General features: G+C 38.6%; 1 protein-coding gene and 1 non-coding gene across 6 annotated transcripts; both read right to left on the reverse strand.

The window, feature by feature from the left end:
* Positions 1-18,963: 18,963 nt before the first annotated feature.
* Rb1cc1 (RB1 inducible coiled-coil 1) lies at positions 18,964-89,006 on the reverse strand. 5 transcript variants are annotated; one of them, XR_009377492.1, is made up of 24 exons: positions 88,858-89,005; positions 63,805-63,914; positions 61,804-61,924; positions 58,292-58,418; positions 57,979-58,149; positions 53,698-53,900; positions 51,239-51,665; positions 46,851-47,021; positions 45,290-45,474; positions 44,892-45,078; positions 44,730-44,811; positions 44,575-44,636; positions 42,440-42,543; positions 42,076-42,202; positions 40,103-41,991; positions 30,951-31,116; positions 29,167-29,275; positions 28,840-29,080; positions 27,235-27,283; positions 25,920-25,967; positions 24,858-24,916; positions 22,586-22,615; positions 20,609-20,679; positions 18,964-19,893 (listed from the first exon to the last, which is right to left on the reverse strand). XR_009377492.1 is itself a non-coding variant. In XM_059253800.1 (24 exons), the coding sequence occupies exons 3-24, from the start codon at positions 61,872-61,874 to the stop codon at positions 19,816-19,818; spliced, it is 4,755 nt and encodes a 1,584-aa protein (XP_059109783.1). In that variant the 5' UTR covers positions 61,875-61,924; positions 63,805-63,914; positions 88,858-89,004; the 3' UTR covers positions 18,964-19,815. The 5 variants fall into 5 exon arrangements, 3 of the variants coding, with proteins under 3 accessions (XP_059109783.1, XP_059109782.1, XP_059109784.1); XM_059253800.1 differs by having other exon boundaries at positions 22,586-22,713; positions 88,858-89,004; XM_059253799.1 differs by having other exon boundaries at positions 22,577-22,713; positions 88,858-89,004.
* LOC131905425 (small nucleolar RNA SNORA8) lies at positions 70,712-70,832 on the reverse strand. The gene has a single exon (XR_009377937.1). It is a non-coding gene; the product is annotated as a small nucleolar RNA SNORA8 (small nucleolar RNA).
* Positions 89,007-144,179: the final 55,173 nt, after the last annotated feature.

Raw genomic sequence — 144,179 nt, forward strand, 5'->3', positions numbered from 1 at the left:
TGCTGTACTTGTATTTGCTTAAGCTAACTGTAACTATCACTTCATGCTTTGCTTTCTTTAGTAATAAAATTGACAAGTGCTTTGTTTGCACTACTCTTGAACTCAAATGTCTGGAGTTCTCTAGTTATCCTATGCAGATATTTTGACATATTTTCAGTGGAGACTAAGCCTTTTTGGCTGGGGTGGGTTAACATTTCATTGATATTTCTTTCTATATAAACAAAACAAAAACTTCATGGATCATTGAGAAGGCACAGGGGAAGAGATACTTGTCACCAAGCCTGATGACCTGAATTCTAAGTTGGATCCTGAAGATCTACATATTGGAAGGAGAGAAATTACTCTCACAAGTTGTTCTCTAATCTCCACGAAAACATGTGTTGTTAACTGCTTTTTATTATTTATAGTGCCTGCCACTTAAGCAACTGCTGTCCTAATCAGAGAACTGCAACTCTGCCGTTAACAGCAATGGTTCCCTTAGACACTGCCTCTTTCAAAGCTATTAAGGGAAACTTTATCTAACTCTCTATCCCTCTAAAGAACTCATGATTCAAAGGTTGAGGTGGAATTCTGCTCGCTCAGAGAGACTGAATAGCAAGTAGCTAACCTTCTCCCTTTGCTGACGTCTTCCCAAAAAACCCAACCATCCTTCTGCTTAGTCCCCACTTCAGAACCCTAGCTATAAATGGTTCCTCCCTATCACTTCCTGTCAGCTACTTGCTGACTCAGCCTCCTGCTCACAGGTTAATTTTATTTAATCAAACAAATGTAAGACATCTTTGCATTGTTAAGAAAAGCAGAAGGAAAAAATGTGACACACTTTAAAATAATATTCTACATTTTCCCCCTTTTGTCTAAACAAAAATGAAAGGAATTAACTTTAACATAGTAAGACTGTATACAATAAGAACAATTATCAAGTAAGTTTTACATTCACAATGTACTGAATTTCAATTCATTTGTGTCTGGTAAATTAAATAAAATACTTCATAATCTAGTCTATCTTAGTGAATCCAAAATTTTATACCTAATTTACTTTCTATCATATCTAAGGAAAACTACAACTATAACTAAGTCTTCAACTTCATCAAAGGCCCATGAAGGAAATACTATTTGAGTAAACAAAAAGTGCATTGCAAACAACTTCCAAAACTCCAGAAATGAGAGAAACATCTGACTGCCTGGACAGTCATTCAAATTTTCTCTGCAATTCAATTTCATCCATTTTCAGCCTACAGGCCCATAGCATCTGACAGACATTTTAGTGAAGCAGGAAATTTGAAACTGTCCCACCTATACTGGCAAAGTTTGTCAGTCACTTTCCTCTGTGTCCTGCAGAATATCTGGCAGTTTCTCCTGTGAAGCAGGAACCCTGAAGGATCATCCTCCTTGTTTGGGCAAAGTTCAGCAGTCACTTTCCTGTGGGTCCTACATGTCCAATTTATACAACATACTGTCAAGCAATCCAGGCAAGAACAGCTTCTTGCCCAAATGGCTAGCCTTGCCGCATTGAAAGCAAATTCCATAAGGAGTTTCTTTGATGCCCATCATCTCTGAAGTAAATTGGTACTGACAGGAGCAGATGTATCTCATTGTCATGAAAAGCCCTAAGTTAACAAAACATTTTAAATGCCATATTCTGTGGGTCTTTGGAAGATTTGAAGACCATCTATCTATCCAAAATATATCTCTATATGATCTGGAAAGAATGCCTAACATATTTACAAATTTGACTGTTATAAATGACTAACCACTAACCTATGTTTCCTGATTATATTATGTAGTTCATAATAATATTCTTCAAAAACCAGAACTTCACCTTACATTTCCAAATAAACTGCATAGGCATAATACCTCAAACAAAAATATAAACATATATATAATATGTTGTAACAAAAATAACCGTAAATTTTTATCAATATACAAAAATCCTCCAAATAAGAACAGAATTAAATTTGTGTCAATATATAAAAGTCATTACAAATATAAAATATTTGAGTTCAATAATTATCCCTTAGTTTATGGTAGATTTAATAATCTACCCTATTATTTAAAGTATATTCAATAATCTACCCTTATAGCTTATCATTCCAGTATCCCCCCTTTCTTTCTTTCTTTCTTTCTTTCTTTCTTTTCTCAAGGAGATCCCTAAATGTAATATCATTTTTATAATTTCCTCCTTTGCCAATACTAGAAACAATAAATAACCACCCATAAGTGATGGCATGCTGTGGGATAATGCTCTTGTACACTGGTTTAATAAAACACTGATTGGCCAGTAGCCAGGCAGAAAGTATAGGTGGGACAAGCAGACAAGGAGAATTGTGGGAAGAGGAAGAACAGAGTCTAGGGAGTTACCAGCCAGACACAGAGGAAGCAAGATGACAAGGCAGAACTGAGAAAAGGTACCAAGCCACATGGCTAAACATAGATAAGAATTATGGGTTAATTTAAGTGTAAGAGCTAGTCAGTAATAAGCCTGAACAAATGGCCAAGCAGTTATAATTAATATAACCTTCTGAATTATTATTTTATGAGCAGCTGTGGACTGCAGGGCCAGGTAGAGCTGGAGAAAACTTTTGATTACAAATGGTTCCCAGACATGGTGACAAGAGTTTCCACCTAAAATCTGAGAGAGCTTAAGAAGAAATTATAAATGTCTATAAAAGAGCACTGTCCTAGTTCATGTCACTCATGGTGGGCTGCGTGGTACAGTGACATGTTCCTTGATTGTGGCAGGTTTGTGGCATTTAGGCCTGACCTAAACCATGGCTGGTTCCCGTGGAGGTACACAGAGGTGTCTCCAAGTTTCCAAGCCACACAGCATGCTGTGTGGTGGGTTTAGCTTTTGCTAGTACAGACATAAAAAAAAGAGGTTTCTGGGCTAGAAACCTTGATAAAGGCCCACTGCCTCCCACTCAGCAGAAAGCATGGCTCCCAGAGCTGTCAGTCAATTACCACTTCCATGTTAGAAAGCTGAGACAGGTGGGGTCAGCAGCCAAGGCTGTCACTTTTTATCCTAGCCACGCAGTTTAACAGTTTAAAATCTCTCCTGGTCAGAGAAGGATCATAGATTCACAATAAGACAGATTCAGATGGAATAAAACTCTAAACAGTTTACGCTAGGTGTAAAAATGTATGTAGGCTTGAAGAGAGAGGAAAATGAGTATAGACCGTTATATAAAGAAATAGACAGTTTTAAAAAATAAAGTCCTTAAAGAGACAATAAAAGTAATTTTTTAAAAAGCCACATAAAGATGGACATAACACAGAGAATCTGGGTTGTGTTGTCTTTGGTATTTTTAACTTCAGAAAAACATTTGATTGTAAAGGCTGCTAAGTTAAACCAATATATATATATATATATATATATATATATATTTAAAGGTATCTTGACTTCAAAATTTATGTCTAAGGATACGTTGCTTTGGAAAAAAGGGTTCTGCTTTTGTTTCCAAAGATGATGAGAACCTGTGGATTGCTTCCAGACTAATATGGTTTGATCAACCAAGACCCCCTGAAAGGTCTCCAGTGACACCATGGCCCAGATCATCCAACATCCAAAATCAGCTTCAAAGCAACTGGCTGAGACAATCCATCCTCACAGATGCTACAGCCAAGACTTAACTATAATTCTTAATTTTCTCAGGATCCCCATAAAATTACCCCCATCAGGAAAAAGTAGTAGGAGAAGCTACACCCAAATTCCCAAAATATTGTTTATAAATGTTTATTTTTACTGAAAGGGTGTTGATTATAAATACAATATCTTTCTAAAAAAGGGGGACATAATATAGATATGACAGGATGAAAGGGAAGGTTATTGAATTTACTTTTAAAGAGGAACAACTTGTTTAAAATATTTTAAATTGCTATTGATTTTAGTTTATTACAAATTTAGTTAATTTTTTATACTGTATGTATATTTCTCCTCCATGATAATCAAACTTATAGTCATATTAGTTAAGTTTTCTAGGTATACACAAATAAATTTCAATTAGGTAGGTAATCTTCAAACACTTCAAAGACCTACAGAATATGGCATTTAAAGTATTTTAAAAACGTAGACTTTTCTGGACAATGAGATACATCTGCTCCTGTCAGCACCAATTACTGATGGGTGATGTTATTCTGTATGCTGTGAAAATGTGTTGCTCTGATTAGTTGATAAATAAAGCTGTTTGGCCAATGGTGAGGCAGAATAAGGTTAGGCAGGACATTCTAACTGGAAAGAGAGGAGAGAAGAAAAGAGAGGAGGGAGACAGTGCTAGCTCCCACCAAGACAAGCAAGATGTAAAGATACCAGTAAGCCATGAGCCATGTGGCAAAGTATAGATTTATAGAAATGAGTTAATTTAAGATATAAGAGCTAGCTAGTGAGAATCCTGGGCCATTAGGCCATACAGTTAGTAATTAATATAAGCCTCTGTGTGTTCATTTGGGTCTGAGCAGCTGTGGGACCATGGGCCCATGGGAGCCGGGCAGGACCAAAAAAATTTCAGTTACAAATTACTTCAAGGAGGATGATGGGCATTGAAGAAACTCATTATGGACTTTGCTTTCTTTATGGCAAAAGTTAGCCATTAGAGCAAGAAACTGTTTTTGCATGGACTATTTGACAAAATGTTGTGTCAACTGGACATGTAGGACCCATGGAAAAATGACCACTAAATTTTGCCAAAACAAGGCAAGATGGTCGTTCAGGTTCCTACTTTGCATAAGAGATCACCAGACATTCTGCAGAACACAGGGAAAAGCAACTAAAAAAACTCTAAGCCTATAGGCTGAAGATGGATGCCCTAATGTTGCAGAGAAACTTTAGATCACTGTCCAGGTAGCAAGCTGTCTCTGTCATTCTAGATTTTTGGATGCTCTTCTTGTTTACTTAGGTAATAGTATATCTTTCTGAGGTCTTTGATGTGGTTGAAGACTAGGTAGTTATAATTTTCCTTGGTAATGATAAAAGATAAATTAGATATAAAACCTTAGACTCACAAATACAGGATAGATAAAATATTTTCTTAAATTTTGCCAAATACAACTAGATATTGTAACTGTAATTCTTGCTTGATAACTGTTCTACTATATGTATTTTAACTATGTTGAAGTTAAAACGTTCCTTTTTGATTAGACAGAAAAGGGGGAATGTTGTGGGATAATGCTCTTGTACACTGGTTTAATAAAATGCTGTTTGACCAGTAGCCAGGCAGGAAGTACAGGTGGGGCAAGCAGATGAGGAGAATTCTGGGAAGAGGAAGAGCAGAGTCAAGAGTCACCAGCCAGATACAGAGGAAGCAAGATGACAAAGCAGAACTGAGAAAAGGTACCAAGTGGCATGGCTTTACATAGATAAGAATTATGGGTTAATTTAAGTGTAAGAGCTAGTCAGTAATAATCCTGAGCTAATGGCTAAGCAGTTATAATTAATATAACCTTCTGAATTATTATTTTATAAGCAGCTGTGGACCATGGGGCTGGGTAGGGCCAGAGAAAACTTTTGATTACAATGACAATCATCCATAACCTAATAAATGACCAAATACATTCTCCCCACCTCTTAGGAATGTGGGCACTGTGTCCCCAAAACTACTTCCTGTTCTCTGGGGGTGATGATACCCTGAAAAAATTGAAATGTTGGCCAAATCCTGAGAAAACCAGTTGCAATATTCATTGTCCAGTCTCTGTGTAATGGGAAAGTGCAGAACTTATATGGAATCCTGGCTAAAGTATCCTATGAGGCTGGACCCTCTCAGCAAGCAACCTTAGTGTTGTCCTGACCAGTTTGTAGTCCAATACTGATCCTTCTGTGGTTCTTGTCCCCCGATAGCATTATTACAATCCCTATAAAATCATTATTATGGGGCCCCATCTTATATTAGAGACATCAAATGTTGCTGTTATGAATGATTATGGTTCACTGCTGAAAACTTAAATATTTTAAATGTCATGTACAGAATTGTCTTATAAATTTAGAACTAATATTTATGTCTATGAAAAAATTTAAGTAGTTAAAATAAAACCAAAGGATTATGAGATCATTGGCAATAGAAAAGTTCCTAAATTTTGGTTTTCTTCTGTTCCACATCAGGTGACTCTTCTGATATGAGACAGATTTTGGATTTTTCCTTTAATAAACATGCTTGGGTTTAGAGAACAAGAGAGCCATTCCTCAACCTTAAAGCCAGCTTTAAATTTTAATTAAATTGGGACTACAAAATGACCATTTGTACACAAACCCACACAAGCACTCATACTACAAATCAATAAATATAACAAAAATTACAAAAACAAGTTCCAAATTTTTAGAGAATTCTTTAGCATTTTAAAAAATACTTTGACCTACATATACATTGAGTATACTTATTTTCCTGATATTTTGTGTGCACTTCTGGATGTACACTGTGGCACATTTGAATAGATTTCTTGTGTAATGTTGGCCATTTCATTTGGTTGTTACAGTTATCAAAGACAAATACTGACATTGTTTTAGTGCTGGGAATGGACTGACTTACAACACCAGTCTTGGATTTTGAGAGAAGATCTCATTTTGTGATTCCCCCTGCTTCCACCTCCTGTATGCTGCCTTTCATCCAGGCATCACCAGACTTGGCTTAAAGCATATCTTTCATTGATAGGTGGACAAATCCACCTGTTTTAACAGTAGTTAATTCTGTTACTGTCTTGCCTTTTAATGTACACAATTCCTATTTTCAGGTCACTTGGACATTATTTTGGAGTATGAATGTGGCATGGAGCAGAGTTGACTTACTTTGAGAAGCAACACAGTGTCTTCCTGTTTCATAAGGAAAGTTGAGTAGATTTCCCTAACTTTCCTTCTTGGCACTGCGGAAGACAGTCATTCGAGTTAGACTCTGTCCTTTTGATGTGACTGCAGGCTTTATCCTGAGACCAGAGAGAAAATGAGCACTTGCAGTCAAGAAGTGGATGATAGCAATGCTAGAGCTGGGGTCCCTATGTGGTACTCTGTGCTCCCAGGAAGATCAAGAAGGACCTGGCTTTAAAAATTCAAAATAATGGCAGGAGACCGCTCAATGGTTAGTGCTTGCTGCTCTTCCACATGGCCAGGGTTTCATTCCCAGCATTCATGTCTGCAGGTCACAGTCCCGTAACTTCAGCACTGTAGGAATCAGCACATTCTTTTGGCTTCACAGGCACCTGCATACACATGTGCATACACATGCAATAATAATAATAATAATAATAATAATAATAATAATAATAAAGTAAAATTTTGAAAAATTCAAAATAAGCTAGTCAAAGTGGCATATGTGGAATTTAAGTAAATAAACAAATAAAAACATACCACTGTATAATGACTCTGGCCTAGGCATTATCTATGCTACAAGCTGCATTATTTTAATTTGAGTTTTAAAAAGAACTAATGATTTCTTTAAGCAATAAGTCTTTTGGGGGGATGAAGTGTTCTTCCCCAAAGACCCACACTGAACACTTGGTCAAGTTTCTGGAACTTTACAAAGTCCCACCTAGATGGAGGATAGGTCCCTGGGAACAGTCCTTGAGCACTGCACTTTTTTTCCAGATGCCTATCCCTCTCTGTTTCCTGTCTGCTGTCATGAGCAGCTCCTGCCTTGTGCCCTCATTACCATGGCTTTCTGCTGGACTGCAGATCCAGAAACAAAAGCCAAGGAATCTGGACTGAACTCTCTGAAGTCAGGCACTAGAACAAATAATTCACCCTTTGAGCTGTTTAGTTTTGGCATTTGGTTACAATAATGTAAAGCTAATCAAAACAGCTTAGATTAACCACTTTGAGCTTCAGCAAACTTATATGGGAAAACACACAGAAAGATCTTATTTCAGGTTGAAAAACATGGCAATCCTGGCTCACAGGTTGGTGGGGTCCTTGACATGTTAGAAAAGCGATGGATAGTCAAAATAATTTGGAATTAAAACGCTTAAAATTACTAATAGGAATAATATCAAGAGAAACCCATAACTTGTTAACACTATATTTTTTTGAGAAAGATGGGGGATGACTAGAAACAAAATCATAGAAACTTATGGGAATATGAACCATCTGAACTGGTCTCAATAAAATAGAAATGATCACCAGGAACACATTCAAAGTATGTAGTTTTTCCATTTTACAAAAGGAAAGAAGAATACTAATCCTGAGAACTGATGTTCTCGTGGGAACATAAAGTAAAAAAATAAAATAAAATAAAATACATGCTTAAAGTACATTCAGTGTATTTTCTACAAGAGACAATTAAAAGCAAAGTAGATTACAAATGGAGGAGTGGGAAAAACTATGCTAGATGCTATGAACAGGAAGAAAATAAGGGTAGGATTTAAATATGTATGTGCAGATAGATGAATCAATAAATAGGTTCTTTTGAAACAGGGTCTCATACTGCCGAGGTTGACCTTGAACTAGCTATACATAGTTGAGGATGACCTTGAACTTCTGATCCTCTTGTTTCCACCTCTGAGTGTGTGGATTTCAGGCACACACTGGTTTTATGCACTGCTTGGAATTAAACCCCAGGGTTTTGTACACGTTAGGCAAGTACTCTACCAACTGAACTACAGGAAAAAAATGAAGGTAAAAGCATCACATCAAACAAAATTAAACGGTAAATATGTGAAAAAGATAAAACAATTACTAGCATAAATACACCTGACAATAAAATTTAAAGTGCATTTGTCAGAATTGTGAGTTAAAATGTGTAAATTATTTTCATGAAATCCAATGTATCATTCTTTCCTATAAATAGATTTTTTTTTTGTTCTGTGCAAGTTTTGTTTTTTTCCCACAGAAAGGATGGTGGGTTTTTTTTACTTTATTCTAAATGTTTTTTATTTTACTTCTCACATTCAATTCAACAACACATCTCATATACATTTTATGTCTTTCATATATGTTTTGTGGCTACAGTGCACTCAAGGCTGAGGGAAACTGAGAATTAAAAAAACGTGTATATTAAGCAGTCCTTTCCTTCAGAGTCCATTTTTTAAAGCAATTCTATAAATTAGATACCCTGCTCTTTACTAGAATGCTATCACAGTATTGTATTATTCTAGGCAGCAGGTTCTGCAAAACGCACTGGGATTTTCTAGACGAACAAAGCTTGAGGTTTCTCCAGGAAGTATTTGGAACATGTTGATGATAAAGTTTGATGATGAGCATTGATGCTGTGAGACGGTAACTTGGGCAAGGTGGAGTACTGGAACCCCAACATGAACAGGAAGAGGATGGCTATTGGTCCTGGTCACACACAGCTTCTGTATGGCCTGTGGTGTGTGTCCCAAGTTTTAGATATCAGCATCTGTGTTCTGCTGGTAATGTGTAAATAGTTCAATTCATTTGCTCTTGTCCAGAATGTTTCTTAAAGCAAAAGGTATATTTCTTTCAAATACAAAGGCTTGACTTAGAACCAAGACAAAACTGGTCTGAAATATTGGCTTTGAAAGCATGGACTTTATCTAAGAAGCTCAGACTGTCCAGAGAGGCCCATAAAGAAGACATTGTCATTCTCCACATCTGATGAGCCATGTCCTTTCCAAAGTATAGCTGCTCTCTTAATCATGAGAATCAGTGTTGATTCCAGTAACACCCACCTTGGCTTGGTACTACAGTGAACTTTGTAGTTTTTTTTTCTTGTATGTGTTCATGTGTACATGTGTGCATAGTTGTGCCTGCATGCATGTGAATATGCATGTGGAGGCCAGAGATCCATCATGTGTCTTCCTCAGCTGCTTTCCACTTTATTTTCAAACAGGTCTCTCACTGAAGCTGGGCACACTGATTCAGCTAGCCAGACTGGTAAATAAGCTTTAGGATCCTACACTCTGTCTCCAGCACTGCCTAGCTTTTTACACTGGTGTTTGGGAATTGGAACTCAAGTCTCATATGTGGCAGACACTGTACCAACCATCTCCCCAGCCCCTTTCTTTGTGGTTTTATCTGTGTGATAGTTTTAAAACATGGCCATCTACCTGCTTCAGCCTCCAGAGTGTAGGGATCATAGGTAGACAGTTCCATGCCTGGTTTATAGTAATCTTGAATATGTGATCTTCCATCTTGTAGCCATGTTTGGAACTCAGTCCTCCTAGTCAAATAAATGTTCCTCACATGAACACATTAAAGTTACTTTAATGTCAGGCATTATTTAATGGGAACTTTCTGAACATCATTCTAATATACTTTTACATTCAGCTTCTATACTTAGAAAATAGAAACAACATGAGCTCTTGGGTAGGCATGTCAAACGTGTTCAAATTGTCAAGATATGTGTAAATAACCTGGGCTAGTCCCAATTTCAGGTGGGTTCCATTATATTAAAAAAAAACTATGAAGAATATACACAGGAAATCAGACACCTCCCTCCAGCTTGAAAAAAATAAGAAAAGTTTTTGGGAAAATAACTTGTAAACTGGAGAAACAGTCCAAGGGGATGTGGCTTCTAAAGGAATAAGCAGCCCAGCCAATGTCTGTCAGAGACACAGTACAGCTATTCATCATCTACAATCCTAAGCAATTGAGATGGGCAACAATCAAGAAAGGGGCCAAAGAAGAGCTCTAGAAAAGAGAACAGAGGGAAAGTTAGGATGTGCCTGCCTGAATAGTCCCAAGAAAGCATGCCCCAGGTCAGATGGCTTTTCCAACTGGCTATCACAACCATCTATCCTTTGCTTTTTTTTTTTCTTGCTTTCCAGGCAACCCCCTCTCCTTTAAAGTAACATTTTCATTATTTCCTTGAGAATTGCATAAAAATGCAGTTTGATCATATTCCCTTCAACATCAAGATCTACTCCCACTTTCCTACCAATTCAACTTCCTGTCATTTACATTTTAAAAAATTTATGGAGTCATCTAGGCATGGTAATACACATCTTTAATTCCAGCACTCAGGAGGCAGAGGCAGGCAGATCTACCTAGTGAGTTCTGGAACAGCCAGGGCTACGTATAGAGATCCAATCACAAACAAACAAGTAAACAAAAACTTGTGGAATACAATTTCTGCTGCCCTGAGTGTGGGGCCTGTCCTGAAAGGTGTTCAGATTCCCAGGGGTCATACCCTTTGAGAAAACTGATTTTTTCTCTAAGGAGCTACTAATTGCCAATAACTCTTCAGCTAGTGGGGATTTCATGCCCACCTTCCTAATCCATTCTGGAACTTTGTGTGAATTCACATGTGCCAATTGTCATGTTGTGTCCATGAAACACCATTTGCTTGTAGTCATCTATCACCCCTGACTCCTACAATCTTTCTGCCATCTCTTCTTCAATGATCCCTTGGCCTTGTTGGGGAGAAGTGTGATATAGATGTCTCTTAGGGCTGAGGACTCTGAAGTCTCTTATTCTTTGCAAAATAAGTAGTTGTTTCTGAGTTAATTGTCATTTACTGTAAGATAAAGGTTCTCTGAAGAAGGCTGAGGGTTGTCCTAATTTATGGGCATAGTGATGCCATCAGAAGTTGTTGGTTCCATCTCATGAAGTGGGTGTTAAGTCCAATAAAAAAATATTTGGTTACTCTTAAATCCTCCATGCCATCAGTGGAAATATCTTGACAGGACACTCATTTTTGTAGCTCATAGTCAACATGGGGTAGGATTAATAAATACTTTTTCTCTTCTAGTACTGTGCAATACACTTCTCAGCACCATGAAAGCTAGCAGGTAAGAAGGAAGCTCTAAGTCAGTCCTAGCCTAATTTCTCCATGTTCTATGACTCAACATGTGGCATCTTCAGCAACAGAAGTGTTGGAGAGTAACCAAGAACAATTTGACAACTTTTTCATAATTCTGACTTCCAGCAGAGATAAAGAATTCATTAATATTTTTCTCTTGGTAACTTTATTACAACAAGTAAATATCTTTTTGGCTTGGTGTGTATTTATGAAAAAATATGACAAAATTAATATTGATTCATGAAAGTGTTCAGGAAACTGGCCATATTTGTAGGCTGCAATAGTACTTTCCATTAAAGTGATGACTATTTCAGGTTGAGATGACTTCTCATGTTTGTTCTGAGAATAGAACCATTTCCTTTCAACATGTTATATACACAGTCTCATTACACGTTTAACCTGAAATGTCCTCAGTACGAAGTTTTGAACCCTTGGTTCCAGCTATCTGGGGAGGTTCTGAAGACTTTGCGAGGTGGAAACCAGATGAAGGCGGTAGGTCATTGGAGGAAGTTTTCAGGGATATGCTGTCCCCCCCCCTCCGCCCCCCTGCCCGTTTCATGTCTCACTGCTTCTTGGTCAGCCTAATGTGAGCAACCTCCACCACACACTTTTGCCTTCATGATATGAGTTTCTGCTGCCACAAAGTCAGGAGTCAAGAGTTCTTAACTTGCTTTGGTCAGGCATTCTGTTACAGCAGTGCAAAGGTTAATAAACCCTACCTAGCTTTGGATGTTCTGGCCTAAGAACTGTTGCTAGCTTATGATGTGAGATTTTAATAGTCTCAGCTAGACTGACTTTTGTCATTGTGTATGTATGTTTTGCATGTGTATGTATGTCAGCACAGGTTAGTGTGGAGATCTGTTGGCAAACTAGGATCTAGAACTGAGAGACAACCTGCTACTCCCAGCCCAGTGGCCTTATCAGGACTGGAGTGATGCTCAAACCCACAGTGCATTTCTGTATGTTCTTATTTAGAAGGACATTGTTACTTCTAGTACATCTCACTGTATTTTCTGCTTATTATTATTTTTTGTTTGTTTTTACATCTCAATCAAAGTTTCCCCTCCCTCTGCTCTTCCCAGTACCCCACTCCCACCCCCCATCCATTCCTCCTCCATTGTTTCTCTTCAGATACAGGTAGGCCTCTCATGAATATTAGCCAGCCATGGTATATCAAATCTCACTGTATTTTCAAATACGTCCATTTCTTTCATGACTGTAAGGCAAGCCCTCTTCTGGAAGTTTTCAGATAAAATGACCACCATCAAGATCCACAGGGAGCTGCTCTCACCCCCTTTGACTGAGGCTAAATGGGAACACTCATGAAAATGTGGTACTTCTGTGAAATAGCTATTAAGTAGATGATGGCAGAAGGGAAAAGTATAGATTTCTATTAGGAAACTCAAACCTGCTTTAAAGGCAGTAAGATGCCTTCAGAAGCTATACTGAAAGATGTTGCATATGGAGAAAAGCATGTAATCCATGATGACAGAATATGATGGGAATGTAGACAGTTTATGCTTGTGAGACAGGCTATACATTTTCGGAGGACTTGTAGTTAAGAAGAACATAAGCATTCATGTTCATCTCCTGGGCTAGTTAAGGTCACATTCACTGGAAAAGCAGAATTCCAGAGAGATTACAAGTACACCAACAACACGAACTCTCCAGCTCTACTGGAATTGGATGATGAAATTTCTAAAGCAGTTAAGAAGGAGGATTACAACATCATATTGAGATCAGATTGTCAGAAGCATCTTCTTTTTTTAGGTACCACAAAACCAGAGTTCTGAAATATATCTTAACATTTGTAAAACAAAACAAAACGAAAAACTGTTAAGAGCTACGGGAAGCACTCCTAAAATGGTCAAAATGAAGTTGAGTGCAACTTCAAGGAATAACAGTGCACTGACTTAAGTGGTGATGTGCGAGAAAAAATTCAGCAGTGTTTCCATGGGGCATAATCTCTCCCTATCAAGGCAGCCCTGGGCTGCACTCTAATGGGACATATGCCTGTTACTGCTTAGATTTGAGGTTAAATGTAAGGTGAAACCTGCATTTACCTGGAGGGTGGCCACCTTTTCTTAACATTGGAAACACCATTGCTAGCAAGCTTTAAGGGAGGAATGAAACAGGTATTGCTTACTCTAAGCAGCTGCCAAGTCTGAGACACCCAAGAAGTATGTAAACTACATAGCTTGCAGCTGTTTCATCTCTTTACCACTATGTTAAGAACTGCTTGAAATAATCCCCTTCTCATCCATAAAGATTATAAATTATACTACTTAAAAAGTTTGGCTAAAGACAATGTAGTGAGAGTATGATGAATATAAGAGCTACCGATAAGTAGGCATTAATAAGTTGTGCATCCTAGTTTTGAATAATCAAGACAAGTAAATTTATGAAGATTAAGCATTACCAACTTTGGTTGGCATTAGTCAACATTCATTCATATGATTTTTGCTTTTGTGGTGCTGAAGACCAACCCAACTAAGCAGTCTAACTAAGATGTATCCCCAGCCTGCATCTTTTTAAAAGTCCAAGGATATCTGTCTAACTCTTAAAAGGACAACAGCTATTTCAGGCCAAATTTTTTTAAATGAATGTAATTTTACAACTCTCCCCTCCCCCAAGCATGTTGACTCTATGTTGAGTCCAAGTTTGACCCAAAGAATGTGGTAGAAACCTCTGCCTTTGTTGTCACTCTTACCAGAATGCTGTTGCCTCTTTGTAAGCATCAGTTCTCGAAAGGGCTACATTAAGGCATTCCTAAATCTAATCTGTGAAGACACCACCATATAGACTATTCTGCCCTACCTATCAACACAATTCTGCTGTCAAATGTGCAAATAAACTTTGTTCTTAGACCCCAAACTGTTAAAATGATCAGTCACACAATACATAGAAGTTCCAACAGAAAGATCCAGATGAAACAAAAAAACCCAAACACACTGTTGTAATAGAGAACAGACTAATAGTAGAGGTTAAAAAGGTAGAGAAAATGCTGTTGGAGACTGCAAATGTGGAGGCTTATGTCGAAAAACAGCTAAAGCAATTTGCCACACTAGCAAAACTGCCATGCTTGCTGAGGTTTCCAGGATATGTTCAGTGTATGTCCGTTGGCTTATTTTTAGCTGTTTCAGTGAGGCAAGACAAGACAGAGGAAACAAATCCTAAATGTTCAGTCTGTGAAAGTAACTTAGCTAAAATAAAGGACTACTTCGAGTTGAGCTCAGCAAGCTGAAGATTTTGAGTACGGATGTTGTGTGGTCATGATCAACACAAAAGTCACGGTTAAGTCAGTATGCTGAGCTAGACAAAGTGACCCTACAGTTGCCTCCTCATAACACACTAGCACTCTGAGAGGCCTGAATTATGATTTAGTGAACATGTTAATGGTGATAGGCAATGCTTTATCACCATAAACAAGACACAGATGCCTACTTTGGCATCTACATGACAAAGTATTGATGTTCTAGAAGGGCAACCAAGGAAGAAGTGGAACTATACTGGCAGGTGACACAAAAGCCATAACAGCCCACCCACTCTCTGAGTAAAGCAAATAGTAAAGTTTCAGAATATAAAAGCAACAAATGAAAATTAGTGAAGTGTGACAAAACAGTGGCATTAGACAACATTGAAACATCTAGGAATAAATGTGTCCAAGAAAGGATTTGCATACTAAAATGGTAAAACACTGAGAACTGACAAGATGGAAAAACAACCTCCTTTATGGCTTAATACTACTGAAAAGGTAATATTCCCCTGGTGACATAGTCAATGTGTTCTGTATCAAAATCCTAATCTCCCCCTCTTACCCCAAATAAATGTAATAAAATGTTAAAATCTTTTATTAGTTTGACACAAGCTAGAATTATCTGGGAAAAACTTCAATTGAGAAAAGTCTCTATTAGTAGTCTTTAGGAAAGCCTGTTAGGGCATTTTCTTGATTAATGATTGAAGTGGGAGGGTCCAGACTACCTACCCCTGGGTAGGTAATCCTGAGTTCTATCAGAAAATAGGCTGAGCAAGTTGTGGGAAGCAAGCTAGTAAGCAGCACTCCTCTATGGCCTCTGCTTCAGTTCCTGCCCTGACTTCCTTCTGTTATGGAGTGTGACCCGAGTTTAAAGGTGAAACCCTTTGCTTCCCACATTACCTTTGATCATGGTGTTTGATCCAGTAATAGAAAACTAAGATAGAAATTGTTGCCAGGTTTGTGGGATATTGTGACAGACCTGTCCATGTTTTTGGTAGTGTTGTGGAAGGACCTTGGAACTGTGGGCTGGAAACGCCAGAGTAGTGTTCAGAGCTGAATGGGTTGTAGTGAGGGCTTGGAAGAAAGATGAGAGCAATACAGATGAAGAGGGAAGTTTAAGAGTTGCTTAAATTCTTGATCAGGATCTGTGAAGTTTGGTCAGCTGTGGCTGTGACTAACAAGTGATCAGAGGCACTAAAATGAAATCTTTGCTTTGCTGCAACAATCGATACTGGACAATAGGGGAAGAATAAGTTGTGATTAAGGAGGCAACTCCTCTAGAAAGTGTTTCCTCGGGATCAACATATAGAAGCTGTGATCCAGAGGTGCCAATGCTAGCCGCATGCAGTTGAACTTGGTAATGTGTAACATAGTTCAGATGTGAACTCTTAGCTGCTGCTCCGGCCAGCAATCTCCCATCAGCAACCTCCGCTCTGTTATCATGGACATTCTTTACAGTTTTATCACTGCTGACAGAAAGGTAAATATAGTTCACAATCAGATTTTAATATCTTACTCTTAAATTTGAAGGAACAGACTCTTGAGGAACACTTGCAACATGAAATTGTATGTTAAAGAGGCATGGAAACAGAATGGAGGGGACATAGAAATTCACATTATCTAGGGATGGTGGCACATGCCTTTAATCCCAGCACTTGGGAGGCAGGGGCAGGTGGATCTCTGTGAGTTTGATGTCAGCCTGGTGTACACAGTGAGTTCCAGGACAGGCAGGGATACAAAGAGAGACCCTGTCTCAAAAGCAAAAACAAACATACATTTAGGGCAACAGTATACTTTTAAAAAAACTTTTATATTTTATTCACTTTTTTTTTTGTAAATTATTTATTTTACATCCTGGCTGCAATTTTCCCTCCCTCCTCTCCTCCCAGTCTTCTCCCCCTTGTCCCCACACCCCAATCCACTCCTCCTCCATTTCTGTTCAGGAAAGGGCAGGTCTCCCATGGGTATCAACAAAATATGGCATATAAAATTGCTGTAAAACTAAGCACCTTCCCATGTATTAAGGCTGGGCAAGGTGATACAGAATGAGGAATAGGGTCCCTAAACCCAGCAAAAGATTCAGAGACAGCCTCTGCTCCCACTGTTAAGAGTCTCACAAGACCAAGCTTCTCAACTGCGACATATATGCCAAGGGTCTAGGTCAGTCTGTGCAGGCTCTCTGGGAGGTGGTTCAGTCTGTATGAGCCCCTGTGAGCTAACCAAGTTAGTGGATTCTTTGGGTTTTCTTGAGGTGTCCTTGAACCCTCTGGCTCCTACAATCTTTTTCCCCCTCTTCTGCAGGATTCCCTGAACTCCACCCAATGTTTGGCTGTGGGTCTGCATCTGTTTCCTTCAGTTGTTGGATGAAGCCTCTCTGATGATACCTTATTCACTTTTCAAAACATAAATTAATACTATACTGAGTTTTGCACATTGCTTTTACTTATTTTTCTGAGAGTCTTATAGTCCAGGTTGGCTTAAACTTTGTGTCCTCTTGCTTCAGATGTTTGAGATGTTGGATTTATAGGCATGAGCCAGGCAAATATAATGCTTTTACTATATCAAATTACTGTCACATATATAACACATGCATTTTTTTTTCTTTTTTTTTTTGTTGTTGTTTATTTTTGTTTTTTTGAGACAGGGTTTCTCCATGCAGCCCTGGTTGTCCTGAAACTTGCTCTGTAGACCAGGCTGGCCCTGAACTAAGAGATCTGCATGCCTCTGCCTTCTGAGTGCTGTTATTAAAGGTATGTGTCACCACTGCCCAGAATCCTGGTCTACAGAGTGAGTTCCAAGAGAGCCAGGGCTGCACTAGAGAAACCCTGTCTCAAAAAACTGAAAAAGAAAAAATGTTTACAGTAAAAGCTTTCTCCTACCTGCTCTTCAGATGGGCTCTCCCTGTTGCTCAAGAACTCCTCCCTAAGCCTCCTGAGATGCTGGGATTGCATCTGGCCCCCCGAAGCTACATTTTTTTTCCCACCATAGGACTATACTGTCCAGAGAAAGAAATCTTCATAATAGCTAATGTTTGCTGAGTACTGAACACATTCCTAAAATTACTTAAATCACTAATGTTTATAATTTGCATTAAAAGTGCAAACTATATTATGTAGGTTCCATTACCCTGTTTTAAACATGGGACAAATGAGGAGTCAGTTTATGTAAGTCTATCTAAAAGTCATATCTGAGACTGAAAGTCAGGCATTCTAGCTACAAAGCTCATACTGCTTCTAATTATGCAAAAACTAAGAACTCAAAGAATTTAGGTTCCTAGAAATGTTCTGTTTCTCTTCTAACAAAATCATTTTAGTTTTCATTTGCTTTTGAAACATATGTGTGAACAGTGACAAGATGAATATGAACGCACCATGTAACAAAAATAATCAACAACCACAACTAACAATAAAGATCAGTATTAAGGAAAGAGATTTAGTGTGTAACAGCAATAATTCCAATAATTCCATAGAATAATAACCATATATTAAATCTGAAGAGCATTAATTAAGTAAAATGGCCTGCCTTAGCAGAGTCAGACACAAACACAACTTAAAAAAATACAGTCATTTGTTATACTTGTAGTATCTGCAAAAAGATGTCATCAAAGGATAGAATAGAAACATATGAAATCATTTGTTCATTTATTCATTAATGTTGTCAAATTCAGTATTCTATACACTATGTTTATTCCATTTTCGTTCTATTAGAGTACATATTTATAAAAATATCCAACTTATTTTTATGAAGAAATTAAATATTTCTGAAAAAGAATCATTTTATTACTCCTCTCTAGCAACAACCCTGAAAACACTCTTTCCAATTAACTAGCTACTTCAGCACATTTGCTCAGTGCCAACTTCTAAAGTCTGAGTTTACATGGTTCTCTTCCACAGAACACCACTTCACTGTTACACAGGATACAAACAACATTTTTGCAATAAACATCTTTCTCTTTGATACAGAACAATTTTTTCACCCTTCCCAGCAATCACGCAAATAGATTAAAAATGTAACCTTCAAAAGGCACACGTATTTACATTTTTAATTCTTTATTGTCTTAAAATTGTACAGGTCCTTTACAATACACTATTTTGTTATTTAAATGACCTCTAAATGTTAATGTACAATGAATATCTTTTTTGAAGCTCAATCATGAATTAAGAGTTCATCAATATGATTATTTGAAACAGTCCTAAGAGCTGAGAAGTCTGAGTCCTGCACTTGAAAATATCAGTGGTGCAGACTTTTCTTCCCTGGGAGACCAGATGATCTGTGTGGAAAAAGTGCTTTTGAAGATTGCTCATTATTTATGGCCGATCTTAAAGTCAGTCAAATTACATTGTTAATTTTTTGAAACATCAAAGGGTATTTTAAAAAAATTAAAGAATTTGTTAGCAGTCTTCTGAGGCAAACTCAAAATTACGATTATCTGCATGCAATAACACTCGTCTTTAAATAGCTTGGAAGGATTTACACATTTTATAAAGAACGTGTTAAAGAGTGCAAGGACTCTTGAGTTTACAACAGAACAAATGCTGGTAACAACAACACTGGTATCTATTCAGCTAATGTTTATTAACAGGCAATTAATGAGGCTAGTCACAAGCCACAGTGCAGGCTTTGCCCTTGGAGAACATTAACTAGTTTGGTCCGCATTTCTAGTTATTTGGGTGGAAACAAAACAAAACCATCTTGATTCAGCCAAGAATTTTGATGAATTTATTGTTCCTAAGATGTATCCACTTAAAAGGTAAGTGCAGTCCACCAATGAAGCATACTGTCATGTTGACTTTTGTAAAAAAGGATGGCCGGTTGTTTTGGAGTGATTTATTAGCACTAGAGGACAAATCAGAAAATGGTATCAGATGTAGATTTCTTCTGTGGCTATACTTTCTTATTCCATGACACAGCTTTCACTCTGTAAAACTTTGTCCCCAAAGGAACTTTAAATCTGTTTTGTGCCTAAGAGGGAAAGAAAAAAATGGAATCACTGAATGACTGAATCAAATTATACAAGTCCCCTTCAATCATACTGCTTACTGCTAGAATATTGGGGAGAGGCTCTTGACCAAGTGATAATATACTGGGTAACTAACATTGGCGTAGGGGGTACTATAGCTAGCCCCTCTGTCTCTAACACAGTCTTACTATATACCCCTCATGCCCTGGCACTCACTATGCAGACTAGACTGGCTTCACATTTCTAGCATCCCTTCTGGCCCTGATTCCTAAAGACTGTGATTACAGGTATATGAACGTATTCATAGCCCAGGATGGCTTGGAACTACCCATCCTTCTGCTGCTGCCTTGGCTTCTCGATTGCTTTGATTACAGTATACTACCAATCCTGGCTTGTAAATTTCAGTTTAGCCTCCAAATAAAGACTTGAGAGTATCTTTCATCAATGGGGTAGCATATGGAAATGAGTAAAGATCAACTCTACACAGAGTTCACTGTTGCTAGCAGTTATGTTGTGTGCTTTTAACCTGAGTTACACTAGCTGTTGGTAATCTACCTCTTCTATCTAAATATAATAGCAATACTTATAAGATTTCTGGCCAGACTCAATTAAATAAAACTCAAGCTCTAATTAAACTGAGCAAAAATCTCAAAATACTAGTAACCATTTCCATACAATAAAATTCCTAGGTTTACTATTATAGGGTATAGTTCTTACCTTTTTGGCTTGACAATATTCCTTTTCCATTACTTTTCCAAGGACCCACGGTCTTCTAGATGCACCTGAAGCTAATGAATAAATTGTTAATTTATTTTTCAAAGTTCATGGAAAAAAAAGAACTGCAGAATCAAAATAGTAATGGTGTTCTCAGAACCACATGTAAGAGTTTTAAAACCACTGAAATCACTGAAACTAATTTTTTCGTTTACTGAAGGAAAAAAATCTGTTATACTTTCTAACATGTAACTATACATGTGCTTTAAAAAATACTCCTTCAAGGAACACCAGTAAACTAAGCTGGCATCATGAACAAATAATTAACTCAACACTGCCACCTACTGAAGGAACTATGATGGTGACCTCCACTTCTCAAAGGGTCTAAGTGAAACAGCCTTCTGAGTGGCAGCCCTTCAGTGTGGGTTGAAACCTGCAACCACAGTGTCCCTAGCACAGCAATGTCAAGACAATTGGGATTCAGTAAGAAACTAATAATAAAAAAAACCAAATTAAGTCCTGAAGTGGACTTCCTGTACAGAGAGACCGAGAATGGTGGAGAGTACAAGAACACTAACGAGAAGGCAAGCCCTGTCTTTGAGAGTTAATTATAATAGTTGTGCACATTTCCAGATTTACATTTTTAGAAATACACATAGGAAATAATACAAATAAGGCAAATTTTAACAGGCTTATCTGTGTCAATACGTGGGTTTTTCTTGTCTTATTAATCTTTATAGCATTTCACCTAAAAATGTAAAGAGCTGGGATACAACCTAGAGACAAGTCACTAGATTTGATCCCCAGACTGTGAAAAACAAAAGTCCACCAAGTAAATAAAAGTTTAAACAAGTGAACCAAGAACAAGGCCAGAAGAAAGAAAGATGAAGCCAGGCTCAGAGCTCCATGACTGCAAATCCAGCACTGGGGAGGTACAGAGAGAGGAGTTTAAGATCAACCTCAGGTGCAGAACAGTTTGGGGCCAGCCTGGGACACGTGAGACTTTTTGTCAAAAAGCCAAAAATAAATAAACAATAAGAAAAATGCTACAAATTTCAAGGTGAAAATAAGTTGTATGTTTATCTTCTCACTTTTCATGTCCATCCCACAGATATTCTACATAGCTCATCCATCAAAGAGCATGATGGAGTAGTCAAACGACACTGCCCTAGCCCCAAAGTGGGGTTTTTGTTTAGAGGCCATTCCAAACAAGAACATCAGTTCATATGGGTAAACTGACTTTTTTCTTTTCTTTATTTTCCAACAGGGTTTCTCTGTGTACCCCTGGCTGTCCTGGAACTCACTCTGACCTAGAACTCATGAGATCTGCCTATATCTACCAGGACAGGGTGTTGGGATTAAAGGCATGGTCCACCACATCTGGCTTGGTAAACATTTTCTAAGCAGTTTCAGTCTAATAATTCCAGGATTGCTGTTCTCTTCTTTTTGAATTCTTTAATGATCCAACAAATAATGGGCATTGTTACTCAGCATGTTTAACAAAGCTCACTGTCTCTACAAAACAAAATTTCACAAAACAACAATGATGATGACGGCTCAATGAGCACAGTGAATAAGGCAGGAAAACAAAATTATAAGTAGTGTAGGAAAGACACTACTTAAACTCCTTATCTGACCAACACGGGTAGTATCTCCAGTAGCAAGTAACCATATGCTAACTGTCAACAGAATGAACTGAGACTTTTGACAGTAATACTGCAATTAGGTTATATTGAATACTTACACAGTCTGATCAGTTGATCCACTGTAGAACACTACAGTCAAGTTTAGATTTATTAATTAAGTCCATAAAAATTATGTAACTAATGTAGAATTTTGTAAAAAAAAAAAAAAAAAAAAAAAAAGAGCAGATTTTCCTCCTAATGACTTAGTTTGTGTATATAATACACAACAGGAGAATATATGTCCTCCACTCAAGATTAATACTTCAGAACTGTATGTGACACTTACCTCCCTCACCTGGTTTGAGGTCCAGGGCAGGAAGAGACTCTGAATGCAGAAAATACAAAGTAGGACTAACAGTAAACAACACATAATTGTCATGCCGCTCATCTAGGATGATGAGAACCAAATCTCCCACCTGAAAACTAAGGAGAGGAAGGTTACTGTCCTAGAGAGAGTTCATCACATGTGATACCAACTTGAGAGTATCCAACTGGTTCTGAGTCTGTGGGTTCTATATCTACCGAATTCAACCTATGGTTCAGGCATAACTGCTGTGGAAAAGGAGGCCTGTCTCTGCACTGAGATGCTCACCCAAGTTTACTTTGTCAATATGCTATGTGATACAAATTAACACTATTTGTAATGCATTTGAATTACATATTGTAAGTAATCTAGAGATGATTTGAAGTAGATAGGATGTGCATACAGGTCATATACAAATACTGCACAATTAAATGAAAGGGACTTGAGGGGGTGAGAAGCTGTCACAGTGAACAGAAGAACCTGTTGACAGACCTGTAGTCCTGAGTTCAATCCCTGGAATCCAATGGTAGGGGAAATCTATGCTTTCTGTGATATACACCCAGAGATGGCTTGATGGTTCCCCCAAGTCCCTTTCATTTAATTGTATAGATGTTTAAAGCAACTGCCGGCAATTTTCAAAGACTAAAAATTTTCTTAATAAAATTTTCATTATCTAATTAAAGAAAAGAGACAGAAAAAAAACTACTTTGTACCAGGTAGGAGAAATATCTAGTAACAGGATAATTCTTCCCGTGTAATGTTTCATTTTATACCAAGAAACATCCCTGGCACTTCAATTCTTAAGTGTAACACTCTGAACTAAGTCCATGTATTAAGTCAGGCTTCAGAAAGCCTCAGTACAGACCTTAAGGAACAGATGAACACACAGCTACAACTGCCTACATGCACTTACTAGTGTCTACATCTCAAAATGTACTCAAAATATTAACAGGTTCTGAAAATCAGCCTCAGATTTTAGTTACCTGGGTAATATTATGTGCTTAGGTTTTCCAGATGATAAGGACAGCTATCAAGTTTTTTTCCCTTCCCCCTTTTTTTGTTGTGAGCCTGGCCTTTTCACAGCTGAGCCATCTCTCCAGCTCTCCCTTCCCTTTTTTTGAGACAAGGTCTTGCTATGTGCTCCTGGCTGGCCTTTGTCTCTTGTCTTCACTTTCTCAGCATCAGGACTACAGGCCAATGCCATAAGCATGGTGTAGGAAAAGTTTTAAACACTGCTGCAATGAGGGGGTAAGCACTGTTTTGACTAAACACCAAAAGCTAATATAGTAACAGGAGGTAAAGGGTCCTATGAGGTAGATGTGTTAAGCTTATCTCTAATCTTCCAAAGACCAATGATTTGATGCACAGGTGGTTAAGCAGAGAGCCATCTTGCCATTTTATCAACGAAAGAAGATACAACTGAGATCTGAGATGCTAGGGCCAGAACAGATATCTAAGAACTATAAAAAACAGTAAACAAAATAAACAAGCAAACAAGCAAACAAACCTCAAACCAATTAACAACAAAAATCTATTCCAAATAAAATAAGGGTCTTCACAAATATTTAATTGAGAAGCTGGGTACTATAGTTTACCCCTTTAATGCTAACATTTGAGGCAGCAAGTCAAGAAGATGCTGTGTGCCAGGCCAGCCTGGGCTACAAGGTAAGACTCTCTTGTCTCAAGAAAACCAAATAAGCAAGTGTTTAAAGTTCAGTAATTCTTGAACCACAGCCCAGGGTTCATGAGCTGATATCATGCTTTTCTTTATACTCCAAAGCTCCTGCCAGAAAACCCACAGGAGAAACAATTACTTCTATGGGTTAATCTGTACCAGGAAAGCTATAATATTAAACTGTTCAAATGATGAAAATCTCAAAGTATACTCTGAATTTATAGCACATAATTAAACATAAAACGGAGGAAGCACAGTAACCTGACATGAAGATCTTCCAATTTGAAATAGGGACTAGGAAGATAAAGCTGTTTTCAGAATGGACAGTAGCTGAAATGTTAGCCAGCGAAAGAAAAGCCTCAAGGGTTTTTGTGTGAATGGTAGAACTGTAATGGAATGACTCAGAATATAGTCCCTGGGACTCCATGACAACTGTGAAAAACCTTGCTTTCCAATGAGCTTTTACACCACAACTATGCACAAGACATTTGGCTCAATGAGCATGGTCTAAATGATCATTGTGATGATACCGTTCTCAGTAATTAACAATCTGATTTAAAGCCCACAAAATAAAAGTGATATACTTACTCTCGAATGGCTATTTTTTCAGAATGCCGTGAAGATACTGAGGACATGCTCTGAGACATCTGGTACAAAAGAAGGAATCATTCATGAGCTGCACACATCTAAAGTACCATACTCAGAAAGGTCTGGTGACACACTTCAGTGTTCAAGCTGAAAAGTCCACACTTATATAATATTTACGTTCAGTAAATTCAACAATAAAATCTAGGTTTGGTGCACTAAATTTCATCTATTCCCTTCCAAACATTCATACAGAACAGGGCTTAGGCAACAATGGAATTTACTGTCTGACTAGGAAGGCCTATCAGCTTTCAGAAATTTGATAAAATTAACCAGAAAAATGATATATAGTCTACCAGTAAAGTTAAGACTCATCATCCATTTTTAACACACGTTCAATCTTACACAGATTTCTTAAAAGTTCACTCTAAATAAGGGTCTAAGTTTGGAGAACAACATGTAAATACTTCAGTGTGAAGACAGTAAATGAGTGGGAAAGTACACTTCTCCAGATACCAGGTCTGGATGCATGTGCTAACTCTTGATCACATCAGAGTTTCTCTGCTTCTCTGGTTACTACTATTCTAGGTGCTAGAAAAAAGCACTTTAAAAATGTTTCTTGAACTCTACTGCCCTACGAAAACAAAAGAGCAAAATATTACTGAAAATCTCAGCCCAATGGGGCTTATATTCCCTTGGGGACACTACATAAAAAATGTATTGGGTAACATCTTTAAAGCCTTTTTAATTAGAAGTCTATTAGTACAGAACATCTAATCTTTGTTGTTTGTGTAACGGCAAAAGAAAACAGCAGAGGTGGTACATGCCTTGCTGGAATCACCACACTCTTGATGACCTGAGTTCAATCCCCAGGCCCATGTGGTGGCAAGAACTTATTTTGAAAGTTCTCCTCTGACTTCCATACTCACATCATGGTGGCCCACATGCCTCCTTCTCCATTTAAATAAGTATTTTTAAAAGAATTAGAAAAGCATTTGTCCTTCAGGTGGAAGATGACTATAACAAAATACAAACTAAAAAGAGACACAACCAGAAAACTCTTACCAGTCTTTGATTTAACCGCTTGTTTTCTTCTTCCTTCAACTGCAATGTCTACAGGTAGAAAAAGAGCCATGGTTTATCCTTCACCGATTAGCAAGGTTCTCATCTTCTCACTGTGTGTGTGTCCAGAGTCTATTCTAACTGTTCTGACCACTAACTACTTTAATGAGAATGAGAACACCAGCTACACTGTCCTAGGACTTACTTCCTCAAGTTTTCAAATTTCATCATTAGCTGTAGAATTTTAAACACACAATAAATATCTTCATTTATCCTCAAAGATTTAAGTTAAGTTAAGAGGTGGGACATGCATTTAAATGCATTGCTACATCTTGTGTGATTCTAAGGTGCTTAATCATGAAACAAGAAAAGGATGGCTGACACATATAAATAAAATGAGACATTTGACTTTGGATTGTCACACATCTAAACTTGTAGAGAATGAAGACATTGGTAAAAATCTTTATGATCCAGGGCTAGAGAGATGGCTTAGCCATGAAGAGCACTGACTGTTCTTCCAGAGGTCCTGACTTCAATTCTCTGCAACCACATGGTGGCTTAAAACCACCTGTAATGAGAGCTGGTGCCCTATTCTGGCCTGCAGGGACACATGCAGGCAGAACATTGTGTATATAATAAATAAATCTTAAAAAAAAACCAAAAAAAAAAAAAGCTGGGCGGCGGTGGCTTTAATCCCATCACTTGAGAGGCAGGGCCAGGTGGATCTCAAAAAAAAAAAAAACAAAAAACAACTTCATGATCCAAAGAATGAAACTAGTCATTGAGAGTTCATTCTCTTTTCAAAGTACTTTTGAATTTTCAAATTTTTAATCTCTTTATTTTTGGTGTGTATGTGTATGTTTCTGTGGGTGTGTGTATACTATTTTGTATGCAACTGCAAGGAAGCTCCTTATTGCCAACTTGTTTTGTTCACTTCAATTAATATTTATTAAAAATTTCATTACTTCAATCTTCATTAATTTTTCTTATATTCTTGCTCATCTCAAAAAAGAAAATCTACTTTTGTTTTTGAATTAAATGTGCTGAAATTCTTATTCATCTTACACTGTTAATTTCTGAGCTGTTATAGGATGTATGCTCTTTTTTGCTTTCTATAGATGCCATTCACTGGGAAGTTACCCAGTGAGATTTGACCTCACTGCTAGCTGTTAATGGAGAACCAATGACAGGACTTCTCAGACACATCATAAAAGACAATATATAAAGCACACCAAAAGGTAGTGGTTTTAGAATGGAAAACATTGAATTTTTTTGTAGTTATCATATTAGACAAGCACTTCACAGAAAGTCTGCTCACCCGTTCTAGAAGCATGATCCTCTGTTTCTCTTCAGATAGCATGTTTTCTCTAAAAGTGAGAGAATGGTTGTTATTAAAGTTTAAAACTTGGAATTGTACATTCATCAACAAGATTTTAGAAGCTTAGCCAGGCATGGTGGTGCACACCTTTATTCTCAGCGCTTGGAAGGCAGAGGCAGGTAGATCTCTGTGTGTTCAAGGCTAGCCTAGTCTACACAGTGAGTTCCAGGACAGCCTCGAGAGACCCAGTCTCAAAACAAAGAAGACAAAAAAAAAAAAAAAGATTTTAGAAGCTTAACTATTACTACTAATTCAGATACCTTTAGTAGAGAATAAAAACTTGTACTAAATTTTCAAAAGTAGCCCATATAGATCAGAATAGCTATTATTCTGTATACAAACTCAGACACTTCCTGAAATTAGAAACAAAACTTTGCATGTTTTTAATCTAGAGATAATTTCTTCAAAATTCATACTTTCCCAGATATTAAACACTTTTTCCCTATATGAATTTATTTTCAAAGAAATGTATATGATGTTATATAGCTCTCTCCAGATATTACATTGATTGTACTTGGCTTTAGATCCTTTTCGTTTACTCCACAACATTCCAATTTCTACTTGTATATTAATATTTATACAACTATCTACTTAGGGGCATCAATAACTACACATCTAAATAAAGGCGTGTTAAAATTTCCAAATGTAGATTCATCTTTTTGTTAATAATAAAAGCTGGAAAAACTGATCGTTAAACTTTATTGATTGATTGATTGATTGGTTGATTTTTGGTGTGCGTATGTGGTCTATGCATGTGTTTATGTGGATGTGTGTGCATATATGTGAAGACCAGAGGTCAACACTGGAGCCTTCCTGAGACTGCTTACTACCATTTTTGAGTTTTCTCACTGACCCTGGAACTCATTAATTCTGATAGAACGGCTGACCAATGAGCTCTGATGATCTGCCAGCCTCTGTCCCCCACCCTACCACCATCACACTGGGGATATTAGACAAATACTCTCATGTGCCTGGCCTTACACTGAGCTTTCTACATTGGTTTGATTTAACTGCCTGTCCTGCATATAAAATATAGTTGGGTTTACTTCCCCCTGCAGGTCATGTTTCCACTCTGGATTAATTTCTATCACTTATGACTTCTAATTTAGCATGTTTATACTTTGTCCTTTAAAATCACACTTTTATATAGGCTGAGAACAATTAGTAAAGTAGAGGTAGGTGGATCTCTGTGAGTTAGAGGTCAGCCTTGTCTGCAAAGCAAGTTCTAGGAGAGCCAATATTGTTACAGAGAAACTCCATCTTGAAAAAACAAAAACAAACAAACGAAAAAATATTTCCTTTCTCCAGAATTTTCTAACTTAATGGAATAGCACTACAGCCTTTTATTTTTTATTTTTTGTAATTTTGAGATAGAGCCTCAACTAAATTGTTTCAGCTGGCCTTGAACTCACTCTGTAGCACAAACAGAGCTTTCACATGTGATCCCTGGCATCGTTCAAAGCTGGGATTACAGGCCTGTGACACCAGGCTCAGGGCCAGTGTGGCACTGTTGACTTGAACTCAGTGGTAGGTACGCCTACTTACTGGACAGACATCATGCTTGTCTCCATTGCCGAGTCCACTCTTCCTTCATCTGCTGTCTCCACGGCTGATCTCTCTGTCTCACCTGGGAGCTCAGGTGCACAAGCTCCATAAAGCTCTGGGGCTGCAACCAGAGGTGCCGAGGGAATAAAACTGCTAGTACGCAGTTTACTCACTTCTTCTTCAAGCTTTTTCTTTTCTTCAAGCAAACGAGCTCGATCTTCAGAAAGTGACTCTATCAAATCTAAGACCCCAAATTCAAATAATCATTATTCAACTGAAAACATTTCACAAATACTTTTTAAAATCATATTATAAGACAACACTAACCTTTATCACGCTCTTGTTGTTGCATTGTACTTTTTAACTTATCACTAAGATCATTTATAATGTTTTCTTTCCTCATTTTCTCTCTTGTTAAAACAGTGTTAAAATTGGTCTGAAACAACAGTAATAGTCAATTATCTGCATATACTTAGCAGCCAATGCTATGAAAATAAAGTTATAGGTACTTTTATCTGAGGTATATTTATGGAGTCACACGAAGCAAAAGTTCTACATATTCCAGTAAAGGTTATATTTTCTTGGTTCGAACTCATTACCTTGAAAACAAAATTTATTTTCTCATTTTTGCTTGTACTGTCAGAAGAAAGGCATTAGCAAATGCTTGACATTTTAGGGAAAGAAGTAAAATGAACAATTTACAGAGTGCTGTTGCATACATGGCTTTTTCTTTGGGTAATTTTCCTTCCACTGAAATCTTTGATCTTTGGCTAACTCTTGCTTACCATACTAGCATGTATTTCTCTTTCTCTCTGTTTTATTTGGACATTTGCAATGGCCTCTGTACCTGTACAATGACTAAACTTATTATTCCCCAGGTTTCACCCATTCTCATTACAAGATGTTTTATATCCAATTCCCTAGAGGGATTTTATAAGATAACTGGCCATTTTAATTGCAGTTTCATTTACAAAGGAGGTTAAATTTGTTAAACAATTCATTTATAAGAATTCATTAAAATCTTCCTAAAATAGAACAAATCCATACATGAGAAAATGACCTACTCTGACTCTTTTATCAGCTTAGCATCCCTCCTTGCCCCACACTTTTAGGAATCCATTAACGGTAACAGACAGCTTTAACAGGAAAACTGTTTGATAGTTTTAGATAAAAATCTAAGAGTAAAGAACAAACTAAACATGAGTTCAGGCTAGGAAGCACACTGGAAGACCCCTCAAAAGGGAATGTTAATAATGCAGCTTAGAGGCCAGGTGGTGGTGGCAGCACACATCTGTAATCCCAGAACTTGGGGGGCAGAGGCAGGCTGATCTTTGTGAGTTTGAGGCCAGCCTGGTCTACAGCGTGAGTTCCAGGACAGCCAGGACTATGCAGAGAAATCCTCTCTTGAAAAAAAAAAAAAAAAAAATTGCAGCTTAGTTCTGTTTACATGTAGGAAATTAGGACATGTCAAAGCATATTAACCATTGTTTATTTTCATGAACTTTGTTATTTATGTAATATGAAATGGATTAAAATGATTATCACCATTTATAATAAGCAAATTTATAAAAAAAAAAAAAAAGTAGTGAGATAAGAACCAGTTGGCCTTTAATTGAAACTGTAAGATAGCTTAGAAGTCATCTCTCTAGTATTTTACTTTAAAACAACACTTTTAACTTAAGATAACTAAGATACTTGTTAGTTTCACACTTTTTGGTTTAATCAGTCAAATCAGTTAATTCATTATGCAAATCTGAAATCAAGTTTTTCCTTTTAGTATGTTCTTATGAAAGAACACAGTAAGAATCTGCAGAGAAAAGAGCCTAGTAACATGTAGAATGAGTTGTGCCAAAGAAGCTGTAAGTTCATATTCTCAACAGAAGGAATTCCATGTCAGCCTGAATTGATAATTCTTACAGACTGCTAGCTACATTCATGTGACATATTATTGTTAAATTTTCTTTTTAAATAAATGCTTTTATTATGAAGGTCAAACAAATATTAAGAAGGCCAAGTAATGGAAACACAAACAACATATAAGAACCCTCCTTAGCTGCAGAGAGAAACTAGCTTGGCTGGCTTCTATCTAGCTTCCTCAGATCCAAACTGACCTGTTGTTCAGCAATTAAAGATGTTCGAACATTTTGCATTTCTTCATTCTTTCTTTTTTCTTGTTCTTCAAGCTGTTCTAGAAACTTAGCTTTTTCTTCCTGAAGCTTCTCTTGAAGTTCAGCAACTAAGCTTGAAGAATCTTCTCTGGATGATTCAAAGGCAGGACTTAAAAATTGAAAAGATTTTTAAAAGACAATTATAGACATAATCACAATATATCAAATAACATACTTAGGTTATTTACCTCCCAGAAACCCATGATAATGAGAAATATATTTCTGTGTGAATCCTGTCTGACTGAAAACTGTGAACTATATGATGTTTTAAGTAACATGGTGAATGACAGCAAAAGAATGTGGCATAATCAGGGCTTCCACCAACACCTAGGAAACCAATGTACTTCTCAGGCACTTCAAGATTCATCCCTCTAAACTGAAGAGGAAGCACACACCTGGTGACTTCTTAGATGGAAAGTTTTACTTTTCATAAAATAGATTTTGGCTCATTTTGATACCCAATGAATAAAAATGAAGCTAAAATGAATTCTCCAGACAAAGAAAATGTATGTATTCCTGAACCGACTCATTTCAGTCAAAACTTGCTAATCTTTTAAAGGTTGCTGACAAGGCAGCAGAGATGAGACTGGCCAAGTAAAGCAAAAGCAAGCCTAAGTGAATGATTACACACTGGTTATTAATCTTAAATCTTAATTTGCTTTCAACCTTCAAAAGATTCCTAAAATACCAACTTCAAAACTGTTGAAACAATCCAGGCATGGTGGTTCATGTCTATAAACCCAGCAATCAAGTTTTCTACAAGCTTACCCAAGCCAGCCTCGGCTTTGCATAGTATCAATTTAGCCTGGTCTACATGGCCAGACTTTGTCTCGAACCCTGTCTATTTAAGTGTTAAAACATGCTAAAACAAAATAGAGGCTATTGTGTTATTATTAGAGAATTCATTCCAGTGTGCATTTGCTTGATTTTAAAAGACACTAGAATGTTTTTGGTATAGAGGTGCATTTATAACCAGAGTTTTTAGTTAAAAGTTTGCTCACTCCTAAATAATTTTTTATTATACTTATGGTAGTAATGTACAACTAATATTATAGCAACTGAAATAATGCAGAAAATCAGTAGGAATCTTTTATCCATACATCCAAATTTACAGATAAAGCTAACTCAAATCTGAACACTCAGGCAAATTTTCCTCTACACACACTTGGAGACAATGTCTGATTTATGGCTTAGTGCAGAAAGGCTAGAATATTCTATTTCATGTAACACAACCTGTAGTGGGTAGCTGTTCCAGCTTTGCCCTGGAAATACTACCCCCATTGAGGCTTCGGTAACTATCATGCCTACAAGGTGGGGCCAAGACAGGAGCCCTTAAGACCTGAGATCCGGATGTGCTACCTCTCTTGGTTCCTGGATCTTGGATGCTGGAGGTAGACCGAGCAGAGTTTTCCAGAGAACACGGCTAGACTGTGCTACACCTTTCCCAGACCCTGTAACCTATCCCTTTACTTGTAAGTTACCCCACAAAATAAACCTCTCTTTTAACTACGAGGAGTTGCCTTAATACTACAACCAATAACAACCAATTAAAAGGTGAATGATTTATTTCTGTTTCTCCTTTGGGTTGAAAGAAATGGAGCTGTGCAAGTTAAAGCTTTATCACTGATAGTATGTAGTTAGCAGGGCTGCACAAAGAAAATGTTAATGAGAGAACAGACTCAGGACTGTAACAATGGATAACCAGGCATAGGAAGGACTGAGAAATAATCCTAGTCAGCTAATACAGTCTCTGAAGAATTATCCCTATATCTAGAGGGTAAATGGTAATAGTTTAGAATATAGACAGTCATGGCCACATTAGACAATCAAACACAGAATTGTATGGAACGGGCTGAAAAAGTGGGGTTACAACTGGCCACTAAGAGTCATACATTCAAATTTTACTGTAACAAAATGCTTTCTGAATGATGTCATGATAATAAGTCTGAAAGAGAGGTTTGTATTAAGAATGAAACAGTATAGTTCAAATTGTGCAATTGGGGGCATGTACACACAAGGGCAAATACCTATCATTCTAAGTGTTTTTCATCTTTATACTGCCAGGTGCACTGTGTTTTAGGATAAATGACACAGGTAGAAGAGATGGGTCCAGGCAAGCAAGCACATACAGTTACCACACTTATTCCCTCTGAAAAGAGCCTGTGGTGATTAGCACAGGTTACTGCACAATGACCCAGAGGCTTGTGAAAAATAAAAAATAAAAAAAGCTGAAGATGCAGAGAACAACAAATAATTATCCTGGGATGCAAATGGATGTTTTAAACTGGCTGGCCTCTACTTCACATATGTTGTTGAGGATGACTTTGGCCTTCTTTCTGTCTCCACCTCCTGAGTAGTGGGGATTGCACCCAGGGCTTTATGTAAGCTAGACAAGCATTCTACCAAAGAGACACCATCCCTAGCCAGCCTCAGGACAAAAGCACATCCCATGCCAAAGATATCCTATATCGAGTTTTTGCTGGAAACTATTCCACATGGTCATCAAGTACATGATTTTGTCTTATTTTATATTACCCTAAGGCCTGAGATGAAAGAATTAACTAACACAGTAATGAAACAGTAACTGTTGATACAACCTTTTGTTCATTTTTGTTTTCTAGACCACCACTGCCTCGCTTTGGGGAAGCAAGGAGATGCATTCTGGGAAAGGGGTGGTACTGGTAATAAAAAGGAGGCACTGAAATCAAATGCAAACACAAATACACACATTTGTTTTCAGCTAAGATCTTTAAGTGGTTCTGTTTAAGCTCAACCATACTGAGCTTAGATTTGATAGCAGTTATGACCCAACTGAAACGGCAAAATGAAACACCAGATCAGGGCATTCCAAGGCACTTTTTTTTTTTTTTTTTAAGATGAAGGGACCAATGAAGGTAGGGCTTTTGGACCACATCCCAGCGGCCCTTTCAAATCCTACACAGCTTCCCTTCCATACAGGAAAAGCATCTCCTTTTTCAGAGCAGTCGGTGTCACTCTGAGGCAGTTACATTCTTAAAACTCAGATCCTTTACAAGAACCTCTTACATTATTTAGTTGCTTCCAGACTCATGATGATTTTCAAACCAGGTATCCAAGTTAAGTTAAACATCTAACCAAGGAAGGTTTGCATTCATACGATACTTAAATTTGTTTTGGCAGAAATATGGGAAGATAGGGTGGGGAATGCACCCAATGTGGGGAGGGGAAGCAGATATAAGATCAGGAGGCACAGTCCCAGGACTGAATCAGGACAAAATTATAAATAGCCACAATAATCAGATCCCACATTCCCTGCTGGATATTATCAAGCTCCCAAACTGACTGCCTTAAACTTAGATCAACTAACCAACATTAAATTCAAGTAAGATCACCATATCAAGATCCTTTAAAAGTTGGCAAAGTCAGCCTACCACCCGTTTTGGTAAGTGCTCTCTTGCTACAATGTTACAACTGAGTAATTTGAATACAGACTATCTAGTTTACAAACCCCCAAAGTTTTTATATTCTGGCCCCTTGCAAAAGGGTACAAAACCACTCTAGCCCTGAAAGTTTCAGAATTCCACCTGCAGAGGGTGGGCTTAAAGGTTACTTTCTTAACATAACATTTGTCTTTTTCATCTGATACTTGCACTGATGGAGGTCCAGACATCATAAGAGCTTAAAAACAGTAACACAGAATTTACTCTTCATGATAATGGGGGAAAAGGGAAGGTATTCTTTTCTTGTTGATATAGTAAGAATTCATTCTTCCTTGAGTATTTACATTATATCATTTAAAATTCTACACTGGGGCTGGAAAGATGGCTCAGTGGTTAAAAGCACTGGCTGCTCTTCCAGAGGACCTGGGTTCAATTCCCAGCACCCATATGGCAGTTCATAACTGTCTGTAACTACAGCTCCAGTGGATCCGATACCCTCACACAGACATGAATGCAGACAAAACACCAATGCACATAAAATAAAATCTAAAAAATAAAAATAAAATTCTGTGCCATGAAATGGGAAATATTTATAAAGTCCTTTGGCCAGGAATCAAAGTATAATAAAATATGTATCTTATTTAAAGTACTTATACAAATATTTTGGGTATGTATTGATCTAGGTGTATTTTACAACATGTCAACATTTGGAAAATCTATATAACTTAGTGAACCAGTGTTTTCCAAATGACTAATTTATGATGCTCACAAAATCACACATGGTGAGTAAAATACCTTTTCAATATACAAGACAGATTAATGGATGTGAAGATTATGTAAAGGTCACTGGCAGTTTCATGTTGCACAATGAAACCAATGAAGAATCAATATTTATTGCATTTTAATTTCCTAACAAAGAATATGCACAATTATGGGTAGACTACTCAAATTTATTCTCTAAGTATGTATTAATATAATGCTATATTTTAACATATTTCAGTCAAAATGTACTGCCAAAAGTGAGGTGTAGTAAAATCCTATGTATACCAAGAAAGGTTTTTAAATATATTTCTTTATGACTTATTAGTATATTTTTCATTTGTATAACCGTAAACCTATAATTCAGGGTCAAGCAAAAATTTCTCAGGCAAAATGGGATTTCTTTATGACTTACTATATTTTTTCACTTGTATAACTATATACCTATAATTCAGGGTCAAGTAAAGATTTCTCAGGCAAAAAAGGACCGAGCAGAAAACGTTAAATAAGAAAATCCTGGTTCTACAGGAAAGCATGTGAAGGAAGGCGTGTATATTAGAAAGCATTTCTTATATACACCCTGAGAATGTTCAAAGGAATTTATTTCCCCAATTATTCAAAGAACTTAGGACTAAAAGACTAATGTTTTTCTGTAGGTCACAGCTTGCAGAGGTAGACAAGAGCTGAAAGTAAATGCATTTCATGGGAATAACTGGATTCTGCAGTGGCAGAGGCCAATTAAAGGCAAATCATGGAGACACAATGTGGCTCCACTTCAGGTAGCAGATCCAAAGCAGAAATCAGAAGGCTTGTCCTAAAATGTCAGCTGGCATCAGTCCACACAATGGGTTGAATAAAGGCTAAAATTGTAAAAACAAAACAATAAAATTTGAATTGGGTATTTGGGAATCTAATTAGCTCCAAAGAATCATATTTTCCACTGAATTATAAGACCTGGGCCAGCAATCAACTACACTCCCTTTTTTAGCCATCTGGGAGGATACGTACAGCTGGTCATCCTGAATCCACTGTGGCTCACCAGGGAGACATTAGGTATTGAGACTGTGTGCCATGGAGAGTTTTAGTTCAATTCTCCATATTGAAGGGACTGAAGAGTAGGAGGATTTCATAGAAAACCACTATAGATGTATCTCTGAAGATGGAAATGGAATGTGAATGTCCTTAAAGTGCTCTGAAGAAATATTCCACAGCAAGAAATCTCCTAGGAATTACATTTCAGTCATTCAGTAGATACCTACCTAGTCATTAGATGACAAGCTGAGCACACTAGACATTAATCGTCACGAAAAGAACACTAATCTGTCTCCACAAGGTCAGTTTTTCTCCACATGGACTGAATTTTTTATACCAAACCCTATTTCTGCCCAAACTATTATTCCTCAACCTTAAAAAAATGCTGTATTTGCCAGGCAGTGGTGGTGCACACCTTATATCTCAGCACTCTGGAAGCAGAGGCAGGCGGATGGATCTCTGTGAGCTTGAGGCCAGCCTGGTCTACAGAGCTAGTTCCAGGAGAGCCAGGGCTACATAGAGAAACCCTGTCTCAAAAAAAAAAAAAAAAAAAAAAAAAAAAAAAAAAAGGCAGCTGTATTCAACTAAGGACATTATTTCCCCGATAAAGATAAAGACTTGTAACCACAGCCTCATGCCTATATAAGCGCTGGTCTTGCCTCATATATCAATTACTAAAGCAGTTAGCTTGATACAACTGTGATCCAATCTACTTAAGACTCATAAGAGTGCCGTTTTGCAGGGATGAAGTAAAGTCCAAATGTAATAATACTCTGAGTCAGAGACCACTTTGTGACAATTTTCCCAGTTACGATACGTCACAGAAACAGAACTTAAAACTGGTATATATACTATTACTCCAATGAAAAGCAGCAGGTTTCGGCCTATGTATATTTAGAGGTGTGATTGACGTCTACAGAAAGCAGTTCTTGGGGTTGAGGAGACAGCTCAGTGGGTAAAGTGCTTACTACACAAATGTGCTGACCTAAGCTGTAATCCCAGAGACAACATAGAGCCAAGTGTGGTAGCACACCTCTGTAACCCAGTCATACCACTGGCAACACGGGAGGTGTACACCGAAGAATTCTTGGAGGCTTGCAGGACAGCTAGTCTGAAGTATATAGCAGTGAATAATATCAACAAGAGGCTCTGTTTCAAGCAAGGTGAAGTCAAGGCTGTCCTCGGATCTCCACACACATGCCATGAAACACATGTGACCCCTCCCAAGCATTTCTTGAATTATCACTTGGCCACTAAAGGTACCCCATTATACTGAACCAATGAGTAAAAATGTAGTATACTATATAGTTGATTTAATTTCATATTGTCCAATAGAATAAGGGCAGAAAAGACAATTAATATAACATAGATTTCCTGTGTTGTCTCTAGGCATTACCATGTATAGTAATGGAGGAAATAAAAAAGAAAACTAGAGAAAAACTATACCAGCTAGGAATGGAGGTATAGCTCAGTGGTACAGTGCTTGCCTAGCAAGTACAAGGCTCTGGGAGTACGCATGCGCGTGTGCATACATACACACATTTAAAAAGTTTAATTAAATTAAAAACCTTACAGCAACTGTATTATACAAATAAATGTCAGTCTCTTTGCAAAGATTTGAGTTATGCCTGTCAGGTGAAGAACTACAATCAGATAAGGCACTGGCTAAGGTAATGAATGGAGTGGATAATGGAAGGAAGCTGCAAATATTTATCAGAGTTGCAAGGGTAATTATAGAAATAAAGGCTAGTAATTAAATCTATCCACACTAAGGCATTTGTTTTTTAATACCTTCTACTCTCCCAGTTTATGATGTAAGATATGATAATTGTAGACTCTGCAATTTTTTCAGCTTTTATCCTACAGAATTTCAGTGACTGCGACAGAGAGAAAACAAATGTTCAATCAAGGAAGGATAGAATAACATCAATTTTAGTTTTACCTTTGAAAAGAGAGAGGACAAGGAAATCTCAGGCATATGTGGGGCAGAAGTTGCATCATGTAAAACAAATATGATATTAAAGTGTCTTTAATTGGATGTTCAATTCGGGTAGAGTAAAGAAATATGTACATCTGACTACTAAGTTTAAAACAGGGTACAACGCTAGACTGCTCTCTCCACAACACTGCTACCACCTCTTTTGTAATCTCATACATACTTCAAGTCAGAGACTCTGCATTTCCCAAAATCCCTTGAAGAGCTTCAAGTATGCCAATAAAAGAACACCTGCAAGGTTTGGAAAACAGAAGAAAGACACAGTCCTATTCTCCAGAAGTGGTTGTAGCCAGTTGTCTCACAGTAACTTCCTGACAAGTAAATGAGAACTACTCATTTTTATGTTGCAGATTAAGCCAACATTTGATGCTTTTAAAAGTTTCTTAAGTACCGTGGCAGCTTCCCAGTGAACCATGGAGAACCACTTTTGATGAGGGTTTCAGAGTATGTCTTCTTGAAATCTCACTTAGAGCTTGACAAAGACTCACTAGGCCCTTTAGACTCCAACCTTGACAACTGTTCTTGTCCAGAAGTTTGGTAAGTCAGTTTGGAGAAAAACTCTCACTCCTGTAATTTGATCTCTCTCAATATTGGATCAAATTCTTCATCTCCTACCCTTGGTTTCTTAACACTCTAGTTTGCTATCAGCAAGAATCTTGGTAAGTCAGTTTGGCTAAAATTTCCTTTCATTTGATTGCTTTCTCTTTATAGGGCTCCATTTACTGATCCTGACCCTATTACCTAGAATAAACTTGAACTAGTCCATGCTGTACTTAGAACTCAACTCAGTTCTACAATGACAGTTTTTTTCCCCCACTGCAATTAATTCCTTAATATTATAATCTGTTACTTCCAGTTTACCATCCAGTTCTGGTTCTGAGCTTTTCCATAGTAAATTACACTGTTTTAATTTTTGTCTCCCATAGTTCTATAACCATTCCCACAATGCTTATTTCTCTATTAAACCCACTCATCTCTTAAGAATACAAAAAGCTATTTCAAAATCAGCATTATATTGCAGGCAGCCAATTAAGAGTGTTTAAAAGTGGTGACGCAAAGAGGCAGGAATTAAACACACAAGCATACACACACAAGCATACACACACCCTTAAAATATTCACTCTGAGAACTAATGATAGGACAGAATGATACACTAATCATACTCTACAAGCTGTTTATTGGGCAAAATTCGATCGCAATGTTTCTAAACCCATCTGTGGTAATTAAAAAATATTAACAGACAGCAAACAAAAAAAAATAATGAAAAGAAATCCACAAGTCTGGAAATTAAAAATATTATCTTTCCAACCAGAAAAAAAAAAAAACAAATGAAACTGTAGTATCAAGAAAACAATAGTGAGAAACATTCTGCACATTCTCATCTGATTTAGCCTTAGCTAAATCATAGGCAGAGGAAACTTAAACTCTAATACAAACATAGGAAGAGAACAAAGTTAATTTCAACTGAAGAATTTAGTAAAAGCTACAAATCACAAAGAAATTTTGATTTAAAAAAGAAAAAAGTTCTTATACACAGTTTTCAAAATACTCATGTATTTTGTGGCTTGTTTACTTTTCAAGACAAGGTGTGGTCTAGATCAAGTTCACTCTGCAGTACAGGCTTGGGCCCATAGCAATTCTCCTACGTAGCCTCCCAAAATACTTGGATTACAGGCACAAGCTACCATACTCAGATCTAGCAATAGTAAAGTTATGTAATGTTGTTTTCACATTTATAATAAACAATACTCTAAAAGTAAAAATTTCTTTACTTTGTGAAAACATTCCAGTTTCTCTGTTAACTACAACAAACGAATAAATCAAGGTACTATGATTAACACATACATTTGAGTCATCAGTAACAATCACATACTAAGCTTAATACTTACCTTTTGGCTATTTGATTCTCAAGATGTTTAATTTTTTCTAATAACTCTTTCTCAACAAGTTCTCTCTCCAATTTAAATTCATCTAGTGCAGTTTGAACAGCTTCATCTTTTTCACAAGTAAGTTTCTGAATTAGCTGTTCTTTGTCTTGTTCGTGGCTCATGACCAATTTCTCCTTGTCTTTCTCAAGGTTCTGGATAAGAGTCTCATACTTCTCTTCTTGTTGGGTTATTTTTTCATCTTTTTGTCTTTCAAGCGCATTCAGTTCTGAGTTCAATTTACTCTGCAGTTCAACTATTTGTTCTTTCAGGTTTTTTTCTATTTCAAATGCTTGGTGATGCAAAGATGTTACATTGTCTAATTCAGCCTTAAGTATATTAGATTCTTCTTCATGTCTACTAATTAACTCTGAAATGCACTGATCTTTTTCAATTGTCATTAAAGCTCTTAACTCTGATAAGCCCACTTGATAATTCTCATTATTATCATGAATCTTCTGGTTTAGTTTACTTATTTCTGTTCTCAAATTTTCTGTCTCTTGTTCAAGGAGAGACTTCAAAGTCTCTTTCTGCTGTGTTCTACTCTCTTCCAACAAGAGCTTTATCTCATCAGTTTCTGCTTCTTTTAAGGCAAGCTCAACCTCTAATTTACACCTCATGTCTGACAAATCAGAAACCTTGAGTTTCAATTCCTGCAACTGTTGTTCTTTTTCCTGGATAGTCGAGGCATGAGATTCCAGTATCTGGTCAATTCTTTGTTGATTTTCCCTTTTTAATTTCTCCAAAGACACTTTGTGGTCTGTCATAACTTTCTCAAACTCATGTGTGTGCCTGACATGCATTGTGTCCTCTAGTTCCTTTAGGTGGCTTTGCTCTAAGCACTGAAATTCGGATCTCAGTGATTCTATTTTCTTATCATTTTCAACATGTAGCTTTTTCATGTCTTCTAACACCATCTCTCGTGACTGCTTTAGTTCTTTAATTTCACAATTTTGAGTATGCATAATATTTTCCATCTCTAACAACTTCTGATCCTTTTCATGTTGCATGAAGACGACAGCATCCTTTTCACGTTTAATCAAAGCAAATTCATTGTCTTTATTCTGTAAAACCTCTTCAAGGGATACTAAATCTCCTTTCAATTTTTTAATTTTATTTACATTTTCTTCACTGTCTTTTACTAGAGCATCAAGTTTACATTCATACTCACTTTTTAAAGATTGGAGTTCTTTCTGATGTTTTTCCTTTAGTGTTATTTCTAGGGAGCATTTTACTTTTTCAATAATGTTTCTTATTTCTACTGCTGTACATTTTAAAGAATTTGATAAGTCACACTGCTCTTTTTGTACAAATGTTCTGAGATGGCACAGATCTTCCTTGATGGTTTGTATACTGACGTGAGAGTCTTGGGCAGCAACTCTGCACTTCTCCAGCTGGACATGCAGAGCAGCACGATCTCCAAACCCCTCTTTTCCACGTGCACTTGTGTCCTGCATGCGCCTACTATCTATTGCATTGATGACTGACGAATAAAGTGACTCCACCATCATTTCTGGACTTTGTGGATCACTTATAGGGTTTGGAGACGATAAATTTTCTTCAATCACAAACTCATTCACAGCAGACATAAAATCAGACTCAGGACTTTCTGCTAATGAGTCCAAGTCTAATGAAGCTTGGTGAATAGTTTGTTCTGCATTTGGATGGGAGATGGTTTCAAAATCAAATGTATGAGCATCAATGCTATCTGGAGATAATTCTTCCAAGGGACACACTGCTGGGCATAAGGGATCCTGAACAGTTAGTGGAGGAGGAGTTTTTGGTGAGGTAGTAGTTGTACTTTCTATCCTTGGAGAAGCAGCTGACTGTGGGGATGCCTGACTTGTGGACACCTGGAATACAGAGTGAGACTTTTAAAGATCTTTAACCATGCAAACATCTTATACTAATAAAAATATTTAAAACAACTTATTTGCCTTTTGTTCATTCAGCAGATCCGTAATAGTCTGTGACATTTCATCCAAACTTTGTGCTGCTTTTACCAAATTATGTAGGGCAAGTACATGCTGGTGTAGAGGTTCAAAGTCACAAAGTAAGGGAACCCTGAAAAAGAATGCAAACAAACTGAATTTTCAGTTTCTTACAAGAACTGTGAACCAATTAATCTTTCAAAAAAAAAAAAATACAACAGCATGACCAGTCCTTTTTAAGCAAGGATGGGCAAGCTGGAAGAAGCTTATGTCCTAAATAACCCAATATGCCAAGTCAGGAAAGCCAGAAGAAAACAAATACCTTTCAGCACTTTAAGATCAACTAAGTTAAATATACTATGGCCTTTACCTGAGGAACGGCTGCACTTCTGAAGGACAAAATGATTGAAGAAACTGTAAATCTTTTAATGATATATCTGGAAGTTCACAGTCAAATTTTCGAGGCTTCTGAGTCTACAAAAGGAAAAAAAAAACTTTACCAATATAAAGGATGGATTTAGCTATGATTTCTTGCTATAATTAAATATAACATAAGAGACTGACAAAAATGTGTCAAATGTTGTCATCACAATTAAGAGAGAAAAGCAACAGAATGAAGCAAAGGGTCATGCACAGATGTCAGGACACACTAGCTCTGTGAAGCTTTAACAGTCTGGACAATGAGCTGTTTGATGACAGCTAATATGCTTGTTCTTCCCCTTTTGTCCTTGCACCATTTTAGAGAAGTTCTAGTATCCCATCAATACAAAACGGTGCCATGTGTTGCACTGTGCATGTGCTATACCCTAATTTCCCCTGACTCACAGAATGATCACAAAAGGTCTCTCTATAGTAAATTCTATTGCTATACCTTAGGAAGATTTCTGTCTTTGTTCTTCTCTTTTAAAAAAATACTATGGGTCAACTTTAAAAAAAAGTATTAATTCTAAAGTCCTACTAGTTGTTTTTTATAATACTGGCAAGGGTGGTATCTTTTAAAAATAACTCCAGTTATCTTAATCACTGGTCAAAAAGATTTAAATATGTCAGGATAATCTACATAAAACAGGTTCATAGATAAGTAAGTATGCATGTGAATTCCAATTACATTACTTGTGTACATTCTTAAGAAAGATTGCCCTGTAGAAACATATTTAAAACTGAGATCCTAATATAGGGGAAGGGCACATAGCATTTCCCAAATTTCTTTGATCATGAAAAATGTTTCTTTTCACTTTAAAAATGAATAGATCTAGCTAACTGGCCTTAAAATATATCAAATGATATTTTCATGTTTAATTTTAATAAACATTTATTGAAGATTCAAATTACTTTGACTCATCAAACAATGAAGTGGTGTGGAGACAAAGGGATGAAAAGACAACAGAAATGAGTACAAAAAAAAAAGGAAAAACAAAACAGCTAAAAAATTGCATTCCCATTGATCTTGACAACCTAATGTATGCTCTCTGGTCATGAAGTAATGGCATACATACCTTGGCAGTAACCAACAACTCTCTAATTGAACTTAAGAACCACTCAACAAGAAAGAGATCATGTCTGGTACTGGAAACCTAGATAACTACTCAGTGCTAGTGAAATCATCACGGTTGGAGAATCTACAACCATTAATTTGCTAAACCAGAATATCCTTAACAACTATCTACAGATATTTGTCCTTATACCCACAGAAAAGTATACATTTTCACCCTTCATTAAAGAACTTCTCTTTTGCAACAGAGACCACTACAGAAAAACCACAACCAATCAATTGAAGAGTTGTGGAGAACAGTAGCAAAGGGTACATCCACAAACACTCAAGCACCAAAGGCTCAAGAAAAATTTTAAAGAGGGGAGCAGAAAGATTGTAAGAGACAGAGGATTAGGGAATTTGCCTTCTAGTAACACTAGAAGCTATATCCACAAAGTCTCACCAGCATACCCAAACGTGAGATGAACAAGGAGGACAGCAACAAACACATCAACCTACATAGGGAAAAGCCCAGGAGGCCTCAACCCTACACAAAGAACTGCAGGCAACTGAGGAAAGCTGGGAGCAGGAGAGGTGACCTTCCCCAAGGATGAGCACACTAACCAATTGTCCAGTGCCAAATCGTCAACTACATGTACAAGTAGCATTATATGGACTCATCAAGTTATATTTAGGAACATATATGTATACACACACACACACATATGCATGCATACAATAACAATTGATGAAAAAAAGTCATGAATTTGAAGGAGAGTGGGAGGGGTATATAGGAAGTTTTGGAGGGAGGGAAGAGGAGGAATAAATACTGTAATTAAAATACATTCTCAAAACTTAACAACAAATTATTAACATATATTAAAGCTTATACCAGGTAACCCTTAAAGCCAAAACCGTTTTAGGCCGATTTAATCCTATCACAACTTATTCTGTTTCTGATAAATGCTTCTATCCCTGAAAAAAGAGGTTTTATAATAAACAAATTTAGTCACGATTAGAAAATAAATACATACACAAAATGAGGGGGGCCAAGAGTCCAGTCCCTTAAACAGACGGTTTCTTAAAAAGGATTTCCCTGTATGAAGAATTAAGAAGGAACAGTTATTTTAGAAATTATTTAAGAGCCAAAAAAATTAAAAAGGAAAAGGGTAAATAAATTAACACTTACTAAATAATTTCCCAAAGGATTCCCTTTTTGACTTTTCAGCTTCATACAATTGTTTCCCATCTTTGACTAGAGCACCAGCCCACTTAGAAGAGGAAAGTTTATGTTAATAACATATCCCAGTTATTAATGTTCACATATAATTAAACAATTGGAATTGCTTACCTCTCTGTAGTGTTTAATGAACATTTTCCTCCTTACAACCTCAACAACAGCTAGGCAATACATCTGCGGAACTGTGCTAAGAGCCTCGACAATTCTGACTCTTTCTAACAGCTCTATCACAAGGCGGAGCAGTGCTTGCAGTTTTTCTCCATCTTGATCAGCATGAAGCATCACAAAGCAACACCACCTACAGAAGAAGCAAGATTCATTGTTTTCAATAGTCCCAACATTTGCTAAAAATCATCTTGTAGGTAAGCTGTGAGGATCAAGACTCTAAAGTCTAATCCCAGGGTAATCAATGTGCATTTCAATGGAATCATAAGGGGAAATTATTCATTACTGGGAGATAAAAGCATGAACTCTCAAGAGCCTAAATTAAATATGATAGTATCTCTTACTTCAGTCTGACATGTAGATTGTTTGCTAGCTCTTGTTTGGCAGTGGTACACTTCTGTTTAATATCCAACAATTTTCTGTGGTTTTGCAACATAATCATTAGCTGATTTGCATGACTCAGGCACAGATCAGGTAACACAGATGCATCCTTCAAGTTTTCAGCTCTCATTTGATTAGCTAAAAATCCCTTTGAGAAAAAGTTTTAAGAATATTTAATTTTGTTAGATAAATGACATAAACACTCAAGAGAAAAACAGACAATGGACCACTTTCCATTTTGAGCCTTAAAATCTATATCCCACACTAAAGGGGAAACAAAAGTAAATGGCCACTTCAGGGACCAAAAACCAACTTACAATAATCTGTTATCTTGAAAGCTGTATTAAAATAACTGATTCAAACACAAGCCCAAAGCAAACAAATTCTTTAAAATGTCAGGGAAACAAAATTTAAGCTACCTCAGACTTTTATATTTCTTTGATTTTTCTTACTAAAAACAAGCACATGAAACATCAGCATCACAAGGAATAAAAATACAACCACCAATAGCAGCCACAGCTCTCCAAAAGCAGAAGGATGACAACCTGGGCTGCACAGGAAAACGCCAGTCCATGAAACAGAGGGGAGGAGGGACAGGAAGGAAGGAACAAAGGGAGGAGTACCAGATGAAATTCAGCTCTTTGGCTCTAGGGGGAGAGGCGGGGAAAACAACTGGTCATAACTGTAAAGGATTAGTCAATTTTCCAAGATTTCGTATTTTTCTTCTATTTCTTGTCCTATTTGTTTTTGAGAGAGAATACGAGACTAAGTTGTACTAAGATATTGAAAATAATCTTTTCACTCCAGCTGTGAAAATATATTCATGGTTTGTATTTCAGTTTTCATCCATAATACCTGAACTCACTTTATTTTTATCAAACTCAACCATTAAGATCATGCCTTGGTTTTGTGTCATGGTAGTCACCTGTAATCACAACACTGAAAAGGAGGCAGAGGCATGTTAGGCTGAGTAACAGTGAGACCCTGTCTCAAATGGAAATAACAACATAGAACTTAACTTTTTCCCTCCTCTATTATGTGGTATATTGTTATAAATCTGAACTGCCCTCACAAGCTCACTTTTCCAGTGATAGCCCTCCTTTGGTGTTGCTCTGAGAAGATATAGAACCGCTGGGATACAAGACTTGGCTGAAAAACGGATCACTGGGGTATGGACCTTTAGATCTCTAACCCAGGCCAATCTGTTCCATTTTTTGTTTCTGGATACTATTTTCTTCTTAACCTGACAAGAGGTAAGTTGTATCTCTGCTACTACTGAAGCTGCTCCTCCTGAATCTGCTCCTGGTGCCCTGCAGATTGCAGACTGTACCCTTCTGAAATCAAACCAAATAAACCTCTTTTCCCTTAACTTTTTTGTTAGTTATAGAGTCATAGTGACAGGCAAACTTCACTAATACATATATAAATAATAATGCATTACCAACAGTGAAGGGAAAAGTGAATAAATGTGTACAATAAATAGACACTGCACTTAAAATATAAAAAAATAGCCAAATACAATACCTGAGCAAGCTCTTTCTGTTCATTTACCAGCCTGCCACAGCTAGCAATCATCTGGTCCAAGGCATACAGCCTATCTTCAAGCCCTTTAATGGCTTTCATATTCTGATTATCAAGTTTGGCAATAGTTTGATGGCATTCTAAGATAAATGGTTGAATAATCTTTGGGTCAAGCTAAATGAGAAGGAAACATTTATGAATACAATCTTCTAGAAATAGTTTCAACTGTATTCCACACTAATTGGAATTAGGGTCAGATACAAAAGTGATAGAAAATGACACAGAAAAACAATGCATAGGAAATCAACTTATACTTCCAAAGGAAGGTTAATAGGACTCATCTCATTCTAAACAACTGGTGCTAAACAAACTACAATAGTAAATCAAGTGCATAATTCCAGGAAACACAAATCTCAATCAATGCTATAATTTAATTAATTCTCAATATCCCTAAGAAAATGTCATTTTTCAAAGTCAAAGTTATATAAAGTAGATTATCAATTCAACTTCTCTCCAATCATCTTCCACAGACAGGCATGTTGTACATGCTTAATTCAGAGCTTAGCAAGCAAAGCAGAAGACTAAAAGTTCAGGCTCACACAAGCAACTCTGCAAGACCCTATCTTTAAAAAGGCAAGATTTTTCTTCCCAAGTGGAAAAGAAAACTTAAACTTAATCTCTACTGCAAGGAAATGGCTAGATCAATATGCTTTCTTAATCTTTAATCTTGCCTGTTATCTGGCTTTAATTCCACAAGTGTTACTATTTTTTAGTAAACACTGTCTAGTCACAAATATCAAATAACCTTGCTTCATTAAAGGCTCTTGGCTCTTTGGCATAGCAGACCATCTTTGCCAATCTCTTCAGACTCTGCTGGTTCCTTGACAGACTTCTTCTCAGACTCTAATTACTACAATTCCTTCCTTCCTTCCTTCCATCCATCCATCCATCCATCCATCCATCCATCCATCTATCCATCCATCCATTTTTATGAGAGCCACTGCCAATACCTTGAAAGAATATTTTATTACTTCATCATTACTGTATTGCAGTACTGGAGACTGAACCTGGGGCCTTGGTAAGCAAGCGTTCTACATATAAACAAAAAGACATGCCATAGCCTGCACACGGGGTCAGAAGACGATTTCTTAAGAATTAGTTCTCTCTTTTCACCATGTGAGTCCCGGGGACTGAAATGAGGTTTTCAGGCTTTTACCCTGAGTCATATTGCCAGATCCTAAGTTCAACTTTTAAAGGAGGAAAAGTAGCACAGTTTTTCAAGCCTCAGACGGTGATTCTCAATGCCTCCTAATATTAACATGAAGATATCAACCAAGTTATTTTTTTCAACTCTGTGTGTGTGTGTATGTGTGTGTGTGTGTATGTGTGTGTGTGTGTGTACATGCAAGCAAATGTACATGTGTGGGCATGAGTGTGAGCTCTCAAAAGCCATGACATACATGTGGAAGGACAACCAATTCCCTCCCTACATCATCTGGGAGGCAGATACCATACTCAAGTTATCCTTTACCCACTAGGCCATCTCATTGACCAAGGTCTTTGAGACTGTCCCACTGATCTGTAAAGGAGGTATTTGACTAGGCCCTTTTAATAGGGCTAGACAGAAGGTAAAACAGGAAGACATTTCAAGTAATGTAAACAATGGTCAGAAAGAGTAAAATAATGGATAGCTTGAGTTATTTTAACATAATTTCAAAAAACTTTACTGTAATAAAATTTTACTTATTTAATAATTTGTGGAATATTTTATTCCATCTTCCCAGATGATAAAAGCCCTAATTTCTAGATAGTTTTCATTAATATTAATCATATTAATAATTATTTGTTCAGGTTTCCATCTAGTGCTATATTAATTTTTACTCATGAACTCTCTTTGACATATACATGGCCAACATACAACAGTTGCCTTAGAGAAGTTGTAAAACCAAATTTCTAATTTCTATTTCTAGCTATACAACCTTTAAACAAACTACCCTCTACAAAACAAGCAAAATATTCAATAAACAGCTGGATGTATCAATGAACACCTTTACTATCAGCACTAGATAGGTAGAAGAATTTCAAGGCCAGTCAGGACTACATAATGAGACCCTGCCTAAATAAATAAATAAATAAATAAATAAATAAATAAATAAATAAATAAATAAATAAATAGAAAAAATAGATAAATAATAAAGTAAAGTAAGTTGCTTGAAAGAAATGTTAGAAACACTAAGGGTCGATAAACTCTGGGAAGTTTAAACTGAGCTAAGTATACATGTTAACTCATTTATTAATCAGAAACATAAATCCTCTTCATTTATAAAATAGAAGTCTACAAAAAATGAATCAACAATTATAGAATATTATGCATAAATTAAAGTTGGGTTGCAAACAAAATAACTACCCAAACTATCATCTATCAGTCCATACAAATGTAAAACTAGGGATTCAAATTGCTAAGAAACTTATAAACATTGTCGGGCAATGGTGGTGCATGCCTTTAATTCCAGCACTTGGGAGGCAGAGGCAGGTGGATCTCTGAGTTCAAAGCCATCCTGGTCTACAAAGCAAGTTCCAGGACAGCCAGGACTGTTACACAGAAAAGCCCTGTCTCAAAAAACAAAAAAAGAAAGAAAAATATGAGACACTGATACTTAAATTCACAAGTGTCAGGGCTGGAATTTGAGTGATTTCAAACATTAAATTCTAAAAAACTTATGTCCCAACTCATTTCCAGAGGTATGTATCTGAATTTCACAGTTGGAAATACACATTACGGATAACAATAGATATGGGATTAATTATGAAACTAAGGACTTTAAACAGAAACACAAAAGCAACTCCTCTGGGCACCTTTTATTTATTATATTGCTGGAAAACAAAACTACTGCTATGAGATAAATAGTACTCACTAAATGAGACAAAGACTGAAATGTCTCATGGTGAATCTGGTAGCAAGGCCTGTATTCCCAGCTACTGAAAAGGTTGATGCAGGAGGATTGTAAAAAGTCTAAATTGGACTACACAGTGAGTTCTAAGTCAGCCTCGGAAAGTTAGTGAGACTCTGTCTCAAAACAATACACGGGATAAAACACTGTGGTAGAGTGCTTCCCTAGCAAGCATCAGGTTTTATGTAAAACTATTGTGACTTCTAATATAATTCTTGTAGCAGCCACTGGATCATGACATAGAGACTTATAATAATAATTATGAAAGTTTGGCCTTAGCTTAGGTTTGTTTCTAACTAGCTCTTATAACTTAAATTAACCCATTTCTATTCATCTAAGTGTTGCCACATGGCTCGTAGCTTCTATCTCTCCTCCTGCATGTCCTGCTGCTTCTCCGTCTCTTCTGGCATCTGCACCTAGATTCATCTTCTCACCTCTCTCTCTCCCGGGAAGTCCTATCTATACTTCTTCCTGCCTAGGTATTGGACACTCAGTTTTTTATCAGACCAACCAGAAGACGCCTTGGCAAAAACACATCTTCACGATGTACAAAAAAAGATTATTCCACAACAAGTTCTAATTATGAAAAATGACATTGGTTATTGTGACCACTGTTATATAGCTGATCATCCAGTCAAATGGAAATTTAAGCTACTAAATACTAGTTTAAAATTTAAGCAGAAACATTAGTCTAGCTTTCATTCGTTTTTGACAATAATTTTTGCTGGGGCAAATGCTTAACTGAATGAAATACCTACCTACTGGACATTATCAAGGACACAGATACTGAACATATTAGAAAACCAAGATTTTAGAGGTATTCACTTTACTTATAACTTAAGGTAGGCAGTGCTGCTCCAGGCATCATAGACCAGATTTGTTTTTTTTTTTATAGAATTGATTAATCAAGGACCCAATCTATTTTTCAACCAAGTGCCCCTTTAAGCAAAGCCCAACTATTCCAGCATTTGTATTTGGATAACTGAAATCTTCAAAACTGTAGTATTTTGTGTCAATAAAACAGTAATTTCCTTTCTGATGGAAATGTTTTGCATCAACTCACAGAGCAGATATAAAGAGACATTTATCCCAGTTTTACTTCTAGAATTGTAACTGAAAGCACAATGTCTTACTGATGAATTTTTAAGGAGATGGAATAGTTATAATTTCTCATGTAGGAAGTTGCTTACTGGGAAAAGACAACTTTCTAGATGATGGAAATGCTCAACACTATACTTTAGTTGGTAGTGATTTATCTTTGAATCACTCAAAGCTATGTAACCCTTCTCATTGCACTAAAAATTTATATTTTGAAATAATTTATAACCAATTCAAAAGCATAGTTACAAGTAATTTGATCCAATCTCCAAGTTCCAATCCAAGGTATTCTGTTTCAACTATAACTAAACAGTCCACCCGACACACACACACATTACTTACCCTGCTCATAGAATCAAAGCACTTCCTGACCAAAGATTCCACATCATTGGGTCTATCTTGAACATTTATCCAGTCTAACAAGGAAACATTAAAAAAAGGCAGATCACTGTCTTTATCATCTACTGAAGCTTCTTCTTGCTGGACAGTACTTTGACAAGATTCCCTAAGTTCTTTGCCACATTCAGCATTGGTGGGATCTGGAGCTACATGCTCCACTGACTTGTGAAATGAGGTTAACAAAGATGTGTTAGTTGTTCTAGGCATATCAGGAGAGAGCACCAGTTCAGAGGATCTTTTCATCTCAGCTTTCTCTGAGCCTTCATGTCCACTTAAAGAATCCAGTCTTCCCAAACATTCCCTGTAGCTATGTCTGGTCAGGCACTCCAACAGTGGGATCTTGGCCATTACTGAGACCGCAGTTCCTAAACTTAATATACAAAACATGAGTCAGTAAAGCAAGTGTGCTCTAGTATCATCCAATGAAATCACAGTGTACTTCAAAGAACCAGCCTTACCACTGTTCCACGTATTATACACATATAAGCTCTTTTATTATACAGCTAAATGTAGTTTAGTAGAGAGGTGACCATTACCATTACAATTTCTATTTACAGCAAAGCTAGCTAGATTACTAAACAAGTAGACACTGACTTTTTAATCAAACCCTTTTCAAATAAAACCTTTTTATTAAAAAATAAAATAAAATAAAATAAAATAAAATAAAATAAAATAAAATAAAATGAAGGTTGACCAGATGACCAGAGCAGTCCCTCAGACTGTAAACCTTTAACACAATCAAACATATTTAATGTCTTGAAAGCACAAGATAAGGCTAGGCGGTGGTGGCTCATGCCTTTAATCCCAGCACTTGGGAGGCAGAGGAAGGCGGATCTCTGTGAGTTCAAGGCCAGCCTGGTCTCCAAAGTGAGTTCCAGGAAAGGCGAAAGGCGCAAAGCTACACAGAGAAACCCTGTCTCAAAACAACCCCCCCCCCAAAAAAAAAAGCACAGTAAAAATTCATAATTTAGCCTTAGGGTAACTCTTATACTCACCATATCAGAAAAATAGACTAAGAGTGATAAGCTGCGAAAGGATATGGGGAAAATATGAAATCTTTAAGATCTCATTAAACTGTATTGTATATAAAAAGATTCAGGTCCCTAAAATAAACTGATGTGGTTAGTGGGACTCTCTCCAAAATAGGTACCCAAAAAAGGTTATTGCAATAAACAATTAAGAATGATCCTTTTAATACTGACTAGTCATTCTCTTTTCTATCAACATTTCTTTCAATGTCTACAAAGGCCAAAACTTGTCCATAAACTGAGAAAACTCAGGGAAAGGAGGAGTCATGTGGCTGGGATGCAACTTAGAGTAAAAATGTCTCTCTAATACAAGATGGAACTTGGATTGAGTCCCTAGTATCACTTTAAAAAACGCAAAGATTAAGGAAGGGAAGGAAAATAAGAGAACATGCTATCAAGGAAAATAAAAGAACATGCTATCACCTCTACTGCAAAGTCAAAGTAAAAAAAAAAAAAAGAAGAAGAAAATTAAAAACCAGAATACAAAATCTGAAAAGTACATATATGAGCATGCAGTAGTTATTTTAAGGTTAAATTAATGCTCATTAGCATATTAATTATAGATTTGCAGTTCTTTCCTTCCAAAACCCAATAGTACATGCCTAATATATAAAGAACTTATACTAGAATGGCAATATTTTAAAAATAACTTAAAATTTTCAATGTCTGATGGTCTTTTTATTTATATGAGATGAGGGATCTGGTCTTTTTTTTTTTTCCTCCATTTTACATTTTCTCTATTGGTGAAAACACAAGAAAAGATTTTTTTAGTTTTATAAATTACTCCAAGCCTTTTATATAATAAAACCACTCAAGAAAAAACAAAGCATGTGGGAGTCAAAATATGTATTTTTTAAAAAAAAAAAATACATTAAAAACCACAATTTAGAGCTGGGCATGGTGGCGCATGCCTTTAATCCCAGCACCTGAGAGACAGAAGCAAATGGATCTCTGTGAGCTCAAAGTCAGCCTGGTCTACATAGTGAATTCAAGAAGAGACAGGGGTACATAGAGACCCTGTATCAAAAAACAAACAAACAAACAAATAAAAAAAAAGCACCAAACCAAAAACCATAACTTAACTAAAGCATGACTCTAAAAATTGGCCAGTGAGATGGCTGAGTGGGTAACAAGAAAGGCCTGAATCCCACACTGGAAAGACAGACTCAAATCTAAAGTTGTCCTCTGACTTCTACATAAGCACCATGGAACACACATGCCTTTACTTATATAATAAAAACAATGATGTTTCAAAAGACTCTAAAATTAATCATATTTAAATAAACATATGGCCTCCAAGGAACAAACATCCAGTGACTAAAAAACTGATAAACTTCAAAGGCATTTTAAAAATCCACTTAATGATAAACATACTGAGTAAGTTTTAACTTGATGTCTTCTATGGATTGCAGATAATCTGAATAAATACTTTCAAACTTGAAAAGAAGCTTTTGGTATGAATTTGAACAGTCCTCCAGATTGGCCATGATTGCAGCCCAGCCTTGGTGCTGAAGATGTTCATCATGGACAAGACCTTCACAGAAAGAGCAAAGCTTCTTGGCAACTTCATACATTTCCTGTTTGAAAATGGAAAAGAATAAAAGAAAGCAATGGTTTGTGTGTACACACACACACACACACACACACACATATATATATGTATGTACACACACACATACATTTTCACAAATATTTGTACCAAACATAAAAGATTGAAAAAGTATTATCAAATTCTAGACTATATAATATAAACACATCTTGAAATTCTAAGGTAGGAGTCCTCAAAAATATAAAATTATTATTATTACTTTTGTATGTGTGTGTGCATGTGTTTGTATGTGCATATCCATACTGTGGTATAAATATATGTGGCACATGTGCAAGAATATGAGCATGGAAGCCTAAAGAGGAGATTGGGTATCACTTCCATTCTGTTCAAGTCTGAGCCTGGATCTGGGATGGTAGCTAGCAAGCTCAATGACATTTCTGTCTACTGACCCTCAATTACTGTTGCCAGCTTTTTAAATAGGTGTTGGGGACTCAAGTCTTCATGCCTGCCCAACAAGCGTTCTTACCAATTAAATCGTCTGTAGCCCTAAAAGTCAAAAGATTTTTAAGAACAGATGACTGGAATTCAGTTACAAAGAATGAAGTATCAAGTGCAAAGTGATAAAAAGCTGCAGGAGATTTCTAAATAAGAGAAGTTCCCTCCCACAGAAGATTCTGGACCTGTAGAAAATATAACATCACTCTGTCTTAGCCACTTAAAAAGAAAAAGGAAACAAGTGAAGACTTTCAGAAGCTCAGGTTACTTATGAAGGTACAAAGAAAATACTGACATAAACTAGGAAGGAATGAAAAATTCCAAAGGTTGGAAAAGAATAAAGTGGAGAAGAATAGAAAATGTAAAATATAACTTCCTAGCAACAGTCTAGAGAAAAGAGAAGAGAGGGCCACAAGTCTAAAGACTCACAAAATGCTAACAAAAAAGAAATCAGGGGGCTGGAGAGATGGCTCAGAGGTTAAGAGCACTGACTGCTCTTCCAGAGGTCCTGAGTTCAATTTCCAGCCCCCACATGGTGGCTCACAACCATCTGTAACGGGATCTGGTGCCCTCTTCTGGCCTGTAGTCATACATGCTATATACATAATAAATAAATAAATCTTAAAAATAAATAAATAAATAAATCAGTTTTTACTTTGGGCCAGCATGGTGGTACATACCTGTAATACAATTAGGTGGCAGAAGTATGAAGAAAACATAGATAATTAGACAGATACACACCATGCGTGTCAGGGGGAGGTGACAGAAAGGGAGCAAGCAAACAGTTAATACTATAAACAAACACAGCACTGCATATAGAATATGTACATTAACATGTCAGGAGGAGTGTGCCAGAGGATCCCCTCCCCCCAAGAAAAACAACACAGGTTACCACTGCTCTTAGTTGTCCATTAGAATTTGTGGTAGGACCCTAGGATCCTACTACTGAAGGCAACACACACATTCATCACAGGAAAGGAAGAGAAGCTGGTACTGATCAGGAACCTTCTTCCCTGTTGGCTAGCTCTCATAGTACTGGAAGCTGCTATTTAAGAAACTCGTGTGTGGGGATGGGGAGTAGGTCATCAACATTCTTATCCAGCTGCAAACTCCTTGAACTGCAATGATGACTGAATAAGAATGTTGAAGATATGCCCATAGGTGCAAAATGTTATTGGGATAATCAACCACTTTCTGAGTTCTGTTCCACATGCATGCCTGGTATTATAAATTTGGCCAATAATCCATGATTGGAAGCTCACAGGACCTTGATATGAACCTAGTATTATTGTGCAAAATGCAAAAAGTGTCAGTGGACCAACAGGCTCAGGTATCACCTATGACATTTGTTCACCCTTAGCTCTGTGTGTGTGTGTATGTGCATTTGTATACATCTATACATATATATATGTATGTGTGTATACATATATATATACATGTATATGTATGCATGTATACATATATATACAACATATATATATATATAAAATGAAAATTAGAAACAAGGAAATACATAAGCACAAAATAAGAATATTCAGAAAATAACTACAGGCACAGGGTAGAGAAATTTATCTCAGTTTTATAAGTAAAAAAATAGCTGACCAATTTCCTTTAACAAAGGTAAGTTATTTACGCAGCTAAGGGGTCTAAAATTATCTTTCAAGAAACTTTAAAAGCAATTGAAAATTTCCTCCTTTACTTAAAAGCATACAAGGCCCTAAAGAACCAAGTAATTTTCAAACAGCCTATAAAACAAGAATAGAAATGACTGGCATTTTGATTCACTTTAATCTCAATAACAATGTTCCTCACTCTCATTTCAACTGCTAAAATTTTTAATATTTTTCATCTACAATAGAGAAATCATCTCTCTTCATACACAGCATTATTCTTAATGCCCGAGTATAATCCTGCCATATCTTTTCCTTATATAATACCTTTTCCATGCTTTTGCTGATTTATATTTTATCACCTTTCCCTCTAATCAGTTAAAAATATATTAAGTATTTAATATTACATTTTCTTAGAGGAGACCAAGAGGTTATGCAAGAAGATGATGCCACCATCAAGTGGGCCTGCTCTCAGCCTGATTCAAGCCTTACCAAGTCTTTTATCATGATGATGACAACAGCAACAGAAGGGACTCAATAATCCTGGGTGAAGTCACCTCCTACTACCAGCCAATCCCAAACCACAATGCTTGTTGTGCACAAGAAGAAAAACATCTTTTAAAGTCCATGACTAATGAATAGACAAATATCAAAAGGTTAGCCCACTCCAAGAAAAATCAAATGAAAGCCTGCTGCTCACTATTAGGCTGAACAGCAGCTTCATCCGCATTCACTCCCTTCTGCTTCCAGTTTGCCACTTTGGCTGTAATGTGTGAATTCTTCTCATCTGTTTCCCTGCCACAAGAACCTCTGTCCAGTCCTAAGTTTTACTAACCAACACTGAAACTTTACTAAATGTTTACCTTCTAAAAATACAATAAAAACTGTGTTGTTTCACATGTTCTAAGATACATTTTTTTGTATCTAAAAGTAAAACACAGCAGCTTCTTGACCACTTAGAGTCAATGGCACTACAGTTAAGTAAAAGTAAACTGTAAGAGAAAACAAGGCATAGTGCATGCTTGTAATTCTTGGACTGAGAAAGTTAAGACAGGAGGACTGACAGTTTGAGGATAGCAAGAGTTACAGAGAGATCAGAGAGACTCTATCTAAAAACAAAAAGAAATACTATAACAAAACAGGAAAATCAAATAATTAGCAACAATATATGGGGATTGAAAGTATGGATCGGTAAGTCATATGGATGGGAAAGGATTACAGTTCCTTTTCCAAGAAGTAGAAATGAATAAGGAAATGGATCTGTTTTACTAAAGTTACCTGAGCTCTAGTGTCTGTTCTAACATGGGTACCTAATCAACTAATTACCTGACTATCCTCATTTTGGGGAGATGCTGGCCAAGTCATATTTAAGACGTCCTTCTCACACTATCTAGGAACACAGAGGACTAAAATTTTACAACTAGGTAGATTAACCATAAAATATGAATAAATAATTTTTAAAGATTTGTTTCTATTAATTTCAATTGTGAATGTGTGTGCATGCCAGATAAGTGGAGGTTCCTATGGAAGTTAGAGGCATCAGATACCCTAGAGCTGGAGCTTCAGGCCGTTGTGCACCACCTGACATGAGTTCTGAGATCCAAAGTCAAGTTGTCTGGAAGAGCAATGCATGCTCTTAAACATTGTTCCACCTAACTTTAGCCCCAACCTTCAACCCTGCACTTTAGTAGAAGAGGCCTGTGAAACAACTATCAGAAAGACACTCACTGCCAAGCAGCTGAGTCAATCCTAGGCGCTATATTGTGGAAAAACATCCTACTGCCACCAGATATTCTCTGATCTCTATGTTCTCATAATCTTCATTCACATGCATGAGCACACACACGTGCGTGCACACATACACTAACATAGAACATAAAAAAAATTAAGAGGAGAAAAAAGGTGGGTGTTTTTCATAGTAACTAAGTAATTTTGACTTCTCTGCTAGCTAGACTTGAATGCTTTCAGAAGCAATTAGTTAAAAGAGTGTTTAGATCTTACCACTGCAAGTTGTGTCCTTGAAGCAACAGTATGAAAAACTGCAGGCATCATAAGAGACTCCTCAACTTTTATTTCCATGTCATTTTCTGTTGAAAAGGTAGTTTTAGGAATAGCAGGTGCACGGTCACATAAGATCATTTCTTTATTAAAAAGAAAAATTGGATTTGTGTCCTGTAACAAAAAAATGCAGAAATAATAAAAATAAAAATGTTATAAATGATGAACTTGCACACTGCTCAATACAAGAACAGAGTCCCTGCTCCCCATCTGATGAGAAGGCAGAATATGCAGTTTAGAACTCCTTGACACCTACCGTTCCAGCGCTGTAGGTACACACTCTTCGATCTGCAGCCATGCATTCTCCTCCATTGACCACTAGCACCTGGTGCTGAATAGCAATCTTGTATTTGCTTTGAATGGCATGCTTAAGGTCAGCCACACTTAGAAAAACAAAATCCAGTTATTTACATATGCCTAGTGCTTTTATAAAAGCAGCACTTCATAAAATAACACACACACACATCATAATGTTACTGAATTTCATTCTAACATTTTTCTCCAAAAAACAAACAAACAAACAAACAAACAAAATCCAGTAGTAATAGTTTCCTATTTTTAAAATTAGATACCACAGTCAACTGGCTGTCAGTGAATTAAATGCCTTTTCTGTCACATCTAAAAGTGTGACATCTAAAAATACAGGCAATACATACAATTACTTTTCAGGGTTTTTTGCATAATGGTGAAAGGTATAAACAGACATACATATGGTGTCTAGTTTGGTAGAGTGCCTCAGAACCCAGAATTTGTGTTAAGATTTTCACATTATAGAAAGTATATTAAGTCTAAACCATGTGAAAAATCCTTCCTTTAAAAATTCATAATAATCCATAGTGACATGTTGTAATCTGCACTCCCAGAAGGAAGAGCAAGTTCAAGACCAGCCTTATATAGTGAGAAAAGTCACCCTTTTAGAAGCAAAACTGAATCAATGAAAACGAATGTATTTAAAACATAAATTAGGGCAAAGGAGATAGCTCTGTGGGTAAAGTGCCGTGCCCACCGTAAAGCAAAAGGAACTAAGTTTGAATTCCCAGGACTCATACATAAAAGCAGGAAGTAAGTGGTAGTCCATGTCTGTAACCTCAACACTAGGGAGGAGACAGGCAGATCCCTGGGATGCACTGGCTAGCCAGTCTAGTCAAATCAGAAAGCTCCAGGTTCAATGAAAGCCCCCGTTTCAAGGAAAAGGGGTAGAGGGTGACAGAGCAAGATATCAAACATCTATATTTGATTTTACCTTCCATACATATGTGCACATACACATGTATACAAATGAACATGTATACAAGCATACACCATGTATGAAACGAAATAAAAATCAAAATAACCGCTTAGTGGCACCTGTGTATGTGTATTTGGTGTATGTTCTGGTATATTCACGTGTGCCTGTATGTGGACATGAGAGGTTGATGCTGGGTGTTATCCTCCATTGCTTTCCACCATATATTTGAAGATGGGATCTCCCACTGAACCTAAAGTTCACTGTTTTGGCTAGACTGAGTGAACAGCATGCCCTAGGGATTCATTTATCTCTGTATGCTGCCCCTTTCCCCCCATAGGGCTGGGTTACAAGCATACACTGAAACATCAGGTTTTTTACATGGACACTGGGAATCCAAGCTCAGGTCCCCATGCTTGCACAGCAGAAACTTCCTTCACCCACTAAGCTAGCTCTCCAAAAGCTTTGTATTAGCACGTATGAATTATACATAATTTGTTTCATTATGACACTTCTATACATTTTCATATTCACTTTCTCCCTCTTATTATCTCCCTTCCACTCTCATTAGTCTCCTTTATCTTTCCAGCTACTTACCATCTTTCTTCTACTGTCATGCTGACTTTTTATTTAAAGTTTAATTAGGTTTACTTTGAGAGCGTGGGTAAAGGGTTATGCACAGGAGTATAAGCAGCTTACCAGTGGACCCACTACTAAAGAAAATATCGTCCTGCCTCCAATACCCCTAACTGACTATGGACCTTTAGGGAGAGGTAGAACTATGTGAGGCCCTCCTGCAACCTTAGTGCCATTAAAACAAACAAACAAACAATAACCAAAAACCTTTTTAGTTTGTGTATATGTGCTTTTCCCACATATATGTCTGTGTATCACGTGTGTGTCTTGTGCCCACAGAGGCCAGAAGAGGCACCAGATACCCTGGAACTAGAGTTACAGGTGGTTGTGAGTGACCATGTCAGTTCTTTGAACAGAACCTAGCTCCTCTGCAAGAGCAACAGTGCTCTTAAGTGCTGAGCCATCTCTCCAGTCCTGTCCCTGTTGTTTTCAAAATAAATATTATTCAAGCTATTGGTAATAAATTCAGTATGACATCATTCTGTAATGCTATCATTACTATAAAGTAAGTAGCCTTGAAAATGGTCTGTACTACTTGTTTCTTCTTCCTATGAGACCTCAAATTAATTTTCCCTTGCCCTGAGAACTATCATTTGCATTTTATAAGCTTAGGAGAATATTCAGCCAAATATTTGACATCTTGGTCAAAGCAGAAAATGATTAGAAATGAGCTGCACTAATCTGGATGTTCCATTTATTTTATAATCTCATTAATAAGCCAAACAAATCCACTGACTTTATTCACACAGAATAAAAGCAGCAAATGGAGAAGATGGCTCAGTGGGTAAAGGTGTTTGCTCTCAAGCCTGATGACCTGAATTCAATCCCCAGAACCTAGATGGTAAAGAGAACCAATTTGCACAAATTGTCCTCTGGTTTCCACACATGCACCTTTGGTACACATAAATACACACACCCAAATAAAATGCAGCTCAAGTTTTAAAACAAAGAATTTACTGAAAATTGCAAAGTGATGCACATTGCTCTAATGAACTTTTAGTTTGGAAGTACCCTTTTTGTTTATTGTGACAAATAGAGTCATGCAAAAGTCACAAAGCACAATTTAAGGAATTTTAGTGTTGCATTTCAGAATGATAATAATTATGTATGATAAGTAGGGAAAAGAAACTTGAGTTTGTTATAGGGCCACTGTTTTTTTGTTTGTTTGTTTTTAAAGACATGGTCTCATTAAAGACAAGGTCTCATTGTGTATCCCTGGCTGACATGGAACTCAGATATCCACCAACCTCCACAGTGACTGCTGAGACAAAAAGTGTGTTCACCATGCTCAGATGGTTATTTTTTTCATTACAGATTATTTTTATGTGTATTGTGCATTACACAAGTGCTGAAGAGGTCAGAAGAGGTTACTGAAACCCCTAGAACTGGAGATATAGATAGCTGTTAGCTGCCATGTTTCAGTTCAGTTCAGCTGAGACTGAAACTATGTTCTCTTCAAGAGCCACAATAGCTCTTAGTCACTAAGCCAACTCTCTAGCTCCAAGTTGTTTTAGAAATATTTTTTTTTTAAATGTTTGTCTGTGTAGGCACATGTGTGTGGGTACATATGACATGCACAGGAAGTTGCAACTTTATGTTATCCTCAGGAAGATGATTTTACCTCCTTGGAGACAGCATCTCTCATTGTCTTGAATTTCACCAAATTAAGGCTAGACTGTCTAGCCAGTGAGTCCCAGGAATCTTCCCAAACTGTGATTACAACCACACACTGTGACAACTGTCATTCCTATGTGGGCTCTGAACATTAAACTCAGATTGTGCTTGCAAGGCAGGTGTTCTTATTGACTGTGCCATCCTCCATCACAGTAGGGTGTTTTCTTAAAATAAGATAACTTTTTATATAAATTCAAGATGGAAAACCAGAGGATAAGTGAAATACAACTCACGTTTGCACAGTTAGCTCAGTGTCAAATGTCAAAGTGGTCCCAGTGTTAACCAGAAACACATATAACTTCATGATGATCTTTCTGGAATCTGTGAGCTGTACCTCACACTCCAATGCAGTTCCTAAATGGAAAAACAAAGGGAGTAATTCAAGAATAATTTTTAATATCTTTATCACCAAGATGAAACAGTCCTACTATACAACAAAAAAAATAAAATGTAGGTTGATTTTAAGATAAATAAATTGAACAATGAAGTCAACTCTTTTTTTTTAAATGAGACTAATGAGAAACGTAACAGTTCTACATCGGACAGTTGACTTATTTATAGGAAGAAAAAAGCCCATCACTAGAAAAACAATGTGTATAATTTTTCTTGCTTTCTATATTCAGAATAAAAAAATTAGGAACCTGGAGGTGTAGTTGAACAGAATAATTGATTTGTATACGAAAGGTTCTAGGTTTAATCCTTGAAGATTAAAACATAAAAAGTGTGTGTGTGTGTGTATGTATGAAGGTTTATATACTTGTAATTCCAGCAATCAGGAGGCTAAGGCAGGAAGATGGCTTTGAGTTCAAAGCCAGCCTGGGCTACACATTAATTAAGTTCCAGGCCAGCCTAGGAAGCATTGATTCTGATCTCAAAACAAATAAAAACTTAACCCTCAAAGGCACTGCTCCTCCTTCTTCCTATTTCAGGGTATAAATGAAACAACAAGTAGCCATTACTAGGCTAGGAAGATGGCTCAGCAGGTAAAAACACATGCTGCTTAAGCAAAAGGATCTAAGTTCAAATCCCAAGCACTTTGTAAGAGCAGGAAAGGCCATGAGCAAGCTGATAATCCAAGCACTGTGAAAGAGACAGGAAGCTCACTGGGGCTTGTAGGCCACCAACCTAGCTCTAGGTTTAGGGACAGATCTTGTCTCAAGGGAATAAGGTAGAAGAGTAATAGAGCAGGACAACTGAGATCCTCCTCTGGCCTCCACGCCTGGATACAGGACCATACATATACACCATACACTGTCTACACACACACCCAGAGACAGACAGATAGCAGCCATTACTTTCAGGTTAAAAGAAATCACCCCTCTCCTAATTCCTTCCACTTAGTTGCTGCTTCCCCTGTATTCTATCTCCATTATGAGCCAGACTACTCCACAAGAACCACTGCTCAACCCCCTTTCTACTCCCAAAAGCCAGCAGCCAGGGGTTGGTTGGACAGATAGATAGATGGCTTAAGGGAGCATTTGTTGCTCTTGCAGGACTTGGGTTCAATTCCTAGTACTCACATGTTAGTTCACAACTGTATGTAATTCTAGTTCCAGAAGATCCAATGCTCTCTTCTTACTCTTTAAGGCATCAGGCACAGACATACATGCAAACAAACACTCATAACACAGAATATAAAAATAAAAATAAACACATCCTTGAAAACAAAAGATCACCCTCTACCACTAACTATAAACTAGATGGATCTTGAAATGAGAATATTTAAAACTATTCTGCCATTAACTTGTTCAATTTAAAAACTAAAAAAAAAAAAAAAAAAAAAAAACACCCTCATTTATGAAGGTTTCATAATCAATAAAATACCAAGACTGGACTTTAATACTTTTGGTTTTTTTATTTTTTTTAACAAGTAGGAAGTAGAAATCCTATAGACAAATGAAAGTGATGAAATTAACTTCTCAGCCTGGGTATGTTTATGTTCTTCCCTTATGAGTCATAAAATAAAATTTTCAGGTAAGAAAAGGCAAATCAAGGTTTTTTTTGTTTTGTTTTGTTTTTTTTTTCTCTGAGACAGGGTTTCTCTGTGCAGCTTTGCGCCTTTCCTGGAACTCGCTTGGTAGCCCAGGCTGGCCTCGAACTCACTGAGATCCGCCTGGCTCTGCCTCCCAAGTGCTGGGATTAAAGGCGTGTGCCACCACCGCCCAAATCAAGGTTTTAAACCTCTGGTGTCAGTGGATCAAAACTGCAGTTCTGAAGGTGTGCACATGACTTACCGCCAGGTATTGTGAAGAGTATTACTGCTTTTCTTAAAAGATTACAAGTGGCTTATATGTGTTTGCTTGATATTGGCAACTGAGTGGCACTACTGGTGAATCTCAAAGAACTGGAAAAGATAAATTTCAGAGTCATTATAGAGAAATAATTCAATGTCAAAACAACATATGGTTAAGTGTTCTTTTTTCCTTTAAAACTGCCATCTACAATAATATTTCTCTACCTGGTCTGGTACCTTGGTATCTTTTCTCACCTGCATATTCACTGAATCCACAACTATGATGTAAACCCATAATGCTCCACTAAAGACAAAAGTCACCAAATGAACATCCACAACTGCTATTCCTGCAGCCATGTTTCACATGTTAAATATAATGATCAGACAGGCATGGTAACAGGAGGCTCAGGAATTTTTCAAGATCATGCTGAGATATACTAAAGAAGAATCAAAATAACCATGACAAGGAAGAGCCCAGGCTGTAGAGACAGGCAGGTTAGAGTTGGGAATACCCCATAATTTTTTTTAAAAGATTTTAATTATTTTAGGTGGGTTTGTGCACTTGGTTAACATGCCAAAGGCACTGAATCCCACTGGAGCTGTAATTGCAGGCATGGCAGCAGTGAGCCACTCAAAACGGGTGCTGGGAAACAACTCTGCAGGAGTAATACTCACTCCTTATGGAAGACCCATCTCTTTATGTACCCTCCTTACTTTAAGATACTTAGACATATTATTTAACCATTTCAGTATCTAGAGTGGGCTAGATGGCTCCAGAGTTACATAAGGCCACCTGCTTCAAATTATTCTTTGACCTTCCACACATGAACTGTGGCTTGCACATACTCATATCCATCCATACACACACACAAAACAAGAGTAAAAATTTTAAAGAATACCTAATAGCAGACAACCTCCATGAAATAAGCATCAGTTATCTCTGGCATCCCCACATCCTGATTTTCATTAATCAACACCTACCCCTCCACTGCCTCAAGCCTATGGTTCTAATCAATAAAATATAGCAAAAGGTAACAGGACAGTCTATGGTTATTAAAATTAAACCTTCCATCTTACAGTTTACTTCCTTTATCAACTTTGCTAAGTAAATGGCCATACAGACAGTTCTACACACACACACACACACACACACACACACACACACACACACACGGCCCCTGGCCAATGGACAGCAGGAAGCCAGGAACCTCAGTCTGACAATTTTCAATGACACTACATGACTTTAAACAGACCTTTTCCCAGCTGATCATCCTACAAGATACAGGTTCTAGATAAAATATTTATGTTGCTTCAAATAAACTTGTTTATAGTAATTTTTTACTCAGCAAGAGATTAATACAGTACAACCGCATCAGATGGATGTTATGAGAAGAGAAAAGAAAAAACTAATGTAAGAGCACAGCATAAGGCAGATAATAATGTTGGTCTCCGCCAGGCGGTGGTGGCGCACGCCTTTAATCCCAGCACTCGGGAGGCAGAGCCAGGCGGATCTCTGTGAGTTCCAGGCCGGCCTGGGCTACCAAGTGAGTTCCAGGAGAGGCACAAAGCTACACACAGAAACCCTGTCTCGAAAAACCAAAAAAAAAAAAAAAAAAAAAAAAAAAAGTTGGTCTCCAATGCATATGTTTAAATATCAGGCTTCCTTCCAGTGTAGAACAGAATATGGCCTACTCCTATGGCTGTAGATACTAATATTGCTGACTACCAACTCTTAAACCTAGCCCAAGTTTGAATTGTCTATAAAATCCTTCTGAAACTCAACATATCCAATTTATTTCATACTATATCTTCAATCTGGTTTTGTAAAACTCAACTCTTAATTCGCTTTTCTTTTAGTTATTCACTTCTCTTTGCTTATTGAATCTACATTTACCTAGTATATCACATGCTATCCTTTAATTCTAACACTTAAATATTTATAGATTACCTACTCCTATTTACTGTAGTAAATCAGATTCTCCTTGTTTACAACAGAGTCTCAATCTGTCTCTGATTTCTTCCTCTCTAATACACCATCTTCTACCATCTGCCTTCAAAGATACGGGTTTACAAGGCCACAAGGCTGTAATAGTGCAGACTTCAATCAACAAACATTCAGTACACAGAGCAGGAGAACTGCAAATTACAGGGCAGCCTGGGGCACACAGGACCAAAGACAAAAGAGAAAGGATCCTTGCTGTAAACTCTAAGTGAATCCACTCTCCTGCTACGTAAACCTTATTACAATCAGTTGATAGCAGCAGCTACCATTCTTTAAGTATTACCACATCCTAGGAAGCTAGTCTATACGCTTTCATGATTTTTTTTTTGTTTTTTTTTGTTTGTTTGTTTTTTTCTGAAACAGGCTATCAGGATATAGCCCAGACTGCCCTCAAACTCTTTATTTATTCTCCTGTCTTGAATTTCCAATGTTGGGATTATAGGCAGTCTTTACCATGTCCAGTTTTCTATGTGTTTCTGTAAATACTTTCATTTGATCTTTAGGAAAAAAATTCACTATAAAGATCATATTGCTATTTTATAGTAAGAAAACTAAGGAGTTAGTATCATAAGTTAATGGGTGCTGACTCAAAGTTACATAATCCAAGGCTTCCATTTTTTTGCCCTCAATAATTATGGTAGATATTAAAGACAGCAAACTCCATACTATATACACTATATACATTAAATATTTCTCATATATTTTTCACCTTTATTAAAAATGGGAGCTTTTCAAAGCAAAGACTTGAAATTGGCTTGGCCCAACATAAACATGTAACTTGCCTTCCTAACTGGTCAGCTGGACGGGCTGAGCCACCTAAGTCTTACAAGACTTTGGGCTTGTAAATTGTTGAGACTGAGAAAGACTATGGGGACATTTGGAGTTGGACTAAAGGCATTTTGCTTTATGATACAGCCATGAGCATATGGGGCTGGGGAATGGAATGTGGTGGAGTCTAAATGAGAAATGTCCCATAGGCTCACATATTTGAACGCTTGGTCCCTGATTGGTGGTACTGTTTGGGGGAGGTTATAGAACTTTTAGGAGGTGTAGCCTTGCTAGAGGAAGTCCATCAATGGATAACTTTGAGAATGTATAAGCTTGCCCCACTTCCAGGTTACTCTTGAAGATATGATCTCAGCTTCTGTTTGTCCATGCCTCACCATCATGATAGACTCTTAGCCCTCTGGAAATATAGACCAAAATAAACACTTTCATCTATAAGTTGTTTTGGGGCATGTTATTTCATCACAGGAACAGAAAAGTTAACACATTAACACTGACTAAAATGTACTTATAATAACAAGTCTTTTGATGAATGAAGAAAAGAAAGTAGGAATGGCAAGTAGCTGTCAGCAAATAACATGTGGGTCTGTAAGTTAACGACGAACAAGATCTCCTATAGGCTATCACATTGTGAAGAGAGAAAATATGTAATTGTTAGCATTTAAAAGATTCTGTAGCATTATGAAGTCCATCATGGATCTTAGAACCACTTCCCTTCATATTATCACAAATGCTGCACAGTCAGCAATACTAATGCCTAACAAAGCATTCTCCCTCAAGACTACATTGTATTTACTTATTAACCCTCAGGGTTTAATTTTACAAAATATACTCACTTCTTGTATTTAGGATTATTTCTAAAAGACAGATTTTTTTTTCAGAAGTAAAACTGCTATACCAAAACACTCAATTTTTGTTGGTTTGTTGGATGTTCAGAAATGGTCTCACTATGCAGTCTAAACTGGCCCTAAGTGTGGCTCAAGCTTCAAGTGCTGGGATTACAGGAACAAACCACAATTCCTGACTTGAAACATTCAAGTAGTTTGTAGCTACTATAGTATGCTACGAACTTGCTGCTTTTACCCATCAGGCAATATATCCTGTTTATAAGGATATTTATTCACTACTTTATATTTACATGCCATCTTTGACTGCCAATAAAGTCGTTACTCATTAACAGTTTCTCTACTAAACACATCAGGTGCTATATTAGAGTATAACATTGCAATGACCAAGATAAGCTACTATGAATTTCAATCACCAGAACAAAACAGATAAATTCCACTGTACTTGTAAAATTCCATCTTTAGGCAAGGCTACACACACCTTTACCTCATACTTTATACACATAGGTGACAGGCATTTATTATTTAGCTCAAGTGTAACAGCTTCTCAAGATATGTTGAGAAGTGGGGCTGGAGAGATGGCTCAGAGATTAAGAGTGCTGGCTGCTCTTCCAGAGGTCCTGAGTTCAATTCCCAGCAACCACATGGTGGCTCACAACCATCTGTAATGAGATCTGGTGCCCTCTTCTGGCCTGCAGGCACACATGCAGACAGAACACTGTATACAACATAATAAATAAAATCTCTAAAAAAAAAAAAATGTTTAAAAAAAAAGATTGAGAAGCAACCCGTGATCCACTCAGACATGAAAGCCTATGTTTTCATGCACTGTTTTACTGCTCTAAGACTAGTGCTTTGAGGAGGTGGATTAGAGATGACTGCTGTGAATTCCAAGACCAGCAGCTTTACTCAGAAGCTCCCTATTGAATTTGCACCCTCATCATTCTCTACATGCCCATAAACTGCAGCTGACAAAGTCCTGCCCAAGATCAACAGAGAGAAACCGAGTCACATAATAAGGCTCTAAAAACTGTAGTCTAAAAACTGTCAGTGCATGTTTTTGGCCACAAATGCTTTTAATTATCCACACATCCAAGAATGTGGTATATAAAGTTAGCAATCATTGCTCTCACCAAGATTGTTACAATCACTATGCTAAATAGCTTTATATATACTGTTTCTATGCTAAATAGCTTTATATACACTGCCTCATTCATCACATGTAGAACAGTATTATTGTTGTTTCTATTTGCAAATGAAAAAAGATTCAGAAGTTACCTGGCTGCTTAGTTAGAAATGCAGCAAATAAAAATCCTAGGGACTGAACTGAAGTGAGTTTGCTACATAATTTCAATCAAAAAATCAGCCAGGACTGGGAAAATTGGCACTCATGCACTTGCATTTCCAGCACTGTAAGGTCCCATGATCAATATCTAATGCTATTTAAAAAAAAAAAAAAACCCAAAAACAATAACAAGAAAAGCTCCAAAACAAACAACGTTTTTTTTTTGGGGGGGGGGGGGAATGACACATAATATATAAGGAAGTAAAAGGGCAGGGCTAGAAATGTAGCTCAGTAGTAGGGTACTTGCCCAAGGTCCTGGTTCAACCACAGAGTGATGGGGGAAGATTACTCTGAAAATGATAGTATCAACAGGGCATATAATCCTTTCCAAGATGTATTTTTCACAGTGTCAACAAAAGCAAGGCAGCAAAAACAGCCTTACGCACCCACAGTACCCGCTGCTGTGAAGAAGCAATCTTATCTGAAAAGGTCTGATCTCTGATCTCGACATCTATCAAATCATCTTCAGGCTCCTGCAATTTCACACTGAATAGGCTTCAAGTAACCAATATTTCGAAAGGAACTGAAGACTTTGTGCTGTTGGATGTCCTTCTGTATGGTGTGAATATGGGTTGCTATGATTGGTAAATAAAGAAGCTGCTCTGGCCTATGGTGAGTCAGGTTATAGCCAGGTAGGTAATCCAAGAGAGAGAAAGTTTTTGTGAGGGAGACGCCAAATTGTCATCCAAGTTTGTAAGGTAATGGGATGCAGGTAAAGCCACAGAACACATGGTGATACATAGATTAATAGTTATGGGTTGAGTTAGGCTATAAGAGCTAGCTAGCAAGAAGCCTGCTGTATACCATACAGTTTGCAAACAATATTAAGCCTCTGAATGATTATTTTAGAAACGGCTGCAGGACTGCAGGTGAGAGAGATTTGTCCTGACTGCGGGCTGGGTGGGACATAGGAAATCTTCCAGCTACAACTTTGTGACACGAGAAGGTACTACAGGATGGAGACAAGAGCCAGTGACTCTCAGTCTTAATCCTTTCCTGATTCTAATCTCCGCTTACCTTCCTTGTTTTGAAAAGTAAAAAAATCAATCAATCAATCAATCAATCAATCAATCAATCAATCAATCCCAGGGCAGCAAACCTTCATCATCCAAAAAAATGTTAAAAATTTTGTTAGACTGAAGGCTAGAGAGGTTGCTCAGGGGTTAAGAGCTCCTACTGCTGCTCTTCCAGGAGACCTGAGCTCAGTTCCCAGCACCACATTGAGTGGTGGCCCCTAACTCAAGCTCTTGAGGGAACAACTGCCTCTGTCCTTCATAAGCATCAGCATGCACACCCAATACATTTAATTAAAATAGTATTTATAAACTCGCTTTTGTTTGGTTGATAATGGCAGGCACAGTAGTTAGGATAAAATAAGCTCTGAAAAACTAATATGTAAGATGATACTTGACTTAAACTATTGCCTAATGAAAACAAATGATGAAAAAAAGAAACAAGCCGGGCGGTGGTGGCGCACGCCTTTAATCCCAGCACTCGGGAGGCAGAGCCAGGCGGATCTCTGTGAGTTCGAGGCCAGCCTGGACTACCAAGTGAGTTCCAGGAAAGGCGCAAAGCTACACAGAGAAACCCTGTCTCGAAAAACCAAAAAAAAAAAAAAAAAAAAAAAAGAAACAAGAAAGGTTAGCAGAAATGAATTCTGTTGAAATGTTGAATGGTACTCCCCAACAAGTAAAAAGGATACAGAAGGTTCACTAAATATACTAACTTTGTGAATTTTCAAATTTCCACAATAAAACATAAAAGGAGAAAATCATTTTAATTATATTCAACATTACAATGAAGGGATCAATGTATTATAAGTAATTATAAATTTTAGAAAGCAATTAGTATTTGTGAGGGTAAGCAAAGATCTTATAATTTCAGATCTTCTTTAACCCAGTAATAATACTATTTCTAGTATTATTTTTTAGACTGCATCAATAGAAATACCAGGATTAACAAGCACAAACCCAAGAAAACCTACAATGCCAGATAATTTCTATTATACTGTCCTTTGAACGCACCAGAATGAGCGCTGCTACCCATGCGGACCCATGCTAAGGAAATTATGGCCAGGCATGGGGGTGCTTGCCTTTAATCTCAGCAAATTCTCTTCAAGTTCAAGGCCAATCTGGCCTACATAGTCAGTTCTAGGGCATGTAGGGATACACAAAGACCCTATCTCAATCCCTCCCTGCAAAAGGAAACAATTTTCCAATGTGTTTAAAGTATATAAAAGATACTTTACCATTATCATTAATAATAAATGAGCAGTTACTCATTCTTCCAGTGTAAATATTGTAGAAAAACACGGGATAGTTTTTAGTAAGCCTAATAATGCTGTAAAAGAACAATAAACATAACATAAACACAGACAGGTGCCTACAATCTCAGCATTGGGTAGACTGAAGCAAGAGAACTGTTGTAAGCTCCAAGCCAGCCTAAGACACAAACTTGGTCTCCTGCCATCCCCCAATAAATAACATAATCACAGATGTGCAGAGAAATGTTGAGGGAGTGTTCAGAGAGAAAATAATGCAAATATGACGTGTACCTCTACGTACTGGATTAACAACAGTCTTATAAAACAGTCCACTTCTACAGAAATATTTCTTCCTGGTTATGTTTACATTTTTTTGTTTATTTTGAGACAGGCTATGATCTTGAACTTGTGATCTCTCCCTGCCTCAGCCCGAGGAAAGCTGGAATTACAGAAATATACCACTATGCCTGCTACCTCCCTGGTTATAATTTGTCCCCCAAAAGACATAAAAACAACTGACTGGTAAGGAACAAGGTTAACATATTCGGTTCAAATCCCTCTTCTACCATTTCCAGGCTGGATAATGAGGAAAGTATTTTGACTTCCAGCCCTCTTCTCAAAATCAGATAATATATTCCTTGTGTGCCAAATAAGAATAAAAAGGGAAGGCAAAAGTCTAGCTAAAACAAGGTGGAAACTGAAAGAAGCTACTGAGACACAGTCTACAGCCAGGTTTTTGTTTCCCATTTGTGTTAAAAAAAATTTTTAAAAAGCAATAATAATAATAATTGTGACATAAAAGCAAAGCTTACAAAAAATTCCAGGTTCCTACCCTTACCTACAGGACAAAAATGATATCAGTAGAAGTTTTCATCAATAAATTGGCCTGTTTACTTGTTTTTTGATATAACCAAAGGAATGATTTCTCAAAAGCAAACGCATCTCCTAAAAGCCCACTGGAATGAACTAGGTCTACATGAACCAGCACAGTGTCTGTTCTTTAGGTGTATATATTAAATATGTGCTACATAATACCCCCTGTTATTCGTAATAGGAAAAAAACCTAATTCTTCCCCACACTTACTGGCCATCTTTACTCAGGCTAATGTACAGAACACTCTGAAAGCCAGGCATGGTGATACACGCCTTTAGTCACAGCAGAGGCAGGTAGATTTTGATGAATTTGAGGACAGCTTGGTCTACATAGTAAGACAGTGAGTTCCAGGCTAGCTAGGGCTACACAGGAAGACCCTGTCTCAAAATAAACATCTTTCAATTCTTTAAGATTGAACTTACAAGTTTTCTTCCTGGAAGATCTCAAGGAGAATCAACATGTTCTTAAATCATGTATTAGTTCTTAGCAAACCGTTTGTAGCCAATCCATGAACATAAGCAGAAATACAAATACCTAGTAATGTCTAATAGAAAAGGGCTGTCACCGCCCTGTATCCAATGCAATGTTTGAAAAATAAATACACTCTTATAAACAAACAGTAGTAATTGAAATAAAAATACCAGCCTCCTATAAGCATATATGTACAGAAACATACAAATCAAATTTCCACTGTGCATCAACACCCAACCAACGTGATGCTCTTATTCTCAGATAATACCTAGTCTTCTAGTTTAAACACACACACACACACACACACACACACACACACACACACACACACACACACAGAGAGAGAGAGAGAGAGAGAGAGAGAGAGAGAGAGAGAGAGAGAGAGAGAGAGAGAGAGAGAGAATATTACTTTAACTGGTTGGTACCTACCTACTCAAGAGTTTATAAGGGAAAGTATGTGTGTCCTCAAGCCAGCCGTAGAGAAGCAGACAAAACTCAGACTATCTGATTGAAGTGGTGTACCATCTTTGGTTTAGAAAAAAATGTGGTGGCCAGGCAGTAACACTCTGAGGGGACTAGGTGTATAAGTCTTCTGTCACAGTCATATCAGGATTACTCAGCTTCTGTCACAGACATTCTCTTCTATCATACAATCTCTTCCTAAAGCTGCCATATCCACAGACCCCTTCTCTCTGCCTTGGTGCTCACACCACCAAGTCTTTTAAAAACTATTTCTGAGCCGGGCGGTGGTGGCGCACGCCTTTAATCCCAGCACTCGGGAGGCAGAGCCAGGCGGATCTCTGTGAGTTCGAGGCCAGCCTGGACTACCAAGTGAGTTCCAGGAAAGGCGCAAAGCTACACAGAGAAACCCTGTCTCGAAAAACCAAAAAAAAACTATTTCTGGGCTGGATGTATAGTGCAATGGTGGGTAGTTTACCTAACATGTTCAAGGCCTTGAGTTCACACTCCAGCACCAACACAGACAAGCTGTCTCTATCTCACCTGTTATTTTAACCCTGGATGCTATGCTTTAGGTGGCCATGATATAGCTTCAGAAAACCACAGTTGTGTCTGGTAATGGAAAGGTTTTACTTCGATACCCCTGCCCCACAGTTTAGACAAGCCACAGTATGCTTACACAGAAATACAATATTCTGTGTAAGCAAGACAGAAGTTTGTTGTCTTTAACTAACATCCATTTAGTAGGTGGAAAATGAAGCTTATTAGAATACTTGTCCAGCATGCACAAGGCCTTTGCTTCAATCCTTAACACCACCATGAAAACAAAAAATTTACTTGTTGTGCTTAATACTGTCTTATTAAAATTTTACAAAGATCAATGTTGTACAATCTAACTCAAAGTTATAAAAATCACTGAAATGTTTCTTTTCCAGCAGGTCCCTGAAGTAAATAGCTTTATTAAGAGGGTCTGGGAAGTGAAAAGAAAACGTCCTTATCAATACACTGTTGTGGAATAGTCCTTTAGTTCACTATGAAGATTTGAAAAAGGGGGAAATGCGGCCAGGCGGTGGTGGCGCATGCCTTTAATCCCAGCACTCAGGAGGCAGAGCCAGGCAGATCTCTGTGAGTTGAGGCCAGCCTGGTCTACAGAGCAAGATCCAGGACAGGCACCAAAACTACACAGAGAAATTCTGTCTCAAACCCCGCCCCCCAAAGAAACCCACCCCCCCCAAAAAAAAACAGAAAAAAGGGGAAATGTGTGGACATTCCTATATGCTGTGTGAATATATATCACTGTCATTGGTTTAATAAAGAAGTTGATTGGCCAATAGCTGAACAGGATAAAGTTAAGCAGGAGAGTAAAACTGAGAATGATGGGAAGAAAAAGGGCGGAGTCAGGAGTCTTGAACAGACACTGAGAGAAGCAAGATGGACATGCTGTACTGAGAAAAGGTACCAAACCACATGGCAAAACACAGATAAGAAATATGAATTAATGTAAAATGTAAGAGTTAGCTAGAAACAAGCTTGAGCTATTGGTCGAGCATTTATAATTCATAAAGTCTCTGTGCTGTTTATTTGGGAGCGGCTCACGGGATAGAAATTTACGCTGACAATACATATCTGTTAAATTTCTATTTTTTAAAAAAAATTAAATTTCTAACTCTCAATATATAAATGGGGGGCTGGAGAGATGGCTCAGAGGTTAAGAGCACTAGCTGCTCTTCCAGAGGTCCTGAGTTCAATTCCCAGCAACCACATGGTGGCTCACAACCATCTATAAGAAGATCTGGTGCCCTCTTCTGGTGTGCTGACAGAACACTACATGTAATATATATATATATGGATGCTAATAATGGCCACTTCATATAGATATTACAGAAAAGAAGTAAAGTTTCAGTAAAATATTTTTTGTACAAAACCAACTTCACAGTAACTACCAAAAATGTTTTCTAGAGGAAAAAAAATGAGTGGTCTAAAATACTCAGCCCAAAGCACCTGCTGAGTTCCATTCTATTCTCATCTAGTCTTCATTTATTATTGTATACCTGAACCTGACAATACTAATAGCAGGAAACCACCAACAGAACATGCTTGAGTCCTGTTTTAATGCCATACTACTCCAAACCAAAACCAGCATCATTAAATCTACTCAAACATGTATCTTTAGATGGACATTCCACCAGTACCCGCATGGCTCCCTACATGGCATTTAAACTGATGGAAGAGGAATAAGCCCTGGTTCCTCGAGCCTTTACTCATGTCAGTCTATGCTTCTGTTTTATAGTCAAGAACTGACCAACATCCTGGCAAACTTTGCAGTCAATAGTCTGTTTTATAACCACTTACAGTCCAAACCTCAGATTCTAACAGTCACATCTGTATCCCAGCATAAATGGTCTGCTATACCATTTTTTTACCGCTGCCAAGTACCTTACATTGCCCAAATTGTATAGCAAATGACAGCAGAAAATTTGTTTGGTAAACTGTTTGTTTGTTTGAAATAAGGTCTTACCTTGTAACACAGGCCAGTCTCTAACTCATAATCCTCCTTGCCTCTACCTTGCAAGTGGTAGGATAACAGATGATAGCTACCATACTTGGTTAATACTGTTCTTTAAATACTACAGTAATATCCAACACACACAATGGACAGTCAATGATTTTTGAGGCATAAATGATGTGAGGACTAAGTATCCCAACTATGAAATAAAAAACCCAAATGGCTCAAAGAGCATTCACAGAATATTATTTGTCAAAATAAGACGATCCAAAGTTAAATTGTCTTTTTCTTGTGAGTCTGTTTAAAGTGGACATGGTGGCATATGTCTCTAATCTCAGTACTCAAGAAGCAGGTGCAGGAGGACAGCTAGAAGTCTGTTCCAGGCCAGCCAGAACCACACAATTCCAAGCAAGCCTGACACTAATTTCAAAATAAGACAAAAACATTCCTTTTTTTTTTTTTTTTTAAAGTATCACTGGAGAGATGGTTCAGCAGTTTAGAGCACTGGCTGCTCTTGTTGAAGACCTGTGTTTGATTGCCAGCATCCACAATGAGGCTCTTAACTGTCTTTAATCCCAGTTCCAGGGGATTCTTCTGGCCTCCAAGGGAACCAGACACTTAAGTGGCTGGTGCACAGACGTACAAGCAGGCAAAATACCCTTACACATTAAAACACACACATACACATACATACACATACACACACACACACACACACACACACACACACACACACACACACGAACCAAGTAACCCAGCACATATATAATTACAGTCCTGGCTTAGTAAGCTACCCAGTTTTTCCAAATCTATGGCTTTTTGCAAAAGTCAAGAAGTATATGAGATCACTCATCCAATGTTCTAAAAACTACTATGTAGTCAGACTATGCATAAAACCCAGTCCTTATGTAGTCATTCAACAAATTATCTTTTAAAATCTCATCATATCAAGAAGGGAGATATGAAAATGCTACCCTAAAAAGGAACAGACAAGAATCCATAGAAAAAATTAAATTTTTTTTTAATTTTTTAAAAATTAAAAAAAAATTAAAAATGGCAATTGTCTGCCTCCTGCTTATGGACCAGAATGTAAACTCCAATGCCATGTTTACCTGCCAGATGCCATGCTTCCTGTCACAATGGTCAGACTCACCTTCTCAGACTGTGAGCCCACAGTAAACTTTTTCTTCTATAAACAACAAAACCCTGTATATATAAAACTCAAGTTCCAACTAGAAATTAAGTTGACCCTCACTGAGCACACTACTAAAACTTAAGCTTACATAACTAATTGCTTAAACAATTCTAGGCTAGTAAAATGGCTCAGAAAGACATCTGTAGCCACACCTATCAAGAGCTCAGCACCGACCCACACGGTAAGAGAGAAAGTACTGTCTCTTTCCTCTGACATCCACACAACAGCCCAACACACACAAATCACAAATCAATAAAACAAACAAAAGAACTAAGAGTCAGTGTTCTTAGCAACATAACTTTGGGATTGGTCATTATATACATTTCCCCTTGTGTAAAATATTTTGAACTCCATGATTTGCTTATATGATCTAAACTTGTTTGTTGCATTTAATTTTCAGTATTAGCATAAAAACTAACTGTGGCTTTATACACAACACAGTATTTTAGTATTACAGTCATCTTTCTTCTTTCTTCTTGAAGAACTGATTCCATGGATATACAAATCTATACACTCAAATCTGCAGTGGCAAGACCTTATCTAAATGAAGTAGTGTTCACCTAACACATAGGCTCCTATGTGTTTTAATCTACTACAGTGTCTAAGTGTCTATAAATACTTGTTAGAAGGAATTCCTGAGAAAATTATATCTGGAAATTTTTATACATGTACAGGAATTACACAATTACTTGCCTACTACTTTCTATCTGAGGCTCTAGACTCTCAGTACTCTTGCCTTGGCCTGAGCTCTGGGAGTTCAAGTATGCACCACCATACCTACTCATAATTTTTTATTTATATTTATTTTTATTTTATGTGTATAGGTGTTTTGCTCGCATGTATGTAAATGCATCACATGCATGCCTAGTGCCTGCATAAGGCAGCTCTGTTGGATCCCCTGGAAATGGAATCACAGATGGCTACGAACCTCCTTGTGGATGCTAAGAATCAAACCTGGGTCCTCTGGATATCTAACAAGTGTTCTTACTGCCGAGCCATCTCTTCATTGCCTCAAATACCCACTCCTATTATTTTTTGACCACCTGACTAAGTATTGTTATTAGTTTCTGTTCAATAAGACAAAACAGTACATATTTTATTTGACAACACTGTAGAGAAATATCGAAACACGTCAGTCATGCTTACTAGTATAAAAGATACACAATAACAGAATTTCAATTGGAGGAGAGAAATGATGAGTTTTTTTCAAATGGCAGTATTATGATGTTGTGTGATATTTGTATACTGTGTGAAAATGTATTGCCACGATTGGTGTATTAAAAAGCTGAATGCCCTATACCCAAGGAATGCTCAATCATACCACAAAGATACATGCTCAACTATGCTCATAGCAGCACTATTTGTAATAGCCAGAACCTAGAAACAACCTAGATGCCTGTCAATTGAAGAATGGATTAAGAAAATGTGGTACATATACACAATGGAGTACTACTCAGCAGAGAAAAACAATGACAGCATGAAATTTGCAGGCAAATGGATGGAACTAGAAAATATCATCCTGAGTGAGGTAACCCAAACCCAGAAGGACAAACATGGTATGTACTCACTCATAAGTAGATACTAGATATAAAGCAAAGAACAATCAGACTGCAACCCACAGAACCAGGGAGGCTACATGGCAGGGGGGACACCCTAGGATGACTGTGGCTTATAATAAGTTTTGGTTTTACTCAATCACTGGGCAAGCCTCAGTGAAACATTTCACTATTAGGATAAGAATTTATACTGTGGGCTGGAGAGATGGCTCAGCCGTTAAAGGCTAGGCTCACAACCAAAAATATAAGAATTTATACTGTATCAAGCTGATAATAAAAAAATAAACAAATAAATAAAAATGAAAAAAAACCTGTCAAGTGCCATTTTACAAAAGAGAGAACAGGTAATAGGATCTAATTTAAATTTCATAAAGATTATTCACAATTAGGCTGGAGAGATGGCTCAGAGGTTAAGAGCACTGGCTGCTCTTCCAGAGGTCCTGAGTTCAATTCCCAGCAACCACATGGTGGCTCACACCCATCCATAATAAAATCTGGTGCCTTCTTCTGTTGTGCAGACAGAACACTGTACATAATAAATAAATCTTTATTTTAAAAAAAGAGTGTAGCTTGAGTTTTCCTGCCTGGCCCACAGTCAGGACAAATCTCTGTCACCCGCCAGTCCCACAGCCACTCAGACCCAACCAAGCAAACACAGAGACTTATATTGCTTACAAACTGTATGGCCGTGGCAGGCTTCTTGCTAACTGTTCTTACAGCTTAAATTAATCCATTTCCATTAATCTATGCCTTGCCACATGGCTCGTGGCTTACCGGCATCTTCACAAGCTGTTTCTCATCGTGGTGGCTGGCAGTGTCTCTCTGACTCAGCCTTCCACTTCCCAGTTTTATTCTCCTCCTTGCCCCGCCTATACTTCCTGCCTAGCCAATTGCCAATCAGTGTTTTATTGATTAATTAGCAACACATTTGCCATACATCCCACAGCAAAAGAGTATTCAAAAACAAAAACAAAAAACAAAAAGCTGAATGCCCAAACAGAGTCCATTTCAGTGTCTGAGCTGCCCACTCAAATAACCCTACAAAACCCAAAAGCTTTTGCAGCCAGCACTGCCCTCTACTAATCCGAACCACCTTTCATTTGCATTAAAACCTCTTCCTTCCTTCCACAGAGGTTGACTATGTTCAGTGGTTTCTAGCTGTGCTTACTTAAAAGTTCCAGGACAGCCAGAGCTACATACAGACCCTGTCTCAAAAAAATAAAACAACAAAAAAGACATTGTGAAATTTACAGGGAAATGGATAGAAGTGGAAAGGATTATATTGAGGTGACCCAGGCTCCGAAAGACAAAGGCTGAATGATCTCTCTCAGAGGCAGACCACAGCTTCTAAATGTTACTTATATTTATTTATGGCGAGGAGATTGTGTATGGGGCCAGGAAACCAGAAGGGAGCCCAAGGGAGGGCAATAAAGGCTTTGGGGTGTGATATACCATATGGGATGTGAAAGTGGAAATGGGAATACCAGGGGTGGAAGGGTTTAATGGGGGAGTCCCCCAGGGAGATGGGAGAGGAAGGGGGCTGGTAGTAGGGGGTGGGGGTCAACTAAAGCTAAATATATATATATTTTTTTTTTTTTTTTTTTTTTTTGTTTTTCGAGACAGGGTTTCTCTGTGTAGCTTTGCGCCTTTCCTGGAACTCACTTGGTAGTATTTTTTTTAATGCCACAAGAAAACTGGCAACTTTGTAAGGTAATTTAAAAAAATTTAAAAACTATTAAAACAAAACAAAAAAGTACTTTTAAGACAGAAAAAAAAAAAGCTGAATGCCCAATAGCTAGGAAGGAGGTATAGGTGAGACTTCTAGGAAGAGAGGAAACAGATGAATCTAGTGCTCTCGAGAGAGACCAAGGGGACTCTAAAAAGTCAGACATATGACAGATCAGAGGTAACCAATCCATGTAACAGAACATAGATTAAAATAAATGGGTTAATTTAAGTTATAAGAGCTGGTGGGACAAGCCTAAGCTAAGGCTGAGCTTTCATAATTAATAAGTCTCTGTCATTATTTGTGAACTGCTGGACCAAAGAAAAAATCTATTAACATTATGATAATGTAGCACCCGTATGACCCTAGCACTCAGGAGCCTAAATACCCTGGAGTATGGCGATGTCCTGAACTGTATGGTCAAACCATATCTCAAAACAAAAATAGTAAGAAAAATGGCATAAGGAAAATAGACTCTGGATGTGCATACTAAACTAAGAAATGAGAACTAAGACAACTACAAGACACCATTTTTAGCATTCAGAATGCCACTAATGATGGGAATAACTTATTAAATGTTAAAAAGGTAACAAACAGTTCACCCAATGGCTCTTTTCCTCTTCCTTTTTCCTTTCTAATCTTTTTCCCCTCCCCTTCTCTTCCCTTTCTGTCCTGAGACAAAAAAAAAAAGAGTTTCATGTAGCCCAGGGAGCCTGAAACTTCCTAGGTAGCAGAGGCTGACTTGAAAGATCCTCCTGTCTCTGTGGTGTGTACCACTCACCATACCTGCTTCTAATGGCACATTTCTGACAGGAATACAAGTTGGTGGAACTCTTAAGAAGACAATCTGCAGCGTGTACTAAGATTATACAAACCAGGAATTGTTTGTCTGGGCCGGGTGATGGTGGTGCACACCTCTGATCCTAGCATTTGGGAGGCAGAGGCAGGCGAATCTTTGAGTTCAAGGCCAGCCTGGTCTACAGAGCAAATTCCAGGACAGCCAGGGCTACACAGAGAAATATTGTCTCAAAAACAAAAACAAAACAAAAAAGTTCATCTGTTTGTTTTTAGACAGAGTCTCTTGTAACTCAGGATAACCTCAATCTCAATTCTGATCCTCCTGACTCTACCAAGGATTGGTATTAAGTGTATGCCATCACTCCTGGGTTTTGTTTTTTGAGACAGGGTCTCTATGTAGCCCTAGCTGTCCTGGAACTCACTATGTAGACTATATATAGCAATGTTCTACCTTGGCTTCCCTAAATGGTCACTCATAATTATTCCTTTAATTGTTATCTATAGGGAGACAGAAGAATAACCACAGATGAGTCAGAAATCCTATATTCAAGCCCTGTCCTACACTGTGACCTTGACTGGCTTCATCTACCAATTTTTTTTTCATTCGAGCGAGCGAGAGAGAGAGAGAGAGAGAGAGAGAGAGAGAGAGAGAGAGAGAGAACATGAACATCTATTTCCCAAGGCAGTTCTGAGGAGCTAAAAAATAATCTTCATAGATGTGGGAGAATTATGCCAACTCTTCCACATACATATGAAAACAACATCAATCAATTAATGTTAGTAACAAATTCAGACCTATCCCCAACTCAGAAATAGTACTGGTTAATGCACAATATTCCCAACTACAAATCCTACTGTTAAACATGTCTAAATTTCTTTTTCTTTTTTCTTTCCTGGTTTTGGGGATTCAACCCAATAGGGATGGTCAGAAATGTCAGGAATCCTAGCACTGGGACTCAGGGATAAGGCACAGGAGTAAGCTGGGGCCTCAGTGTGACTGGCTCAAAAGGGGATTGGTGGTATAAAGAGCTTGCTCAGTATGCCCACAGAGGAAGCTCTGGGTTCACTTCCCAACACTGCTATAAGCCAGATGTGGTAATGAGTACCCTAGTAATCACAACACTTGGGAAGGTGAGGGCAAGATGATCATAACTTCAAGGCTATCCTCATCTACACAGTGAGTTTAAGGCTAAGCTGGGCTACATGAGACCCTGACTAAAATAAACAAACAAGCAAACAAACAACAAACTAAAACATAAACTGCTGAGCTACATACCAATATTTTGCCAACAAGTCCAAATTTTAATTTGATGTTTTTCCTTTAAATCTTTCCCCTCACTTTATTGTATACAAAGCTATCATTTCCCTGGTGTTCCTTTAGAATCTAACCCTTAATCTTCCCTGGCATAACCTTTAGAGTCTGCAAATTCTCTTTTAGCTTTCTAGTCCACTCCAATCCCCCTTTGATATATATTCCCACCAGCTAGCATCAAATTCTGCTTCTCAATTTTCCCCAACCTTCTCTGAAGATATCATTCGTATGCTAGCTAAGCACATCTCGCTAAACACCTACATGATTCCACTTACTTCCTTTATTTAGTTGGCAACCCTACTACATATGTGAACTTGACAACTATGACACATAATTAACCCAGAAAGATAGTGTTTGGAACAAGATTTATCTCCATTTAGAGTCTACCTACTCCACTGGGACTCAATAACTTCAACACTTGAGTTTATAATCTACAAACTGAAATGATAATCTTTTACGGAGTTGATAGAGAGGGGAGTTGGTAATAATGTACATTAGAATCCTTCACAGTGCCCAGGAGTGTATTAAAAATCACTAAAAGTGGTGGGTATTAAGCTTCAATATTAATAGCTTCAAAATTAACCCCATTTCCTTCTTTCAGAAGTATCAAAGGATCCCATACCTGAAGAAAATTATAACAACATTTTACACATTTTTAGGCCAGTTAAAAATCCTTCCTACACCAATCTCTGATTATCTGAACTTTAAAGCCTAATGATGGTCCTATTATCGTTTCTGGGAAACTGTCCCCAGCTCCAGGTGACCCACAGAATTATTTTCTCTTCTCAGGATACAGAACTCTAGTTATATAAAGTAATATTGATGAACTAAAGTGGGAGGAAAAAAAACCCACAAGAGGACAATTTGCTTCTCCTTAGATTCTTTGAATCTGTAGTTGACTATAAATGATGGAGGAAAGAGCTGGACAGATGGCTTAGCGGTTAAGAGAATTTGTTCTTTCTGAGGGCCCAGGTTCAATTCCCACCATCTATATGGCAACTCGTAACTCTCCACAACTCCATTTCCAGGGTATCCAATGCCACATAAAATAATCTAAAATAATAAAAATTAAAAAAAATAAAAATGATCCCATTATATTTATACAGAATATATGAGTATTGCTTGACTTCCACGTCTATATATAAAGTAACCAAAAATCAACTCAGAAAAAAACTGTCTTGCCTTGTCAGGCCTGGTGGTGTAATTCCATCACTGAGGACAGACAGCTCCTTCAAATCTCTGAGTTGAAGGCCAGCCTAGTCTACTTGTAACAAGTTCCACGCCAGCCAGAGATACATAGTGAGAACCTGTCTCAAAATTAACTTATTAAATGTCTAGTCAACCTTTCAACTGGGGTAATTCAAAATTTCCTCTTGAAAAATTATCACTGTGATGACAAGGTCCACCAGTCTAGCCTTACCACCAACTTTCTAAAATGTGAAAAACCTCAAAATTAGCTTTCTTTTTGGGGGAATGAAAGTGAGAAACCCCAAAGAAGAAACTTTGATCTCCAAAACTAAACACACTCATTAGATTCCCAATACTGGGGTGTGGGGTGTGTGTGATCTAAACAAGCCAGGTCTGGTACTAAATGTTAGGAATATAAATACTTTCAAGTTGCTGTCAAATTTAACAGAGCACGAGATCTGGATGTTACCAAAGAAAGCAAACTAAAGGCCTCATGAAGAAAAGCAATTTGAAATAATTCTGTCTCGTTTCTAATTCTGCAAACTGCAATTCTTAGCAATTCTACCACATTCAGTGTTCACTGGTTGCTGCATCAATGAAAATAACATCCACCACAACGAACATATAGGTGACCCAGACCAAGAACTGAGTGTTAGTTAGTTAGCCTCTCCCTGCAAACTGGATGCATCCCCATATAACACTCTATCTGCCAAGAGGAAAAGAGCAGGACAGGCATCTTCTTCACAGTCTACAAAAGAAAACCTTTCTCATAAAGGTTCATAGTACTAAGTGTGTGCCTTCTCTGACACAAGCATGCTCAGATAAATGTCAAAGGAGTTAACATCTGAAAATCTCTTGACCAAAATCAGAACAGAAATACTTTTAAACCAGAAATGGAATTCAGGAGTATATCCTTCAGATTTACTTCTTGAGCATACAGAAGGCACATGTATATACAAATTAATTTGGTTTTATGAAAATGAGGAGTTCTGGGCCAGCCAGGACTACATAGTTAAAAATGCCTATCTCCTTCCTTCTCTCTCTACACACAAACATACACACACACACACACACACACACACACACACACACACACACATTCCTTCAGATTTACTTCTTGAGCATACAGAAGGCACATGTATATACAAATTAATTTGGTTTTATAAAAATGAGGAGTTCTGGGCCAGCCAGGACTACATAGTTAAAAATGCCTATCTCCTTCCTTCTCTCTCTCTACACACACACACACACACACATTATGTATGTGAACATAAATTCAGGTACTTAAAGAGATCAAAAGATAGTGCTGTAATTACCCTAAAGCTGCCAAGAGGAAAAGAGCAGGACAGGCATCTTCTTCACATTCTACAAAAGAAAACCTTTTTCATAAAGGTTCATAGTGCTAAGTGTGTGCCTTCTCTGACACAAGCATGCTCAGATAAATGTCAAAGGAGTTAACATCTGAAAAGCTCTTGACCAAAACCAGAACAGAAATACTTTTAAACCAGAAATGGAATTCAGGAGTATATCCTTATACCTTATATATAACTACCCTAAAGCTGGAAGTTACAGGTGGTTGTGAGCTACAGGCAATCTGGGTGCTGGGACTGAATTGAGGTCTTCTAGAGGAGCAAGTACTCTTAAGTGCTGATACATTTCCAACCCCCAAATTCTTAAAGACTACGTTTTTGTATTTTGTGAATGCATGTGCCACAGTACATGTGAAGATCATAGATCAACTAATGATCTTTCTTTCTACCATCATGCCATACAATATTAGTGCGTACCTTGCCTGGACTGCATTAATACAGAAATCATTCCACATCAGGACATTAACTTACTACTCATTCTAGTGTCTTATCTAATTCATCAAAACTATATAAAATCCATGACTTCAGAGAATATTTTCTAGTTGCATTATTTTACTTTACAGTGTATACTAAATATGAAATAAAACCCAAACTACCTATATAATACTGAATTAGCTTTACTCCATTACCAAGACTATAAACATAGGGCAGAATCAAAAAAGCATGCTCAAATGACATTTGCAATCAAAGTCAACAAAGGCCATGGAAATAACAGTATAGTACTGAACTATTATCTTGACATATATTCTGGAAAGTTACTGATCAATATTTGTGTATGGATAGTGAAGGGAAAACTGATATAGACAGTTTCAAAATAATAACAATATGAAAATAGATCACTGTTATTTTCATAATTACAAAACCAATAATATAAGAGAATTCAAAAGAACAAAATCATAAGGGATAAAACTGTTAATCCTACAATCTTCAGGGCATTCAGTAAACACCTGAGAAAGCTGAAACTACTCTTAAAGGCTGTTTGTGAGCATTCAAGTTCTACTACACTTGCACAAACTCACCAGGATCTTAACTGTACAGAAGAGTGAAAGGACAAGTAATGCTCTTAGGACCCTGGACAATGACCAATTTTATAAGCAAATTGTTTCCTGGGTTCATAAAACAGAAAGACTAGAGAAATGTGCTAAATAATTTTATATTTTTTATCTAAGAAAGTCATTGTTCAACCTAACATTCCAAAGTCTGCTTCTCTAACCTCTTTTTTCAGCAACTGATATTGTCATTTTTGCCTTCTTTAAAATCCCCAATGGTCCGATAAATACACACTTATGAAATGTGTTACTCTAGTTCATTGGATACAAGTGTACTTCATCGGTTTGATCTGAGGGATATACTGGAGCCCAACTGTTCCCCAAACTTGCTGATCTATTGGCACTCAACTCTCTGCCTTTACACATGCAGGGTCCACATGCTCCATTTTCTTTTATTTTTAAACTATGATTTATAAAACTTAAATATCTATGGAGTAACCCTTTCTACTACTGGCCCTCACTCCTGGCATTCCATGTCAAGTAGCCATTGCTTCTTAACTTCTTTTGGGTCTTTACCCAGGTCAGTAAAAGACAGCTTATCTAAAGTTTCAAGCCTACCAACCAATACACATAGACACACGCACACTACATAACCTTCCATTGTGTTCTTATTTTCCTTCTGAAAACTTATCACAACTTCAAGGTGTCTCAGGTATGACAATCCTAGTAAAGGGGACCAAGACCTGGAGGCCAATCTGAGCTACACAATGAATCCAAGGCCAGCATGGGTTAGAGTAAGATCCTTTCTCAAAACAAAACCCACCAAAACAAACAAACAAAACCTTATAAAACTGAGATGTCTAGGGTTTTCTTAAAGACAAAGGGACTTATCTACATCACTTCTCTCCTCCCATGCTAATTCTGAATTCTTAAACTAAACTTGATTAAAAGTCAATTTCCAATAATGACAATCATTTTTATGAACATCCAATTCTTTCCAAAAATTTCTTCTATTTCTTAGCAGGACATGATAGCATACACCTGTAACCTAGCACTTAGGAGGTAGAGGCAGAAAGACTAGAGTTCAAAACCAGTCTCAGTTACACAGTGAGTCCATGGCAGCCTGGGCTACTGAGAACCTGCCTCAAATGATATTCTTACATTCCTTTTATTCCTTAGTTCAATGGTCTCAATGGAGCAAGTATACAATATAAACTATAATGGACTTGGAAAGGTCATTACAACAAAGGAAAGTGCAGCAGGGTGTAGTGGCTTGAGCCTATAATCCCAGTACTAGGAGGCTGACACAGGACTGCTGCTCTGAGGTCAGAGATAGTGTAGGCTACATAATAAGCTGCAAGTCAGCCTAGGCTACATTGTGAAACTCTGGTGTCTCAGAAAAAAAAAAATGTAGATAGGGCTAGAGATTAACTGAAAAAGCCTTTGATTTTTATTTGAGACAGGGTCTAACTATGGAGTCCTGCCTGGCCTGGAATTCACTATGTAGACCATGCTGGCCTTGAACTCACAGAGATCTGCCTGCCTCTTCCTCCTGTGTGCTAGGATTAAAGGCGTGCACCACCACACCCAGCTTTCTACTTGCCCTTTAATTTATTGACACAGAACTGAATCTACTTGTCTTTTAAAAAGAAAATTTATGATATACATCTGGGAACAGGGGTTGTGGTTGAGAGATGTAGCACTTTGCAGAGCATGTTGGAGGCTCTGGGTTTTATTCCTAGCAGTACGAATTAACAAGGCAAGAAACAAAAACAAAAGCAGAAACAAACAAACAAACAAACAAAAAAACAAAAAAGGGGGCTGGGAGATCATTTCTTCTATCTTTTGCCCTTTGGCTTTTATGGATTTATGTGTAAAGCCAATCTGCTGAGCATTCTAACCCTGATGTTTGTCAGAGTACCAAAAAAACCTCCTTTCTCTGGGCAAAGAGGACTGCTTCATTGTCTTCCCTGATTGCCAGTAACAACACAGAGAATCAGACCCATAATACCTAATAACTCACAATTTAATTCAAAACAAAGGTTTTGTTTGTTTTTCGGAGCTGAGGACCGAACCCAGGGCCCTCTACCACTGAGCTGAATCCCTAACCCCACAAAATTATTTTTAAAATGTGGCTTACGTCCACTAACCAATTACACCAATAGATTAATCAATGCAAATAAGACATTATGTGCCCCATGGCATAACAACCTAGATACCATGTTTGTTTTTTTTCTTTTTCAAGACTTGGTCTCACTATGTTTCCCAAAACCACTGAAACACACTATGTAACCCAAATAGCCTAAAGCTATCCTCCTGTCTCAGCCTCCAGGAATGCTGAAATGAATTCAGCAGCTAGATTCTAACCCTAGGTTCTAGCTAAAGTTTTAAACACAGCTGTAAACGCTAAAAAAATACATGACAAAAATTTACCTGGAAAACGTCGATCCATGACATATTTTGTAATAACACTAAATAAAAAATATTCTCACACACAATAATAACAGCCCATTTATAGACAATAATTTAAAAAGAAAATCACCCACTGAAACACAGTAACGACATTTGATTAAGCACATATCCCGGTCTATTTAGGCTGCCTCTAAACTGCTAGCTTTGCAAGCCCTCAGATAAATAAGTCTCATTAGCCTAATGTTCTTTTACAGAAAATGGTTAGCAAAATGGGTAAATTTTAACGCTTATAACACACTTGACAACATTCCCACCCAACTGAACGTCTTACAGAGACTTTATCAATGAGTGAGTGAGTGAGTGCACGAGTGTTCCGTGGCACCAGGCCTATACCAGTTCATGGAATGATCACACTTTAAAGACTCATGACGGAAAGGACAGAATTACGAAATCAAAAACAGTCACCATAGCACATCCACCAGTCTGTAGAGAAACTACAAACGCTACTAGGTTCGGAAGCTGTCATTTTTACCAAGTTTTGGAACCCGCATACACCCCTACCCCAAATTCATCAGTGGGGCGGGTGGAGGCTGAGTCATTCCGAGGAGTAACTTTACACCGATGCTCGCACTCCGGGGTCGGGACAAAGGCATCACCTCTAGGTTCCTCCCTTCTGTGCACTCCGTTCGGACGCGGTCCAAATCCTCTCGGGTTTCCAGAGCCCGACACACGGCTGCGCCGAGCGCAGGCGGCGGAGGCCGCGCTCCAGGCCTCCCTCCGGTGGGCACGGGCGCTCCGCCGCTCCCACGACCCTGTCAGCGGCCGGCGCCTTACCGTCCCGTAGGACCGGCGCGGCGACCCTGCGCGCCGGGGCCGACGACCGCTCCCACAATCCCGTCAGGTGCCAACCGGCCCGCGCCTAGCCCGCCGCCAGATGGGGGCAGGGGCGGCACTCACCCGACAGCGCCTCCTCCGCCCGCGGCAGCAGCACAGCCGGCGGCCCCCGGCACCATCTTCTGCCGCCGCCCTGGCCTCGGCGGCGGCTACCAACCGCCCCAGCGGCGCCGCCAACCAACACGACCGTCGGCGCCGGCCACCGAGCGCCCGGCGCGGCCCGGAGGTTCGGCGGGAGTGGGGTCGGGCGCAGCCGCTGCTCGGGCCCCTTGGCTCCCCGCGGAGACCCGGGTCCGCGGGCCGAGGCACTGGGACCTGAGGCAGCCCGAGCTGGCAGGGCCGGGTCGCGGCCGCCGCGGGGTTTGTTATTGTCAACTCGGCCCTTCCGCCGCAGAGCACGCCGGGAAACAGCCAGCCGGGGGAGGGGCGCTCCGGGCGTCTGCGCAAATCCGGAAGTCGCTGACCTGCCGGGACGGCGCGGCTCCGCCCGCAGGCTTAGAGCGCGGCTGGCGTCGTCTCTGTCCTGCCCTGACCCGGGAAGGTATTGCGGTCCTTCCGTGGACGGCCCCAAGGTGAGCTTGACCTTCTGGCCGCGGCGGGCCGACCCCGCCAAACCTGGAGCAGCCCCAGTCGGGGAACCGGAGGCGGAAGAGTTAGCGTCTGCACAGCTCCGGGGCCCTCGTCGGCCGCCCGAGTGCCGGGACTGAGGTCGGTGACGGGGTCAGCGGATGGTCACCTGGGACACTCATACCTTGGCCACCTGGACTGCAGGCAACTCGGAAAGTATGCCTGGCATCTTTGCAAGGGTAGGGCGGCACATAGTCAGACCAGGTAAGCTAAGAGCACGTCCAGCAGAGGAGAACCGAAGCCAAGTGGACTGGACTGTAAGCGGCACGACCGTACAATACCGAGATGTCTCTAATGAGTCAGTAACATCAGGAGTAGAGATGAGAATGTCAGTTTGGGAGAAAATTGCCATTTGTAAAGGTAATTGGGCTCAGGCAAGGACTTGAAGCTACAAATTTAAAATCTGATGAGCAGATGTTACATGCAGACTAATTATGTGACACAAACACCTCTTAAATTGCTATTTCCAGGAATTTCTGGTAGAAGTAAAAGTTTAGGACTACCATCTCTAAGTCAACAAAGAGTGATTCACGACAAAAATGAGACACAAGGGGTATAAAACTAAGCCAGATCTGCAGCCCTTCATTTATTGTGGTAGAGACTGGAAAACATTGACTGGTAAGCATTAGCTGCATTTCAAAGTTGTTTTGAAGAGGAGCTTGTTGTTTATATCACTTGTTTTTAAACTAGAATTTTAGCATATTGCTCAAGCAAAGTAAAGCAAAAGTGAAGAAAATAAGCACAAAATTATGCACCAGGGAAAGGAGTGAATTGGGAAGACTAAAGAAAAAAAATTTTACTAGCACATCAAATTAACATATGTTCCATGAATCATATGGTCTTAATAAAAACTCGGAGCCAGATATCAGGATGAAAGCTGAAAGATCAGAGAAGCAGAGCAAGCCATAGCCACTACCTCTTACCTCACCAACTCCTCAGCCTGAAAGAAGTGAGTTCCTGTCTCCTGCCTTATATTCCTTTCTCTGCCCTGCCATATCACTTCCTGCCTCAACCTTCCTAATGCTGAGATTAAAGGTGTGTGATCCCCAGTGGGGAATTAAAGATGTGTGCCACCACTGCCTGTCCCGGTTTCTCTTTTAGACTGGATTAATCTCATGTAGCCTAGTGTGGCCTTGAACTCACAAAAATCCAGACAGAGATCCTCTGCCTCCCAAGTTTTATGATTAAAGGTGTGTGCCACCGCTGCCTGACCTCTATGTCTGACTCTGTAGCTAGCTCTGTCCTCTGATCTTCAGGCAAGCGTTATTTCCTAGATTACAAACAATATATCACCACATATATAAGCTATGTGATAACGAAAAGTCTAGCTAGAAGCTGACTATGAAAAACAGAGCTGGTGAGATGCCCCAGAGTGTAAGGTCACCTGCCACTAGGTCTAACAACCTCCTTTCTGTCCTAGGACCCACATGATGGGAGGAGAGAACCAGCTCCTTGAAGTTCACACACACTATAAAGAGCACACCAGGGCTTTATCCTGGTGTTCCCTTGTAGTTAATCAGTGTCGTTCATCAGTACAGATGATGTCCAATTTCAAATGTTAAAACACAACATATCCTCATGGTTATCTACTAAAAAACAGTGATGTTCTTGTCCCTGACTTCTTTGAGAAACTATCACTACAGATGTCTGATTGTTACTTTATACTATAGTGTAAATGTTAAGAGTTTATATGGATCTCAAATTCTTTGCTAAGACTTAAGTGAAAACATGTTACATGAATTCTGTTAAATATACTTTTGAGTACCCAGGAGATAAGTGTTGCTAATCATGCATACCCATAAGTCTTCTGTCCACAAGTCATTTTCCCTCATTCTCTTGAACACTCTACTCTCCATAATAAACAGGAACAAAGTCCTCCTATAACACCATTTGAAGCATCTTAATCCAGTCTCAGTTTTGCCTTCCTGGCTTTTCTCAATGAAACTGCAAACAGATTTACAAGGACTTTTAAATTATGTTGTATGGACAATGCTGAAACTTTATTTAAACTTACTAGTGCATTGGGCATTCTTGTGTTGTCTCCTTCCTGCTGCTTCTAAACCCAGTCCATTTACTTTATTCTTTCCCCAGCTCTCAAGTAATTAGAATAATACACTATGGATAATGTACAGATTAGGTGCTGTGTGAGATAAAGGACACTCTTGTCATCTACTAATTTTTTAAAATTTAATACCTGTCAATGTTTCAGTGCATTTTCAGTAAAGGAGAGTAAGTAAAGGTGCTTTTTTTAAACCAAGTCTAGTGACAGCGTGACAGCCTGACAACCGGAGTTTGGTCCAGGACTCACAGGATGGAAGAAGAGATCTGATTTTTTTCTTTTTTCCCCTCTTTGGTTTTCCGAAACAAGTTTTCTCTGTGTAGCTTTGGAGCCAGTCCTGGAACTTGCACTGTAGACCAGGCTGACCTCAAACTCAAAGAGATCTCTCTGCCTCTGCCTCCCAAGTGCTAGGATTAAAGGTGTATGCCATCACCAACTAGCATAAATGTAGCTTTTAAAGTGATTTTTTTTTTTAGGAGTGTGTGTGTGGGGGGGATTATGCAGAGTCTACTGATAAATACCTGAGTACTTCAAATTATTCAAATTGCTAAATCCCATTTTTCTCAGCTTTTACCTGACACATCTGTAACTTTGGATCTTTTAAGTATCTAGCATACTGATTGTAAACTCCTCTTTAAATATTAACTCTTTCCCTTGCACAGTGGGACTAACATTTGTTGGCAGCACCTCACAGCTTGTTCAGGCCCTCTCTTCGTGTCTGGCCCTGTACTAGCTTCCATTGTTTTTCTATCCAAAACTCTAATTATGTTTCTCACCTTCCTAAGAATTTTTAGTGGTTTTGTTTTCTGTATGGACACAATTTGAACATTTTTAACATAGCACAACAATCTTACTGGGATTGGGACTAGGTACCAGCTCAGTTCACATTATACCAGATTAAATTTTCTCCCCTTCCAATGAATCTTTAAATGGGATGAGTTTATAAATTCATAGGATTCTGGACTCAAATCATTATAAAGTATTTATACAACGAAATAAATTCTGTAAATACGTTAAAGGCCAAGTAAGTTTTTATTTAAAATTCTTACTCTCACGTGTCTCAAAGGCCACCAGTAATAATATAGGGGCCTTTCAAACAAAACTGCAGGGATAGTTGAGCACTTGGGAGGTAGAGGCAAGAGGATCAGGAGTTCAAGGACATCCTTACCTTTGGGGTGATCCAGAGACCAGCCTGTGATATGAGCCTCTGTAATACAAACTGCGCTTCGATGACGAGTTTATATGTCATTGATCTTTTACAAAAATCCCTTAAGGATGTTGGGAAAATTGTGGCACATATCTTTATTTTGTCAGCTGAGCCTGATTTGAAATTCCACTCTTAACATTTATTTGATATTTCTTAAACAACTTAGTATTATTACCCTAATTTAAGGTATGTTCAATAGCAATCACTTAAAGTATAGATTGATCAGTTATGTTTATTTATTTGGCTTTATTCAGTGCATATCAAAATTATGTCTGTTTTGAGCAAGTTAAAATAACTGTTTGAAATTTTGTTTGTAAGAGAGCTTGCTCAATGGCTAAGAGCACTTGCTGCTCTTGCAGAGGACTGTTTGGATCCCATCACCCATTTGGTGGCTCACAAACATCCATAACTCCAGTTCTAGGGGATCTGACACCCACTTCTGACCTTCTTGGGCACCAAACATGCGTGTAGTATAGGCAAAACACTCATAAACAAAATAAGATCAATATTTGTTTAAAAAGATTATAACTCAATAATCTGTTGTCAGACACTTTTGAAAGTGCTTTGGGCACTGATTATGAAGAGGTTCTTCTCTGTTTTCAGTATTGTTTACAGGCCTTAAAGCTGACCTATGCTGTTGATTTGTTCATATTCATAGATGTTATTAATGATAATGATGATAGTATCTTGAATGTCTTCTAGGCTAGTAATGAACCTGAAAAGCTAGTAACCAACACTGTTGGATGCCCCAAAACACTTGCAAAAAAAGTACTTATACCATGCTTAATTCTCTAAAGGATTTAAATCAATAAAGTAAGACAAAGCTTTGTTTCAGTTATGAAGGGCATATTATCTCTATGATTATAAAACATTAGTCCTTCTATTCATTATTTCAAAATTTACCAAAACGTCCAGAAGTAGCGCCAATACTTTGTGGAATATTTTCAAGTACAAATTAGCCAATTATGTAGATGGAAAGAACTGATTCCAATGTCAAGTGGGTGTTGGGCTTCTAACTTACATACATTATAATATACATTTTAAGAAAAAATGGAGGATGGAAGCTGTAGCTCCAGCTGGATATAGTTGTGCATACTTATAATCTTAGCACACACAAGTCTGAGGTAGTGAGGCAGGAAGATTTTGAGGCCACTCTCTCTAAATAACACCATGACCAAGTACATACAAACCTGTATATCAAAGAAACATAAATCCTAAGGAAAATACCTATTGCTTTGGGGGCACTGTAATATTTTGTTTTTTGTCCCAAATTCTAGTATTGACCTACCATTGATTTTATCATTGTATCTAAGGGTTTGAAGGATATTAGGTTCAGTGACAGGAATGGGATCTTGAGATCCATGCTATTTTGATTGCATACTTCAGTAGTAAGCTTGTGATTATACTTATTTTTAAAATACAGTATTCTTATAGAAACTACTGAAATGTTTTTATATTTGTGTCTCTTAGATTTTACATTACAGTTTTATTTATCTGTCTTAACTAATCTAGATTTTATTATTTGCCCCCAGTTTTACAGATAAGGAATTGATTCATGGAGACTAAGTTACTGAATCAGTACACTTCCTTCTAATTAGTGTTTCTTAGTAACTTGTCAGGACCAGAGTTTAAAACCAGGTAACTAGTTCTACAGGCCATAACCACAATACACAGTGTTGCCACTTACTTTGTTATCAATTCCAAGGTAGAAAAAGGTATGAACTTGAAAGTTTAACAGTCAGCTAAGTTTCTCAAGGATAGAATTGTTTTAGAGGCATATGGGAGGAGTTGGATTAGTTAACTCTTTGTTGTAAGGGGCCAGCCTATGAATGTTAGGATTTTTTTATTAATTTTTGTTGTTGTTGTTGTTTTTGTTTTCGTTTTTGTTTTTGTTTTTCGAGACAGGGTTTCTCTGTGTAGTTTTTTTGGTTCCTGTCCTGGATCTCTCTCCGTAGACCAGGCTGACCTTGAACTCACAGAGATCTGCCTCGCTCTGCTACCGAGTGCGGAGGGAGATTAAAGGCATGTGCCACCACCACCTGGCTAGGATTTTTTTTTTTTAAACTTATTCTATGTGTTTGGGTATTCAATCTGCATGTATGACTAGGCACCATGTGCATGCCTTGTGCCTGGAGACCAAAAGAGGGTATTGGATCTTCTGAATTAGAATTACTGATGGCTATGGGTGCTGGGAACTAAGTGTGTCCTCTGGAAGAGCAGCTGGTGCTCTAGACTTCTGAGCCTTCCTCCAGCCCCACATTTTAGGATTTTTGACATCTCTGGCCTGTATCACCTGATATACCTCCTAGTCATAGCAACTTAAAAATGCCTCTGAAGATACTTCAGTAGTCCCTAGAAGGACAGAAGAACCAACCCCTCTCCTGATTCATAGCATTAGTAAGTGGCATATTTATACAGTGAGACATGGTACAGCTACTAAAATTGTATATCAGAAAAACATTAGAAGATAATGGATTTAGACTACTGTAATTCACAATTTTTCATATTAATCTCTGGAAATCTAAATACATTTAACTGTTGATGAGGATCCTAAAATCTTGCCATTCGTTCTCTATACATGTAAAACTTCAAAACTTAGAAAATAAAATTATAAAAATTTTATTTCTAAAAGGAAAAAACTATTTCTAAAAGAAATCTAAGGTGAAGATGTAAACATGAGGTAGTGGTATGTTTTAAAAAATAAAAAAAGTAATGGAATTTATCAAAACTTTTTTTCACCATTTTTCAGGACAAGGTTTCTGTGTGTAGTAGCCCTGGCTGGCTTGGAACTTGCTCTGTAGACCAGGCTAGCCCCAAACTCAGATCTGCCTGCCTCCACCTCCTGATTGCTGGGTTAAAAGATTGCACCACCCTGCAATCAAAACTGTTTAAGTAAAATACAAAGTGATTTTTTTTTCTTGTTTGTACCTTTTATACATCTAAACTATATGCCTTTTGGTAAACTAAAATAAAAGTTTCTTTCCAGTTTTCAGAAATCCATTTATTTTAGTAACATTTGTTTTCATGTTTATGCCCTCAAATGATCCTTCAGTTTTAGTCAGTTTGCTGTCCGTACATACAGAACACCTTCAGGAGTCACTCATTTTTAATCTTTATTTTGTGTATGTGTATGTGCAATAGCACACATGTGGAGGTAAGAAGACACCTTGCAGGAGTCAGTTCTATCCTTCCAACTACAGGTTCTAGAAATTGAGCTCAGGCCATCAGGCTTGGCAGCAAGTATATTTACTCTCTGAGCCATCTCACAAGCCTCTCATTCATTTTTAATGTGACTTCCTATGAAAGGAACAGTAAACTGAATATTTGCAAACCTGGATTCATAATTTTACACTTTCTCTCTACTCTCCAAACCGTACTATCCTCAAATCCCTAGCCCCTACATCTTCCCAATTCTCTCATTGGTTAATAATCTCTCTTAATTCATAAGAGATCTTCCTCACTTTTCTGCCATGAAATCTTCAATCCTAGTTGAATCTATTGTCATGCCAGCCATAATTCTCTACCTTGTATTTCTGGTAGTCAGCTTTAAATCCAACCCATTTTACATCTCATTCTGTCTTTCTGGAAAACCATTTGATTAAGTGCCATGAATTGAATTTACCAGAGAAAAGCCATATCTTTGTTAAAGATGTGAGGGATTGATTAGAATATATTGATTGTGGAGAACTAGAATAGTGCAGCTTCAGAGCTAAATTTTTTTGGCTAACAACCCTCTTAGTAGCTATTCATTGCCTACTGTGGTGGTTTGACTTATCAGTCTTGTGGCTTATGTGACATGTTTAGGAGTGTATTAATGGCTCACTTCCTCTAACCCAGTAGCAAAAAATGTCATCAGATAAAAAACATCTCAGACCTATAGCAGAGGTTGCTCCCACTGTGCTGTAATGCCAGTGTTTCCACCCATTTGAAAAGTACCTCCCGGGGTTTGGGATTTAGCTCAGTGGTAGAGCACTTGCCTAGCAAGCACAAGGCCCTGCATTCGGTCCTCACCTCCAGAAAAAAAAAGAAAAGTATCTCGATTTGTGACTTTTGATTTTTGTTTTGTTGGCTTTTTTTATTTTATTTTATAATTTAATTTAATTTTACATATCAGCGACGGATATGTAAATTTCCACTGTCCTCCCCCCACCCTCCCCCCAGCCCACCCCTCATTCCCATCTGCACCAGGGCAAGGACTCCCTTGGGGATTCAGCTCAGCCTGGTAGATTCAGTCCAGGCAGGTCCAGTCCCCTCCTCCAGTCACCCAGGCTGAGCAAAGTGTCCCTGCATAGGCCCCAGGTTCCAAACAGCCAGCTCATGCACTAAGGACAGGTCCCAGTCCCACTGCCTGGGGGCCTTCCAAACAGATCAAGCTAATCAACTGTCTCACTTTTCCAGAGGGCCTGATCCAGTTGGGGGCCCCTCAGCTATTGGTTCATAGTTCATGTGTTTCCACTAGTTTGGCTGTTTGTCCCTATGCTTTTTCCAATCATGGTCTTAACAATTCTCGCTCATGCAATTCCTCTTCTTTCTGGCCGATTGGACTCCCGTAGCTCCACCTGGGGCCTGGCCGTGGATCTCTGCATCTGCTTCCATCAGTCATTGGATGAGAGTTCTAGCACAACAGTTAGGGTGTTTGGCCATCCTATCACCAGAGTAGGTCAGTTGAGACTTTCTCTCCACCATTGCCAGTAGTCTGTTGTGGGGGTATCTTTGTGGATTTCTGGGGACCTCTCTGGCACTTTGCTTCTTCCTATTCCCATGTGGTCTTCATTTATCATGGTCTCTTTTTCCTTGTTCTCCCTCTCTGTTCTTGATCCAGCTGGGATCTCCCGCTCTCCTAAGCTTTCTTTCCCTCGCTCCTTGTCCTTCATTAACCCCCCTCACGGTCCAGTTTGCTCATGTAGATCTCATCCATTTCTCTGTCGCTGGGTGATCCCTGTATCTTTCTTAGGGTTCTCTTTTCTAGGGAGCCTCCCTGGAGTTGTAAGTAGCAGTCTAGTCATCCTTTGTTTTACATCTAGTATCCACCTATGAGTGAGTACATACCATGTTTGTCTTTCTGAGCCTGGGTTACCTCACTCAGGATGATTTTTTCTAGATCCATCCATTTGCCTGCAAACCTCATGATATCATTGTTTTTCTCTACTGAGTAGTACTCCATTGTATATATATACCACATTTTATTTATCCATTCTTCAGTTGAAGGGCATCTAGATTGTTTCCAGATTCTGGCTATTACAAATAATGCTGCTATAAACATAGCTGAACATGTGCCCTTGTGGTATGATTGAGCATTCCTTGGGAATATGCCCGAGTGGTATAGCTGGATCTTGGAGGAGATTGATTCTCAATTTTCTAAGAAAGCGCCATATTGATTTCCAAAGTGGCTGTACAAACTTGCATTCCCACCAACAGTGGAGGAGAGTTCTCCTTGCTCCACATCCTCTCCAACATTGACTGTCGTTAGTGTTTTTGATCTTAGCCATTCTGACAGGTGTAAGATGGTATCTCAGAGTTGTTTTGATTTGCATTTCCCTGATTGCTGTGGGATGTATGGCAAATGTGTTGCTGATTAATCAATAAAACACTGATTGGCCGTTGGCTAGGCAGGAAGTGTAGGCGGGGCAAGGAGGAGAATAAAGCTGGGAAGTGGAAGGCTGAGTCAGAGAGACACTGCCAGCCGCCACGATGACAAACAGCATGTGAAGATGCTGGTAAGCCACGAGCCATGTGGCAAAGTATAGATTAATGGAAATGGATTAATTTAAGCTGTAAGAACAGTTAGCAAGAAGCCTGCCACGGCCATACAGTTTGTAACCAATATAAGTCTCTGTGTTTACTTGGTCAGGTCTGAGTGGCTGTGGGACTGGCAGGTGAGAGAGATTTGCCTTGACTGTGGGCCAGGCAGGAAAACTTGAGCTACAAATGGCGTCCAACGTGGTGGCAAGAGTTTCCACCTAAAAACTGAGAAAAAAGATTCTAAAACGGAGCTAAAAACAGTTCCTAATTGTCTCTCTCAAATGAGCGGCAGCTGCTGGTTTGAGCTACTTATGGGTTCCTGGCGTGTGCGCTCGACCTGCATATGGCGGGAATGAGGCCTCTGCAAGTGGCACATTAAGCTGCATGGTGGATTTAGACTTTGCTAGTACAAAGGAAAAAAAAGAGGTTTCTGGGCTACACGCTGCTTGGATAAAAGCATAGACCCACGATAGCTCCCAGAGCTGGTGGTAAACGTAGCCATGTTGGGAAGCTGAGGTGGGCAGAGCCAGCAGCCACAGCTGCTGCAGTTTAAGGCAATAGATTCACAATAAGACAGATTCAGATGTAATAGTTTACAATGTGTGTAAAAGATACGTAGGCTTGAAAGAGTCAAAAAAGGTGATATATAGAGTTATAGAAACAAATACATAGTTTTAAAAAATAAAGTCTTTAAAGAGACAGTAAAGGTAGTATAAAAAATAAGCCATGTAAAAATGGATATTACACAGAGAATCTGGATTGTGTTGTCTTTGGGATTTTTAACTGCAGAAAAACATTTGATTGTAAAAGCTGTTCAGTTATGCCAAAATGTATATTTTAAAGATACCTTTACTTCAAAATTTGGATATAAGGATATGTTACTTTGGAAAGGAGACTCTGCTTTTGTTCCCACAGAAAGCCAGAGGCTATGGATTTGTTCAAGATTAAGATACATCAGGTTTGACCAGCCAAGACCCCCTGAAAGATCTCCGATGACACCATGGCCCAGATGATCCAACATCCAGAATGGTTTGAAGGCAACTGGCTCAGATGTTAGCCTCATGGACTATTCCATAATTCTAAAGTTTTCTTTGTTTCCCCATAAGATACAGCGCCCCCTTCCAGCAGGAAGTAGTAAGAGAAGCTACGCCCAAATTCCCAAATTATATGTAATTTTACTTTGTTAAGGTTAAAACCTTCCTTTTTGGGAAAAAAAGGGGGGGGGGGAGTGCTGTGGGATGTATGGCAAATGTGTTGCTGATTAATCAATAAAACACTGATTGGCCGTTGGCTAGGCAGAAAGTGTAGGCGGGGCAAGGAGGAGAATAAAGCTGGGAAGTGGAAGGCTGAGTCAGAGAGACACTGCCAGCCGCCATGATGACAAACAGCATGTGAAGATGCTGGTAAGCCACAAGCCATGTGGCAAAGTATAGATTAATGGAAATGGATTAATTTAAGCTGTAAGAACAGTTAGCAAGAAGCCTGCCACGGCCATACAGTTTGTAACCAATATAAGTCTCTGTGTTTACTTGGTCGGGTCTGAGTGGCTGTGGGACTGGCAGGTGAGAGAGATTTGCCTTGACTGTGGGCCAGGCAGGAAAACTTGAGCTACACCTGATGATTAGGGATGATGAGCAATTCCTTAAATGTCTTTCAGCCATTTGAGCTTCCTCTGTTGAGAATTCTCTGTTTAGTTCTATAGCCCATTTCTTAATTGGACTGTTGGGCATTTTGATGTCTAATTTCTTGAGTTCTTTATGTATTCTGGATATCAGCCCTCTGTCCGATGTGGGGTTGGTGAAGACCTTTTCCCATTCTGTAGGCTGTCGCTTTGTCTTGTTGACCGTGTCCTTTGCTCTACAAAAACTTCTCAGTTTCAAGAGGTCCCATTGATTGATTGTTTCTCTCAGTGTCTGTGCTACTGGTGTTCTATTTAGGAAGTGATCTCCTATGCCAATATATTCAAGACTACTTCCTACTTTCTCTTCTATCAGGTTCAGAGTAACTGGATTTATGTTGAGGTCTTTGAACCACTTGGGCTTAAGTTTTGTGCATGGTGACAGATGTGGATCTATTTGCAGCCTTCTACACATTGACATCCAGTTATGCCAGCACCATTTGTTGAAGATGCTTTCATTTTTCCGTTGTACAGTTTTGGCTTGTCAAAAATTATATGTTCATAGGTGTGTGGATTAATGTCAAGGTCTTCATTTTGATTCCATTGGTCCACATGTCGATTTTTATGCCATTACCAAGCTGTTTTTTTGGTTTTCTTTTTTTTTTTTTTTTTTGGTTTTTTTTTCGAGACAGGGTTTCTCTGTGTAGCTTTGCGCCTTTTCCTGGAACTCACTTGGTAGCCCAGGCTGGCCTCAAACTCACAGAGATCCGCCTGGCTCTGCCTCCCGAGTGCTGGGATTAAAGGCCTGCGCCACCACCGCCCGGCTCCAAGCTGTTTTTATTACTGTAGCTCTATAGTAGAGCTTGAGGTCAGGGATCGTGATGCCTCCAGAGGTTGTTTTATTGTTCAGAATTCTTTTGGCTATCCTGGGTTTTTTGTTTTTCCATTTGAAGTTGAGTATTATTTCCAGGTCTGTGAAGAATTGTGTTGGTATTTTGATGGGTGATTGCATTGAATCTGTAGATTGCTTTTGGTAAGATTGCCAGTTTTACTATGTTAATCCTATCTATCCATGAGCATGGGAGATCATTTCATTTTCTGACACCTTCTTCAATTTTTTTTCAGGGACTTAAAGTTCTTGTCATATAGGTCCTTCACTTGCTTAGTTAGAGTTACCCCAAGATGTTTTATATCATTTGTGGCTATTGTACAGGGTGATGTATCTCTGATTTCCTTCTCAGCCTGTTTGCCAATTGTGTATAGGAGGGCTACTGATTTCTTTGAGTTAATCTTGTATCCTGCTATGATACTGAAGGTGTTTATAAGCTGTATGAGTTCCTTGGTTGAATTTTTGGGGTCACTCATGTATACTATCATGTCATGTGCAAATAGGGAAAGCTTGACTTCTTCCTTTCCAATTTGTATCCCCTAATCTCCTTATGTTGTCTTATTGCTCTGGCTAGAACTTCAAGTACTATATTGAGTAAGTATGGAGTGAGTGGACAGCCTTGCCTTGTTTCTGATTTTAGTGGAATCACTTTGAGTTTCTCTCCATTTAATTTGACGTTGGCTGTTGGCTTGCTGTAAATTGCCTTTATTATGTTTAGGTATATTCCTTGTATTCCTGGTCTCTCTAAGATCTTTATCATGAAGGGGTGTTGGATTTTGTCAAAGGCCTTTTCTGCATTTAGTGAGATGATCATGTGTTTTTTTTTTTTTCTTTGAGTTTGTTTATATGGTGTATTACATTGACGGACTTTCGTATGTTGAACCACCCTTGCATCCCTGGGATGAAGCCTACTTGATCATGGTGGATAATTGTTTTGATGTGTTCTTGGAGTCTGTTTGCCAGTATTTTATTATTTTTGCTTCAATGTTCATGAGAGAGATCGGTCTGTAGTTCTTTTTCTTTGTTGCATCTTTGTTTGGCTTAGGAATCAGGGTAATTGTAACCTCATAGAAGGAGTTTGGTAACATTCCTTCTGTTTCTATTGTGTGGAACAATTTGAAGAGTATTGGTTTTATCTCTTCTTTGAAGATTTGGTAAAATTCTGTGCTGAAACCATCTGGTCCTGGGCTTTTTTTGGTTGGGAGACTTTTAATGACTGATTCTATTTCCTTAGGGGTTATTGGACTATTTAAATACTTTATCTGGTCTTGATTTAACTTAGGTATGTGGTACCTATCCAGAAAATTATCCATTTCTTTTAGATTTTCCAGTTCTGTGGAGTAGAGGTTTTTGAAGTATGACCAGATGATTTTCTGGATTTCTTCATTGTCAGTTGTTATGTTTCCCTTTTCATTTCTGATTTTGTTAATTTGGATTCTCTCTCTCTCTCTCTCTCTCTCTCTCTCTCTCTCTCTCTCTCTCTCTGCCTTTTGGTTAGTTTGGATAAGGACTTGTCTCTCTTGTTGATTTTCTCAAAGAACCAACTCTTTGTTTCATTAATTTTTTTGTATTGTTCTCTTTGTTTCTGTTTTATTGATTTCAGCTCTCAATTTGATTATTTCCTGGCATCTATTCTTCCTAGGTGACTTTGCTTCTTCTTCTTCTGGTGCTTTCAGTTGTGCTGTTAAGTCACTAGTGTGAGATTTCTCCAACTTCTTTATGTGGGCATTTAGTGCTCTGAATTTCCCTCTTAGCACTGCTTTCATAGTGTCCCATAAGTTTGGGTATGTGGTATATTCATTTTCATTGATTTCTAGGAATCTCTTTAATTTCTTTCTTTATTTCTTCCTTAACCCATTGGTGATTCAGTTGAGCATTATTCAGTTTCCATGAGATTGTAGGTTTTCTGTAGTTTTTGTTGTTGTTGAAATCTAACTTTAAACCATGGTGGTCTGATAGAACACAGGAGGTTATTCCAATTGTTTTGTATCTGTTGAGATTTGCTTTGTGGCCAAGTATGTGGTTGATTTTAGAGAAGGTTCCATGGGGTGCTGAGAAGAAGATATATTCTTTTTTGTTAGGATGGAATGTTCTGTAGCTATCAATTAAGACCATATGAGTCATAACATCAGTTAAGTCCTTTATTTCTCTGTTAAGTTTCAATTTGCCAGATCTGTCCAGTGGTGAAAGTGGGGTGTTGAGGTCTCCCACTATTAATGTGTGGGGTTTTATATGTGATTTAAGCTTTAGTAATATTTCTTTTACATATGTGGGTGCCCTTGTGTTTGGGGCATAAATGTTCAGAATTGAAACTTCATCTTGGTAGATCTTTCCTATGATGAGTATGTAATGCCCTTCTTGATCTCTTTTGATTGATTTTAGTTTGAAGTCTATTTTGCTGGATATTAGGATGGCTACACCTGCTTGCTTGTTAAGACCATTTGATTGGAAAGTCTTTTCCCAGCCTTTTATTCTTAGGTAGTGTCTATCTTTGAATTTGAGGTGTGTTTCTTGTATGCAGCAGAAAGATGGGTCCTGCTTTCGTATCCATTCTGTTAGCCCGTGTCTTTTTATAGGTGAATTAAGTCCATTGATATTAAGGGATACTAATGACCAGTGATTGTTCATTCCTGTTGTTTTTGCTGGTAGTGTGTGTGTACTTCTCTTCGTTGGGGTTTACTGCTGTCGTGTTATCTATTGCCTGTGTTTTTAAGGGTGTATCTGACTGCCTTAAGTTGGATTTTCCTTCTAGTGCTTTCTGTAGGGCTGGGTTTGTGGATAAGTATTATTTAAATCTGGCTTTGTCTTAGAATGTCTTGTTCACTCCGTCTCTGATGATTGAAAGTTTTTCTGGGTATATTAATCTAGGCTGGCATCCACGATCTCTTAGTGTCTACATTACATCTGTCCAGGTCCTTTTGGCTTTCAAAGTCTCCATTGAGAAATCGGGTGTCATTCTGATGGGTTTGCCTTTATAAGTCACTTGGCCTTTTTCCTTTGCTGCTCTTAATATTCTTTCTTTCTTCTGCACGTTTAGTTGTTTAATTATTATGTGGCGAGGGGACTTTTTTGGGAGGTCTAGTCTGTTTGGTGTTCTATAGGCTTCTTGTATCTTCATAGGCATTTCCTTCTTTAAGTTGGGAAAGTTTTCTTCTATGATCTTGTTGAATATATTTTCTGTGCCTTTGAGTTGGTATTCTCCCTATTAATCATAGGTTTGGTCTTTTCATGGTGTCCCAGGTTTCTTGGACATTTTGTGTTATAATTTTTTAGGCATTGGTATTTTCTTTGACTGACGAATCCATTTTCTCTATTGTATCCTCTACACCAGAGATCCTCTCTTCCATCTCTTGTATTCTGTTGGTTATGCTTGCATCTGTGTTTCCTGTTTGTTTACTCAGATTTTCCATTTCCAGCGTTCCCTGTGTGTCTTCTTCATTTTTTCTATTTCCCTTTTCAGGTCTTGGACTGTTTCTCTCATCTGTTTCATTGCTTTTTCATGGTTTTCTTTCAGGGATTTATTGTTTTCTTCTGCTTTATTTGTCTTTTCCTCTAGTTTTTTTATAGAGTTCTTCCCATTTTTCATTTGACTTTTCATGTTCTTTATTGATTTCCTCCACTTTTTCGTTTGTCTTTTCCTCAATTTCGTTTTTGATTTCTTCTTTAAAAGCCTCTAGCATCTTCATGATGTTATTCTTAAGGTTGCTTTCTTCTGCTTCTTCCATTTTGTGATGTTCAGGTCTTGCTGTTGGAGGAGGGCTAGGTTCTGGTGATGCTGTATTGCTCTTTATTTTGTTGTATGTACTTCTGCCTTGATGTCTGCCCATCTCCTCATGGATTCGTTCATGGTCTTATCAGCGCTCTTGGTCCAGTCAGAACTGACAGATTCTGCGTTTCAGGAAGCCTCTCTTGGTCCAATGAGAGGTGGCGGATTCTGCTTCTCAAAAAGCCACTCTTGGTCTAATCAGGGCTGGCAGATTCCCTGTCTCCTGAGTTTACTCTTTGTCCAATGAGAGCTCTCTCTTTTTCTGGGCTGGGTGGCAGCTCTCAGGGCCAAATGGGAGCTCTCTGGGCCAGATGGGAGCTGGGGGCCGGTCACTAAGTCTAAGGAAGTGGCGGGGGTCTCCGGCGGATGGGTGTGGGGACAGGGCATGTAGATTGCAGGGTATGGGGGGGGGGGTCTTGGAGAAGGGGAACCTTCCCTTGGGGGCCCCCACCGGATGGCCAGAAACTGGGGCCAAGTTGGGCAAGTCTTCCCCGGGAAAGGCTGGTGCCCAGGGATGGGACTTAGGGGCAGGCCTCCCTGGATATGACCCCAGACACTCACCTCTGGGCCGGATGGGAGCTGGGGGCTGGTCTCCAATTCTCAGGAAGTGGGGGGGGGGGGTTCTCAGGCGGATGGGTGTGGGGTCAGGGTGTAGAGATTGTAGGGTCCACTGGGGGGGGGTCTCTGGTCCGGATGGGAGGTCCAGGCTGGATGGGAGCTGGGGGCTGGTCTCTGACTTTTGTTTTTTTAAAGACAGTGTCTCTATGTAGTCCCAGCTCTCCTGGAACTCCATATGTTGACCGGACTGGCTTCAAATTCAGAGATCCTCCTGCCTCCACCTACAGGGTGCTGGGATTAAGGCATTTGCTACCACACCTGGTTTCTGACTTTCTTAAACTACAAAAACTTCATAAAACTTACTATGTTAGAACATGTTATTTAGGGTAAACTGAATGATTAGTGGGTATGATTATTCGTATTTGGCTACCCACAATTGTTTTTATTTTTAAAGTATGAATTAATACATTATTGTATCCTTTGCAGATGTTTGTTAAAATTAGTAGTTGATGCTGGGGATGTAGCTCAGTGATAGAGCATAAGGCATTGGATTCAATCTCCAGTTTTATAAAAGGAAATTATTAAATGCTGAAAATAACAAGTGATATGGTTAGTTATGACTTTTAGAGAGATATAAAAACAGATAGAGGCTAGAGAAATGGCTTAGCAGTTAGAGGCACTTGCTGCTCTTACAGAGGACTTGGGTTCATTCATAGCACCTATATCAGTTCTTGAGGATCTGATGTCTTCTTATAGCTTCTGTGGGCACTAGGCTGCTGTGAGATGTCTTTCTGTACACCGAGAATATGTGTTGCTCTGAATGGTTGATAAATAAAGCTTTTTGGCCAGTGGTGAAGCAGAATAAGGTTAGGCGGTACATTTGAATTGGAGAAAGAGCAGAACAAAGGAGAATGGGGAGATGCTGTGAGCTGCCACCAGGAGAAACAAGATGTGAAAGTACTGGTAAGCCACGCCATATGGCAATGCATAGATTAATAGAAATGAGCTGAGTTAAGTTATAAGAGGTAACTATCGAGAAGCCTGAGCCATTAATGCCATACAGTTTGTAAGTGATATGTTTACTTGGGTCTAAGCAACTGCGAAACCAGGTGGAACACAGGAAAACTTCTGACTACACTAGGCACATGCATAGTGCAAACATAAAATAAAAATAGATCTTAAAAATTATTAATAAAAACTACCACTGGCTATGATGGTATATGATAGGAGGCAGAAGCAGATGAATCTGTGAATTCAAGTCCAATCTGGTCAACACAGGGAATTCCAGGACATTCAAAACTACCTAAACCCTGTATCAAACATCCTAAAAAAATAGTAAGGGTGTAGTTATACTTCTTTCTAATCCTAGCCCTCTTGAGTTTGAGGCCACCCTAGCCAATAGGGCTACATAGTGAAAAACTGTCTCAACAGCAACAAAAAATATTGAATAGTTTAATGCTTTTGTTTTAAATTTTCTTTAAATATTGACTGCCTGTTATGAAGTTTCAATTCTTAAAAATTCAATCTTTACTATGGCTGTTATTTGTAGTAATGGTTGTTACTAGAACAAAAGTGTTAAAATGTATCCATTCTGAGTTTCGTACTTATTACACCACTAACAAGACAGGAAGTCTAGGGAGACCTGTACTTTTGTGTGTCTTTTGCACAGTGCTAGGAATGAAACCCAGATAGCTACACCCTCAGATCCCCCGAGGGAAAGTATTAATGTTAGTAAATTGCAAAAACTCTGGGTTTGGTGTCCCACGTTTCAGCACCAAAATGTTAGTAAATTGATGGCTGAAACTGCAAGGAGACAGTTCAGCCCTGGAGGGCAAGGTATCCTGGACACCTTGAGCTACTCAGAACAAGAGCTCTGCCCTGAAGGTGTTCTGGATACCTGGAGCTGTTTAGCACAGCTCTGATGGCTGAAATGGAGACAGTTCAGCCCTTGAGGGCGAGGTATCCCGGACACTTTGAGCTACTCAGAACAAGAGCTCTGCCCTGAAGATGTCCTTGACACCTGGAGCTGTTTAGCACAGCTCTGACGGCTGAGACCGCAAAGAAACATCCCAACCTAGGAAAGGAAATTTTTCTGACTTCTTGGGAGAGTCAGGCCTGGAACTGCTTCAGCAAGGAAAGGTATCCTGACTCTTCGGGAAAGTCAGGATATACCTGGTGTGATGGGGGATATTCTCCCGACAGGACTCAGCAGTCCTGCTCCTTTCCTGGAGAGCCACAATCTCCAGCTCAGTGTTACCAGCTCTCTCTTGCTCAGTCCACTATGGGACATCTTAGCAAGGTTCTTCTGTTCAGCTCCCCCTTGCTCAGTCCACTATGGGACGTCCCAGCAAGGTTCTTCTGTTCAGCTCCCCCTTGCTCAATCTATGGGACGTCCCAGCAAGGTTCTTCTGTGCACCAGTGAATGAAGGTCTTCACCCAAAACTCTTTTGAGAAAGAGAGTTTTATTTCGGAAGGAGGAGTCCAGGAGAGTAGCTACCTCTACCAGGGTGGAAAGAACAGCTCACAACTGACCGGGCAGGGCGGTTTACATAGGATGTCTAGGGGGCGGAATCAACTGTGATTGGTTAGTTTTTTTTTTCTGCCCAGGGATTGGCCAGTTTTGTGTGCAAGGGGCAGAGATGGCCCTGACTTCAGGGCCAAACTGTTTCTTTCACTGGCCTTTCTTGGCTTTTTGACACTACCTCTAAGGCCAGGGCACATTTCTTTCACTGACTCTGATTCTAGGGGCCAAGAGTGTTATTTTGGCACTAGTTTCAGAGTCAGGGCATATTTCCCGGGTTCTGGGTTTGGTAATAAAGTGTTCATTTCTCTGGCTCAGGTCCCAAACACAGACTGTGTTTCTTTCCCTGGTCCTGGGCCCTAGGGCCAGGATTCTGCTGTCCTGCTCTGTGATTGGTTGGTTTCACAAGTCAGTTGGACAAGGGCAGAGATGGCTCTGATCTGAGCTAAACTGTGTTTCTCTCCCTGGCCTCATCTGAGCCATCCTTCCCTAATTCTGGGCTCCAGGGTCAGCGTGGGTTTCTTTACCAGCCCCTTTTCCCTACAATTAATGCAAGTAGTTCTGGGAACCTCCCAACCTCCAGCCATGGAATACCATTTTGAAATGCATACCTCAAGTAAATCCAGATCTACTCCCAAAGCTTTCTGAGTTTTTTATAGGGTTGGTCTGATTAATTTGAATTTATCATTCTCAAATCTGCCTTAGTCTTTTTTTAAAAAAAATAGATATGTAACTTACACATACATAGTTTATAAATTAGGTGACATATAGGAGCTGGAAAATATAAGGTCAGTTTACATTTGGATGGTGATCAATTTCCCTTTTTTGTTGTTTGTTTAGTTGTTTTCTTGTATTAAAATTTTTTTAATGACAGGTGAGGTGGTGAACACCTTTAATCCCAGCATTTGGAAGGCAGAAGCAGGTGATCTGTGAATTAGAGGCAAAATAAAAACAAAACAAAATTTAAAGTATTTATATGTCATGTGTGTGCATTTGAGAACAATTTATGGGATTGGTTCTGTCCTTCCATCCTGTGGGTTCTGAGGATCAAATTCAGGTCCTCAGGCTTGGTAGCAAGCAATTTATTTATGGAACCATCTTACTGTTACTGGTGGTTTTCTTTTAGAGTAGCTATATAGGCTGACCTCAAACTCATGATTTTCTACCTCAGTTTCTTGATTGCTAAGATTATAGGTTTGCACCACCTTATCCAGCAAGTTTTCCTTAAAATCATACTGGGAACACCTAAATTTGTGTCACTTGATTCTGTATATTACATGTAAGATTATACAGTACTCACCTCAAAAAAGTCAGATAGCCCTGACCCAAGAGCATGGAGTCAAGTTGCTTTATGGAAATGATTGAAAGAAGTATTTTTAATTCTAGAACAAAAGAAAGTACTAAATCAAGGCTTTTTTTTTTTTTCCCAAATACACTGGTAGCAACATCAGGTTAGATGGGTTACAGTCAAGTGGAGAAATCTCTACTGTAGGTCTCAAATGTCCCCTGGTGACATTTTTAGCTTTTGGGCTAGTGGAAGCCAGGGGGCAATGAATGTCTATTAAGTGAACTAAAGATTGCCTTAGATTATTTGGCTCTGGACCAGCAACATTTCAACTCCCCATAGTGCTGTGGGATGTTCTGTATGGCAAATGTGTTGCTCTGATTGGTTGGTAAATAAAACACTGATTGGCCAGTAGTCAGGCAGGAGGAAGTATAGGTGGGACAAGGAGGAGAATAAAGCTGGGAAGTGGAAGGCTGAGTCAGAGAGACACTGCCAGCTGCCACGATGACAAGCAGCATGTGAAGATGCTGGTAAGCCACGAGCCACGTGGTATAGATTTATAGAAATGGATTAATTTAAGCTGTAAGAACAGTTAACAAGAAGCCTGCCACGGCCATACAGTTTGTAACCAATATAAGTCTCTGTGTTTACTTGGTTGGGTCTGAGCAGCTGTGGGACTGGCAGGTGAGAGAGATTTGTCCTGACTGTGGGTCAGGCAGGAAAACTCTAGCTACACCATAGTCACAGAAGTTGTAATCAATTAGTGAGCAGTGTAGAACCTTTAATGTGTGTCTTCTTTTCTAGAAACCTAAGTATACATTCCCCAATACACCCTAGAATACACCCAGTACTCCTTGGAAAATAAAAATTAACTCCAGCAGTTTTTGAAATCTATGATGTATGTATTTGAGTTTAAACACCAAACTTTGACTTAAAACAATATTTTAAAAAAATTTCGAGAAATTTTTAACATTTTTCTGTCCATTTACATTCATGTGTTGGAGCCTTTTGTCACCTGTCATCTCTGAATCCTTTTTATCCTAGAGTCTGGGAGCTGACCAAAGACAAGTATTATGTAATGCTTCTTTAATTTCCATAAATGATGTTCCCAATAACAATGTTCCCATTCCCATTTTAAGATTTTAAAACAGTAAGCATCCCCAAGAAATAATCTCAGCCAGCTTTTGTTAAGTTACAGGTTTATGTTTGTTTTAAGCTTTTATATATACCATACTGTAATAGTGAGACATAGAAAAATCAAGTTGGAACTGACATGGACACTTCCCCACTCGTGGTTAGTCCTCATAGTGCTGGAAAGTGCTATGCAGGCTGCTGAGGAAGAAAAGTCATCAGTAGTCTTACTCAACTGTGGGTCCTAGGGTACATTACTGAACAGTCAGGCAACATATGCCCACTTGTATAGTAGTGGCAGATCTGTTGTGAGTGTGACCAATGACTTTCTGATTAGTTTTCAGGTGTATTACACAGGAGGAAATTCACATTTGGTATTGTAAACCTGGTCAAAGCCTGTAGCTGAGGAGGTCGTATACCTTCACATGGAAACTACATTTGTTTTGCTAAATGAAGATGATGTACCTGACAAATTGCCTTCTAAATAATTGTGTTTTTACCCCATAGATTAATGCTGTTGTCAGCTTTGAGCAGAGAAGCTTCTTTTTGCAGTGGTCAGTGGTGACTACTCATAAGGACCAAAATGCCAATAATAAATGACTGCTGGATACTCAGCCATAAGTGGGACATCTGTGTCACAAGGTTAAGGACCATTTCAGAATAGAAGATAGAAAGAGCCAGAGGATTGGGGGATGGAGGGTGTTGTGAACTGCTATCACCTAGGCATGACATGGACGTGGCATTCTTAAGCTCTCTGCTCCTGTGATTGCATGCACAAGACCTGCACAAAATGGGGCCCATCAATAATATCCTGTCATGAAGGAATATTAGGAACTTAGGAGGACCCTCCCTTCCTTGTGTATTTACAGGCAATTAGTAATAATTCATGAAGGGAGAGATGTTTTCTTCAGTGGAGTAGCCACTGGTAAGGTGCCTCTACTCTTGTAAATAACCTTTAACACATGCTCCTGTAAGATCCAGTCCTATGAAACTCACTGAATCACCAGTGGGGTGGGCAGCATAAAAATACAAGGTTATAGCTGGAAAAAGAAGTGATCAAAGAGAGAAGGCAGTCGACAAGAAAACATGGGGGTGAAAGTAATCACAATACATTGTAATCACATTGTAGTCATGTATAAAAAACGGTATGATGAAACTCATTATTATATATGGTTATTAAATGCTAATAAAAATTAGAATAGAGTTGCTAGAGACAAAAAGTTATATAGCTAGTTGTTGTAACTCATGTCTGTAATCTCAGCACTCTGAGGCTGAGGCAGGAGGATTATGAGTTCTAGACATAGCAAGAGTCTGTTTCAATTTTTTTTTAAATAAATAAAAAATTTTAAATACAGATTCAAAAGAAGCAGTGTTATCATTTTCATATTTCATGTATCTGTTTCAAAAGTGTTAAGGTTTTAAGAATGTATTTCTGCATTGCTATCCATGAACAATGGAAAATTGAGAAAAATTCCCCACCAATGAGATAACTCAGTGGGTAAAAGCACTTGCCACCAAGCCAGGCAACCTGAGTTCAATCCCTAGAACCCACAGAGTAGAAGGAAAGAACCAACTCATGCAAGTTGTCCTCTATCCTCCACATTTGTTTCATAGAATGTGCATGCACACACAAATAAATAATGTAATGGAGGGTCTTGGAGAAGGATCAATAGCAGGCCTCTAAAACAAACAGAAACTTCATTTAAGTATCAAAACTCTGTGTTCAATGCTATTTTGTACAGTGTACAGAAGACTGTTTTGCATTGTCTGAGATCTATGAAACATTGAAAGAAATTTATGATCTAAGTTTTATTAAATTGGAAGATTTATTAGAGTGGTGATGGTTTCTGTTATTCTACAAATTACACAAAAGTCCTATCAAAATTCCAGTTGTCCCCCCACTCTGCCTCTCTACTAAGCTGAAGCTTATTCTGAAATTTATGTGGGAGTCCATGAGGCCAACAATAGCTATAATGTGTGGTGATATTGTGTCCCTCAATATATTGTGTACCCTAATAAACTTACCTGGGGTCAGAGAACAGAACAGCCACTAGATAGACATAGAGGCCAGAAAATGGTGGTACACACACCTTTAATCCTATAACTTGTGAAGCAGAGATCCATCTGGATCTCTGTGAGTTCAAGGCCACACTGGAAACATCCAGGCATGGTGACACACATCTTTAATCCCAGGAAGTGATGGCAGGAAGCAGAAAGGTATATAGTGCATGAGGACCAGAACTAGAGGCTTTTAAGTATTTAGGCTTTTAGCAGCAGTTCAGTTGAGATCCATTCGGATGAGGACAGAGGCTTACAGTCTAAGGAAACAGGACCAGCTGAGGAATTGGCAAGGTGATGTTGGCTGTGGCTTGTTCTGTCTCTCTGATCTCTCAGCTATCACTCAAGTACCTGGCTCTAGGATTTTTATTAATAAGACCATTTAGAAATTTGTGTTACAAGAATGGTCTTGAAAAAGAATATAAGTAAAAACATTCATCTTCTCTCATTTTAAAACTTGCTACAAAACCACACTATAACACCAGACCTAAGTAAGATTAGACTAGAACTCAAAACCCAGAAGTGAACTATTAGATGTGATGTCCATTGGATCCCACAGAGCATGCCCCCAGCAGTGTGAGGACAATTGGATAGCCAAGCAAAAATAACAAGTAGATCTCTTACCCTACAGCATATGTAGGTGTCAAACTCAAGTTGAATCAATTAACCACTAAAGCTATACAATTTTTAGGAGAAAGCATACAGGTTAATAAATACATATTTGTAACGACTGGGCAGTGGTGTAATATGACACCAAGAATAGTCAGCAAACAAATATACAAATTGTATGTTATCAAAATTAACAAAAATAAAAATTGCATTCTCATGAGACACTGAGAAGAAAACACAGAATTTGAGAAAGTATTTGTAAGTCATAAAGAACAAGTATCCAGAATCTATAAGTAAATTTTGTTTTGTTTTGTTGTTTCAAGATAGGGTTTCTCTGTGTAACTCTGGCTGTCCTAGAACTTGCTCTGTAGATCAGGCTGGCCTTGAACTCACCGAGATCTGCCTGCCTCTGCCTCCCAAGTGCTGAGATTAAAGGTGTGTGCCACCATTTTCAAAGGAATAAAAATGTGGAAGGCATTTCTGCAAAATTGTACAAAATAGCTAAGAAGTACATGAGAATATCCTCAATCCCACTAGCCAAAAGGGAAGATTATTTTCAGATCGAAAATAAATTGCCACCTCGTGTATTAAGCTAGCCAAAATTTAGAATGACAAAAGCAAATGTCTGCAAGGAGAGAAACTGGAACCCTTACATTGCTGAAGGAACTGTAACATGGTGTGACCACTTGGGGAAAAGGCTTCAGTGATTGATCCTAAGACTCAACATAGTTGTTTCATGACCTAGCAGTTCCACACCCAGATAAATGAAAACATATCATTAACAAAAGTATGCAAATTCCAGGTGTGGTGCCACGTGGCTTTAATCTCAGCACTTGGGAGGCAAAGGTAGGCAGATCTCTATAAATTGAGGCCAGTCTGGACTATATGGTAAGTTCTAGGATTACCAGGGCTGTATAGAGAAGCCCTGTCTCAGAAACACCAGTAATAGTAGTAATAATAACAATAATAATAATAAATGCAAATGTTCATTGTGGTTCTTTGAATGTCTTTGGTCCACATATGCTCATAGGGAGTGGCACTATTAGGAGGTGTGGACTTGTCATAGGAAATGTGGTCTTGTTGGAAGAGGCTGGATGACACATACCTTTAATCCAAACCTTGAGGCTGGAGGGCACACCTTTAATCTGGGCCACACCTTCTCTTGGAAATTTGTCACTGTAGGGGCAGGCTTTGAGGTCTTTTTCTCAAGCTTTACTCAGTGTGACAGTCAACTTCCTGTTACCTCTGAGTCAAGATGTAAAGATTCAGCTCTAGCACCATATCTGCCTGCACACCACCATCCTCCCTGCTATGATGATAATTGACTGAACCTCCAAAACTGTCAGTGAGATACCACAATTAAATGTTTTCTTTATGAGTTGCCATTGTCATTGTGTCTCCTCACAGCAATAAAAAAAAAACTCTTAAGTCACTCATAAAACACAATTCACAATAACTGAAAGGTGGAGGGTCCAAGTAGACTTAAGCTAATGAATGAGTGACCAAATGTAATTACATGTTCAAACAATAGACTGTATGTGATAGAATTTAAGCAAGGGATTGCAGTGATGACTCACTTTAAGGACACATATTGTTAGAAGCAGAGGACCCAAGTTCAGTTCCCAGCACCTTCATCAGACTGCTCACAAGCACCTGTAACTGCAGTTCTGAGGAATCTGATGCCCTCTTCTGGACTCCACAGTTACCTATATACACATGTACATATACCCACACATAGACTTACTGTATTAGTAAGGATTCTCTAGAGAAACAGAATTGATATGTGTGTGTGCACGTGCGTGTGCGTGTGTGTGTGTGTATGTGTTCATATATGGGATTTATATTGTATTTTATGGCTTACAGGCGCTTTGGTCCAGCAATGGTTGTCTTACAACAGAAAGTCCAAGAATCCAGTAGTTTGATCCACAAAGCTGGAAGTTTCTTCTGTCTTCAGTATATATTGGAATCGTGAAGTAGTAGGTGTTGTGGAATATTCGTTGAACTATGTAAAGATGTGTTGCTTTAACTATGTAAAGGTGTATTCTTACTTAACCTAAAGCACCTGATTGGTCTAATTAAAGGCTGAATGGCCAATAGCAAGGGAGTGTAGGTGGAACTTCCAGGCAGGAAGAGTAAGTAAGAGGACTAATTTAGGCTCGAGGAAGAAAGAAAAGGAAACACCAGGGAAATGCCAGAGGCCAGCCAGCCAGACACAGACGAAGCAGGAAAGTAGGACATACAGAATGAAAGAAAGGTTAATAAGCCCTGAGGCAAACTTTAGATGAATAAAAACAAGTTAAATTAAGTTAAAAGAGCTAGTGGGACAAGCCTAATCTATGGCCAAGCATTCATAATAAGTAATGAATCTCTGTGTCTTTGGGAAACTGGTTGGCAGTCCAAAGAAAATGCCAACTACAAATGGCACCAAAAGTGGGACCCAGATTTCCACATGAGACCTGAGAAAGCTGAAAAAACCCAGATACAAATCCTTTAAGAGGCACTGTGATGCAGCGAAGCACTTGAGCAGGCAGCATGCTAAGTAGAAACATCAAGCTAAGTAAAAATGCCTGCCACCGTGTAGGCACCAACTTCCTAGAGCTGGGGCAGTTAAATGCAGCTCTAGGCCAGGCACACAGGCTTAATGCTGGGCTCTCATGGACCCAAGGAGGGGATGGAGCCAACCACTAGAGCCACTAGCTGCTGCTTGGTAGTTTAAGGTTTGGCTCACATGGTCAGAGAACGCTACAGGTGCACAGTAAAACAGGTCCAGAAAAAAAATTAAATAGTTTAAAAATAAAAGTAAAATCTTTAAAGAGAGAGTAAAACAATGTTTTTTAAAAAGCCACGTAAAGATAGGAAATACACAAGGAGTCTGGATCCTGTATGGTGCTTTGTTGACTTTAAATTTTTTGAATGCTGGTAAGCAAGTGACAGCTGCCAAGAGACATGGGACTGTAAAAGGAATTGCCGAACTAAACCAGTCTAGATACTTTAGGGATGTCTTAATTTTAAAACAGAATTCAGAAAATGTATTGCGTTGGGGGAGAGGTTATGCTTTTGTTTCTACAGGAAATGAAGGCTGTGGATTCCTTCAAAATTAAGAGATCAGATTTTATTGGGGGAGACCCTGTAGAAATCTTGGCTACAGACATAAAGAGATAAGTCAAGAAAGCTATAAGATGGGAGGCATATGTGCTGATCCCTTGACATGAGAACAGCTCTGAGGCTGGACGAGACATGATAGATTTTGTTGGTTACAAAGTCCTAATGACTTGTTATTTTTACATGTCATCCTTTTATGTAGCATAGATAGAGGTTTGGTTACACAGTCCAAACAAACTTATAAAGTTGACAGATGTCTTTTGCCTGCTCAAACATAAAGCAAAAAATAACTTTGACTGTTTTGTGTACAATGCACAGTCCATAAAATGCAGATATGTTTGTTACCTTTGAAAGTTAGTGTGTTTTCAGAGCAAGGGTACCAGAAACCCATGAAAATGGTCAGCCCAGGTATTCCAGCCTTTCAGAGTGCTTCTGTTTCAGTTTCCTCAAAGTTCTGCATTGAGAACAACTTCAAGTCTGCTAGCTAAGATGGTCCAGCCTCACAGACTATTCTAGCTAGGACTTCAGATAATCCTTGCACTTCTCCATTACACAGAGACTGGACAATAAATGTTATAACCAGTTTTCTTGGGACTTAACCATTATCTTAATTTTCTCAGGGTCCCCTTGGGATTGCCATAGCCCCCGGCCAACAGGAAGCAGTCTAGAGAACACAATGCCCACATTCCCAAGCAGTGGAGTGGGTAGTTTTTGGTCATATGTTGGGTTATCAATGTTGGTCATCATTTTGTAGGGATATAGGAATATAGGATAAAAAGACAACTATTCATCTCAAATATTTTACATTGGTATGAATTTTCATATATTGATACAAAATTTAAGTTTGCTTTTATTATACAGTATATGTGTTTTTACTCGTTTAAGGTATTGTACCTATATAGCTCATTTAAAAATGTAATGCAAAGTTCTAGTCCTTGAAAGATATTATTACAGACTTTTTAGAATAATTTAAAAAATGCAGGTTAGTAGTTATCTATAACAGTTAAACTTGTAGTCATGTTAGGTATGTTTTCAAGATTAAACAGATACATTTTTGATAGGTGATCTTCAAATGCTGCAGAGACCTACATAAGCTAGCATTTACAATACTCAATAACTTAAGGCTTTTCATAACAGTGAGATACATCTGCTCCTGGCAGCACCAATCTGCTTCATAAAAGGATGATGCATGTTGAAGAATCTCCATATGGAGTTTGCTCATTGTGGCAAAATTAGCCATTTGGGCAAGAAACTGCCTTTGTCTTGACTGCTTACAGTATACTATACAAACTGGACAAGCAGAACACAAAGAAAAAAGACTTCTGAACTTTGCCAACCCAAGGTGGCACAGTCTTTCAAAATTCCTGCTTCAAGAAAATCTTTCAGATATTCTAGGCCTCTAGGCCAAAGATGGATGCCCCAATGTTGCAGAGGAACCTTGGGTAACTGCCCAGGCAGCCAGCTGCTTCTGTCATTTCTATAACTTTGGAAGTTGCTTGCTCTGCGTTTTTCATTTACTCAGATAATATTCTATCCTTGGGTCTATGATGGAGTTAAAGATGAGATAGCTATGGTTTTCCTTGTTAACAAATTCAGAAAAGAAACTTACATAAGAGATGTAAAGTTTATAAGACTGAGAAACATAAAAGCTTAAATTGTTTATCTAAGAAAATGCTTTGAGGTAAAAAAGATAGTTTCTATCCTAATACAAGTTAGGATAGAAAGTAAATTAGGCACAGAACTTTGAACTCACCAAGATAAGATAGATAGTGGAGTATTTTCTTTGAATTTGCCAAATGCAAATGCACTGGTTTTGTGTTGTAAATGTATTGCAAATGTAATTCTTGCTGGATAATTGTTCTTATTGTATATAGTCTTACTATGTTAAAGCTAAAACCTTTTTATTCAGACAAAAAGGGGAAAATGTTGCAGAATATTTTTTAACTATGCAAAGATGTGTTGAGTTTGTTTATGTTATGGAATATTCATTTAACTATATAAAGGTGTGTTGCATTTGCCTAATTGTGCAAAGGTATATTATTGTTTTACCTTCCCTGCCCAAGGCACCTGATTGGTCCAATAAAAAGCTGAACAGTCAATAGTGAGGGAGGATGTATAGGTGAAACTTCCAGGCAGGGAGAGTAAGTAGGAGGAAGATAGGCTCAAGGAAGAAAGAAAAGGAGATGCGAGAGGCCGGACAAACAGACATGGAGGAAGCAGCCATTTACAGAATGAAAGAAAAATAAAAAGCCCTGAGGCAAAATGTAGATTAATAGAAACAGGTTAAATTAAATTATAAGAGCTAGTGGGACAAGCCTAAACTAAGGCCAAGCATTCATAATTAATAGTAAGCCTCTATGTCTTTATTTGGGAAGATGGTTGGTGGCCTAAAGAAAATGCCTACTGCAAGTAGACTCTATGCCAGTGAAGAAATGAATTTGCCAGCAAGAATGAAGGCAAGCAGGCAAAGAGCAAGCTTCTTCCATATCCTATATAAGCTGCCACCGGAAAGTGTGGCCCAGATTTATGGTGGGTTTTCCTATCTCAAATGACCCAATCAAGAAAAATCCCTCACAGGTATTCCCAGGAACTTTGGTTTTAGTTAATTCCAGATACAGTCAAGTTGATAACCAACAATAGCCATATACCCAATTTAAAACATGTAACAAGCTAATTTTGTGGCATGCCCAAAGTCCTGTGGTCAAACCCCAGCACTACATAACCCACACATATAGTCCAACACCTATAATCCCAATACTTAAGAGGTGAAGGCAGGAGGATCAGAAGTTCAAGCTCATTCTTACCTACATAGTTAGAAGCTAGCCTGGAATATATGCAACCCTGTTTCAAAAACAAAAGGCAGTTCCATTACTGGGCATGCCCAAGAAACTTAAAATCTTCTGGTGTACATGGTGATATAAGCCTGTGATCTAGCATTTAGGATTTCAATTTCCAGGACAGACTGGGCTGTGTAGTGATATACTATATCAAAAAACAAAACACATCAGGCAATGTTGGCACATGCCTTTAATCTTATAGTACTCAGGAAGCAGAGGCAGGCAGATCTCTGAGATTGAGGCCAGCCTGTTCTACAGCGTGAGTTCCAGGACAGTCAGGGCTACACGGAGAAACCCTGCCTCATATAACAAAAACAAATGAACCATCAAAAAAGGAAAAATAATAATAAATAAAATAAATCTTTTTAAAAAAAAATATGGTTAGCAAGATGGCTCAGCAGGTCAAGGCTCCTGCCACCAAGCCTAGTGGCCTGAGTTTGATCCCCAGGAGCCACATGGTGGGGGAGATGTGACTGCCACAGGTCTTGTAATTTACAAGCACACAACACACACACAACATAAATGAATGCAATGAAAAAATAAACAGTGAAATAGTTTCAGAATCTATTATAAAAACTGAATAAAAAGAAAGGCTCACCAGGTGGTGGTGGTGCACACCTTTAATCCCACCACTTGGGAGGCAGAGGCAGGCAGATTTCTGAGTTCAAGGCCAGCCGGGACTGTGACACAGAGAAATTCTATCTTGAAAAAATGAGAGAGAGGGAGAGGGGGAGAGAGGGAGAGAGAGAAGAAAAGAGAAGAGAAGAAAAAATAAATTAAGCTCTTAATTTCTTACATGAAATGTTTCTTCAGGATAACCTAATATTTAATGATACACAGAGCAGTTACATTGGTAAAATACCAACAATGGTGCAGATGAAATGCAGGACCCAAGTTTGATCCCTGAGACCACATGATGGAAAGAACTAACTCTGACCTCCACACATGCACCTGAAACAAATAAGATAAATGTAATTTAAAAAAAAACTTTTTTTGGAGACAGATTTTCTACAATCTGGAATTCCTTTGCCTATTCTGTTACATAAAGGATGGCCTCTCATAGTTATTGATTTAAAAGACTGTTTCTTTTCAATACCTTTACAAGAAAAAGACAGAGAAAGATTTGCTTTCACAGTGGCTACTTACAATAATTCTCAACTGGTTAAAAGATTTCAATGGAGGGTCCTCCCACAGGGAATGTTGAATAGTCCAATCCTGTGCGAATATTTTGTACAATAGCCATTCGAAGTGATACATAAAAAATTTCCTAAATCTATAATTTATCATTATATGGATGATATTTTACTAGCTGACTCAAATGCAGATACTTTAGAAAGAATGTCTGAAGAAGTACAGAAAATTTTGCCTTGCTGGGGATTACAAATTGCTCCTGAAAAGATACAGAGAGGAGATTTTATTAATTATTTAGGATATAAAATAGAACTACAAAAAATTAGACCCCAAAAGATGCAAATTAGGAGAGATCGACTACAGACACTTAATGACTTTCAAAGATTATTTGGAGACATTTCTCAACTACGAACTATTGTTGGGGTAAAAAATTATGAACTGAATAATTTGTTCAAAACCTTAGAAGGTGACAAGGACTTAAATAGTCCAAGGGAATTATCACCTGAAGCTGAGAAAGAATTGGCCTTGGTAGAAAAGAAAGTACATGAAGGACACGTGGATCGTATCGATCCAAAGCTGGATTGCATTTTGGTTATTTTACCTTCTAGGCATTCTCCTACAAGAATATTAATGCAAAGGGAAGAATTATATTGGAATGGATATTTTTACCAAATAAACCGAATGGAAAAATTAAAAACTTATGTGGAAAAAAAATCTTTGACTTGATATGAAAAGAAAAAAGAGAATATGAATATGATAAGATAAAAAGGTCAATTTTTGAATCTACTTTTAAAAAGGAACTACTTGTTTTAAATAAGATAAGTAATGACATTTTTTTGTCTGAGTTTATCAAATGTTACTGGACTGGACATTGTTATATATTAATGGAGTTTTTTTGTCTGAATCTGTCAAATGTTAATGGACTAGACATTGTTAATGTAATTTTTGACTGTATGTATTGTATATACTTATTGGATAGTTTTTCTTGTATTAGTTATAAGCTTTTTTTAATTTTAGACAAAATAAAGGGAAATGTGGTGGTATTATGTTCCCCAAAATTGCACCCTAATAAACTTATCTGGGGTCAGAGACAGAACAGCCACTAGATACAAAGGCTAGAAAATGGTGGCACTCACACCTTTAATCCTAGCATTCCAGAGGTAGAAATCCCTCTGGATCTCTGTGAGTTCAAGGCCACGCTGGAAACAGCCAGGCATGGTGACACACACCTTTAATCCCAAGAAGCGAGCCTTTAATCCCAGGGAGTGATGGCAGAAACAGAAAGATATATAAGGCGTGAAGACCAGAAACTAGAGGCATTTGGCTGGTTAAGCTTCAGGCTTTCAAGAAGCAGTTCAGTTGAGACTCATTCTGGATGAGGACTCAGAGGCTTCCAGTCTGAGGAAACAGGATCAGCTGAGGAACTGGCGAGGTGAAGTAGCTGTGGCTTGTTCTGCTTCTCTGATCTTTCAGCATTCACCCCAATAACTGGCCTCAGGTTTGATTTTATTAATAAGACGTTCTAAGATTCCTGCTACACTTGTGTAACTTTGGCTGTCCTGGAACTCACTTGGTAGAATAGGCTGGCCTCAAACTCAAGATCTGCCTGCTTCTGCTATCTGAGTGCTGGGATTAAAGGTGTGTGCCACTACTGCCTGGCTATACATGTAAATTTTTTAATTAAAAAAAAATAAAGGACTGATAGGATGGTTCAGCCACTCAGCATGATGACCTGAGTGTGACCTCAAGAACCCACATAACAGAAGGAGAGAACTGACCCCTGAACCCTGTCCTTTGATTTCTATACATACTGTGGCACCATCAGATCATGCACATAAACTAAAAGTTTTAACAAAACCAAATATATCAACACAAATGCATAGAAAAACATATTGAGAGAGTATTTTAGAGTAGAAGCAATCAAAACATCAACTGATGATGGTAAATGTGGTCAACTGCTTTGAAAAAAAGAGAAGCAAGAAATTCATTGGCTATCAGTCACCACTTTGCTAAGTAAGCTCTGTGTTATTTAACCACCATTGAGTGATGTTTAAGACAACTGATTTTACTCTCCTTGCATCTACTACATTAAGGAAAACAAAATGGAGTGGTAAGTGGGAGCTCTGGAGTTGTATGGGAATGGTTACCCCTAATGTGGCCAACAAGGGGCACACTGTCCAAAGCTATCATTGAACTGTCGTGAAGAATCAGGTGTAGTGGCCCATGCTGGTAAACCCCAGCATTTAGCAGCTAAGCCAGTAGGATCCTCAGTTACAGGCCAGACTGAGATAGGTAGTGAATAAAATCTTTTCTCAAATACAGTAAAGATGAATCTACCTGCTTTTAAGGTGAGTGTGTGGCACCCATCCCAACATGGTAGCAAGTACTCAGGGAGTTGAAGACAAGATTTCATTCCATTTCTCTGCTTAGGCCAAGTAATCCTTTACTGGACAGTGCTATCAAGTACGCTTTCTGCCCCTCACCACTTAACTTTACCCCTTCCTTCTGCTAACAGCCATTAGAGTCTCCAGATATTCTCAGATGTCCCTTCAGATTCAAGACTGACAAGATTGAAAACCTCTGGCCTAATTTTTAAACCAATGGCCTAGTTTTCTGTTGAATACTAGTAAGTGGCTAAGCTTTGATCTATCACATTTTTATCCTTGGTTTTGATAATGAGCTGTATTGCCAACTTTATCATCTCCTATTAAATATTTTACACATTTTTATCTATTTTTATTATTATCTCTTTGGTTGGTTGGTTTTGGTTTTATGAGACAAGGTTTCTCTGTGTAGCCCTGGTTTACCTGCAACTCACTTTGTAGATAAGGCTGGCCTTGGTCTCACAGAGATCAGCCTTCCTCTGCTTCCCGAGTGCTGGGACTAAAATCATGTGCTGCTGCCTATTTTGTTGATCTATTGTCTACTTTTTTGCCCAGAACCTTGTATGGTTGATTACTATAGCCTTGTGATACAGTTTGAAATCAGAAAATATGATGTCTACAGCTATGTTATTTTTCATAAATTTGCATTGAGAATCTAGGATCTTTAGTGCTTCTTAGTGAAGTTTCAGATTTTTTCCTATGCCTGTAGAGATTGTTGGGATTTCTAAAGGCACTGCATTGCATTGTGTTGGGTAATATGGTCATTAATTTGATGAAATCAATTCTTCCACTCCCTGTACCTTGATAATTTTGTTGGTTTTAACTTATTCCATCAGTTTCTCATGGTTTTCAGGTGTAATTATCTAAGGGTGCATTACCAAAAATCAAATCATTTCAGTCAATTCTCTGTCTATCTGCTTCTCTCTCTCTCTCTCTCTCTCTCTCTCTCTCTCTCTCTCTCTCTCTCTCTCTCTCTCTCTCTCTGTCTCTGTCTTTCGTATTGCTCTGTAGCCTTTGTTGTCCTGGAACTCACTCTGAAGACCAGGCCATCCTCGAACTCACAGAGATCTGCCTGCCTCTGCCTCCCAAGTGCTGGCATTAAATAAAGTGTGTACCACCGCAGCCTTTTTATTTTCTATTTTGTTGTTGTTATTTGTTTTTTGAGACAGGATTTATGTGGCCCTGGCTGTCCTAGGAACTTATTATGTAGACCAGGCTGGCCTTGAACTCAGAGATCCAACTGCCTGTGGAATTAAAGGCATCTTCCACTATGCCCAGCCTCATTCACTCTTTTGATGAGTTTATCTGAAGTCTTACATAATTGTTCCCACATACAAGGACTCAGCTTTCATTGTGTGGTTGTATATAGAGTACACTCACAACATTGTAAATTGGGTTGAGCACAGTTCATGTCTCCAACTTGTGAGTATATAAATCCTAGAGTTTAACAGCGTATTCAAAATAATAGTAGCACCATGACTGTAAAATGGCCAAGCCACAAACTAAGCAAGTTCAACCCTATTATTCTGTGTACATGCCCCTCAGAACTACAGCATTTTTCTAAACATCTTGTGACCACCTCAGCCTAGCTTCAAAATATCCATTCACATTGTAGAAAACTACTGATCTATTGTATTTTTTCCCCTATTTTGCACCGTATTTAAACTTATTGGGAAAAGTTTGAATTGTATAATAATATAAATGAAAACCAATAAAATAGTATTGATTCACTTTATTTTACATTTTTGTTTCATAAATATGAAAAATAATTGTCTTACACTGGCTATTGTGGCACATGCCTGTAATTCCAGCACTTAGGTGGTGGAAGCATGGTGCTCAGAAGTTCAAGGTCATCTTTAGCTACATAGAGAGTTCAAGACCAGTTGCAGCTAAAAATCCTGTCTCAAAATATAATAATTTTCTTGGACTGGGGATATAGTTCAATGGTTGAGGGCATAATCTTTGCTAGCACTCATGTTCCATTCCCTGAAGTAAAAGAATAGCAATATCTGTTTGATGTGGTGGGAAAGCCTACTGTACTGGCTGGTTTTGTATCAACTTGGCACAAGCTAGAGTCATCAGAGAGGAAGGACTTCAGTTGAGAAAATGCCTCCATGAGATCCAGCTATAAGACATTTTCTCAATTAGTGATCATTGTGGGAGGGGTCAGCCTTTTGTGTGTGGTGCCATCCCGAGGCTGGTGTTCCTAGATTCTGTAAGCAAGCCAGGGGAAGCAAGCCAGCAAGAAGCTCCTGCCTCCACGTTCCAGCCCTGCTTGAATTCCTATTCTGCCTTCCTCCAATGATGCACTATGATTTGGAAGTGTAAACCAAATAAATCCTTTCCACCCCAATTTGAGTTTTGGTCATGGTGTTTTGTTACAGCAGTAGAAACCCTAAGATACCTGGAAGGCAGGAAAAAAGTGTTAATTCGGCCTAGGTTACACAGTAAAACCCTGTTTTTAAAATAATAATAATAATAATAATAATAATAATGAACATTAACAATTAACAATAATGTTCTTCTATAGAGGAGGAAAGTACTAAAAAACGGTCCTTACTGGGCACACCCAGTAGTTCAGCGAAAGAGAATACAAAAAGAGCATTTTAAAATGAAAAAGAATAATTGAGAGGTAGATACATACTTGTGAATTTAAGATAAGAAAGGTAAAAATGAGAGACTGAGACCACAAGGGTAAACTGCTAACTTCTAAAACATGTAATTAATGGATTGTGTTTATCATGACCTGCTCTACTTCCTTGGTGTGTATTCTGGCAGTGGGCTAAAATTTGTAAACGATCCATTTTTAACCATACATTTGAACTGTAAGTCTCCAATTAATGATGACAGGGCTGTGGTGGGGGTGAAATACAGTGTCTCCCACACAAAAGAGAAGTGGTGTGTTCTGAGCTACACCATCAGCCCTCATGATTTAATGTTTCAAGAGCTCATAGTGGTAGCTATGCTTGCTCCTGAGTCATATACCAAGCCAAACTAGAAACAAACAAAAGCTTTGCCTTGCAAAACTGAATGTTCTTTAAATATACAGCTATGGAAGTCTTGGAATGTATTGACTGTGGTGGTGATGAGGTATGGACCACTTTGCCTCAGGATTTCTAACACATGATATGTTCTTTTGCCCTAGCCACAAAACACATCATGACACAAATATTAAATACTAATATATAGTTAAAAAGTTCTTAAATGAAGCTGCTTCTTTGTCATGATATATAGACTTGAACTTGAGCTTTAAAGAACTGGTGTGTCACTTTCACAGAGCAACCTAGCCTTATGAATTAACTCTAAATATAGCTGGGTGTGGTGACCATTAGGGAGCTGGGACTAATTCTTCTATTCAAAAGATGACTCACAAGGCACTATTTACATTAGAGTAGAAAAACCAGTCTTGATGTAGTTTCTTTGACTAATTAGTGACATATTTTCTTAAATTAATAAATTGAAAGAGTAACCAGAGTCTAAAAGCAATAAATGGTTATATGGGGTTTGGGAATATGGCTCAGTGGTATAGCACTTGCCTAACAAATATGAGGCCCTAGCTTCAAACTACCATAGCAAACAAAGAAAAAGGCTATTCCCTCTCAACCTGAGCACCTCTGTCTTAAAACAATAGCCACAGACAGCTGAGCTTTCTGGAGACCAGCTGTGTCAGTGAGTCCCTTTAAGCACTGCAGTTCCTAAGGATATCAACCACAGTCTACCAAGTGTCCACACCAACACTCAGCGTTCTCTGCATTCAGAGTCTTACTGATTCATGGTTAGTTCACTCAGCAACAAATACCTGTCATAGATCAGACACTCTAACAGGTGTTTTTGTATAACTAATTACAGCTATGGTGCATGCTGTGCCTCTCATAGCATACCGGGACTCTGGAGTCTGTCTTATTCACCTCTTACAACAAGTCATGATGAGCTCTTGAAACATGTTGTGGAGAATAACCTTAACTGTCCATCAAAAGATACATGGATAAACTGTAGTACCTTCACACAATTGAATGCCACTCTATAATAAAGAAAAAGACACCAACCAGAGCTGCATGCTTCAGCATGTATATGTAGGAAACATTTAAATGAAATTTTAAAGCATTTAATACGATAAAGTATTAGAATAAAAAAAGTCAGGCACTATTTTTTTTCAACCTTAAGGGAGAAGATTTTGACAATTGATTGCAATATTATGCGTAGCAAATTTATCCACAAATATCTGCATGCACAGAAAATAACATGAACAATAACAATGCAATATTATTTTGTGGTAAAAGACTGTCCATTAATAGAAAAGAAAGTCATGAAATTGTGGTGCATAAATCCTCTGCATCCAGGATAAAAGATTAAGGAATCTATACAATGTATATAATTAGCTCTAAGACACTTCTAGAAAACAGAAGTACTATAAACATTGCTTATTTCTAGGAAGTTACACTGGGCACCTGTGACATACTTGTGGAAAAGAACCTTTTCACTTGTCCCTGGAAATGTCATTTCTTTGTTGTCTGGACCTTCACATAATTATAAACCGTTTATATGTTCCTCCTATCCCTGTTTTTATTTTCTCTTTCCATTTTGTTTTTATGGGTTTGATCTTTTAAAAAAGTATTTATTTTTATTTTATGTGTGTGAATGTTTTCCCTGCATGCACACATTATACACCATGTGCCTGCTGGATCCCTTGGAACTGGTAAGTAAACCTAGGTCCTCTGCAAGACCAACAAGTGCTGTTAACCACTGAGCCTAACTTTTGTTTCTTTGTTTGTCTAGATAGCTCCATTCTGGCTACCAAACCATGATTTCCCTGCCTCCACCTTATGAGTGATGGGATTAACAGCATTACCCAGTATGCCAAGCTTCTAGTCTGCCTTTATCTGAACACTTTTCCTAATCTCCATCAACTGGCAGTGCCTGGGGCATCCATCTTTTCAGAGATGCCTCTGCCAGTTAATGGCACAAAGCAATGAAACAGTTTCTAAAAACAATGATCTTGGGGATGGGAAGATAGCTCCAATAGATGGCGATCACCAGTAAGTCAGTATTTTAGAGACAAAGGCAGGGGGATCACAAGTATGAGACCAATATGGCCTCTCTGGTCTCAAAACAGAAAACTGAGTTCTTTTATATATTTCAGAAGACCATTTGTCTGGCTCTGTCTTAAAACTGTCTTGTGGGGTAGAGATCAAATATCACCAAGGAATTTAGATTCTGAGCACTAAAAATAGAAAATAAAACTGTATTAGGTACCCCCTCTTCTTGTCATTACAAAATTATAATGCAATTTGTGACCAAATGAATTTTTTCTTTCTTCCCCTCTTCTAATTTTCTTCTTTGACTTTCTCTCTCATCTCACTATGTCCTATGAAAGATTTAAATAAGAACTGTCCTTGAATGACCATATCCAGAGCTAAACCTTAAATACCATTAGCTACCAGTGATATCTTAAATATGAAATCACCTGTATCATTCATTTAGGATACTGCTATCTACCACATTAGGTGAGTTCCCATAATTTATTTTTATGTAAATTGTTTTAAAAGTTGAGGTTTAACAAAAATGAGTTTGCACATTTGCCCACTCCTGCCAGAAGCTGTTTCAAAAGATGGGATTAGGGCTGGAGATGTAACTCAGGGATAGAGTACGTACATATCATGAACAAGGCCTTGGATTTGATTCTCAGTATCCACTCTCCCAGCTACCCAAAAATGGTCTGTCAGATTACAGATGGGGAGCTTGCAAAGTGTGTCGCAGTTGGCGGAGTGCTTGCCTAGCATTCATGAAGCCCTGGGTTTGCTCCCTTGCACCACATTAATCTGGTACATTGGCACATGTCTTTAATCCCAGCATTTTGGGGAAGTAAAGGCAGTAGGATCTCTGAGTTCTGAGGCCAGGGTGGTCTACAGGAAGTTCTAGGCCAGCCAGGACTAGACAGTGAGACGCTGTATTGAAAAGACAAAAGATTATAGAGATCTGGCCAGCAACATGGTGGGTTGTGCTTAGAGACAGGATGATCAGAAATTCAAGGTCAGCTTTGGTTACTAAACCAGTCTCTGGTCTCAAAGCAGAGTGGGAGGGATGCTAACACACAAGTCTTTCTTTGTAACACCAGGGGTCACTCTAAACTACAAATTTCAACACTATTTAAAAGTGTTAAACTAATGTTATTCTCAAGATTTATCTGAAAACTTGCTTATTCATGAGACTACTTCTAACCCTCCCTCATTTTTATTGGCCTATATTACATTTAAACATCTTTAAATTGTCTAATTTTAATTCAACTAAAAAGAAAACTTACTTAAAATTGTAGAAAGCATTGCCTCAAAGTAGTTTACCTTGAGGTGTCCTCAGAATCCCCTTTCCAGCAAAAATTTAATACAATTTCATTGTTCAGTAGATAAAGCCAGACCTGAAATTAGAAGAAATGAATTGTTGAATTTACTGAATGTTGGCAAGTTGCTTAAAGATCTTCACTCTTGACCCTGCTCACTTTTCTGAATTCTAACTCAAAAATCACAATTTTCCCATTCTACCCATTACCCCACACACACACACACACACACACACACGCACTCACTAAATAATGTTTTTTAAAGCCTCATGGAGCTGGAGAGGTGGCTCTTAGGGTTAAGAATGCATGCTGTTCTTGCAGAAGACTGGAGTCCAGTTCCCAGCACCCACACCAGATAGCCCACAACTGCCTGTAACTCCAGCTCTAGCGGAATCTAGTGCTTCTGGTCTTTACATACTCACGTACATACATACTCTGGGATCTGCTTGCCTGTGCCTCTGGAGTGCTGGTATTAAAGGCCTGTGCCCCCGTGCTTAGCTGTCTTTCAAGGTATACTGGAATGAGGCAGAACATACGCCAAGGGGGAGTGAGGATGAAGCTCTGTGTTGCAGCATGTACTCACCATGTTCAAGGTCCCCAGTTAGATGTCCTGAACAAAATACATTAAACAAAAAGAAAGGAGATTGTAGCAGGAATCTTAGAGAGTCTTATTAATAAAATCAAACCTGAGGCCAGTTATTGGGGTCAATACTGGAAGATCAGATAGACAGAGCAAGCCACAGCTAACCTCACCTGGCCAACTTCTCAGCTGATCTTGTTTCCTCAGACTGGGAGCTTCTGTGTCCTCATATCTGAATGGCTCTCAGCTGAACTGTGCCCCAAAGCCTGAAAGCTTAACCAGCCAAATGCTTCTAGTTCCTGGTCTTCATGCCTTATATATCTTTCCTTTCTGCCATCACTCCCTGGGATTAAAGGTGTGAGTCACCATGCTTGGCTGTATCCTTGAACAGATGGATTTCTGCCTCTGGAATGCTAGGATTAAAGGCATGTGCTACCACTGCCTATCCTCTATGTTTAATATTGTGGCTATTCTGTCTCTGACCCCAGATAAGTTTATTAGGGTGCACAATATTTTGGGGAACACAATACCACCTCAGGAGATAGGTGTGGACACTCAAGGAAACAAAGCACAGCTCTCATCTCAAAGGGAATAAATGATCATGTATTCTGATGCAAGTGTGGTCATGATCTGTGGACATGAAATTGCCTCAAATAACATGTTCTAGTGTGAAAGTAGTTACATGAACTTTAAAAAAAAAAAGTCATATAACTGCTCTCACTTTGTAGTCCTGGGTGATGGTAGAACTTGTATAAATAGGATAGTTATTATAGGACTCAGATCTGCCTGCTTCTATCCTGCCCAGAGCTGGGATTACAGGTGGGCTGCCACACCCATCAGGTTTTTATCTGTCAGTTCTGGTGGGGATCCCAACTCCATTGTGTGGTGATAGATTAAATGAGTTTCCTCAGCCTTTAGGGAGGTTCTAGTCAATTAGTCCTGAAGAATCTTTAGCAGGTGTATCTTCTTTCTGGGGATTTCAGTCACTTAATGCTGGCCTGTAACCCTGAAATAAGCACTTAAAAACTGTCTTTACTAAAAAGCATTGACTTTTTATTCAGACCAACTGAAAGCAGACCGAAGCTTGGCATCCCTGCCTTCATTTTGTGTCTGTGTCACTCTGGCTCAGATTCGAGCTTAACTTGCACAGGCATGTTACGTTAATCATTTAAGGAGTGTCTGTCTACATAGCTGGTCTTACTCTTTCAAGGATGAAAGTATGAACTTCTCATTTTCCTACACTTTCATTCACCTTAGATTTCCAGAACAGCAAAATCTCACAGGACAGACCCCAGGAAGATAAGGATAATTAACACATAATGCAAGGCTGCTCCTTGTAGCTTGAGTAATGAACTTGTAGGAACAAGATTGCACAAGTCAAGACTTCATACCACCTTGCAGAGCCAGAGCTGAAATAAAGCCCAAAAGGCAACACAAATGACCAAGATTTCTAATAGGTCTACATCTCACCCAGTTCCCCAGTAACTATATGTACTACATCTAAACCTAAAGGTCATGTAAGAACCCAAAAAAACAAACTTGAGGGTCACTGGATCCTTTCATCTGTTCCTTTCCCCAGCATGTTGATTAATCCGCTCTGCTTTTTGTCTCTTTAATTACAGTGTTGGTGCAGAGGCCAAGCTGAGCTTGATGAAACCCCAGAGTTGGGGCTTTTGTCCTTCTGTCCTGACCACAGTTCCAGCACTGCAGAGACTATTGCAGGAGTATTACACAGGCAGAGGAATCCAGGCCAGCCTAGCTGTACAGTGAGGCTCAACCTCAAACATAGGGGGAGGGAGGCCTAGCACACATGTGGTCACTGAACTCAATCCCCAGCATCTTAAAAAGTTTGTTTAAAGGATATTAACCTGTACGTTATGATTCATGCATGTAATTCCAGTACTTGGGAAAGGGAGGCAGAAGGATTTCCAGGAGTTCCAGGCCACCTGGGCTATAATATATATTGTGTATATAATATAATATGATATGATATATATACATATAATATATAATATGAATATTAGGAAGTTGTATAATAGTAGTTTGTATTTAAATTCAGCTTTACCATTTTTTAGCTGAGTAGTGTTGGGCAAACTATTAAACAAATTGTTTGGATTTGGAAAATCAAATCGGATCAAAACACCATTATAGTGATATTTTATTTGTGCTGAAATGTGATTTTATTTGTATGTTAATAAATAAAATTGCCTGGGGGACAGAGCTAATAGCAAGCCATTTAGCAGAAGTCTGGCAGTGGTAGCACATGCCCTTAATCCAATCACATGGCAGGCAGAGTCTGTGTGTTCAAGGACATAGCCAGCATGGAGACACATGCCTTTAATCCAAGTACCAACCATAGAGACCTGGAGGTCTGTATAGACAGGCAGCTCTGCATGATGGCTTTTAGGTACATGAATTGAACCCAAGGTCCTCTTCTATAGCAGTCAATCTAGCTGAGCTGAGTTCAGCCCCAGCCCTACTGGTAGTCTCCTATATGGTGATTTGGGTGGTGATTACATGGCCTCATACACTTAACAAAACACAACTTATAAATTCAAAATTATATGCTTTAAATTTGTCAGGAGATGAATGTGGTGATGCTTGCCTGTAATCTCAAACATCAGAGGTGGAGGCTAGACAAAATGAGTTCGAGGCTAGACTGGAGACCTGAGACCTAGTCTGTAAAAAATGAAAGAAAAAAATGTACCCAGCTTGGTGGAACAGCATATAATTCACAGCATTGGTGAGTCTGGGCTAGAAGACCCCAAAATTGAGGACAGCCTGGGCTATGTAAATAACCAATGCCTTATCTAAAAAATAAAAAAATTAAAAACAAAAAACAAATAAACAAAAAAGTTTGACTTTATTCCTTGTAAATTATATCTGACCAGATAGAAGTTCCATAGAATTTCTGGAAAACAGCAAGGCAGAGAGAGAGCTAAGTAGGAATCTGAGATTACAGGAATCTTGAAAGCTAAACCACAGACTGCTTACATTGATACAATGTAATGGATAATTGGTGTACTTGATACTTGTCAGGATAAAGCAGTTTACACTTATGTCTCCTCACCACGTGACAGCACAAAGCCATGGTCAGAAAGAGATAAGGACAGGAGTCTGGGAAGTATCACATAAACTTTAATCAGACTATGACAATAAAACTAACTTTAAAAATGAAAAGTAAATACAGGAGGTTGAAATGCTATACACAAAGCAGTAGGTAGTTGGTGGTGGCATTTGTCACATAAAGCAGTAGATAGTTGGTCTAGAAGCACATTTCTTCCAAATGTTATTTGTTTGTTTATTTTGAGACATGGTCTTAAGACATGACCTAAGCTGACAAGGAAGTCATTATGTAGCCCAAGTTGGCCTCAAACTCAAGGCAGACCTCTTGTTTTGACCCTACTTGCCAAGTACTGAGATTGCAAGTACAGCCATTATGAGCATCTTAGTACCTGTTGTGTTATGGTGAAGCCTGTTTTGTTTTCATACAGGGTCTCATGTAATTCAGGCTGGCCATTAACTCACTTTGTAGCTGAACTCCAGATCCTCAAGTCTCCTCCAGCTGAGCTGGGATTTTGAGACACGGCAACTACGCTCAATGAAAACTACTTTTTGACAAATTGGAGCCTGGAGCAGTGATTCATGTCTTTAATCCCAGCACACACTAGGCAACATCAGGCAGATCTCTGTGAGTTTTGGGCCAGCCTGAGCTACATAATGGAGGTCTAGGCTAGTCAGGGTTATTTATAAAGATCATGTGTCAGAAAGAAAGAAAAAAAGAAGTGTAATAGTTTTTCATCTTGTCCGAATTCCCCCTTAAAGAACTCTGCAGTGTTGACTTTGCAAATAAATTTACAAATTAGACATTTGTTGATCCCACCAAGCAAAAATAAAGACCTCTACCCAAATTAAGGCCAAGTAAGCAAGCTTTATTTACTATGTATAGGACTGACTCTCCAAAGTGGAATTTGAGAGAGCAGGGAGGGTGAACTTTTATAGAGAAAAAGGTATAAACTGGGGATTTTCAGAGGAATTTGGTAGCATAAGGACTTGGCAAGCAAATTACAGAAGCAGACAGAAGATAAGATTATTTGACAGATCATCTTGGCAGAACATCTCAAGGTATCTCAAGATTCCTTGGCAGATTTTTTTTTTTTTTTGGTTTTTCGAAACAGGGTTTCTCTGTGTAGCTTTAGAGCCTGTCCTGGAACTCAGTCTGTAGCCCAGGCTGGCCTCAGACTCACAGAGATCCGCCTGCCTCTGCCTCCCGAGTGTTGGGATTAAAGGTGTGCGCCACCACCGCCCAGCTGCAGAACATCTTATAAGTGCACAGTTCAGGGTATGTTCAAAGGATGAGTCAAACTCCATAGGGTGGGGAACATGTAGTCTTTGTTAGAGTTTCTATTACTGTGAAGAGACACCATGACCACAGCAACTATTACAAAGGAAGACATTTAACTGTGGCTTGCTTATAGTTTGAGAGGTTTAGTCCATTATCTTTATGGCAATGTTTTGGCAGACATGGTGCTGGAGAAGGAGCTGAGAGTTCTACATCTTGATCAGCAGGCAGCAGAAGCAACTGCACCTTACTGGGCATAGCTTGAGCATATAAGACCTCAAAGCCCACATCTGGTGATACACTTCCTCCAGTAATGCCACACCTACTCTAATAAGGCCACACCTGCTAATAGTGCCACTCCCTATAGGCCAAGCATACCTACTCAAACCACTACACATGTCAAATTCCAGAAATAGGTTAATATATGGTCAAACTTGAATTTTACAGTAATCAGAAATGAACTTATTCTCACCTTGTAATAAAATAGCTTCCAACCTTAAGATGGAGTCAGGCTTGTCCATCATTTCCCCCTTGGGTTATGTGTCTCCTTCAAATCCTTAATAGGGAACTGTCTGTTGCATGGGCTGATAATGTTGGTGGAGGATATGTATTTTAGCATAGTCTGTCTGATAGGAGACAAAGTTTATAATGCATTAGAAGATACATGGCCTGATTGTGAGCAGTATTAGGAGGAGTATTAGGGGTCCTACAGCAGCTGAAATGAGAGTGGTTAGCCAGGGGGACCAGATGAATAGGAATTGGTACCAATTATTTCTTCCTTGGTAGTCTGAGTATTTGGTTTTAAGATAGTTTCTTACCATAGCTAAAGTTTCTCTAATTACTCCTGATTGAAACAGCATAGTTTCTCCTAGGGCCACACATAGCCCTTCTTGTTTCATAAGGAGCAAATCAAGACCTCTCCTATTTTGTAATACTACTTCTGCCAAAGAATCTACTTGTTCTCATCCTAGAGACTGAATTTAATTTGGGCGTTTAGAGTTTTGAACCTTTGATCTTGTAGAACTAGTACCGATATTTCCAGTGCTATGGAACCAGCTATTCCTGTACCCAATAAAAGTGGAATGAAATGGGAGCCACCGACTTGGTCCTGGGATGGCCATGTAAGTGGCCTCCTCATCACAAATATAATTTGAGGGATAATATGAGTGAGAATACAAAACTGGGTGTGTTCCATGTACAATGCAGGAGACAGATAAGCAACCCATTATTCCATCAGTAGAGGCCCACCAGGCTTCTAAAGGGGTAGAAAGAAGTAGTTGTTTGTTCTCAAAGCTGGTGACAGTTAGATTTCATACAATGGTCACACAATTAGCCAAATAAAGAGATGCCATGTGATCTGATGCATTGGACATAATGCATAGTCCCTGTCCCTGTATATCACCTAGTGTTAGTTGGGGCTGGGAACAAAAACAATTATCAGCAGTAACTTATGGAAATGCTGTAATAGATAGGTTATAAGCCATCCCCACATAATAAGGGAGTTTGGAGCCCAGACAAAGCCAACAATATTGTGTTAGGTTAGGTGCAGAATGATTAAGGAAGGAAAAGGCTGCTGAGAGCATAGATAAAAGGGAACCTCTGTTGGAAAAGTAGAAATTGAAATAGACCTGACAGTAGCTGGCATGTCCTTAGGATGTATGTGTGTTGTGGTAAGCTGTGAGTGTGCTATGATGGGACATGGACATAATGGGAGAATCTGGGGTACTGGGAGAAGATTTCTATCTGGACCTATAGGTTTTGGTATTTCTGGTTGAGTTTGCTCTCTTTGCATTGTAACTAAGGTACAGGGATCATGTTCAGAGAGACATAACCTAAGTCCCCAGGTATCTTTGGTACTCCAGGGAGAATGATATATGTTCCACATTTTGTACATAAAGGTTACAGGATTGCATGATCCTTGTTCATGATTGGGCTTGATCTCAGTAGGGTTTTGTGGTTTTCCCAGGAGGCAAGTTACAAAGCTCTAAGAAGTACAGTGCTATTCACATTTACTGTCTTCAGCATGAGAGCAAGCTCCATGAGCTGGACAAGCATAAATTTGGGTGCCTTGCAGACTTCTTTCATGACTAAGATTGCTACAGTAACAAGTACCTGTATGTTCTTTTTTGGGCAGGCACCGTGCCAAGCAACTTGATCCATGCCAAATGCATAACTAGGCCAAACATCAACAGCACAGCCTAGGCTGAATAGATTGCAAAGGTCAGTGTTCAGCCTGGGTTGGTCCTGGGTCCTGACTGAAGCCAAAATTTCTCCTGTTGTTAACCTAAATTCCCGGCTCCAGGTGAGACTCTTGTTAGGATTTTCATAGCTAGAGTTTAAGAGCGTAATGCAATCTAACAGGTTAGGACTATGATTGTGGTTTACAAAGCAATAAGAGGAAACAGGAACAAATTAGTAACAAAACATTAAAACTTAGAAATCTTAATTTTAAGAGGGCCACATTCAGTTGCTGTCTATTTCTGGTGGCCTATTTCTCCTTCTGTAGGGTCCTCGGGTGCCTTCTTGAGTTGAGAGTGATGAATCCAGGCAGGAATAACCGCAGTGGGCATCCAGAGACTCATAATGTAAGGCCCTTTCCGTCTGGATTCAAGCTGGTCATTTCTGAAGTAGTGGATCAATGAAGTGCCTCTGGACTGAAATACATGGTCAGGTGGATGATACCCAATAGGCTGAGCAGCCTGGACCTGAGGAAAGATCTTATCTAAACTTCATTGCAATCCTTTTAAGGATTCAGAGATTGGAGTGGGACAATCTATTAACAGCCCTCAGTGTACCCAAAGGATCATGGTGGGAGGGGGGTTGGACTGCCTATAGACTATTTCATATAAGGTGAATTTTTCTCTGTATGGGGTACAACAGGCCCTCAGGAGGGCATAAGGCAAGAGTTCAACCTAATTACCATCAGTCTCAAGTATAATTTAGTTAATATTTCTTTCATCGTTCTACTAATCCTTCCTAATTTTCCTGAACTTTGAGGCTGACACATACAATATAATTTCTAATTCATGTTAAAAGGAATGGTTCTCACCTTTTTTTAATACTGTGACCCTTTAATGCAGTTCCTCATGTTGTGGTGACTCCCAACTATAAAATTATTTTCATTGCTACTTCATAACTGTAATTTTGCTATTGTTATAAATTCTAATGTAAATATCTGTGTTTCCCAATGGTCTTAGGTGACCACTATAAAAGGATTGATTGACCCCTCCATGGCTCTTTATTAGACTATTGTGTGTTTTAGGCAAGTATAGTAACGAAGCTTCACAGAGTTAAACAAATGCAACGGAAAAGAATGCAAAACAACTTTGCATCATTAAACAAATGTTCCACAGCATAAACAAATGTAACATATTTTAAAATAATATTCTATAACACTGATCTTGCTCCCCAGCCCATTCCAAGGGGGCATTGCCTTCCACAGGGACAGAGGTCTGGCAACCTCAGCAAAGCCAGGTATCCAGAGGCAGCAATATCTGAGAGCCCCCAAGAATTCCCTAATTTGTTTCTTTGTGATTGGGGTAGGGATTCTCATTATAGCCTCTATGCAGGCCTTTGACAATAGTTTTTCCCCTTCTTTTAATTCATGCTCGAAATAGGTGACCTGTGAAGTACAAATCTGAGCTTTCTTTTCAGATATTGGGTAGCCTAATTAATCGAGAATCCTTAAGAGTGGTTGAGTAGCCTCTAACACTCTAATAGCCATCTTTATCCTTGGCAGCCAGTAATAAATCATTCACATATTGGAGTAAGGTAACTTTGGGGTACTCATTCTGAAATTAGCTTAAATCCTGGGTTAGGTCCTTATCAAAGATGGTAGGGCAATTCTTGAATCCCTGAGGTAACTAGGTCCAAGTCAGTTGTTCCTATATTCAGAGTTCAGGATCAGCCCATTCTAATGCAAGAATGGGAAGATTTAATTTTGACAGAGGGATGGAGAAAAATGCATCTTTTAAACCCAGCACAGAATCAACCTTATATGCAGGTGGTCACATGCTGAGCAGATTATAGGTACTGGGAAGAGTTGGTTAAAAAGTTTCTATCTGCTTGTTCACCACCCTGAAATCTTTGCTAGTCTATTGGTTTGTACTGGTAATAAATGACTGCCATGGATTGAGTATGCCTGCCTCAAGGAGGCATCTGATGTGGATCTTGATCCCTTCTCTGGCATCTGAGCTAATAGGGTACTGTTTAATCTGGATGGTCATAGCCTTGAAAGTCAGTTATACTATTACTGGGGCACATGCTTAGCCAGGCCAGAAGAATTATCTTCAGACAGTAGGAACATCTTTTATCAATTTTTCCTTTAGTTCCCCTTCTAGGTCTTGGGTTAGGCCTTGGAGGAGACTATATTCCTCTCTTAAGGGGCAGGTGACAGTCAGGGCTGTGGCTACATTGCCTATCTGTAGCTTAGGCATCTCCCCTGAATCTGAGAATGAGATAGTTGCTTGGAACTTATTCAGAAGAGAGCCCCAGCAAGGGAAACAGACATTCAGGAATAACAATGAAAGACTAAGTCACAGTTCCTCTGCTCAAATCAACAGTCCATTTTCTAGTCTACTTATATATTTTTTAGATTTTCCTCAAAGCACATGTACTTCCCTTGTTCTTTTATCAAGGAGTCTCAGCAGTTTCAGTAACACAGAATATGACACTCCTATATCTACCAAGAAATTTATGGATTGGCCACCAATTGAGAAGGTTACCATAGGATCCCAGGGGCCTAAACTAAAGAGCCATACCTCCCCTCTGTAATTCCAGAGTCAGGACTGATTTTGGCTGAGGAACACTCATCTGTGCTTGGGGAGAGCCTACCTGTTTCTGCTAGGGTATTCATTTTTTGACTGTCTCAATTTCTTGCAGCAAGCACATTTGTCCTTTTGTGGAGCGGGGGAGGCAGGGCTCTTTTTCTTATAGATGGCTTGTCCAGGGCTAAAAGTGCCAGAAGCATGTAGTGTTACCACAGTGGCCCGATTTATTTTCTTTGTAGAAAATCTTTGTTGTCTCTATTGTCAAACACTTTTTTTGGGGGCTGTTTCTAATAATTCTGACCTATTCCTTCCTGAAAACTCATCCTTCTTTAGAACTTCTTTATGTAAATCTGGGGCTGACTGACTTACAAAGGTCAGGTAATCACCTTCAGGTTTCCTAAGTTCTCCAGATCTATAGGTATATACACAGCATGCCTCCAAGAAGTGCTCAAGAAATGCTGAAGGCAATTTGTTTGAGCCATATTTTACATCAGATACTTTAGACAGATTAGCGGGTTTATGAGCTGCCCACCTAAGACCCTCCAGTAGAGCCTGGTGTTACTCATCAAGTGACTTCCTACCTCCTTCTGTCCCATAGTTTCAATCTTGTCTCCTGGGTAGAGCCTTGTCAATTGCTTAAGTTCTCAGGTCACTATCAAGAATTCCTAATCCAGGTAGTGCCTTTGCTGCTTCTGCTAGGATTTGCTCTCTTCCTTCCATATGAAGAGAGTGCTGAGAATTTGTTGGCAGTCATCATAGGTGGGGAGATGGTTAAAGAAAACAGAATCAATCAGGGAAATCAGAGAACTAGGGTCTGTGCTGATGCTGATTTTTCCAGTTGTAAGAATTTGTTGTAGTAAGTGGAACATGCAGGTGTCATCTGTCAGGGGCCTGGCAGAAGGAAGGACTGGGGTTAGCATTGCTCCTGCCGTGGAAACAAACAGAGGCCAATCTGGGGAGAAGAATGAATCTGGAGCTGCTTCTCGTTTAGAATAGGAGTGGAAACAGTCCACGGGCCAATGGAGGGCAGAGACTGAAGTAGCAGGGGGGCAGGGAGCGGGGTGGTAGGACACAGACATGGAAATAAGTCGAGCTGGCCCTGAAAAGACAGAAAATAGCACTAGTGGAGGAGTCAGGACAGAAGAAATAGACAAATGGGATTATTGTGGGAGAGGCTGAGGAGTGGGAGAGGAGGAGGAGCAGGCAATGGGCTCAGGAGAGGTGGGGGCAGTGGTGGGTAAAGAAGAATGTATGGGGGAAAGAAAGGGTCCTCCTGAGAGTCTCTTCGGACAGGAATTTTTGAGGGATTTTGGACACCATCCAGGAGTCTATGGGGAGTCCTCTTTGCTATGACCTAGGAGTGGCCACCTTGCCCATTTTGGACCATACAAACTTTCATCCATGGGGACAGATTGGACGTTGTTTCTGTCCAGAGTAGAATATACCTAATCTAGTCCACGTGGCTAGAGATACCAAGGGTGACATTGGCCATTGCCCAGGCCACCTAGGGGTCAGAGGTACCCTCTGGGGGCTATTCAGTCCCCAATGTTAGCCATTCCAGCTCACAAAAGGATCAGAGTGTTAAAATAATCATAATCCTACTTAATTATAGGAGAGTAAAGTTTGTCAAAGTTTCTGAAAACACAGCTTAAAAGGAGTGCAGATTCATTAGTTCTGTTATCCAATCTGTCTATCCAGTTGCCCCACGTTCAGACCACTGAAGATTTACAGCTAGGAAACAGAAGAGACAAACAAACACACAAGACATGGGGGACCAAGAGCCAAGCTGCAAACAAACAAACAAACCAGACATGCAGGATGCCCCCAGAACCAGCACCACATGTCAGAGAGGGAGATGCATTATTATGACATACTGACAGAGGCTTTCTCAGACAGGTGCTTGCTGATCGCCTACTGTCTCAGTAGTTCACTTCAGTAGTCTGTGGAACTGAGAACTCATCCCTGGGCCAAAGGGAAGTGTCTCTTCTCTCCCAGGGACTGGTGGGAATGATCTCTGAGATTGGGTTGGGATCTGGTTTCACTGAGGACTCCAAGAATATTGATTTCACTGAGCAAGAATAACGAATACCACCCCAAGTAAGGCCAATTAAGCAAGCTTTATACACTGTTAGGTTTCTATTTCTGTGAAGAGACACCGTGGCCATGGCAACTCTTATAAAGGAAAACATTTCATTGGGGCTGGCTTACAGGTTAAGAGTTTTAGTCCATTATCATCATGGTGGGAAGCATGATGGCGTATAGGCAGATATGCTGGAGAAGGAGCTGAGAGTTCTACATCTGGATCAGCAGGCAGCAGGAAGAGAGAGTGACTAACTGGGCCTGGCTTGAGCTTCTGAAACCTCAAAGCCCAACCCCAGGAATACACTTCCTCTAACAAAGCCATACACACTCTAACAAGGCCACATGTCCCAATGCTTTCATATAATGCTACTACTTATGAGCCTATGGGGGCCATTTTTATTCAAACCACCACAACTATGGATGTATATAAATTCCTGCTGTAAGTTCCTTGCCTTGGCTTCCCCTCAATTATGATCTGAAAACTGGTAGTGTAGCTCAAATAAACACTTATCTTCTTCTGTTTTTTTGGACAGAGTATTTTATCACAACAAGAGACATAAAACTAGAACACAGTCCATCCTTACAGAGAAGTCACAGCATCAGGATATTAAAGGAGCTGGCCACATTACACCTTGAATTAGGAACAGAGATCAGTGAACACATTCATACTGGTGCTCAGTTTACTTTCTCCATTTTTATGTAATCCCAGATCCTCTACCTAGGGAATTAAAAGACCACAATGATAGTTCTTTGCTAATCAAGGTAATGTACTGCAGTCATGCCCAAAGGCCTATCTCCCAGTGATTCTGACCTCTGTGAAGTTGACAATTAGTGGAGTCATATTCTTCAATGGTGTAGCCACTGTTAAATTGCTTTTACTCAGATAAACCCTAACCCATGCTCATATAAACCTTCATTAAATGAAGTAGGCCATGAAGTTTTTAAGCATTTATTTATTTACTTTTTTTTGTTTTGTTTTGTTTTTTGGTTTTTCGAGACAGGGTTTCTCTGTGTAGCTTTGCGCCTTTCCTGGGACTCACTTGGTAGCCCAGGCTGGCCTCGAACTCACAGAGATCCGCCTGGCTCTGCCTCCCAAGTGCTGGGATTAAAGGCGTGTGCTACCACGGCCCGGCTTATTTACTTTTTATTTATTTGTTTGTTTGTATATATATGTGGAGGGAGGGGACAGTATATATGCTGTTTCTGGAATTTAAGCTCAAAGGAGAACTTGTAAAAGTCAGTTCTTTTCTACTACGAGGGTTGAAACTCAGGTAGTCAGTCTTGGTGGCAAGCACTGTAACCGAGTGAGCTGCCTCATTCGCTCCACAATTAAAACAAAGGCTGAAGGTAGGAGGGAGACTCGCTGAGAAGAACAGGGAGTAGAAGGAAGGAAAGAGAGCATAAAGGGGATGAATATGATCAAAGTCATTTATGTGTGTATAAAGTTATGACATACTTTTATGTGAGTGTGAAAGAATTTTTAAAAAGACATGCAAGTAGAAGCAGGACTTATAGAGAGAAAGAATGGGTTCAGCTGGAAAGGATCAGGGAAACCAGAAAATAATGGGAGTTAATATGTTCAAAGGGAAGTTGTGAGATAAAAAATGAATACAGACCACCCAAAGGCCATGTGATGGTAATCACATGTAATTCCAGCTGTTTGGAGGCTGCTGAAGCAAGGATTGATATGAACTCAAGGCTAGCTGTCTGTATAGTGAGTTCCAGGTAAGCCTGGGGTATAGAATGAGACCCATCTCAATATACTAAAAATTAAAATTAAATACATATGAAGAGTGACACAAACAAAATTGACAGATTTGCTGTGACAATCTTTGATTTTGTTTGGTTTTTTTTTTTTTTTTTGGTTTTTCGAGACAGTTTCTCTGTGTAGCTTTGCACCTTTCCTGGAACTCCCTCTGTAGTCCAGGCTGGCCTTGAGCTCACAGAGATCCGCCTGCCTCTGCCTCCCGAGTGCTGGGATTAAAGGCGTGTGCCACAAACCTATATTCCAACAGGTTGGAAAATCTAAAAACAGATAAATTTCTTTGATCTATGTGACATACCGAAACTCAACAAGAAAATATAAGCAACCAAAATAGATAAGAAGCAAAGAAATTGAAGAGTAACACAAAGCCTCCCATTTTAAAAAGCACAGTCCAATGGATTTTTGCTCAATTCTGCCATATCTTTAAAAAAAAAAAACTAATATCAACACTCTTCAAACCACTGCCTAAGATAAGAAAGGAAGGAATGCTATCTAACTCATTTTACAAAACCATTTTTATCACAAGACCCAAGTCTGATAAGAACTCATGGGCACACACACACACACACACACACACACACACACACACACACACACAGAGACAGAGACAGAGACAGAGAGACAGAGAGAGAGAACAATATTATAGACCAATCTCACTGTTAAATATGACTACAAAAATTTGCAATAAAATCCTTGCAAAGTGAATTTATCCTCACAACAAACAAACCATTCACTGTTATCAAGAAGATTCACCAGAAATGCAAGGGATGGGTGAAAACATGCAAATGTATAAGATTCAAGGACAGAAATAACATGATCATATCCACAGATGCAGAAGAGGCCTTCAAAAAGCTCCATCTCTCTCTATTCCTTTCCTTTCTTGAAGACACTAGGAATGAGGAAAACATGCCTCAGCATAATGCCCTTTCTGACAAACCTATAGCCAACATTATACTAAATGGGAACAAGCTCAAAATATTTCAACTAAAATAAGGAAAAAGATAAAAGTGTTTACATTCTCCATTCAGATTCATTATGGTCCTGTACATCCTAGCTGGTGCAATAAAGCAAGATAAAGAAATGAAAGGGAGGCAAATAGAAATGGAAGAAGAGAAATCACTCTTTGCAGATGACACAATCTTGTATATAACAGACTCTAAAAACTATACTAGGAAACTGCTGTGGAACAATCTTTGTACAATGTAAATATGTATTGCTCTCATTGTTATTAAAAAAACTGATTGGCAATGGCTAGGCAGGATTTGAGGGGCACAGAGAATGCTTGGAAGAATGAAGGCAGAGTCAGAAGAGTCATCAGCCAGAGAGGAAGGAAGGAGGACATGTACAAAATGAGATAATAAGCCATGAGCCGTGTGGCAGGACATAAATGAATAGAAATGGGTTAATACTCCATTGTGTATACGTACCACAATTTCTTTATCCATTCCTCAGTTGAGGGGCATCTAGGTTGTTGCCAGGTTCTGGCTATTATGAATAATGCTGCTATTACTCAGATGTAAAAAACAATGACATCATGAAATTTGCAAGCAAATGGATGGAACTAGAAAATATCCTGAGTGAGGTAACCCAGACTCAGAAAGACAACATGGTATATATTCACTCATAAGTGGGTACTAGATGTAAAGCAAAGAATAACCAGACTACAACCCACAGCTCCAGAGAAGCTAGCTAACAAGGAGGACCCTAGGAGGGACAAATGGAAAACCCTGGGAAGGGGAAATAGATGAGATCTCCTGAGTAAACCTGGGGCAAGGGAGAGCAATGAAAGAGATCTTGATAGAGGGAGACATTGTGGGGTTAAGGAGAAACCTGGTGCTAGGGAAATTACCAGGAATCCACAGGTTAGACTACTAGCAATAGTGGAGAGGGTGCCTGAATTGGCCTCCCCTGGTAATCAGATTAGTGAATAACCTGTCACCATAGAGCCTTCATCCAGTAACTGATGGAAGCAGATGCAGAGATCCACAG

Source organism: Peromyscus eremicus, chromosome 2 (assembly GCF_949786415.1).
Source record: "Peromyscus eremicus chromosome 2, PerEre_H2_v1, whole genome shotgun sequence".
Lineage (NCBI taxonomy): Eukaryota > Metazoa > Chordata > Mammalia > Rodentia > Cricetidae > Peromyscus > Peromyscus eremicus.

Bases quoted from the DNA above. Each gene is read 5' to 3' on its own strand.
- Rb1cc1 (XM_059253801.1), bottom strand. From the start codon at position 61,874: ATGAAGTTATATGTGTTTCTGGTTAACACTGGGACCACTTTGACATTT. The intron at 42,544-44,574 runs GTATGTATTTAT...TTCCTTTTGTAG, and splicing joins CTTGGCCCCCCTCATTTTGT to ACTCAGAAGCCTCGAAAATT. The intron at 41,992-42,075 runs GCAAATAAGTTG...TCTGTATTCCAG, and splicing joins ATCTGCTGAATGAACAAAAG to GTGTCCACAAGTCAGGCATC.